The sequence below is a fragment of the Panthera pardus genome, unplaced genomic scaffold, assembly GCF_024362965.1.
Source record: "Panthera pardus isolate Hobbes unplaced genomic scaffold, ASM2436296v1 HiC_scaffold_17, whole genome shotgun sequence".
NCBI classification, from domain to species: Eukaryota; Metazoa; Chordata; class Mammalia; order Carnivora; family Felidae; genus Panthera; species Panthera pardus.
The window spans coordinates 46,392,693-46,536,871 of record NW_026526732.1 but is presented as its reverse complement, the minus strand read 5'-3'; the positions used below and the strand labels follow the sequence as shown (position 1 = coordinate 46,536,871).

The 144,179-nt window shown below is 35.8% G+C and overlaps 4 protein-coding genes, 2 long non-coding RNA genes and 1 pseudogene across 12 annotated transcripts in view; 6 read left to right on the top strand and 1 right to left on the bottom strand.

The window, feature by feature from the left end:
* Window positions 1-4,604: 4,604 nt before the first annotated feature.
* LOC109248453 (uncharacterized) lies at window positions 4,605-8,573 on the top strand. The gene is made up of 3 exons (XR_002072064.2): window positions 4,605-4,743; window positions 5,755-5,906; window positions 8,243-8,573. It is a non-coding gene; the product is annotated as an uncharacterized LOC109248453 (long non-coding RNA).
* A 22,443-nt stretch (window positions 8,574-31,016) lies between these two features.
* LOC109248536 (transmembrane protein 230-like) lies at window positions 31,017-32,017 on the top strand. Its single transcript, XM_053905392.1, has one exon. It carries the CDS (start codon window positions 31,020-31,022, stop codon window positions 31,449-31,451), a length of 432 nt encoding a protein of 143 aa, XP_053761367.1. The 5' UTR covers window positions 31,017-31,019; the 3' UTR covers window positions 31,452-32,017.
* Window positions 32,018-48,026: 16,009 nt separating this feature from the next.
* RSPH4A (radial spoke head component 4A) lies at window positions 48,027-83,095 on the top strand. 3 transcript variants are annotated; one of them, XM_053904544.1, is made up of 7 exons: window positions 48,027-48,877; window positions 52,203-52,437; window positions 57,348-58,088; window positions 59,466-59,616; window positions 60,478-60,595; window positions 62,660-62,911; window positions 81,415-83,095. In XM_053904544.1, exons 1-6 carry the CDS (start codon window positions 48,201-48,203, stop codon window positions 62,898-62,900), a joined length of 2,163 nt encoding a protein of 720 aa, XP_053760519.1. In that variant the 5' UTR covers window positions 48,027-48,200; the 3' UTR covers window positions 62,901-62,911; window positions 81,415-83,095. The 3 variants fall into 3 exon arrangements, with proteins under 3 accessions (XP_053760519.1, XP_019273712.2, XP_019273713.2); XM_019418167.2 differs by lacking the exon at window positions 81,415-83,095 and adding an exon at window positions 63,289-63,655; XM_019418168.2 differs by lacking the exons at window positions 59,466-59,616; window positions 81,415-83,095 and having other exon boundaries at window positions 62,660-62,800.
* On the bottom strand, window positions 65,751-92,392 carry ZUP1 (zinc finger containing ubiquitin peptidase 1). Of its 4 annotated transcripts, XM_019418169.2 has the most exons (11): window positions 92,127-92,392; window positions 89,751-90,326; window positions 84,474-84,551; window positions 81,158-81,268; window positions 79,428-79,549; window positions 77,310-77,478; window positions 75,611-75,799; window positions 74,808-74,973; window positions 70,803-70,954; window positions 69,474-69,694; window positions 65,751-65,994 (listed from the first exon to the last, which is right to left on the bottom strand). In XM_019418169.2, exons 2-11 carry the CDS (start codon window positions 90,310-90,312, stop codon window positions 65,947-65,949), a joined length of 1,818 nt encoding a protein of 605 aa, XP_019273714.1. In that variant the 5' UTR covers window positions 90,313-90,326; window positions 92,127-92,392; the 3' UTR covers window positions 65,751-65,946. The 4 variants fall into 4 exon arrangements, with proteins under 4 accessions (XP_019273714.1, XP_019273716.1, XP_019273715.1 ...); XM_019418171.2 differs by lacking the exon at window positions 69,474-69,694; XM_019418170.2 differs by lacking the exon at window positions 84,474-84,551.
* LOC109248525 (eukaryotic peptide chain release factor subunit 1-like) lies at window positions 81,818-83,798 on the top strand (annotated as a pseudogene).
* A 2,782-nt stretch (window positions 92,393-95,174) lies between the features above and the next one.
* KPNA5 (karyopherin subunit alpha 5) lies at window positions 95,175-138,228 on the top strand. Of its 2 annotated transcripts, none has more exons than XM_019418173.2 (14): window positions 95,175-95,388; window positions 101,112-101,245; window positions 102,667-102,768; window positions 102,888-102,987; window positions 104,508-104,602; window positions 105,568-105,699; window positions 107,851-107,939; window positions 117,758-117,857; window positions 124,005-124,168; window positions 126,304-126,382; window positions 128,003-128,128; window positions 128,714-128,841; window positions 131,840-132,018; window positions 135,120-138,228. In XM_019418173.2, exons 1-14 carry the CDS (start codon window positions 95,385-95,387, stop codon window positions 135,305-135,307), a joined length of 1,620 nt encoding a protein of 539 aa, XP_019273718.1. In that variant the 5' UTR covers window positions 95,175-95,384; the 3' UTR covers window positions 135,308-138,228. The 2 variants fall into 2 exon arrangements, with proteins under 2 accessions (XP_019273718.1, XP_053760518.1); XM_053904543.1 differs by lacking the exon at window positions 95,175-95,388 and adding an exon at window positions 95,988-96,093.
* Window positions 138,229-143,539: 5,311 nt separating this feature from the next.
* The window catches only part of LOC109248457 (uncharacterized), a 7,996-nt gene continuing 7,356 nt past the window's right edge, over window positions 143,540-144,179 (top strand). Inside the window, exon 1 of the long non-coding RNA XR_002072065.2 lies at window positions 143,540-144,128. This is a non-coding gene — a long non-coding RNA (uncharacterized LOC109248457). The remainder of the gene's footprint in view (window positions 144,129-144,179) is intronic.

Below are 144,179 nucleotides of genomic sequence, written 5' to 3'. Positions count from 1 at the left end.
AAAATAGTGATTATGAGTGTATGTAGAGAATAGGCAACTATCCTACTACATATTTAAAATACTATAAAACAAGTATAATTTAATGTAGCACTAATACATAAATAGGTGAAAGTGTAAAAATGAGTCTTAGTACATATATAAAAATAATATGTGATTTCAACTCATAGGAGGGTTATTCATAAAATAATTGAATACTTGATGTTGTGAAAGAAAATTAAACTGTATTATTATTATTATCAATTATGAAACTAATATTCCTGATAAACTAAAATCTAAAATTCAATCTACACTTGAAAAAACATAGCAGCAAAGGTAAGGAAATTAAATACGCTGTTTTTTGGTCTTAGAGTTAAGTTAGGCTTTTCTAAGCAAGACAGCAAATCCAGATGCCATAAATGAAAAGATTGATAGATATGATTATCTAAAATGTAAAATTTATGTACACAGAAAGATATCATAACTAACACAAAATTATATGCCATTAACCCACAGAGGTAATATACCACATTCCAGCATCCAGATCCCAGCTCTATACAACAAACCCCAGGAGCCAGTGAGAGAAAAAAATGAGAAAAATTTGAAGAAAAAAAAATTAAGATCACTTTAAAAGATACAAAGCATATATGTATTCTTAAGTCCCTCTTAAGCTTAAAATATGACCATCCAATTAATGAATGTTTTACATTCATTGGAAGAAAAATTGATCATCCCAGTTGAAACTGGAATTAATGGCCTAAAAGATATATATATGTATATATAGATATAGATATATAAACACACGTATATGTACATATATATATATATATACTCAAAATTCAGATAGAAATGGACATCAAGAGATGAAGATTTGAGCCTTTTAAAATTTGAGAATAGGTCGAGGAAAGCTGCTGTGTTATTAGTAATTCTAGAAGAAGCAGTATTAAAGAGTTTGGTTTCCATAGACACATCTAGTTGCTAAACAAGCTCACCACTTACCAGTTGTCTGACTGATTAGTTAATCTCTGTATGTCTCAGTTTTAATGGTGTTGCAAGATCTAACTCATCGGGTTGTTTTCAAATCAAAATATAATGAGTATTAGTTTCCTATTGCTGCATAACAAATGACCACATTTACAGTTTAGACCATCACTCACCTATTATCTTAGAGTTCTACAGATCAGAGGTCCAGGATAGCATGGCTTAGTTCTTTGCTGAGGGTCTCCAAGGCTGAAATCAAGATGTTGGCAGGAGTGTGTTCTTTTTTGAAGGCTCTGAGGAAGAATCCACTTCCAAACTCATTCAGGTTTTCAGAAAAATTTAGATCCTTGTGATTGTAAGACTGGGATTCCTGTTTCCTTGACACATGGTCCCTTCCACCTTCAAGCCAGCAATGGCCTGTTGATTTCTTCTTGTGCTTCAAATCTCTCTGACTTTTTCCCTCTGCCTTCATCTTTGGCCTTACAGGTTTATTGGATTACATTGTCCCCACCTGGAAAATCCAGGATTATCTAGTTTTCCAATTTTAAGGTCAACTGATTAGTTAATGTTAATTACATCTTCAAAGTCCTTTTTACCATGTTAAGGCCACACATACACAGTTGTGGTGAATAGGCCATGGAAATTTCTGGGGAGGGGGTTGTAACTTTGCTTACCACATTATGCATGTTTTAAGACAAATGCATAACACATGACAAATGCTCATCAACCATATCTCCAGATTCCTCTAAATAGAGAATGGTATTTAGAAGCCAAGATCTTGTTTTTAGGTGTGCTAATTGCTCTGACTTCTCATTGATTTTTGGTCCCCCAGCAGAAAGAGGTAGGAAATATGACATGAAATAATTTGATGTCATATGATGTGATGTGCTTCCAATTCCTTGAGCTCTTGAAAGATGTAAAAAGACAAGATGAATTGATTATTTGGAGTAAAGATAAGGAAAAGGCTATTGTATCACAATTACGCAGGGATTGCCAAATCTTTTCTTCCATTTTGCCTTTAGTTAATACGTCAAACAGACTATTATTAGAATAGAGTACCCCCTGAGAAGTCTCAGAAAACTATGAGTTCACTAAGCATTGGAAAGTTCCATGAAAACAAAAAGATTGGTAATATTCTTAGTTGTTAGATGTACCATATCATTGTTCAGTATGGAAATGAAACAAATAATTCCTTTGCTCACAGATGAGGTACTGTCCATTTTACTCTGGTGCCATTACAGAATGGTCTAGAGAGAAAGAACTCAAACATCTCAAACATCTCAAAAGGCCCCTACAACATTCAGTTCAATGAAAATTCATGTTATAAAATCAGAAATTCTTGGCTGAGCTATTCACTTTAATAAGCAGTTTACTCCCATTGATTCTACTTCTCAAGGCTATGTCATTCTCACAAAATGGACTGTCTTAATTTACAAAACATTGTGTGAAACATGAGATTAGCTGAACATTTACAAGCTTAAGCTATCCACAAGTTGAACCCTATTTCCTTACGGTGAAGATTTAGACACTGAAAGGATTAAAATTCTCCCCTGGGATCAAATTCTGTGATTAGTGGAAGCCTGAGAATGATTATCAAAAAGCAGCTTGTTGGGACGCCTGGGTGGTTCAGTCGGTTGAGCGTCCAACTTCGGCTCAGGTCATGATCTCACGGTCCGTGGGTTGGAGCCCCGCGCCGGGCTCTGTGCTGACAGCTCAGAGCCTGAGCCTGCTTCGGATTCTGTGTCTCCCTCTCTCTCTGCCCCTCCCCCACTCATGCTCTGTCTCTCTCTCTCTCTCTGTCAAAAACAAATAAACATTAAAAAAAAGCAGCTTGCATAGGCAGGATGACTGAACAATGAGTAAAAGGTCTGATACAAATGCCAGTTATCATGGAATACAGAAAATATGGGCTGAACATTCTGTAATGTCTGCTAAAAAAAAAATAACTGGAAGGATGTATTTAGGATGGACAACACTGGGCGTTTTGGAAAACGAAGTCAAGTAGTAAATTTATGAGGCCCTTGGAAACTTCCTTAGCCATAGCCAGATTTACATAGGATGGTGCAAATAAAGACCTGAAGAATACACATGAGATAGATCTGAGAGATTTCACTAATTTCTAAATTTCACCAATTTCACTAATTTCTAAAAGATTTCACCTCCATGCCCAAGAAAGTTGTTGCTTTAAAAAAAAATAGTATTTGTTAAGTAAATATGACGACTGTTTATCTGTAGTTCTTTTTAGTATTGCCAACAGTTTTGACTTCCTTGTTGTTTCTGGAATAAATAGATATGCTTTTCCTAATGTCAACAAAATCTTACCCAATTTATTTATCCAAGTTGAGCTACCCTCTGACTCCATAGAACATGGTTCATTGACCAAGACAAATTCTGTAGGGAGTATTTCTTTCTCAACAACACATTAATCCCTATCATCCTTAAAATTATATCAGTGGTAGATTTTGCTTCATCAGTTGATCTGTAACAGTGAGCAGTAAAAGGGTAGATTTTAAGCCTCTTGCTCACCCTCTTTTCAGCATACAAATGTATTTTTTTCTCCTCACTTTTCTGTTTTCCTCCTTTTCTTTTGAACTTCAAAGCAAGAATAAGAGGGAGACACAAGTGTCCCTTTTCTTTAAACAATCACTTTCTTCATATTAATCAAGAAGATGCAAACAATATATGACTGACAAACCTGAGATCCTACATGAACCCACCCCACTCTTTTTCTCTTGTTTCTGTGACACAGCAGCTCTTATAATGTTTTCTGTCTCCTGAGACTGTGCAAGACAGACAAAACACAGAAAATAAATAGCTAAAGAGAAGTCCCATTTAGAGTGTTTGTGCAGGCTGCCTGACACTTTTTCCTCTTTTTCAACCTCGAGTTTCTGCATTTTTTTTTTTGGTGGGGGGGAGTGTGTGTAGAGCATTATGGGGTGCCAAGAGGAGTGTGAATAGTGACTCACAATTTCATCTTTGCCTTTCACTTCAACTATATTTCCTACGTATGGACTTCCCCATTTGTCCATTTTATAGATACAAATTCTCCCTACCACACCACAAAAGCTGAGTTCTCCAAGGTTTTTCCTGGAAAATTTGTGAAGCCAACGTCAAAAGAGCTCTCTATCTACCTCTATTGAAATTATTATTTTTTTAATGTTTATTTATTTTGAGAGAGAGAGAGAGAGAGAAAGAGACAGAGAGAGAATGAGCAGGGGAAGGGCAGAGAGAGAAGGAGACACAGAATCTGAAGCAGGCTCCAGGCTCTGAGCAGTCAGCACAGAGCCCGAGGCGGGGCTCAAACTTGTAAGCTGCAGGATCATGACCTGAGCCGAAGTTAGACGCTTAACCGACTTAGCCACCCAGGCGCCCCAGAAATTATTCTTTGTGATTTATAGCTAGTCTATTCTATCCTTGATTCTCTTTAGTTGAGGTTACTTGAATTTCAACTAAAGTGAGGGACCTCTGGCAAGTCAGTAGGGACTTAATTGGATCATTTAAGTAGTCGAGTAACATCCCACAAAGGCTTCTACAGAGGTTGAGGTAAAACATCCATTAAAACCAAAACAGTGCTTTATCACTATTTTGATTCTCACTTTTTGGTGGTAACGAAGGGGTTGTTAGAATGAATATTTCTAGGTCACACTCCCAAATTCTGATTCTACCAGGGCTGGTGTAGGGCCTACAACTATAAACATTTACCCAGAACCCACATGATTCTAACACGAGTTATTTTCTACTCTTCCTCAGCAAAACTCTAACCTCTGACTTCCCCCTATTAATCAGGTAAGTTATATTGTTTATGAAGAAAGTAAATGTTGTTGCTTGACACGCAACTTAGAAAACCCATATTCAACAAGTTCATTTTCTTGGTGGCACAAAGATTTTTAAAAACTATCTAACTGAAATATATGCTGGTTCTAACCTAATATTATTAGAGCTTCTGAGATTCTCTCATCTATTTAAATTCAAGAACAGATTTCTCAGGCAGAGCTAATGAAGAAAAGCTTGGCTGGCTCAATTTTTGCATACATATCCTTTAGACTATTTGCTTCCTATTTTAATTTTTACTTTCTTACTTAGATTTAGTTCAGATTTTTGAAAAAACATCCATCGGAAAATATAATTGCCATGCAGTATCTTACAACTGTATGAAGGTAACATTTTCAAAGTAAAACCAATTCCAATTACTCATGCGGAGCATTTGCCACAACTCTTTTGAAACAGCATATCCGATCTCAAAGCCTTAGGAGCTTCCTTACGTTCCAGGGGGAGAAAAAAAAACAAAAATGAAAAGTACATTCATTAAAACATTCTCTATTGCTGTAACAATTTTAGAACTGTAAAGGATAAAAATAGAAAATACTAAGAAACTGCATGGTAAGGTGATTAAAGGTATGAACTCTGTGGCCAACTTTCCTGGCACCAAATCTTACCAGTTCTGATAGCTGGGCAACCTGGAGCTGTTTGATGACCAGCTTTGTGTCTTATTTTCCACATCTGTACGCTTGGAATTATGATAAGGTCTCCATCATTTTGTTTTAGGAAAAGATGTTTAACCTCTTAGTATTTGTTACTTCATCTTTAAGATAGTGATAATAACAATACCTCTAGCAAAGTTAGATTGCTGTGAAGGTTGAATAATTTAACACATTTAAGGTTTATAATACGGTCAATGAGTTGCTACACATGTGACATTTAAGTAGTACTTGGCACATATTGAACACTCAATAAGTGTTAGTCATTATTTTAAAACACTAAGGAGCTGAAAAGAGTTTTATCTGTTTTTACTTGTAGGTGACTAATTATGGACGACACAGAAAAATATTTATTAAAATTTAAAAACTGTTATTCTGCACGTTCTGCAACTAATATTAACATACTAGAAACTCTAGAAGATTTTGGAATTAGAGATGACAATGTTTTCATAGTTGCATATCCAAAATCTGGTAAGTTTGAGGAGGGGGCCACCTGTTAAATCTTCATTCTGGTTTGGTAATACACATGTACAACTGTCCCCTTTTCCAGACATTGACAGAAGCCCGACCTGCTTTTAGGATCAGAAAAGAAGATAAATCTAAAATCTCTATGATGCTGGGTTATTTGGGATACATATATTCTCATTTCTTTTCTTTTATTTATTTAAAGACTAAAAATTTTTTTTAGTCTTTATTTTTGAGAGAGAGAGACACAGAGCACAAGCAGGGGAGGGGCAGAGAGAGGAGACACAGAATCCGAAGGAAGCTCCAGGCTTTGAGCTGTCAGCACAGAGCCTGAGGCAGGGCTCAAACCCACAAACTGTAAGATCATGACCTGAGCTGAAGTCGGAAGCTTAACCAGTTGAGCCACCCAGGTGCCCCACATATTTTGTCACTTCTGGATGGCACATACGGAGAAAGCAAATATTGAGCCAACAGCAGATTGGTAAATGTTGACCTGTTGGCTTGGTCTGAGAATGGAAGAAAATGGATTTTAAAAATCTCGTAGGATTTTTGTTAGCAGCATATCTCATGCAGAACTAATCCCTAGTATGCTTTTCAATTACTCTAGTTGCTTTGTATTTCTCTACCATAATGAAATAATTTGAAGCTAAAATAGTTTTAAAATCTTTTATTCCAAAAAAAGCTTATTTTTTAAGTTGGGCTTTTTTGAATATAGGATGATTGTTGTCCTTGAAGTAATGTTGTATAGAGTGGTTAATGTTGCTCAAAGATATGCTGGAGTCTAAAGTCAATACAAAAAAAGTAATTATTCCTGATTTTCATGAAAATGCTTCAGTTTCTCCTTTTTGCTATCTACTTTGAAATTCATGACCTTGTTTACTTTCTCTAAATGAGTAAGCACATGCCTCATCCCTGGATCCTTCCACTCTGCAAAACACACAACTGATGGGTTTTTTTTCCCTCCTTTAGACATTGGTGCCATTTCAGTTTGCTTAGTTATAGGTCAAGCCCTGCCATCCATAAGAGTTTTTCCCTTATATTTAATGCAGCCCAAGTGTTTGGGACACCTCACACCAATCCTCAGTCCAGCCTGTTAGGTTCTTACTCATTTTCGAGGAGAGATTAGTGAGCCTTCCCAGGATCCACCATAAATTATATCAAATCTGTCATGCAGACAATTCAGTTGAGTAGTGACATTTGCAAGATTCTTGGTATCTCAGACCCTTTTTTAGAACATTGATGTTACATTCAGGAACATAGTTGCAAAATCCCTAAACCAAATACAAGCAAAACAAATTCAATGATGTTAAAAAAAATACACTGTGACCAAAACGGGTTTTTCTCAAGAGCCAAGATTGTTCTAAAAATGTATTAATGTAGTTCATTCACATTACTAGAGTACAGGAGAAAGCTTGAATTATCATCTCAATAAATGCAGAACATTCACTCAAAATATTTCAGCATCCATTCACAATGGAAACTATTAGCAAACAGGGGCAAAAAGGGAACTTATTTAACTTGATAAACAGAATGCACCAAAAGCTCCACAAATGCACCACAAACATCATATGCAATAGTGAAAATTAAAATATTGCATTTAAAATCAGGAACAAGACAAAAATGTCTGCTGTCACTACTTTTCTTCAACATTGTACAGGAAGACCTGTATTGCTCAATAGGAAAAAAAAAAGTGAAAGGGGACTTGGGCTCTTCATTTGTCTATATTTCTAGAAGATGAAGTTCTAAGAAAGGAGACTAAGGAAGCCACAGAGGGAGGGAGCCACAGAGGGAGCCACAGAAAACTGAAAAAAGGGAATTTACACGAAATACAGAAAACAGAGGAGTGCCTGGGTGTCTGAGTCAGTTCAGCCTCCAACTTCGGCTCAGGTCATGGTCTCATGGCTCCTGGGTTCCAGCTCTGGGCTGACAGCTCAGAGCCTGGAGCCTGCTTCCAATACTATGCCTCTGTCTCTCTCTGCCCCTCCCCTGCTCATACTCTGTCTCTCTCAAAAACAAACGAAGCTTAAATTTAAAAAAAAAAAAAAAACAGAAAGAAAACAGAGAAGAAGCTGAAGGATTAATCTGATCACCACTATCATGGAATCAGAACAACCACAGTTTTTCAGAGTATGGAAAAGGAACTAAGAGCCCTTGGTTTTATCTTTATTAATTTTAATATAAAATACAGAAAACCCATAAAACTTGAACAAATTCCTTGGTGTATTAAGAGTGGTTAATAGAAATAAAAAGCACCAAATAATTTTTAGATGGATAGCGTTACTATTAACATTTATTTAAAAAAATCAATTCAGAGTTGAAAACAGGATTATTTATTTTTACAGGTTCCATCTGGACTCAGCAAATATTAAGCTTAATTTATTTTGAAGGACATCGTAACAAAACTGAAATTGTGTCCACAATTGAGAGAGTCCCGTTCTTTGAATACAGAATGAAGCCAGACGACTTTGTCAAGAGACCATCCCTTTGCCTCTTCATTTCCTACATCCCATATTATTTAGCACCAAAAGGTCTCAAGAACAAAAAAACAACATGTCACAGAAATAGTTAAGGACCTTTTGCACAAATATTTTCTTCAAATATTGTTTAAATATTTCTCCAAATGTTGTTGTCCAGCCCCACTCATTCATATCCTTTCAAATGTGATTATTATAAACTTTATGACCTTGTTTTGCACATTAAAAATTATATGGAATTATAGGTATATACATAAACTGGATCACAACACACATTGTTTTCAGTGTAACTATATAATGTATAGCAAAATTTTTTTATGTCAGCACATAAAATTCTATTCTTTTTTAGTGGCCTAGTTGGATTTTATTTTATAGCTATATAATCCTGAATGTGTATTGATGGACAGGTAGGTTGCAGCAAATGTGTATTACATTGAAATAAACATTCTTATAGATCTTTTTTTCCACTTTTTTGATCTGGTAAAATGTTTCCCTAAAAACGGAGTTTTCAGATTAAAGTGTTTCAATATTTTAGGTGATTACCAAATATTTAGATATTATCTACTTGCGTTCTATAATCTGTCAATTTATACTTCATCAAATAGTATGTAAGAATGATTTTTTCCTCACATGCTCACCAGTGATTGAAATTACCAATCTTTGCTAATGTGCTAGATTAAAAAAAAAAGACAAAAACAAAACCCCCCAAAACAAACAAACCAAAAAAACCCCTCATTCTTTTCTAATTTGCAGTCCTTTTGATTTTAATAAACTGAAACATCTTTTTATATATTTCTAGGCTTTGAAATAGTCTTTATATTCTCTATCTGTGGGAACAGAACACCACAATGACCGCAGGTGCATATATTCGCTCAGGCTCCAAGATCTTTGAGAAAACTCAAGATACTGAAGTTAAAAATTAATTACCTGAAAGGACGTGAGTGAATTACCTTGGGAAAGGTGTTCCATTCTTTAGTGGGCAGATAGGGATGTTTTGCTTAAAGGAAGCCAGCTGTATATAGCACAGTGCATTCACTCTCTTCTTTGTCTTTCCTTCTATCATAAAGATTCTTATCAAAACATATGTATCTGCAAGACTGCTCTCGTACGCAAGATATGTATGATAGCTGAATCAGATGTACATTGTTGACATGTTTTGCTAAGTTTCTGTTGTTAACCATTGCTAATCTGTTTTTCCTGAAAACGTACATAAGAAGACGCTCAATAAACCTCAGTACCTTGGGTTGTTGGCTCGGGGGTCCCCAGTGCCTCGCTATACTGTCGTCTCTTTCTCTCAGTTCCTTCGCCGCCCCAGGTCTATGGCCCAATCAGGTCGACATCTATCCATTTGTCTTTAGCTTGTCTTTTATTTACTGCTTTGTAGAAGCATTTTGGGGGGACAAATATTTTAGCAATTAATAGTTTACCTTTAAAAATTGTTAAATGCTTTTAACTTTGTGTTAACAATCTATTCATAGTTCCTTCATAGCTCTGGCTCTTGTGTCTTGCTTAAAAGAACACTTCCCCACCACAAAGATTATATATATATACTCTCCAAGTTTTTCTGATTTTATGTTTTTATTTTTTACATTTAATTGTAAATTATATCTAATACTGAACATGATTTGAAATATAACTATTGCATGGTATTTGCCAAGGGGTCAGCCAATTGACCCAACATAATTTGTTTAAGCATTTACTCTTTCCCTGCTGTTTTGAAGTCTACACTTTTATATACTAAGATTCCATAGTCTCTCTCTCTGATTCTGTGTTGTTTATTTCAAAAATTGATACATCTGTTTAATGTCACAGTTCTTCATTGTTTTAAATCTTGTAACTGATAAAGCAAATCCTACCAAGTTTACCATCCACCAAATGTGCTATGTTGTTCTTTGTATGCTTTTTACGCATTTTTTTTCTCTGAATTAGCAGGGTTTTTTGTTTACTTTTTTATGGCTATCATGAACTGAAAGTTTTTCTTACTAGTGTCTTTTCTATTTGTTTATTGCTGTTATAAAGAAAGAGGCTTTGGTTTTGTCACTCTGTTGTATTTGGCTCCCTTAATCTCTCTAACTAGTTTTATGAATTTTCCCTTTATATACTCTGAATATAATTCATTTTAAAATAATAATCCATTTTATTTTTATTTTCCAATATTTACACTTTTTTTCTATTTCAATAGCTAATATCTGCAGTACAAGCCAGAATAATAGAGGTGATAAGAAATCTTCTCTTGTCCTTAATTGTTTAGCATTTTTATTATCTTGTCTTGTTTTGTTTTGCCATTGATTTGAGGGGGCATATAATGCCGAGAATTTTTTTTTAATTCTTAGTTTATTTGGGAGTTTTATCTTTGTTTTTGCTTTATGCAGAAAACTTCTTTTCACATAAAATGCCTTTTTTGGGAAATTCTGAAGATTTCATGCTCCTCCATTTTAGTTTATAGTAAATTGAAATCCACCAATACTTTTTTTAATGTTTACTTATTTATTTTGTGAGAGAGGGAAAGCACGTGTGCAAGGAGAGAGGCAGAGAGAGAAGGGGAGAGTGAGAGAATTCTACCGTGAGTGGGAGAGAATCTTGACCATTGTGAGAGCATGACCTGAGCAGAAATCAAAAGTCAGATACTTAACTGATTGAGCCACCCAGGCACCCCAAAATCCACTAGTAATTTAATGACATCTTATTTCTGGAATAAATCTTACTTGCTTATATTATAATACTTGTTTAAACACACTGCTAGAACAGTTTTGTTAATTTTTACTCAGGAATTTTTATTTGTAATTATTTTTTAAAAAGGCTTTAACTTTCCATGTTTGCTCTATCTTTATTTGATTTTAGTACCACTGAAATTATAGTCTTGCAAAATATATTTGAAAGTTTTTGTATTTTTGTAAGTTATCAAATAGTTTAAAAGATATAAATTAACTGAATGTTTAAAAGATTTGAGTAAAGCCCATTATAAATATATCAATCTTGTCAGCTTTATAGTTCTACATTTTCCTTTTTCTTATCAGTTTATTTAATTTTTTTAATGTTTATTTATTTTTGACAGAGAGAGAGAGAGTGCAAGTGGGCAAGGAGCAGAGGTGGGAAACACAGAATCTGAAGCAGATTCCAGGCTCTGAGCTGTCAGTACGGAGCCCAGTGCAGGGCTTGAACTCACAAACCCTGAGATCATGACCTGAGCTGAAGCTGGACACTTAACCAACTGAGCCACCCAGGTGCCCCATGTTATCATTTTATTTAAATTAGCTGCCTTCCCCCAAACCGGAATTATAATTTTATTTTCAAAGCAAATTATCCACCGTTTCATCTAGATTTCAAAACATGGAAAAAAATTACAGTATATTCTGCCATGATCTGATAAATTTTTTCCAATTCTGTGATTACATCTTTTTCATTCATTAGTAAGGATGGAAAAATTTATATATTGCTTTTTTCACATTTTTCAAGGTACCAGTGATCTTCTATTTTATTGTGGTTTTCCTCCAAAGAGCTAGCTCTTTGTTAAGACATAACTTAATGTTTCCTACTTTTTGATTTCTGCTTTCATTTTAATTATTTCCTCATATTTCATTCATATTTTTCTCTCTCCTTTACTTAAATGAATAGCATTATCTATATCCAATGTTTATTTTTTTCAAATATTGGCATTTAAAAATGATGAATATCTTTTTAATATAGCTAGAAATAAAATCTTGTTAATATATAGTCTATCATTTTAATTTTAATTTTCTAATTGGTACCAGTGGTTTTGAAGACTTTTTCCCCTAAGTGTTTATATAATTTTCTTTTTTAACTTCTTCATTGTTGATTGTTAATATTATGGCTTTATCAATAGGTGGTGGTACCATAAGATTTCTAATTTTTGAAATTTATGGCGAATTATATGATCAATTTTTCAATATGTCCCATGACTATATGAGAAAATGGTGTATATTCTCCATGTGGGGCGCTAACATACACACATACAAAATAAATTTTGTTAGATAATTTTGTAAATTGATTTTGTTAATCATTTTATCTTTTTGTCTAAAGATAAGCGTGTATAAATCTCCCACTATAATTGTTGCTAAATCTGTGCCATTTAAGTTGTTCTATTCCATAACATTATTCTATACAAACATTCCTGTTCTGTCGTTCATCGAAACAAATTATATGTTGTCCTGTTAAATCATTTCGCTTTAAATTTTACTTAACTTTATCTTGTCACTTGTGTTCTTTTTCCCTGGAGTTTTGCCCATGTGCCTTTGTTCTTAATTTTCAATATTATATTTCAAAGCTATATAATTTTACAAGTTGTGTAAGTAATTCTATTGGATCTATGTCTTCTCTTCATTTTATAATTAGGTTATTGAAATATTTTGTTATTCTAGCACATGCTGCTATGAACATTCTTAATCATGTTCCTTGGTGCAAACCTGCACAAGCTTTCCCAGAGTATACACCCAAGAATAGAATTGCAAACCCACAAAGTTCAAAAATGTTCAACTTCATAAGATGCTGCTATTTTTTTTTTTAATACAAAGCTGTTGTACCAGCTTATGACAAAGCTAGTAATTGTAACTGGTGAGTTCTTATTTTCCTCCTAGGAAACTTTTCTATCAGACTTTGATTTTTATCAATATGGTAATTATAAAATGGTTTCCCAAACTGATCTTAATTTGCATTTCCCTAATCAGTGATGTGATTAAGCACTTTTTGATAGGTTTGTTGACTATAATTTCTTATTCTGTGAAACAGTTGTGACATTTGCCCAGCTTGTAATTCATTGTTTACCTTTTTCTCGTCGATTGGTTTAAAACGTTTTTTTAATATTTATTTTTTTGAGAGAAAGACAAAGTGCGAGTGGGGGAGGGGCAGAGAGAGAGGGAGACACAGAACCCAGAATCTGAAGCTGGCTCCAGGCTCTGAGCTGTCAGCACAGAGCATGACTTGGGGCTTGAACTGATGAACCATGAGATCATGACCTGAGTTGAAATTGGACACTTAACCAATTGAGCCACCCAGGAGCCCCTTATTGATTTGTTTTATATATATTCCGGACACTAATCTATTATAGGTTATATGTGTTACTTCTCTCATATTTTGTTGCTTTTGCCACTTTATGGTGTATTTTAACAGCATTCTTAAGTTTAATGCAGTCCAATTCATCAATTTTTATTTTAAATATATTTTTTTCCCATTTAGGAAATCTTTCTCTTTTCTAAGACCAGAAATATATTCTTTATTTTTTTAGATGTTAAAGTTTTACTTTCATACTTAAATTCTAATAATCTGTTTAAAATTTTTAAAATATTTATTTATTTCTGAGAGAGAGAGAGAGACAGAGCATGAGCAGGGGAGGGGCAGAGAGAGAGGGAGACACAGAATCCGAAGCAGGCTCCAGCTCTGAGCTGTCTGCACAGAGCCCTATGTGGGGCTCGAACTCAGGAAATGCGAAGTCAGTCACCCAACCAACTGAGCCACCCAGGTGCCCCAAAGTCTATTACATTTGTAAATTATTTTTGTGTGTGGTGTGAGGTGGAAGTCCATTTTCTCTTCTTTTCTTCCCATGTGGATAATTATCTGTTCCAACATCATCTATTAAGCAATTTTTTCCTTTTTTTTTTCACTGATCTTGGCTACCTTGTCTCATTTCCTCATGTTCTTGAATACCTTGATTATAAGTTAGTCATAACTTACAAAATAAACCTAACTTACCAAACATAAACTTAATAAACATAATTTACAAAAATAAAAATTATTTTTAGAAAAAATGGGATAGGTAGGGTCCTGTTATTTTACTCACCCAGTCATACTCAACCTCTTCCACTGATTATTGTCACAGGAAAGGTAGATACTAAGATAGCTAGCAAACTTAGCAAGGCCCTCCATCTGTCTCTATCCTGCCTCCAGCTACATTACTCGTGAGTCTATTAAGTACACTGAAGTTCAATTTTCATCAAATGTACAAATTACATTTACATTTCAACTTTATGTAATTTGGAGCTTACTTTTATGCTCAAATGAATTCTCATGCCTTTGGGGGACATTTCTTATCCTTCTTTCTTTTTTTTTTTTTTAATTTTTTTTTAACGTTTATTTATTTTTGAGACACAGAGAGACAGAGCATGAACGGGGGAGGAGCAGAGAGGGAGACACAGAATCGGAAGCAGTCTCCAGGCTCTGGGCCATCAGCCCAGAGCCTGACGCGGAGCTCGAACTCACGGACAGTGAGATCGTGACCTGAGCTGAAGTCGGAAGCTTAACCGACTGAGCCACCCAGGCGCCCCAGCTTCTTTCTTGAATTTAAAGAAATGTTGTTTCTTCTTTAAAATTTTTCTAACCTCAAGGGCTCCTGGGTGGCTCAGTTGGTTAAGCATCCAACTCTTGATTTTGATTCAGGTCATGATCTCATGGTTTGTGTGATCGAGTCCGTGCTCTGAGCACAGAGCCTCCTTGGGATTCTCTGTCTCCTCTCTTTCTCCCTGTCCTCCCTCAGAATAAATAAATAAAATTTAAAATAAAAGAAACTACTTAAAATTTTTCTAACCTTCGAAGGTAAAATTATTCTCTCTTTCCCATGAGCTACTATTGTACATTGTGTTTCTGTTTTGGGTTTTATCGCCCCTCCATCTTTTTTTTTTATTCTGCCAAATATCTATAACATAAAATTTACTGTGTTAAGCATTTTTAAGTGTGCAGTTCTGTGGCATTAAGTACATTCATCTTGTTGTGCAGCCATTATCACCATCCATCCCCAAAGCTTTTTTTCATCTGGCAAAACTGAAACTCTCCACCACAAAACAATAACTCCCCATTCTTTTCTCCTCCCAGTCCCTGCCCACCACCATTCTCTTTTCTGTCTCTATGAATTTGACTTCTGGAAATATCTCATATGAGTGAAATCATACAGTCCTTGTCCTTTTTGACTGCCTTATTTCAGTTAGCATAATGTCATCAAGCTTCATTCATGTTGTAGCATATGTCAGAATTTCCTTCTTTTTTAAGGCCAAGTACTAATCTATTGTGTCTATACCACCACATTTTGTTTATTCATTCATGCACTGAGGGACACATGAATTGCTTTCACTTTTAAGCGACCTTGAATAATGCTGGTATAAACATGAGTGTATAAATACCTGTTCGAGTCTGTTTTCAATTATTTGGGACATATACTCGCAAGTAGAATTACTAGATCATATAGTAATTCTATTTTTTTTTTTTTGAGGAATCACCATACTATTCACACTTTACCATAGCAAATGCACCATTTTACATTTCCACTAGTAGTGCACAGGAATTCCAATTCTTCCACATCCTCATCACTCGTAATTTTCTGCCTTTTTCTTTTCAATAATAGCCATCCTAATAGGTATGAAGTGGAATCTCATTGTGGTTTTTTATTTGTATTTCCCTACTTTTTTCATGTGTCTATTGACCTTTTGCGTATCTTTTTTAGAGAAATATCTACTTAAGTCCTTTGCCAATTTTTAAATTGTGCTTTGGTTTTGGTTTTGGCTTTGGGTTTTTAGTTGTACGAGTTTTTTGTGTGCTCAGGATAATAGCCACTTATCAGGTATACGATTTGAAATATTTCTCCCATTCCACAAATTGTCTTTTAGCATTGTTGTATGTGTCCCTTACTCACAGAAGTTTTTAATTTTGACGTAGTCTATTCTACCTTTTATTTTTATTTTTCTTCCTTGTGCTTTTTGGTGTCATATTCAAGAAATCACTGCCAAATACCTTGTCTTTTATGTTTTCTTCCAAGAGTTTTATAATTTTAGTCCTTATGTTTAGATCATATCTGTTTTGAGTTAATTTTTATATAAGTTGTTATCAGGGTAGTGCTGACCTTATAAAGTGAGTTTGGAAGTACTTTTTGGAAAAGTTTGAAGAGGAATTGTATTAATTCTTCTTTAAATGTCTGGCGGAGGTCACCAGCAAAGCTATCTAGATTGAGTTTTTCTTTCTTGGACTCAATGTATTTAATTACTTGCTTTACTCTTTTCCTCATGAAATTGTGAACTTTTAACAAACACAAATAGCATATTATTGTTCTCCTGAACTCCTCCAGCACTTACCAGAACTCTGAAATGTAAAATAGCCTGAGTGTTTGTTGTATGAATGAGTGATGAGCTATCCTTGTAACATTAAACAGTAGAAAGCTATAACAAAGCTGACAACGAAAGCACTCTTTTTCATAGAAAGAACAAGTAAGTATCGTATCCTTGTCAAACTTTAGACTTAGAATCTCTTATGGTTTACTCCCCTCCCTTCTCTGTAACTATTTTTTCCTCTTCCTTTCCCCCATGGTCTTCTGTTAAGTTTCTCAAGATCCACATATGAGTGAAAACATATGGTATCTGGCTTTCTCTATCTGACTTATTTCACTTAGCATAATACCCTCCAGTTCCATTCATGTTGCTGCAAATGGCAGAATTTCATTCTTTCTCATTGCCAAATAGTATTCCATTGTATACGTAAACTACATCTTCTTTATCCACTCATCAGTTGATGGACATTTAGGCTTTTTCCAAACTGAGGGTTAATGGGGGCGGGGACGGGGGAGAGGGGAAATTGGGTGATGGGCATTGAGGAGGGCACTTGTTGGGATGAGCACTGGATGTTGTATGTAAACGATGAATCATGGGAATCTATGCCCAAAACTAAGAGCACACTGTATGTTATGTGCTCTGTATGTTAGCCAACTTGACAATAAATTATGTTAAAAAAATAATAATAAAGTAAAATGTTTTAAACTTTCATAGGAAAAAATTAGACTAATAAGCCCACACACCTTCAGTTTTCCAAAATGGGATAAAGATGTTAGGCGGTAACTCATGCATTTTTTATAAGCTGAATAGTTTCTCATGCAATCCTTTCAGGATCTCAGAAGTGCTGTGCTTAAAATCAGGTTTTTTTTGAGAAAGAATTGAGTGAAGAGGATGTGGGTGCTGTTGTGGAACAGGCTACATTTCAGAGCATGAAATCTGACCCACGAGTCAATTATGATTATATTTTAAAAGATGTAATCAAGACACAAGGAAATGAGGGAATTTTCCTGCACAAAGGTAATGTTCAGTGATTTATAGAAGAAAAAGTGTTGAGACTTCTCTCAAGCCTTTGCCCCTATGTTAAATAAGGAGTGCTTCCAACAAGCTTCTCCTAGTACTGTCATTGGGGCCCTAAGGAGAATCAAAGATCCCAACCAAAATGGCTGTAGAAGTGTCCCAGGAAATAAAGCAGTTCTTTACTACAGAGCCTGATACTTGAACCTAATAAATATAAGGTTCCTTCATTCTAGTCCATGTAACCCTACTCTTAAAATTTGTTAGCAAGTCTTACCTGAAGGCAATGGATATACGTGACCAGGAGAGCTCCATTCTTGTTTTTCTTTATTTCTCCTAGAACATCCTAAAGTAAACTTAATTTGAATTTTGTTGTGGGGTATGGGGTTTGGATTACTGTTATTTCCTCATATGTCAGATTTCTTCATTGTAAACAGTATATTGATCCACCATTAACCCAATCTGCTATGAATTCAATTATTCAACATGTAATACATTTTTATTATATTCCTGTAACATGTCAAGAGTTGTAAAGAATGAATATATTTTCCTCTTGCTACTCAATTCAAAAATATTTTAATGTGCATCATTATGAAACATAATTTGTATTTCCCTATTTTATTCATGCTTTATTCTCTAATTTATTCCTAAGCAGTATTATTATGATGGACATAGGTTAATTCTTTTTTTTTTAATTTTGTTTTTCTTAATGTTTTTATTTATTTTTGAGACAGAGAGAGACAGAGCATGAGCAGGGAAGGGGCAGAGAGAGAGGGAGACACAGAATTGGAAGCAGGCTCCAGGCTCTGAGCCATCAGCACAGAGCCTGATGTGGGGCTCGAACTCACAGACTGTGAGATCATGACCTGAGCCAAAGTCGGACACTCAACCAACTGAGCCACCCAGGAGCCCCAGTTAATTCTTAATTATGTAAAGATATTATTGAAATTTCTATAGAGTTTACTACTTTTAAAATATTGTTTCTTCATTTGTACCATTTATTATCCACTGCAATTTCTCATTGCTCAACTAGATCAGATATAAAGCAATTCTCATGTTCTTAGTTTGCTGTCTCTAATGCCAACAATAATGTTTACAAAAGAAAATATGAAAGCTGAAGATGTCAAATTATTAATCTTCATTTAAAAATTGGCTTCAGACCATTTCAGACTTTCATGAACCAAAACTGTATCAATGGCTTTTCTGAGAACCCTCTGTGGCTTTGACTTCATTATTTGAAAATCTTTGGATCTCATTTTTTTCAATTTTAAAAACGAAGAACCAGTAACCTTGCAAGGTTATATGAAGAATTATATCATGATGGATGTACTTCACCAAGATGGCATCTGGCATTTAGTAAAATATATTTAAAAATTCTAATCTTTTTATGTATTTTAGTTTTGGTTTTCTAAAACTTAAAGAACAGTTATAATTTGATGGTAATGGCTGGTGGGAGTTTAACAGTTAAGGAAGTAGACTATATAAAACTATAATTACATTCCCAAGTTTGTTTCTTAGCTCTTCCTTGTATAAGGAAAAGTGAAGTGTCAACCCTCCCCACCACCACCCCCCCCCCCCGCCTCCACCCCAGAGAACTAACAGATAGTTAAGTTGCCTTGGAGAAGGAATTAAAGTGGGTTGCAGAAAATTTTGATCCTGAGAGTGTTACTTCTTCACCTAAGTGCTGTTCATGTTCTTATCCCACTAGGAACCATTGGAGACTGGAAATACCACTTGACCGTGGAACAAAATGAAAAATCTTACAGAATATTCCAAAGCAAAATGAAGGATTTTCCCTTGAAGTGCATCTTGGAGATAACTGAGGAGTAGAATCGGTGCAAAATAATCATATAAAAATCTACTAACTAGAAGGATATTTTAAGACACATTAATCTGTGCTTCTCATGCGAATGTTAGTTATAAAACTTTGTTGCTAAAAAAATATGAGTAAATTGTGCTGAGATTGGTTACTGTGATTTTGATGAACACTTTGAAATTTCAGAAATTAAAATGATTTGGGAAAAAAGGAAAAAACAGAATGCATGCAACATGGATTGCAAGTGTCTTGAGAGAGTTTCCTGTAGTGTGTATTTTTTCTTTATCTACAGTTAACATTTAGGGTCAACAAACTCACATATAAACGCTTGCATCATTTTAATAATTTATTAGATCACAAAATTTGCACTAAGGATCCAAGAATCAAAAGTGGATTAATCATCAAATGGTTCAATCATTTAACTATTTGGATAAAACAATAATTGTATTCATAACATCTCACTCACTAAACTAAATATGCAAGATAAAATCATTTTACTAAAAAAATATAGGTGAACCTGTTTATAATTCTTAAATGGAGAAAAACTTTTGAAGCATAAAAGCAGTGGAAGAAATTTAAATAAAAATTCAGTAAATTTACATTCATAAACATTTCAAGGCACCACCACAACAATCAACAAAGGGAAACAACCCACTGTCTATGTACAATAAAATACATAAGTAAATTGTGGCACTTCATATAAAGAAATACTATACTTCAATAAGGATACGTGAATTAAACTACTTGAAAAATATATATGACTCTCAGAAATATAATAATATTCAGTGGAAAAACACTCATTGAATGATTGATTATGTAAGATTTTAAAACAGGTAAAATTAATCTATGGTTTTAAAGAGTGGTTTTCTATGTGGGATGATATATTAGCTGGACAGGTAAATACGAGAATACTTTGGATGTTGGGAATATCCTGTGTCCTGGTCTTAGTGCTGGTTCCCTAGATGTGGTCATTGGGTAAATATTCACTGGGCTGTGAATGTATAATTTATAAACATTTCCGTGTTTCTGTCATATTTTAGTGAAATTTGTGAACCAATTCACATATATTAGAAATTTCTGTTAGATACAATCAAAAAAAGCTTGCAATTGATTGAAAACAGAAAACATCAATTCATGATTAGCAAAAGTTTAAAAATCAGCAAATGCTCAATGTTACAGTAGAGTGGAATAGACATTCTCATATATTTTCATGGAAACACAAATGAGTTCAAATCTTCTCTATAGTAATTTTGAAACAGAATTGAAAGTATTAAAACTAGTCAAACCAGATGATCCTCTTATTTCATTTCTAGGAAACATCTGAACTCCTATTCAATTAACTCAATTTTCTATACTTTACATTTTACCTTCACTACATTTTTTTTCTTTTTTCAACCAACATATTTTCATGCAATTGACTTTTTTTCCTGGATAGAACGTCTATTTACATCTTTGTGGTGAACATATAACTGAGGTTTTCTCTCATTTTGAAACTCTTTCTCTTGGCATTTTGGTCAAGCACTTTGTTGCAAATAAGAATAATCTACGTCTAACAAGTTTATGGAAAATAGGGTAATTCATTACAACGATTCATAGAATACAGAAAAAGAGTTTTCTTGAATTTCATGAAGAAACTTCCAAGAAGTATGAAGCAGTCAAGGATTCATATATCTTTCCAACTTTTTAAAAAATTCTTTCTGCCTTAGAGTTTCATGGTCTCTCATCTCTGCATTCTTCATTTAAAGACACATTTTTCTCTTCTTCCATCTCTGCAGATTGGTTTTGCTTCAGCGTGATAGCAGTCATACACTGTGTTCAAATGACCTCAGTTCAAACAACAAAGATATGTTAGTGTTGTTGACTTCAAACTAAAAATTCAGGAAGAAAAACTGAATGGTGTATGTCACTTAACTTCCCTTAGGAGTCAACCTGTGGTCAAGGCAAAATACTGACAAAGTACAAACATAGCACCTAGAATTCTGTAGCATCCTTCAGCAGATAAGATAGAAAAAAAATACACACACACACACACACACACACACACACACACACACATTATGGCTTGAATTATGTCCCCCCCCCAAAAAAAAGATATGTTGAAGTCCTAATCTCCATTACCTCAAAATGTGACATTATTTGGAAATAGGGAAATTGTAGATGTAATTAGTTATATTCAGATACTGGAATAGGATGAGTCCTTAATCCAATAAAATTGGTGGCCTTATAAAAAGAGGAGAAACACAGGGTGAAGATGACCATGTGATAACAGAAGCAGGGTTTGGAATGGTGTATCAATAAGCTAAAGAATCCCGAAGATTGTTGGCAAACAATAGAACGCAGGAGAAGCAAGGAAGTATTCTCTTCTATGGGTTTCAGAGAAAAATCTTGATTTTGTACTTAAGGCCTCCAGAACTGTGAGGCAATAAATTTCAGTTGTTTTAAGCCACCTGCATGTTGGTATTTTGTGACAGCAGCTCTAGGAATCTAGTATAACACTCTATAACTCAAATAAATCATTGCTACTTTATACCACAGCCATCAGGCAGGTTCTGAAACCAAACCAAAGAAGTCAGTAGGTTGGCATCGTGCTGATTACCTCTGACACATGTGATAAACATCCAAATACACGTCACCAATCACTGTAATAATAACTGGAGATATAAGTCCATTCTCACCACTCCCACTCAAAATAGTGCTGAAAAGCCTACCAAGTACAATGAAGCAAGGAAAAGAAATAAAAGGCATAGGAAATTCAGAAACAAAATCATACTCATTCGCAAATGGCATGATGGTTTATGTAGAAAATCATAAGATATTAACCAATCATAAGATATTAACCAAAAAAAACCTACCAGAACTAATAAAGGAGTTTAGCCAAATTGCAAAACGAAAGTTACCAACACAGAAAAATCAATCGTATTTTTATAGGCTGATAATGAAAAATTGAAAACACATTAAAAACATAATACTATATATAATTACTCCCAAAGAAGAAAATATTTAGGTGCACATCTAACAAAATGTGTACAGGGTCTACATGCTGATGACTCAAAAATTATAATGACAGAAACAAAAGAAAACCAAATTAAATGGGTGACACACCATTTTTATTGATAGTAAGACTCATCAATGATGTCCGTTCTCGCCAAATTAAACTATAGGTTTCTCCCACCAAAAATCCAAATAGGATTCTTTGTAGCCATACAAAAGCAAAGTCTCCATTTCAAACTTACTATATAGCAACGGCTAATCAGGACAGCATGGTATTGGCAAAAGAATAGACACAAAGACAAGTGGAACAGAATAGAGATTCCATAGAGAGAGCTACGTAAGTACACAGCTGAATTTTGACAAAGGCACAAAAGCAATTCCATGGAAGAAGGATAGATTTTTCCAACAGATGGCATGGTAATAATTGGGCATTCATGAACAAAAACAATGACACCTAAATCTAACAACCCACCCCTCCCTCCCCAAAAAAACCCTAAAAATGCATAGTGGATCTAAATATAAAACATAAACCTATAATACTTTTAGAAGAAAGCATAGGAAAAAATATTCATTACCTAAATGTATGCAAAGAGTTTTTAGACATGACACCAAAGCCATGATCCATAAAAGAAAGATATGCTAAATTAAACTTAGCAAAATTAAAACACACACACACACACACACACACACACACACACACACACACATGCTTTTGCACTACAAAAGACCTTGTTAAGAGATGAAAAGAGGGGCACTTGTGTGGCTCAGTTAGTTGAGTGTCTGACTCTTGATTTCAGCTCAGGTCACAATCTAACAGTTCATGGCTTCAAGCCCAGCATTGGGCTCCATGCCGACAGCACAGAGCTTGCTTGGGATTCTCTCTCTCCCTTTCTCTGCCCCTGTCTCTCTCGCGTGGGCTCTCTCTCTCTCAAAATAAATAAATATACATTTAAAAAGAGAGAGAGATGAAAGAAAAGCCAAACTGGATGTATCCCAAATGTCCTTAAACAGGTGAATAGATTAAAAAAATAACATAATATATCCATACAATGGAATTCCACTCAGGAATAAAAAAGCATGAACAAAGCACAATAACTTGGATGGATTTCAAGGTCATTATACGAAGTGAAGAAAGCCACATTCAAAAGATTACACACATTAGGATTCTATTTTTATGACTTTCTTAAAATGATGAAATTATAGTGATAAAGAACAGATCAGTCTTATCCAGGTGTTAAAAGTTGGGAGGTGGGTGTGAATACTAAGAGGCAACACAAAAAAAGTTACTTTGTGGCAATGGGACAGTTTTATATCTTGATTGTGCTGATGGTTAAATTAATCTACATATGATAAAGTTTCATAGAATTATAGTCACCTCACTCTCCTCAAAATGAGTATGTGTAAAAACTGGTAAAATTCAAATAATGTCTGCATTTGAGTTAATAGTATTATACTAATATCAACTTCCTCTTTTGATTATGTACTATGGTTAGGTAAGATATCATCATCATTGGGGAAACTTGTTGAAGGGAGCACCAGAATTCTTTGTATTTTTTTTGCACCTTTTTGTGAGTATTAAACTATTTCCAAATAAAAATTATAAATATTATACAATAGCCAACAAGAAGAACAAAGCTGGAGAATTCATCCTAGCTAGTTATCAAGATCTATTTTTAAGCTTTTTATTTTTATTTATTTTTATTTTGTTATTTTTTATCGTGAATACTTTTTTATTTTAACATACAGTGTTAGATTCAGGCGTACAATACAGTAATGCAATAATTCCAAAAACAAGGGGTGCCTAGGTGGCTCAGTTGATTAAGTGTCTGACTCTTGATTTCAGCTCAGGTCATGATCTCCCAGTTTCATGAGTTCGAGCCCCAAGTCAAGCTCTGCACTGACAGCATGGACCCTGCTTGGGATTCTCCTTCTCTCTCTGTCCCTCCTCCCTTGTGTGCCTCAGGGTTCATGAGTTCGAGCCTGGCATAGAGCTCCATGCTGACAGTGCAGAGCCTGCTTGGGATTCTGTCTCTCTCCCTCTCTCTGCCCCTCCTGCACACACACACACACACACACACACACACACACACACTCTCTCTCTCTCTCTCTCTCTCTCTCTCTCTGTCTCAAAATAGATAAACTTTAAAAAATAACAATTTCAGAAGCAAAACAAAACAATTCTATACATTACTCAGTGCTTATCATAATCAGCACACTCTGTTTTTCTTTATGGGAATTTTTTAAATTAATTACCTTTTAAATTCCAGTATAATTAATGTATAGTGTTATATTAGTTGCAGGTGTACAATATAGTGTTTCAATAATTCTACACATTACTCAGTGCTCATATAAGTGTACTCTTTAATTCTCTTCACCTATTTTCCCCCTTTCCCCACCAACCTCCCCTCTGGTAACCATCAGTTTGTTTCTTACAGGTAAGAGTCTGTTTTATCATTTGTCTCTTTTTTCCTTTGTTCACTTGCTTTGTTTCTTAAATAAACTTTTTATTTTAATTTTTTTCAGTCTGAGTGAATTTTTATTTCTATGTGGTTATATAGTCAAGTAACATTTATTTTCTGTTTATCATGTTTTTTAAAGCATAAGGGGTTATATAATGTTTGAGAATCTTTGGTTGAAAGAAAATAGAAGAGTATAAATATAGTAAAAACTCAGTAATGGTAGCCAAGCCTGAGGTAATAATTTTTCTTTAAGTCAGCCATATTCCTGTAGCTTTTGTTAAATAAAGCAGAATCATGCTAATAAGTTCAGATACTTATGTGAATAAACTGTTATATAGTAACTGACAGATATTATGACAGAGTGGTAATAAGAATAGAGAGGAATTATAAAAATATTAGGGAGATTATAATACTAATTTACATTATAGCTTTAAAAACCCTGGTAATTGTGCAAATATATCCTATTCTTGTGTTTAGGAATATGTGATAGGCATTTGATTCTTCCTCAGTTCAAGCTCCCAATTACTTCATTGGGCTTTTTTGTTTGTTTCATCCTCATTCTTTAACATTTAATTAATGTTAAAGAAAATTGTTTCTATGCTTAAAGTAGGGGATGTCTCATAGGATTTCTGGCTTTGTTTGGTTTTGTTTTTCTCTTCAGAGGGCCTGCTTTCTGTTGTTGTTAGGTGTAGGAATACCCTTTCCCCTGGAAAATACACATTCTGAATGTCAGAGGAAATTTAGTCCAGTAGCACAACTTACAAGTTAAAGAACATGAGCTTTAGTTACCATCGTTCAGACCAAGTTCAGTTGTTGATGATTACAATGTTGTTATAGATAGCCTGTTATCCACAGATGTCAATAAACTTTTTATTTAAAAATTTTTTAATGTTTATTTCATTTCTGAGAGAAAGAGAGACAGAGAATGAACGAAGGAGGGGCAGAGAGAGAGGGAGACACAGAATCTGAAGCAGCCTCCAGGCTCCAGGCTGAACTGTCAGCACAGAGCCCAACGCGGGGCTCAAACTCAAGAATTGTGAGATCACGACCTGAGCCAAAGTCAGACACTTAACCGACTGAGCCATCCAGGTGCCCCAGTAAACTTTTTGTTTTTAAATAAGACACCTACAGAAAATTTTCAAAGATAGTACAAAGATTTCCAATGTTTCTTCTTTTTCTCAGAGTAAGAAACCCATACCTATAATTCACTTGCTTATTTGTTCAACTCTAGTATACACATAAAATAGTTTAAGAATTATTATATCATACATCTATGAGAAAAAATTTACCAACTGGAGTACAATTTTTTTTTGGCATTCTTTTTGTCTTTAGTCTTACAGTACTTAGACAAAATATTGGCTTCTAAAGTTATTTAGATCAGAGCCTTTTCCCCCATCCCACTCAGTGGTGTTATGTCTCACATCTATAATAGATTAATTTGTCAGGCTCAATCCCATCTCAGATTCCTTTGACATCATGGTCGATTTTTAAATTTGCATCCATTAAAAGTCACTCTTTGTTACGGAATGGATTCACAGTGCTACATCTCCTCCAATCAGGACCTGCTATGGCCTAAAATAAATGACCATTGGTCTGGCTTATGTGTGTGGCTGACCCAGGTCTGACTGCAGGCTCCTTCTACACCGCGGTCCTTTTCATTCTCTGTTCTACAGCCACCTCGTCTCCTGTCAATTTCTACGGTACCACACTCCTTCTGACCAATACGCCTTTCACCCAGGTCTGTATTCTCTGCAAGAAATTTTCTCTGATTTATTACAGTCACCCAGTTACAGTGTTATTGTTTCATTTACCTTTTTATATTACATTTAGTGCAGTCCATAGTTTTATATGTACTCGTGTTTTTTATTTAGCAACTCTCCTCCTTCCACATTCATGCCGAGACTAAACAGTCTATGAGAAAAGGAATTTTGACTATTGACTATTATACCACAGTGCCTGATACACAGTAGACATGAACCAAATATTTGATGAGTTAATGGTTGAAGGAGAAATAAAAGTAACTACGCAGACAAGGGAGAGACATTATTCCGGGGAGAAAAAGTAGGAATTATAAAAGCTTACAAGATGAGGAGAGCTTGTTACTTTTGTGAATCACCAAAGAGTTCATTGTGGCCAGAGATCAGTATGCACACAGTAAAGGATAGATAACCAAGCGAAAAGGTAGATTTGAGGACAGGTCCCAGGAAAATCACCTAAGGACTCTAGGGTAAAAGGAAACAAACACTAGTGAATAAACTTCTAATAAAACCAGGACTGAATAAACACATAAACCTGTCAGGTAGTACAACTAATTTTTTTAATGAGAAGAAAATACTAATATTGTCACTATTATTTTTTAAATTATAAATGGATTTCCAAATGAACAGCAAACTATGAAGACTATATGTGTATATGAGTGAAGAGTAGTGTTAAAATGTTTTAAATCCAAATAATTACAGATGTACAAAATCATTTATGGTCTTCATTACAATATTCCTAAATGGAAAGTATCTTAATAAACAATTTCTGAAAAATCTTGGACAAAGAAAAATCTGTTAACTCTTTCTGATCTCATTCTCTGCAGAACAATTTGTATTGTAGCCTGTAGTAGGTTCACTAATTGTGTGTGTGTGTGTGTGTGTGTGTGTGTGTGTGTGATGTATGCTGAGTGAGGCAAAGGAGGATAACTACTGCCAACAGCTTAATTCTACTAATCTAACAGAATTATACATGGAAGAATAACCAAAACAAATCCAATTCAGATGATTCGGTAACATGGTCATTTAATTTAAGTTTTTCCACAGGTAAGAAATAACCAAAGTAGCTATTGTATGGTAATGGTAAGCTATTAAGGAGCTATTACAATAAAAGGAAGCAAAAAAAAAAAAGGTTATAAGGAAACAAAGACAGATGCTGGTATTCAAGGCCTTTGGAATGATGGTAAACATAAATGGCTGACAGATATGTTACTTGGTTTTCAAAGGAAAAAAGAGAACCATTGTGTCACATTCTACAGGGACAGAGGGAACTATAACTTGAGGGACTATGTTCATGAAATGATGCTATGGAAACAGTCTTTCTATTAGTCCTATATTTGTCTGTTTTTACTATCTTGTTAAATAGAGACATAGGAGTTTAAAAATAGTTTGTAAGTTAAGAAATAGGAAATCTGTCACCTCCAAATAGCTAAGTCCCAAGTTTACACCATCAAGTCAAGGGGAAATACATGCCTAAGATTTAATTCAAAGTTTAAAGGAAGCAAACGTGGGGCGCCTGGGTGGCTCAGTCAGTGAAGCATCCAATCAGCTCAGGTCATGATCTCATGGTTCATGAGTTCGAGCACCACGTCAGGCTCTGTGCTGACAGCTCAGAGCCTGGAACCTGCTTCCAATTCTGTGTCTCCTTCTCTGTGCCCCTCCCCCTATCGCACTTGGTGTCTCTTTCTCTCTCTCTCTCTCTCTCTCTCATATAAATAAACATTTAAAGAAAGAAAAAAAGAAGCAGATGCAGGGCAAAAATCAAAGAACCAAAAAAGCACCTATATCGTTTTATATATTTGTGTAACTCTAATGCACAAATGTTGTAGGTGATTTTCTGCTGCCCTGAATGTAAAGTCCTTTATTAATATCCCAGATAAATTTAATAGGAAGATTTTTAATCTTTTCTTTTTAAAAAAATTTGTCAAATCTCTCATTCTGTGATAGTTATATGATTTTTCCAATCTCCAATTGTCCTTAGAAAGAGATAAGGCAAATGGACTTATCAGTGTATTATCATGTGAATTAGAGTAACACACACACGCACACACACATTATTGACACAGGGTAAAGCATAGTTCTTTTAAAATATTTTAGTTGCCTCTAATGTACCTTTTATATATGCTAAGGGGAGGGGGGACACTATAGTAAAACATGATTTTGTTGCTTTTAGCTGCCAATAATTGTACGTTTTAGTGATGGGTACAGATGGGAGAAAAAAAGAGAAAAGCAAGTGAGTTTTGCTCAGATAAAGTATACTCTGTTGAGAGCCTTCAAGTATCTGAATAATTTTCCTATATCTCTGCCACTTTGAAATTAGGGAAGTGTGAGGTAGTTCCTGGGTTAAGTCTACAAAGGTCAGTTCTTCCTTCAATTATCCTAACTAACAATTGGCTAAATGGTCAAATAATCTCAGGGAAAGCCTGGACTCTAAACTATTTTAAATGAGTACTGAGATTACTTCTGCTTATAGTTTTAAACTTAAAAATTGATTACTTACTTACATATAAATAAAATAAACTAACTGCATTATTTAAGCAAACAGTAACACGATGTGGACCGTTCCAGTTGATAAATATAATAAAGTAATATATTAATGTTGAGCCACTGAAATACATTTCTGCAATGAATTATCAGCTTCTCTGTACTCTGGAAGGCCAGTATTGTGCTACATTTTATGCCTTGTGTTAGTATCTTTTCCTCTTGTTTCCCAGGAGCAAGATCACAACCTCAGGTACAGGTCTCCGTTGCGCCAATAAAATCCCACTCAAGTCGGGTAGTATCCCTGAGATTGGCCATTTGGAAGAAGACTACATTCTTCTGCCTCAGCTTAAGGCTCTTTTCTCGAACAGATCTCTCACAACTGCTCTTCTCTTTTATAATGCATAGGCCTGGTCTCTACAACCCATAACTGACATGTTTGAGACATGTTTCTGTCATCTAGTTCATACGAAATTTGATCATAGATATATAACACAAGCTGGAATGAAGTCAAATCTCAACTCCATTATAAATGACTTGCCTCTAGTAAGGTGATTGTCTACATATAATCCATTCTTTGATATTAACTAGCTGTGTGACCTGGGGGTCAAAAATGCAAATCAAACTTTGTATTTCTGAGATACATTAGAGAGAAGAGATTGTACATTATAAAATGCCATGTAAATAATTAGGTAAGATTATAATTTAAATAGTTATAGGAAGAACTACCTTAACTACTGTATATTCTATTTGTAGTAAATTTAACCAACAAACACTGGGTGTACAAAAAGAAAAATGTTTAATGCTAAGCTCTCTATGGTTGAGAGGATTTTGAAGATATATCATTGTTTCCATAGGGAAGTTTTATATTCTAGTTTGGTTAATGAGGTAATCCCAAATATAAAAGAATCCACTTAAACAAATAAAACTCACTGGTAGAATTTAAAATGCACGTTCCAAGGAGTGGGGTTAAATTGAATTAAATAGGATAATGGATGTAGTAGGTGATAAATTTTAAGATGAATTATAAACTAGTAAGAAGGCATAGGTTAGTAAAAGGTAGGCATAGAACACAGAAGTGGGAGAAATACTACAATTGTTTGATTAAAAAAAAAAAAAAAGGTCTAAGCAGAGGCTGCAGCTCGGGTACAAATTCCAGAAGCTGAGAGAGAGTTTAGAGGTCTCCAATTCAACCCCTCACGAAGAAGGAACCCCGTCTGCAACAGCCTATCAGAAGACCACACCACTTCTAAATAAATCCTACCATTCCAGAGGTCATACCGCTCCCACAAGGCAGCCAATTCAATGATCAGGCAACATGAGATGCAGGAAAGCTGTCATCTACAAAATCAGCCAAAACTCAGGAGTGAGATGTCTTCAAGTCTTTGGACACACCTTGCCCTTGATCATGTCAGGACTTGAGTTCTGTGGAGATAGGACTTCCTCTGTGGAGGAAGGCAGTCTGCATCCTTCACTCAGTAAGTACTCACAATAATCTGCACTGCATGTCACAATTCCCCTTTTACAGAAGGAACTAGGTCCTTGGATATGCACTATGACTAAGCTTACACAGTTAATAAAAGGCAGAGCCAGGATTTCAGCCGGGTTTGATTCCAACTTTCACATCTCTCCTCTCCCCTAATTGGCCCTCGGAGGTTGATCAGATTAACCAAGTATGCTGCATGTTAGACCAACGCAAGAGAGGCAAACGCGGGATGTGCTTACGAACATTTAGAGAAAATGGAAATTCTATGAAAGTGACTGAATGAAATCTAATGAATGTAAGCTAATCTGCTCAATCTAAACAGTTGCAATGTCAAAGGAATCTGGGAGTTTACTAGCACTGCCCTAAGAAAATCACAGAGCCCATAAAACATCAGACTATCAACGTAATCGCAACTTTGCATGATGAAAGAGGAATTCTATCACAAACGCAGCGGTCTTGCAGAAACAGGAGTTAGGTGAATGAGAGATGCTGAGGCGAGCCTCCACGCGGGTCCAGGCAGCCGTTGGTGGGCGCGTGGGTCCTGACGCCCTGCTCACTGTGTGGCAGCAGGACAGCTCCGCACGCCCCCTGCGGTTATGCTTCCCACTCGCACCAACGTGGCTGCTGGGATCCCCAGCAGCAAAGTGAAATACTCAAAGCTCTCCAGCACTGACACTGGGCACATTAACCGTCAGAAGGAAACTTCGCCTACCGAAGCTAGCTTTAAATCGAAAAGATGTCCAGTGAGATCTCACTTAGTAAAGTTTAAGAAAAACTCTACGAGGATTCCTTATAAGGCCATTGCCTGTGCCACCGCGCAGTTTTTGATTGGCGCCTTTCTCGTTGTCACGGGTTGCCTCCTCCTGGCAGGCTACATCAGCAAAGTGGGCGCCAACCGGGCTGTTGCCGTTCTGATTGTTGGCATCCTGGTGTTCCTGCCTGGGTTTTACCACTTGCTCATCGCTTACAGAGCGCACCGAGGCTGCCAGGGCTGCTCCTACAGTGACCTTCCGGACTGTGATGACTAGCGCCCCCTGCAGCCAGGAGAAGAGTCACAGATGGGGCTCAGCGGAGCTTTAAGGCGTTTGGCAGAGGCTGTGGACCTCTATGCCTAAAGATTAAGGAATTCTGAAGCTTTGTAGATACATAGCAAAACTATGGCCAGATTTTATCAATTCGTCCCCAAAATGTTTACAATTAGCCAAATAGGAAGCTGGGAAATGCTCCATTTTTATGTTCCTGGCCCTGGCTAAAACTCCCGACAAATGTTTCCACATGTATAGTGGAAGAACAGCAATGGTAATTGTATGGGGAAGTGAAAAGTTATTTTGTAGGGCAAAATGTTGCCACCACCCTATTTAGAGCCGAACGTTTCTTTTAAGCAGTCCTCATTGGTAATTTTATCTTGTGGCAAATGGAAAAATGCAGTATGTCTGATTTCATATTACTAAGTAATTTACTTGGAAAATTTCTGAGTATTTTATCCCCCATGCTTATCTCCACCTCTGTAACCTATAGATACCTTGGTAAAACCAAGTATCAACTTAGGAAAAATAAAGAGCAATACAGTTGTGTTGTGTGCAACTTTAGAGTCAGAAGTGGTTTTAAACCCCAGATGCCAACGTTTTTAACTGTATGACCTTGGACAAATTATCTTAATACTCAGAGTTTGGGACCATAATTCCTACTGCTCTGGGTGTCCGTATGGGTCAAATATAGTATTTATATCAACATGGCACATAAGTGTTCCCCAAAGTGTTAATTGCTCACTGTCAAATAGGGTTTTATAGAAGACGGCACATGAAATTCACTAAAGCCATAGGTGAAGTGCTTCCATCCACTTCAGGCTAACCTAGGAAAGTTGGCCACCCAAGAGAATGAGACTGCTAATCTGTAATCTTGGTTTAAATCAGGGCACTGGGTTGCTTTCTATATGAGCCTTTTCCTCTTGAGTCCTATGTAGGAATAGGGCAGATCAAGGATTTGTGTCACCTAAGGCTTATGCAATCTGAAGGGCTCTCTTAAGAAAAGAGAATTCAAAAATATGAATTAGAAATTAAGTGCAGGGCATAACAAAGGGCCTATATTAAGTATCATCAACTTCATGGTAAACCTGGCACTCATAGAGAAGGTAAATAAAGGATCTATAGAAAAGGACTGAACGTGGGGATATGTCTGCAGCTAAGGCGACGGTCCCAGATTAAAGACAATTGAGTTAGCAGTAGTATTTTTTTAGAATAAAGGATATCATCCTATAAAAAGAAATACTTTCTGAAGTGTTGTAGATAAAGAACACAGGCATACATTGGCGATACCATGGGTTCATTCTGTCCCAGACCACCTCAATGAAGCAAATACTGCAATAAAGTGAGTCAAATGAATTTTTGGGGTTCCCAGTGCACATAACAGTTATGTTTAAACTATACAGTAGGCCGTTAAGTGTGCAAAGCATTACATCTAGAAAATGTAAACACTTAAAAAATACTTTGTTGCTAAAAAATGCTAATCATCACCTGAGCTTTCAGTGAGTCGTAATCACTGATATGATAATGAAAAAGTTTGAAATATGGTGAGAATAGGTGTGAAGTGAGCAAATGTTGGTGAAGAAATGGTGCCAATAGACTTGTTTGATGCAAGGTTGCCACAAACCTTCAGTGTGTAAAACAAGCAATATCTGCAAAGCACAATAAAGCGAGGTGTGTCTGTATAGACTGAGATTTATGGAAGATAAAAGAGTGTATTTTCTGGACAAAGAATATTGGCACTTCATAAAGGAGAAGAAAGATACTCTCAAGAGTGCTAACTTCAGGATACACAAAACATATCCAAGTTAAAAAAAAGGGTTTAGAAGTCTTTCATTGGTACTATATTATGTACCCAGGCACATAACAAATGGAAGAAATGATACATTTTCTAAATATTAGTTTGAGATTGTCCTAAATAAACAGGGAAATATGAGCTGTAATTCTGGGGGGCTTTGATAGCATCTCATAATCCTCCCTCTTATTAGAAGCCACAGAATACACAGAAAAGTCCATTGAAATGTAACTCTTAAAAAGTCCACCACAATTTCGATATGAATAATTAATATTAAAAGGGACTCAGTCATGTGAAGAAAGTACCTTTTGAATATAGAGAACAGTTAATCTATGAAATGTTAGTCAAGGAATGTCAATTTAGAAACGAAAGATCCACATAGGTCGATAGTGTAAACTTCAATCCAGAGATGACCTTATCACAAAGGAAACAGGCAAATAAGGACAAAAGGAGCATTGGAGTGTAATCATAGTGTAGAAGATGGTATTAGAAATCTGAGCATTGGGGCGCCTGGGTGGCTCAGTCGGTTGAGCGTCCGACTTCAGCTCAGGTCACGATCTCACGGTTCGTGAGTTCGAGCCCCCTGTCAGGCTCTGGGCTGATGGCTCAGAGCCTGGAGCCTGCTTCTGATTCTGTGTCTCCCTCTCTCTCTGCCCCTCCCCCATTCATGCTCTGTCTCTCTCTGTCTCAAAAATAAATAAACATTAAAAAAAAATTTTTTTAAAAAAGAAATCTGAGCATTGTTTTAATTCCAGACGTTGTATGCATAGTGTGTACTGTAACTTTAAAATTGTAGTTAATCAGGTCACATATCTAACAACTCTTGCTGAAGTATAAATTATACATGTTTGGCTCTTCTTTTTGTTATTCAAAGTTTAGACCAATTTCCTAGAACGACAGTCTTTTGAAATGATTGGATTTCCAGCAGTGATGGACAGCTGTCTAATCCCAGTTAACTGAGTCAGCAAGCCAAGTCATTAGGCACAAGAGGTGCTGGGAGAGAGAAGACTTCAGCAACACCCATCTATAGACAGAAAAGTATTGCAGAGAGCATCGCCAGAGCAGGACATTGTCCCTAATTTAGAAACAAAGCACATCGCTTTATTACTAGCTTTTCGAGAAAGGTCTTGTACTCTGCCCTTCCCAGAGTGGGCCTCAGTGTCATAATTTGTTCTGGGGTCTTCTTTTATGTTTTTGAAAGTAGCCTGTTTCACTATGGATTCTACATCCTCATGAGTCAACTGCTTTTCAAGAATCTTCTGACTTTTAGCACAGTGCTTCTGAGGTCCTGAAATGGGTTAAGTTGATCACACATGAGCCCCATGAGGAAGATGTGTGACTAAGGATTGTCAATGTAACTAGATGTGCGAATAAGATATAGGTAGCTCTAGGTCAAAGATATATGAGTGATCCTGATTATAGTTTAAACTGGGGAAAATGTTTGGGAATCAGCAGAAATACGAGAAAAAAACTCTCTTATACATCTCATTCATTTCTACCTCCCTACATGTTCATGAGCCTACCCTATCTTATTTAATAATGCACCCTGCCAATGCCCCCTCCCTGCACTTCGGATCACCAGTTTGCTACATTTACCGTTTTATTTTCCAGAGCATTTCTCTCCTTCCAATATCCTAAACAATTTCCTTACTTTTTATATTTATTATTTGGTGTCTGTCTTTTTCCCCTAGTAGGTTAGCTGTAGGAAAATAAGGATTTTTGTCTGTTTTGCTCAGTTCTAAGAATGGCACCTAGAATGTAGTAAGTACTGGATAAGTTTGTTGGATGAAAGAATAAATGGAGAAACTACTATTGCCTAACTTAAATATAAGGAAGTATGAAGGCCTAAGAATAAATTAAGCCCATGCATTTTTGAAACTTCAAGATTCACTCATTGATAACCTAAAATTTTTTAAATTAAGAAGGCCTTAGGCAGGGCACCTGGGTGGCTTAGTTGCTCAGCTGGTTGAGCTTCAGACTTAAGCTCAGGTCATGATCTCATGGTGTGTGAGTTCAAACCCTGTGTGAGGCTCTGTGCTGACAGCTCAGAGCCTGGAGCTTACTTCAGAGTCTGTGTCTCCCTCTCTCTATGCCCTCCCCTTCTCATGCTCTCTCTCTCTCTCTTAAAAATAAACATTAAAAAGTATTTTAGAAACTAAGGTCATGTAGAGTTATCTTTCATGCTAATGGTTGCCAAAAGAAATAAAAGTAGCCATACTTATATCATACAATCTAGATTTTAAAATAAAGACTGTAACAAGAGATGAAGAAGGGCATTATATCATAATTAAAGGGTCTTTCCACCAAGAACACCTAACAATTGTAAACATTTATGCCCACGATGTGGAAGTACCCAAATATATAAAGCAATTAATCACAAACATAAAGAAGTTCATTGACAATAATACCATAATAGTAGGGGACTACAACACCCCACTTACAACAATGGACAGATCATCTAAGCAGAAAATCAACCAGGAAACAATGTCTTTGAATGACAGACAGGACTGGATGGACTTAACAGATATATTCAGAACATTTCATCCTAAAGCAGCAGCATAAACATTTTTCAGGAGTGCACAGGGAACATTCTCCAGAACAGATAACATACTGGGACACAAATCAGCCCTCAACAAGTACAAAAAGACGGAGATCACACTATGCATATTTTCAGAGTACAGTGCTATGAAACTCGAAATCAACCACAAGAAAAAATTCAAAAAGAAAACAAATACTTGGAGATTGAAGAACATCTTATTAAAAAAATGAATGGGTTAACCAAGAAATTAAAGAGGAAATTAAAAAGTACATGGAAGGCAATGAAAATGATAACACCACACCCCAAAACCTCTGGGATGCAGCAAAGGCGGTCATAAGAGGGAAGTATAAAGCAATCCAGGCCTTTCTAAAGAAGGAAGAAAGGTCTCAGACACACAACCTAACCTTACACCTTTAAGGGCTGGAAAAAGAATAGCAAATAAAACCCAAAAAGGCAGGAAATAATAAAGATCAGCGCAGAAATCAATGCTATTGAAATAAAAAACAAACAAACAAACAGTAGAACAGATCAATGAAACCAGGAGCCGGTTCTTTGAAAAAATTAACAAAATTCATAAACCTCTAGCTAGTCTGATCAAGAAGAAAAAGGAAAGGATCCAAATAAATAAAATCAAGAATGAAAGAGGAGAGATCACAACTAACACTGCAGAAATACAAACAATATTAAGAGAATATTATAGGCAATTATATGGCAATAAATCCAGCAATCTGGAAGAAATGGACAAATTCCTAGAAACATATAAACTACCAGAACTAAAACAGGAAGAAATACAAAATTTGAACAGACCCACAGCCAGTAAATAAATTGAATTATTAATGAAAAATCTCCCAAAAAACAAGGGTCCAGGGCCAGAAGGCTTTACAGGGGAATTCTACCAAACATTTAAGGAAGAGTCAACACCTATTCTTTTGAATCTGTTCCAAAAAGTAGAAATGGAAGGAAACTTCCAAACTCATTCTATGAGGCCAGCATTACCTTGATTCCAAAACCAGACAAAGCCCCCACTAAAAAGGAGAATTATAGACCAATTTCCCTGATGAATATGAATGCAAAAATTTTCAACATACATTAGCCAACCAATCCAACAATACATTAAAAGAGTTACCACGATCAAGTGGGATTTACACCTGGGATGCAAGGCTGGTTCAATACATACAAATCAATGTGATACATCATATTAATAAAAGAAAGAACAAGAACCACATGATCCTCTAAATAGATGCAGAGAAAACATTTGACAAAAGATAGCATCCCTCCTTGATAAAAACCCTTAGGAAAGTAGGGATAGAAGGATCATACCTTAAGATTAGAAAAGCCGTATGTGAAAGACCCACCACTAATATCATCCTCAAAGGTGGAAAATTGAGAGCTTCCCCCTAAGGTCAGGAATACGACAGAGAGTTCATTCTTGCCACTGGTATTCAACATAGTATTGAAAGTCCTAGCCTCAGCAATCAGACAACACAAAGAAAGGCCTCCAAATCGGCAAGGACGAAGTCAAACTTTCACTCTTCGCAGATGACATGATACTCTATATGGAAAACCCAAAATATTCCACCCAAAAACTGCTAGAACTGATCCACTAATTCATCAAAGTCTCAGGATATAAATGTCAATGCACAGAAATCAGTCGCATTTCTATACCCAATAATGAAGCAGCAGAAAGAGAAATCAAGGAATTGATCCCATTTACCATTGCACCAAAAACCATAAAATACATAGGAATAAACCTAACCAAAGAGGTGAAAAATCTATACACTGAAAACTGTAGAAAGCTTATAAAAGACATAGAAGAAGACACAAAACCATGGAAAAACATTCCATGCTCATGGATTGGAAGAACAAATATTGTTAAAATGTCAACACTACCCAAAGAAATCTACATATTCAATGCAATCACTATCAAAATAACACCAACATTCTTCACAGAGCTAGAACAAACAATTCTAAAATTTGTATGGAACCAGAAAAGATCCCGAAGAGCCAAAGCAATCCTGAAAAAGAAAACCAAAGCTGGAGACATCACAATCCCAGACTTCAAGATATATTACAAAGGTGTAATCATCAAGACACTATGGTACTGGCACAAAAAACAGAAACTTAGATCAATGGAACAGAATAAGAACCCAGAAATGGACCCACAGACATATGGCCAACTAATCTTTGACAAAGCAGGAAAGAATACCCAATGGAATAAAGACAGTCTCTTCAGCAAATGGTGTTGGGAAAACTGGACAGCAACATGCAGAAGAATGAACCTGGACCACTTTCTTACACCAGACACAAAAATAAACTTAAAATGGACGAAAGGAAACCTAAGAAAACCTTAGGAAGCCATCAAAATCCTAGAGTTGAAAACAGGCAACAACCTCTTTGACCTCGACTGCAGTAATTTACTCAAAATGACTCTGGAGGCAAGGGAAACAAAAGCAAAAATGAACTTTTGGGGCCTCATCAAGATAAAAAGTTTCTGCACAGCTAAGGAAACAATCAGCAAAACTAAAAGGCAACTGACGGAATGGGAGAATATATTTGCAAATGACATATCTGATAAAGGGTTAGTGTCCAAAATCTATAAAGAACTTTTCAAACTCAATACCCAAAAACCAAACAAACTGTAGAAGAAATGGGCAGAAGGCATGAGTAGACACTTTTCCAAAGCAGACATCCAGATGGCGAACAGACACATGAAAAAATGTACAACATCACTCATCATCAGGGAAATACAAATCAAAACCACAATGAGTTATCACTTCACACGGGTCGGAATGGCAAATATTATCAATTCAGTCAGCAACAGATGTTGGTTGGTGAGGATGCAGAGAAAGGAGATCTCTTTTGCACTGCTGGTGGGAATCCAAACTGGTGCAGCCACTTTGGAAAACAGTATGGAGTTTCCTCAAAAAAATTAAAAATAGAACTACCCTAACCCAGCAATTGCACTGTGCTGCTCTCTGAAGTCCACTATGTTGGTGTGGGGGCAGAATATGGTGCTACTCCAATCTCTCATCGTTGGACTGGGAATCTTGCAGCCCTCACAGAATAGCAAGGGCATTCAGCTCACCCTGGGCCACACTCTTCTGTGTTATTTCTTTGATGCGGTTGGGATTCAAAACCCAAAGTCTGTGCATGGCACAGATCCCCTCCTTTCCTCCAGAGTAGACCCTCTCCACCCTGCTGATGAAAGGCCTTTAGCAGGCACCTACAAGATCTTTTGCCCTTGGGGAGGCAATAAACCCTTTTCCAAAAGTACTCCAGGAAGGGTACTATTCTCTCCCAGTGTACCCCAGAGATCATGACACCACACTATGCACTCCAGGACGAGCTCACTTCTCTCCAGGAGCATGCGCCACAGCTCAAACCTAAGAGTTTGAGCTCCAAAAGCAGTTTGCAAAAAAGAACTGACGCACCCCGCCCCCCGCCCCAGTCCATGGTCCAGAGAGGTTTTCCTCCTGTGCTAACTCAATGCCGCAGTATCTCGATACCTCTTTCTCTCCCTTTTGTCTCTCCAGGGAAAGGATTCCATCCCCTCCATAGTGCCGCCATTTTTCTCTCCCCCAATTCACGTCCACGCACCTCACTCTTTCCAAGCTGTCTTCCTCCAACTGTGGAGATCCTTCTGCCACTCTGCAGACCGATTTCATGGGTGTTCCAAGTGACCTAACCATGGGCAATAAAATCTATAAAGACTGCGGAACCTGTGGGTAGAGTATATTCTGTTTCTACAAAAAAATGTCCCCTCATTACCACACTGTTGCCATCCTGATGTCCTTCTAACATGGCAGCAACAGTATGCTCCTGAATCACAGAAATTAAGATGAGTAAACAATGGTTATAAATTAAATGAATAGAACTATGAGAAACCCAAGATGACCACTTGGTCTTTCCTAACTCTCTGGTAAATCCCACTTTTGGTTTTTGCATTCCTTTAGTGACCTTGGTGCGTTTGAAAAAATTAGTTTGGTTCTCAGAGGCCTCAGACCTCTCTCTGGACTTTTTAAACATCTACAGCTGGATTTCATTCAACTATCACTTACTGTGGGTTATCAAAATGTATTTCCTGGGGTGGACTTTCACAACATCCAAGTACCCACTTCACTGGGCAAACTATATAAGCCTCAGTGAAAACCATACAAATTTCTTAAAATTATCACTGTCAATAATCAGGCAAGGTCAACAAAACTAATGAAAAAATTATACTCAAGCAGAACAAGTACAGATTACATAGGGCTGATGTAATTAATGAACCGATGAATATGGATTATACTTTTCATAACTTGTTGTCTAAAGTGTTACTGGCTTTTAACCTTCTGGTTTTCCAGATTTAGGAAAATTTCTTCTCTTTAAAAAGTTTTTTTCAATGTTTATTTATTTTTGAAGGACAGAAAGACAGAGTGTGAGTGGGGGAGGGGCAGAGAGAGAGAGGGAGACACAGAATCAGAAACAGGCCCTAGGCTCTGAGCTGTCAGCACAGAGCCCAACGTGGGGCTCGAACTCACGAGCTGTGAGATCATGACCTGAGCTGAAGTCAGATGCTCAACTGACTGAGCCTCCCAAGCGCCCCAGGAAAATCTCTTCTCTTAAGCTGCCAACAATTTGGTAAGATATACCTTTGTAAACAAAGATGAAACATTTATCTTTTCTCCCTACCTAATCCCTCCAAAATTTAAACAATATTGTTAGTTATTTACATAAATTCACTGAGAAATTGTTCCCCTTATCACAAGACACAATTAAAAAAACAAATGCCTATCTTGCCAAGGCTTTGACTAAAATGTCATGTTTGAGAGATAGGTACATAGACTCAGTTATCACCATACAGGTTTAAAGAACTGCTTCCAAAAATTGGCCTAATACCTTGCTTACAAAGCTCCAACAAAGCAATCTTTTAAAAAGTTTACATACCCAGTCACTATTCTTCCTGCTTTTATAAAAATAACCAGGCCAAGCTTAAACAAATTAGGCTTGTCATGATTGTTGATTTAAAAAATGGGAGTTGGGGCGCCTGGGTGGCTCAGTCATTTGAGCATCCGACTTCGGCTCAGGTCATGATCTCACGGTCCGTGAGTTCGAGCCCCTCGTCGGGCTCTGTGCTGACAGCTCGGAGCCTGGCGCCTGCTTCAGATTCTGTGTCTCTCTCTCTCTCTCTCTCTCTCTCTGCCCCTCCCCCGTTCATGCTCTGTCTCTCCCTGTCTCAAAAATAAATAAAAATTAAAAAAAATAATAAAAATAGTAAAAACTGGGAGTAATTGTAGAGAGAAAATTTACGTTTGTACCTTTGTCTACATTAGATTCTAGTCCTATTAAGTGTCTTTGAGGTTTGGTTATACACCAAAGCTGGACTGGATCCTAAATTTGTGTAGTATCTTCAAACATCTGGCTATGACTCTCCAAACTAGCATTTCCAATTTTCTCCCACCCTTGTAATTTGGAATCAATAAGAATAATAACTGCTCTTGAATCTCCTTGGAAGAGACTATATATCAGGGCATCCTCACTGTCCAGATGGCAGTGACTTCGGGGACTCAGGCCTTAGATAGACACCTCACAGCTAAAGAAGGCTCCACATGGCGTCTAGCTCTATACAAATGCTGGAGACCTCTGAATCAAATTGACGAAGAAAACAAAGATGACAGCTAATGTGGACAGCTAAGTCAAGATTCCATACCAGGCCCGCATACTCATAAACATTACTTTGATTCTGCTCTTAATCTATTTCACATTAGACCTCCTTTACAACGCTGGCAAATCCCTTCGCTTTTGATAACTCAACATTTCTGACATAGCCAGATTATCGACATTTTCAAAACACTGCTACTCTGTATCTCCTTTCTTAAGTTAATTTCCCTCCTAAACCATGTTTACCCTATTGTTGGAACTACAGTGTATAATGACTCCATAATTTCTGCTTCTCCCGGGTCTATTTTTACTCGTGCTTGGCAAAAACACTACCAGGAACACACTGGGTAAGTCCCTATTGAAGTAAAGGTTGTTGTGCAATTGGATTATTGGTTACACCTATTTCCTCTGTGTAATCAGTCAGAAACTTAGCACTGGGCACCCCTTTAAGTTTACTTCACTGACTAACGTGTATACCGGCTGCACACATAGTCAAGGGTGTTCAACTACGGGTGGTGTCGACTCCAGCAAAGCTGCTAGGTTTGTAGGATTGCTTTTCCTTGGGTAGATGTTACCATGAATGAATGCCTGATCTCTCTAAAATCCTGAGAGATATTGCTAAAATGTTTTGCTAATGCAATAGCCACCCAAGAAAACTCTTTGGACTCCCTTGCACAAGTTGTGTTAATTAATGGAATTGTTCTTGGTTACCTCCTAGCTGAACAAAGTGAGGTTTGTTCTGTGATAAACGCCTGTGGCTGTCCTTAAGTAAACACCTCTGATGAAGCAGAAACCCCTTGCTTTCACCCGACAGGCAGGAAAACTATTTGGATTTCTAGTTGAATCTGTGACCCCAAATTGCAATTCTGGAATCTCAAATAAACTCTCATTTGACTCTCATTGTGACTTTTTGTTTTCAGGTTGACATTCCTGTGAAGACCATGCTTTCCTTATTTCTCTTTCAAGTGGTGGCTATTTTTTCTCTCATAAGTGGGGGTTTATCCTTCTTACTTCTTATTGCTGCTTTCAGATTATTATCCCACCTTCCTCCATAAAAATACCCAGCTTTGTCATGGATATTCTTATCACCTACCCATATCACTCATTATACATCTTTAATATGGTCATCTACCAACTTCTGGGTCAATTCCCTCATTCTTTGAAGATTTTGGTTCTTTGATCGCTAAAGGATATCGTAGGCATACTGTCCCCTATTACTTCCACTAATTACAACTAAAAACTCTGAATAAAATACATAAAGCAGGGGCACCTGGTGGTTCGGTTGGTTGAGTGTCTGACACTTGATTTCACCTCGGGTCATGATCCCAGTGTCATGGGATCGAACCCCATGTCGAGTTCCATGTCAGGCTCTGCACTGAGCGTGGAGCCTGCTTGAGATGCTCTCTCTCCCTTTTTCTCTCTGCCCTTCCCCCACCTCTGGTGTGCTCCATCTCTCTCTGAAAAAAGGTGTTTTTTTAAACGCATAAAGCAACTATTAGAAGATTCTGAAGCCGGGGTGGGGGTGGGGGGTGTGGTGGAACAGACTAGCCAGAGATCGCAGGACTCAGGGGATGACCCAGTGGTGATTTCTTTGTTGTTTTTTGCTTTTTTCCTCTCACATGTATCCATGCCTGGGTGCTAAACCAGCCCACACCTAGAAATTCCAATGGGCATACTTTTAAAAGACCCGAGAAAGGTCTGTTCTTCCTAGACTCAGAATAGAGAGACTCCACAGAACAGAATCTTTCTGACTCTACTCACTCTTTCCTAGGCAAACACAAAGGAAGAAGCCCCACAGTCTCCTCCACACCCGTACTGCACAGTGGGTGGTTTGCAGCTGTTGACAGTCCTCCCCTGCATGAACAGGAGCAGAGATGATCCCCACTCCCTCTCCCCTCCCCAGTGGGCACTGCATTTGCATCCCTCAGCAGACAAGGAAGAGACACTTCTCAAAGTGATAAAAGCAGTGTAAAAAGTGAAGTTGAATCTCTCATTCATTGTTGGTAGGAATGTAAAATGATAGTTTTTCTGAAAAACAATTCGGTAGTTTCTTATAAAGCTAAATACACACTTATCATATGACTCTGAAATTCTACTCCTACTATTTGCCCTACAGAAAGGAAAACTTTTATTCGCATAAAGCCTGTACGTGAATATTCATAGCAACTTTATATGCTATGGTTGGATGAATATTCCACTAATATTCCACTTTATATGCTATAGTTGGATTAATATTCCACTAATTTTTGGAACTGTTTTCTATTTAGCCTTTGTTTCTTCTTTTTGCCTTCCCCTCTTTTTTCTGCCTTCTCCTATTTTACATGACTCTATTTTTTTTCTTTTTTTAGCACAACAACGATACTTAAAATATTTTTAGTAGGTGCCTTAGAGACTGCAATAAACATTTACAACTATTTAAATCCGCTTTCAAATAGCGCTATACCACTTCACAGGTAGGTCAGGTATTTTAAAAGATTATTCCCAGGTTCTCTCATCGCTGATTGCATTACTGTCATTCATTTTACTTAAGCATAAGCTATATTCATCCAACACACTATTATATTATTATTTTGATCAAACTGTTAGGTTAAATAAGTTAAAAGAAATAAAATTAAATGTTTTCTTTTACCTTCATTTATTCCTTGTCTAACACTTTTCCTTTCCTTGTGTAGATTTGACTTTCTGATCTATATCATTTCCCCTACCTCTGAGGAACTTCTTTTAACATGTCTTATCTACTGGCTGCAAATCTTCATCTCAGAAAGCCTTATTTCCTTCACCTGTGAAAGATAATTTCATTGGACACAGAATTCTAGATGAGTGCGTTTCTTTTCTTTCAACACTTGCATATTTCACTCTACTCTCTTCTTGCCTTACTGGTTGCTCTTGTTTTCTGAGATTTATTTATTTATTTGAGAGAGAGAGAGAGAGAGAACATGAGCAGGGGAGGTGCAGAGAGAGGGGGACAGATCCACAATGAGCTCTGTGATGCAGGCAGAGGACCTGATGGGGGGCTCAAATTCATGAACCCTGAGATAATGACCTGAGTTGAAGTCAGCCACTTAACCGACTGAGCCACCCAGGCACCCCTTGCTTAAATAGTTTCTAAAGAGAAGTCTGATGTAATTTTTATCCTTGTTTCTGTAGAACAGGTAAAGTGTTTTTTTCCCCTGGCTTCTTTCAAGATTTTCTCTTTGTCTTGTTTTCTGAAGTTTGAATATTATATGCCTAGATACAGATTTTTCAGCATTTATCCTGCATGTTTCCTTAGTGTCCTGGATCTGTGGTTTGGTGTCTGTTAGTAATTTTGGAAAACTCTTAGCCATTATTACTACAAATATTGTTTCTGTTTCTTTCTTCTTTCTTTCTTATTTTAATTCTTTTATTTCTTTCTTATTTTAATTCTTTTTCCTTTTTGCTTTTCAGTTTGAAAATTTCTATTAACATATCTTTAGACTCACTGATTCTTTTCTCAGCCATGCCCATTAAGCAGATGAGCCCATCAGATATATTTTTCATTTCTTTTACACTGATTTTGATTTCCAGCATTTTCTTTTGATTTTTAGAGTTTCCATTTCTCTGCTTAGAGTATCCATCTGTTCTCCCACATTATCCATGTTTTCCTTTAAAGCCTTTGTTTATTTTATTTTATTTTATTTTATTTTATTTTATTTTATTTTAAAAGGCTATTTTAAAGTAGCCTTCACACCCAGGTTAGAGCCCAATGCAGGGCTCGACTTACGACCCTGAGATCAAGACCCTTACGACCCTGAGATCCAAGAGTCGGATGCTTAACCAACTAAGCCACCCACGTGACCATATCATAATTATTTTATTTTTTTATTTTTATTGACTAAGTTTATTTATTTATTTTGAGAAAGAGAGAGAGAGAGAGTCCCAAGCAGACTTTGTACTATCAGCAAGGAGACCAACGTGGGGCTCAAACTCGGGGACTATGAGATTTTGACCTGAGCTGAAATCTGGCACCTAGCCTACTGAGCCACCCAGGTGCCCCTATCATAGTTATTTTAAATTCAGGTCTGATAATTCCAAAATCTCTGCTATATCTGAACCCGGTTCTGATGCTAGTTTTGTCTCTTGAGACTATGTTTATTGTCTTTTAGCATGCATTGTAATTTTTTTTGTGAAAAGCTGGAATGTTGTATCAGGTACAAGGAACTGAGATAGACCTTTAGTGTGAGGTGCTGTATTTATGTGGCTAAGAGTTAGGCTGTACTCACTGTTTGCTGCAGCTGTGGTTTCAGAAGATAAAATCTCCTCTAATGTCCCCGTTTTTGTGTCCCTGTTTTGTCTCTGTTGTCTTTGGGTTTCTCCAGAGAGTCCTTATTAAATGGGTCTCAGGTTTGCAGTTCTTCCAGTGCAAGCTCCTATTATTACACAGAAGCCCTGTTGACAGGGTGGTGAGATGCAGGGAGAGAGGGGAAGAGAAAGGGGAAGCATTCCAAGATCCTATAATCAGGTCTCAGCCTTTTGTAAATCTGTGTCTCTGGGTTGTGAGTTTCACAAATGTTTCTCAGCTTCCTTCCCCCTGTCCAACCTCAGGGGATATAAGAGGGCTAGAGGGGGCTAGATTTGGGTATCTCCCCTCAGGGCAGCTAAGCTTTAGTAAAAACCCCAAACAAACCCTAGTAAAAATTAGTTTCCCTTGAGGGCAGTCCTTGTTAAGGAGAACAGGGAGCTCTGGGCATTTTTCAGAATGGTTACTTTCCTTTGTCTCCCTCCAAAAGCAGGAGGGCTTTTTCTCTGGTCTTTACAGAACCTAGGGAAACCTCTGGAGGGAAAACTCAACAGCAGTTCATTACAAGGGCAAATTGTATCAATGCTAAGAATGAAAAGTAGGGGGTACTATGATAGTACATAATAAGGGAAACTGAGAAAGTCTGTGGGAGCAACGAAGGTTTTCCTAAGGAAAAGAACTTTTCCTAAGGGAAAACTTTTTTGGCAAAAGAAATAGCATGTGCAATTGCTCAGAGTTAAAAAGGAATATGGAATATTTGAGTGAATGAAGGAAAAATCAGGGTGCCTAGGTTGCCGACAGAGTGGGGAGAGTGGCTCCAGATGAAACTGGAAAGGTAAGGAGGCCAAGAGCTTTGATAGTGATTCTAAGAACAATGAGAAGCAACTTTAGGATTACTGGAGTCAAAGACTGGCAATGAAGCAGGAAAAATAATGGACATTTTCTGAAGGTTGTTCCTTTCAGTTGCCCTTTTCCCCTAATTTATCACTTTAGTTTTTCTTTCACTTTGAGTCTATGCCACGGGTTCTAATCTAGGGAGTTAGACTTCAAGGAGTCCCTGAACCAGCAGAAATTATATGCAACATTTTGTATGCACAGACACGTGTATTTTGTGAAGGGTACAGGTTCACAGTTTTATTGAAGAATTCTGCAATTCTCCCACCAAAATTGAGAGTGAGTGATATTATGTTCTTCCATGAAGTTAAAATTAATAGCCAACATCTTGCTAAATGGAAGTTGTATCAATGTAAAGTGTCAAAACCAAGTATTAGTTCATTTAAAAAGAGAGGGATACAGGACAAATAAACGTTAAAGACTAATTAATATACAGTTTAGGGGCGTCTGGGTGGGTCAGTCGGTTAAGTGTCTGACTTCGGCTCAGGTCACCATCTCATGGTTCACAGGTTTGAGCCCTGCGACAGGCTCTGTGCTGACAGCTCTGAGCCTGGAGCCTGCTTTGGATTCTGTGTCTCCCTCTCTCTCTCTGCCCCTCCCCTGCTTGCTCGCTCTTTCTCAAAAATAAGCATTTAAAAATTTTTTAAAAATATATATACAGTTTATAGGCCAGATATTGTCCCATCCTTTATACCTTCTTCAAGTTGGAGGTAATATAAATTAATAGTACTAGTCATGACCTTAAATATTGCAAAATTATGAATTCATACTTACATTATCAAAAAAGGATTAATTATGCCAATATAGTCTTAAGGTTAATTTGAATTTCAATTATTATAGAACAAGTAACCCATGAACTGTATTATTTATATAGGATAACCTTCTGCGTTGCCTTCGCCTTCAAGGTGATATTTTCTCTACTCATCTGCCACACTCCATAAGAGGGGGAAGAGCAAAAACGTGGACTTCCTTGTTTATCCTCCAGTCTCCTGAGTTTGGTCGGCGCAGATGAGACACATTTGCCTTCTAAGCGCGAGTCTTGAACTCTCCTAGTCCGCCCATCTCATTCATAACTGCACCTCAGGATTCCCAAGGTCTGTCTGTGCCTGGGTCTGGGTCTCTCTGACAAAGACACACACACACACACACACACACACACACACACACGCATTCTGTAAATGCATTCTCTCTCCAGGAAGGCATGACTCGCCCCTTTCCGAGCAACATTCAGATCCTGAAAGTTCTCCAGCGCTGGATCAGGACTCGAGGCTCCTCCTTCTTTGTTCCCGCGGCGCCAGACCGGTTCTCAGGTTTCCAACCAAGACTGGTCAACTGCAGGTCGGATTGGCTGCGGTAGGAAGAGGAGCAGATGCTCCACCAAATCACAAATCTAGGATTTTAATTTTACTTGGTCTCCTCCCTAGAATCCTGGCAACTGGTGTGCATTGTTTCTCTTAGAGGAGGAACCCTTGCTTGCCTGGGTTGCTAAGGAGATGGGACGCTGTAACTTGCTGAGCAGTTGGGACCCTGAAATCCTTTAACTGACCTCAGCAAAGCGACTGCCCTTCGTTGCCTCTTTCCATATCTGCACTCCTCCTTCATCCAGAATTTTTTTTCTTGACTCTTTCCATGGAAGACTCGACGTCCCCGAAGCGAGAAAAAGCAAACCAAGATCCGAGGGAAGCAGGGCAGCCATGGGAAGAAGTAACAGCAGCTTCTTCCCAAGGTCTTGAGTCTGGGTTATCTGAGCCCTTGGAATTGGAGCAGGGGCTGGAAACTGGACCCCAACCCAGAAGCCCTCCTCAGAGCCCACAGTCCAGAGCCAGCATTCCTCTGGATGACCTCACAGGACCAGGTGCATCATATCCACCTTCCCCTCCACAGGAGGCCTCTTACACTCCTTCTCCCCCGGCTCTGGCCAGACAGGACCTTGCAGCGCCATGGCAGTCAGACAAAACCACTAGTGTGAATCCCGAAGCTGGGACACCTCACTTCCACCATTTGGAACAATCGTCTGATAAAGGAGAATCGACTGCTTCTCACACATTCCAATCAGAGGGAAGCACCTTCCGACAGTCTCAGCAAACCAAACATCACCTGTATGGACCAGAGGATGTGAACTATAACAACTCTAAACAAAAAGAGCTGAGATTTAACGTCTTTCAGGACGAAGACTCAAACAGTAACTATGATCTGGATTACGCTGAACCTGGGGTCTCTGAACTGGCCCCCAGCATGCTTGAGATCACCATTCAGAGTGCTAAGGCTTACCTACAGAAGACTAGTAGCAAGTCTGGCTTAAATTTGTAAGTCCTAAAGGGTTAAAGGGGTGTGTGTGTGTGTGTGTGTGTGTGTATGTGTGTGTATTTAGCAAAGAAAAGGGGGTGTATCTGTGTATGAGACTTTGTTTCTGTGGGTGAATGGAAATATATTTGAAAAGTTTGCATTGGTAAGAGAGAGTTGGTGGCTTAATAACTCTGAGCATCATGGTAGTTGTATGGCTTGGTTTTGAGTTCCCCTGCAGGCCGGTGGGGGGGGGGGGGGGCGCGGAGGCGGGGGAGGGGGGGGGCGGAGGCGGGGGGGGGGGGGGATCACCAATTATCTCAGTTATCTCAGAACTGTCTTGATTTGAGCACTGAATATTCTGTATCCCGAGAAAACCCTCAGTCCTGGATAAACTAGAAGAATTGATCACAATAATTTTAAGTCTGAAGAATTCTTTATTTAATGTGAGAAATCTTCCCCCAAACCTGAGATTGACACTTTAAAATATTTCTTCTAAAGTACAGTTTTTAAACTATAATTTACTAAGCTTCAAGGATGTGATTTATCCTTAGTGGTTATTCTACTTGAATTTCTCATATGAACTTATTGTCATAATTCTCTGGGTTAAATAACAAGCATAAATTTACAAACTTTGTTAAAATTCCAGAAAAAATCATACATACTTGAGAGTTAGTTAACTAAAATTTAAAACTGAACACAAACATAAAAATGGAAAATTTTCCTTTATGGAATTGTTTTATAACCGATATTAATTAAATATCAAATTTTATTTTATTTCCAAATGCTAAGTCTCTGAGGTAATAAATATCTTCTATAATATTCACTATTGTCTTCTAAGTACTTTAGAGCCTGCAGTTAAAAACCATTTGGTAAAAATGACTTTAACTCTATCTCTTATATGCAATTCTTATTTGACAGCCATGAAAAATATTGTTTTTGTTGCAATTGAAACAGTCTCTTACTAAAATACAAGATCTGACATTGGTTTTGCTCTGTTGAATAAAATTAGCCTACAAAAAAGAATTGCTTCCTCCTTCTCTGCCATTCTATTAAAACAAATTATTAAACCTCCCAAATTGAAAAAGCTATAACTATGAATTAAAATCCACATTTTATAATTTGACACAAAGGCATTTTCAGATGTGGACCTCTTAAAAAACCAATGCAATATCTTGCCTGAAGAACTATAAATAAAGCACAAGCAGACATTATATTAAAGCCTGAAAAATAAAATAAAATTTGGACTTAGAGTCCTCAATTCAATGGCATATATGGTCCCTACTGGAGCAAATCAAGAACTCCAGTTACAACCCAGCTGCCTAGTAAGCAATAATATTTTTATCCTGACTCATTCTCCAGGAGTTTCAATACTGAACAAATATTAAGGAAGCATGATGAAGTTTTAAACAAACTCCATTTCTGTTCACCTACAAGAATAGCAATATTTTGGGAAAGAAGGATTTATTCTTCACATGTATTTTTAAATGGCCCTTCACATTGGTTGCTCACATAATCTGCATATTTTTTCTTTGATATTCCTGAGACCCATTAGATAAATAAAGATATAAAGAAAAAATGAAAAATAATAGTTATGGGCAACTAGTAGAAAGTGGGCAGTTATTGAGTATCTATTTTGTTTCACTCTAATAAGGGAGAGGATGCATTAAAACAACAACATCAAGAACTTAGTTTTGGCCACGTAAGAACCTAATGCAGTTGCTGAGTGGGAAATATATCATCTACACAATTGCATAGCAGTGGATCGGTGATCTCAGAGAAGCCCATTGAATGGTTTTCAGGAATGACTAGAGTGATAAGTCCTCAAGGACAAAATATGTTTTAAATGATTTCTTGAGAGAAATTATATATATGGCACATAGCAAGCAAAAGCTCTCAGGTTAGGACTTAACAACTATGTGAAACTGATTTTGAGTAGATTTACCTCACTGGGGCAGACATTCTAATTGAGCTAATTATTAGAAATGAAATTGGAGAGATGTAATCCTTATCTGCCAGAGGAGAAATTCAGGCAAGTTTGCAAATTGGACAAAGGAATTTCTATCTAACTGAAGAGCACTTTGACAGACATTTTTTGCTCTTAAATAGTAAATTCACACAGAAAATCTGGTATTTGAAAAAACACACCTGAGCAGTATAAAATGTAATGAATTAACCACTTTTAGGCAGTTTCACTAATTCAGTTATGAAATAAGTACCTAGGACGGTGTTGTTGTTGTTGCTTTTAAATGTTTATTTATTTTTGAGAGAGAGAAACAGAGTGCAAGCTGGAGAGAGGCAGAGAGAGAGGGAGACACAGAATCTGAAGCAGGCTTCAGGCTCTGATCTGTCAGCACAGAACCCGACGTGGGGCTCGAACTCACCAACCGTGAGAGCATGACCTGAGCCAAAGTTGGATTAACCGACAGAGCCACCCAGGTGCCCCCTTAGGGCTGTGTTTTTAATAGAATAGGACAAAAGTGTTAGAGTACATCACATTTTAATAAAGATGAATAATATTTGATGACATTTTTCAATTGTGTGTGGGGAAGGGTTGCAATATGTAATGTATTTCTTATAGGTCTAAAAACCACTGAAGTAGATAATTGGTCCAGGAAATGGAAAGGAAGAGAACATATTTAAGAGTCAACAGGATTTAGAAATCAAATTGGATTTGATGAGTGTAGGGGAAAGGGGATGAAAAAGAAGTTAAGGGAAAAAATGTAAAATAAGGTTAATCTCTTAAATATATAACTAAGAGATTTCAAATCAAATAAAATGTGAAAATGTATCTGATTCAAAATATGTATCTTGCCATAATATGTGAAAATGTATCTGATTCAAAATATGTATCTTGCCATAATATGTGTTTTAATAAGTTAAATATTCATATCACATTGGAGGCATTTCTTTTTTTTTTTTTTTTAGTTTTTTTTTCCAACGTTTTTTATTTATTTTTGGGACAGAGAGAGACAGAGCATGAATGGGGGAGGGGCAGAGAGAGAGGGAGACACAGAATCGGAAACAGGCTCCAGGCTCCGAGCCATCAGCCCAGAGCCTGAGGCGGGGCTCGAACTCACGGACCGCGAGATCATGACCTGGCTGAAGTCGGACGCTTAACCGACTGCACCACCCAGGCGCCCCTCACATTGGAGGCATTTCTTAAGCAAAATTCTAGCATAGGTTCTTTCTGGCAGTGGTGAAATTAACGGTGTTTATCCATTTACGATATCTGAAGGCTTTGAGTTCTTGAAGTTTCCTAGAAACCAACTAACTGAGTCTGCATGTGATGCTTCTTCAAAGGCTTTTTGACAAGGATATTATCTGGAATTTTCTCTTTTCGGGTAGGTATGATCATCTTTCTGATATGCTCGCCAAGGTCTTAGATGAGCGTCCGGAAAATGCTGTGGATATCATTGAAAGTATCAGCCAAGATGTGAAGATGGGACATTTTAGGAAAAAATTAGATACACTCCAAAATGAGAATGAGATGCTTCCAACATATGAGATAGCAGAGAAGCAAAGGGCTCTTTTTCTCCAGGGAAATTTGGAAGGAGCTGATCAAGAACTAGAAGATGAAATAGTAAGTCACTGCTGTAAATTTGAATAGCTCAGTCTTAGAGTTTTATTTCAGATGAGTGGGTGTGGGTTTAAATTCATATCAACTGTCTTTTATAGTTTCCTAAATAGTATGTGTAACCTCATTTCACACCATACATTTCCCTGTTATACTTTCTGATTTTTTTACATTGTGTTTCACAGGGTTGGTTGTTTGTTATATGTTTGTGGGGTTGAGCTCCTTGATGTCAGAGAAAATGATCTCTTCATCTTTTATATCTTCCAAAGTACCTGGTACAGATCTGGGTCTATAGCTGTTTCTTATTAATTTATTAAATGAATTGATTAATGTCAGATAGTTTAAAATTGGACTTTAAAACAAGTTGCATATTTTCCCCTTTAATTTACTAGAATAATTAGAAGTACCTCTAATGTCATTTGCATTCTTTTCCAAGGCAACTTCTTCATATTATGTCTTGATATTATGCATGTTACATCAATGAGGCATGATACGAGGGGAGAGGGATAAGATAGTTATTTTAATCTCTATAGACAAAGCATTGAAAATATTTACAGAGAAAGCTGGCGACAGAGATAAAAAATTATCATTAGAGAATAAAATTAGTTGTACTACAGAAATTTTAGCTCCAAATATTTTTAAATAGTATCAAGCATGCTTTTTCTGTATGTCCATATGCTTGTCATTTATACTACTGAGTAATTTACACTATACATCTACTGAGCTTCCATGTTTTGTTAACCACTAGACTACTTAAATCTGCCTATATACTTGCAAATTTGATGTTTGGTGTAAGATAGTTTCAGAAAAGGATGGAAAGTTCAGTCAGGAAAAAGGAGGGAGGGATCTAGACAGTAGGTACACCATCTAGGGCTCTGCAACCTTTGTGTGGGGATCCAACCTGACACAGTGGGATACAGGGTACTCAGAAGGAACAGGCGATAGGTGCCAAGGAGTTGACATCGGCTGCACCTTTTCTGAAAATATCTTACGCCAAACATGTGGTTAAATAGCCACATACAGTGATGATAAGTCTGGGGGCAATCAGCATGTAGGGATTAAGCAGATAGGTAGACACTGTTATGGAGGAGCTTATCAAAGAGAAGTCAGACTCCAGTATTAGAATGGGGCATTGGGCCATCTATAGGCACAGTATTACAAAGTAGGGGTCTGCATCCTAAAACTAGGGAAACTAGGGGTGGGAACACAAACAAGGTGTTTTGGTCCTGGAACTTGAGCTCTTTAATCAGATTTGATAAATTCTTCCTAAGGAAGAGTAGGATTGGTTTTAGGGCCAGGAATAGCTGAGCCATGAGATGAAGATTAAAAGTTCTATCTGAAAGAGTAGAAAGATGCAGGAATAGAAAGACACATGGATCTTGGAAGCACTGAAATGTGAGCTTTGTGACCAACTCATTACCTCATTAAGTTGGAATGCCAACTTAATGTTTAGAGTGTTCATGTTTCTATTCCTGTCTTTGACCACATCAGAATTCCTGTTCCTAGTTTTAGCGTTCATTTATTCATTTACCCATTAATTCACAAACATTGTGACTACCTACTGCATGCCAGGTACACATGAAAAAGATACACACATGAAATGATATGCACAGAAATGTATTTATTTTTTTTAATTTTTTTAACGTTTATTTATTTTTGAGACAGAGAGAGACAGAGCATGAACAGGGGAGGGGCAGAGAGAGAGGGAGACACAGAATCGGAAACAGGCTCCAGGCTCCGAGCTGTCAGCACAGAGCCCGACGCGGGGCTCGAATTCACGGACCGTGAGATCATGACCTGAGCCGAAGTCAGACGCTTAACTGACCGAGCCACCCAGGCGCCCCTGCACAGAAATGTATTTAAATGTTTATTTATTTTTGAGAGGGAAAACACAAGCAGGAGAGGGGGCAGACAGAGAGAGGGAGGGAGGCACAGAATCTCAAGCAGGTTCCAGGCTCTGAGCTGTCAGCATAGAGTCCGATGCAGGGCTCCAGTTCACAAACCATGAGATCATAACCGGAGCCAAAGTCAGATGCCCAACCAACTGAGCCACCCAGGCAACCCATATACACAGAACTTCCTGACTTTAAGTTGCTCACGGTCTACTGAAACAAGCAAAAAGGACTGTAAAGGTGTTTAATTAGTGCAATAATAGAGATAGCCTCATATGGTGGGGCAAACAGAAGATTTCATCTGAATTAGGATCCTAGCTCGATTACTTACTTGCTGTGTGACTATGAGTAAATGATTAAACCTTTACAAGCCTCAGGAGTTATCAGATGGCAACAACTCAAGGGGAGAGTACTATTTATGAAGGGTTTGGCACATACTGGGAGCTCAATGGATAGCAGCAATTGTTATTATGTTGTTTTGACAATCTATGAAACGGAATGGAAGGACTAACTCCACTACTGGGAATTGTCCTGTAGGTGGTATTTCATTTGGGTCATGAAGGAGAAGTAGAAGTTCATGAGATAAAGACTGTAAGGAATAAATTCTGAGCAAAAAGAAGAACAGAAAGTCAGGACACATTATTTAATATTTGGGAAAGTGAAGCATGAAGGAACAATGAAAACCAAGCAAACAAGATGCATAAAGCCAGACTGCTCTTGTGCATTGTGCATTGATAAGAAAGTTTTTTCTTCTCCACAATGGGAAGTCAGTAGAAGCTTTTACTAGAAAATAGCATAGCCTGTCTTGTGGTTTAGAAAGGTAACCCTGGTGATAATGTGGAGGAGAATGGAAGGAGAAAGATTAGAACAGGGCATTCAGAGCCTTGTGTGACAGGACAAGTAGTCAGGATGGAGACTCATATGGTAGAAATAAACTAAAGAGGAGGTAATGCCAACAGCTTTTTAGGTGGTAGAATCAATATGACTATAACTAATTAAGTACAAAAGAAGAAACAAGGATAATGGAATTTTCTAATTTGGGAAACTGAGTGAATGGTGATGTTATTGGCAAAGATAGGACATATACAAAAAAAGGGAGATTTTGAGAGATACATGACTTCAATCTTAATTTGAGGTATATGTAGACTATTCAACTGAAATTTCTAGAAACTGGCTAGAAACATGGGTGTAGAACATGGGAGAAAAGTCAGAGTAAGAGAGTTGGGTTTTAAACAACCCACATAACACTTGAAGTAATGTGGGAGGAATATGCCAAGCACAAAGTACTGAACGATGGCTGAAATTTTGAAAACAGCAATATTTAGGACCCAAATAAGGAAAAGGAACCAATTAGAGACTAAGAATAAATAGTTACAGAAGGCACAGTAAGATCATGAGTGAGAGCCAGTGTAAAAACAGTATGGAGATTCCTCAAAAAATTAAAAATAGAAATACCATATGATCCAATAAGTCCACTACTGAGTACTTACCAAAAGAAAGCAAAAATACTAACTCAAAAAGCTATATGCACCCCTATGTTTATTACAGCACTATTTACAGTAGCCAAGATATGGAAGCAACCTAAATGTCCACTGAAAGACAAATGGATAAGGACACTGGAATATCACACAGCCATAAAAAATAATGAGACTGTCCCACTTATGACAGCATGGATGGACCTAGAGGTATTACACCAAGTGAAATAAGTCAGAATGAGAAATACAAATACCATATGAGTTCACTTATATGTGGAATCTAAAAAAACCCAACAGATTTATAAACAAACAAAAAGTAGAATCAGTCCTATAAATGCAGAGAACAAATTGATGGTTTCCAGAGGGAAGTGGGGGGTGGGGCATAGGCAAAATGGGTAAAGGGGAGAGGGAGATACAGGCTTCCAGTTATGGAATGAATAAGTCACAGAAATAAAAGGCACAGTATAAGGCATATCATCAATGATATTGTAATAGTGATGTATAGTGATGGATGGTACTACACCTGTAGTGAGCATAGCATAATGTAGAAACTTGTCTAATCACTTTGTGTATATGTGAAACTAATGTACCATTGTGTGTCAACTACACTCAAATTAAAAAAAAAGAAAAACAAGTGAGGGGTGCAGTAGATGTCAAACATGAAAGAGATGAGGATTGAAAAAAAGTCTTTATGCTTATTTTGACCTCAAAATTACAGTAGAAGTAAGAACGGATCATTTGTAAGAATAGCAAAGTGCCCTCAGTTTCTCCATCTTCAAGGTCTAAAATTTGTCTAAAATTTGCAAGTGATCCCTCTCTTAGTTAAGGTTATTTTCTACTTTCTCACAGATGTTTTCTTACAGTCTACTTGAGACTTTGCTTTTTCATGCCTCTGTATTTCTTTTATGAAAATGTTTTTTAAATTTTCTTCCTTATGTTAAATCCAAAAGTATTTATTGTAAGCAGGGGAAAACATCTGACTCAATTATGTTTTCAAAGGAAGTCATGTCTGAGCGCTTATTTTATTATATTTTCCTTTTATTTATCTTGTATATTACCCTATATAGAGGGCTATATTGATTTTTATTTACCCTATAGATTACCATATGTATATAATAAATATTTATCATTTATAAAAATATGGTAACATATACAAACATATAAACATTTTTTCCAAATATATATAGGAGGTAGACTATACTTTATTATTTCAAGATTGTAAAGAGCCCACTTAAATATTTTTTATAAAAAGAGGATGTTGAATTTTTATTATTCATAGTAGCTTAAATTACCTTTACTTAAGATACACACAGATAACAAGGCAACTGTTAAATTGACAAGTATAAGACATAATAGAAGTCACATTTATAAGTAATAAGGGAAAAATTGACATACAGGAATTATCAGAGTTTGATCTAAATGTTGCAAGAAATGTCAAAGACATGGTGGCCAGAGAAAGTAAAGCTAACACCAAGATCTTTAAAAAGGAAACAGGAAGCAAGCAGTTCTCATATAGATAAAACATTAACCACAGCATTTGTATCCCCAGGCAGAAAACGCTCTCCCAAATGTAATGGAGTCAGCTTTTTATTTTGAACAAGCTGGAGTTGGTTTGGGCACAGATGAGACTTATCGCATATTTCTTGCCCTCAAGCAGCTTACTGACACCCACCCCATCCAAAGATGTCGTTTCTGGGGCAAGATCTTGGGTCTGGAAATGAATTATATTATAGCTGAAGTAGAATTCCGTGAGGGAGAGGATGAAGAGGATGTGGAAGAGGAAGATGTAATTGAAGAGAGGGACGATGCAGATAGCGAAGCTGATGAAGATGACGAAGACCAATTACCAAGGACCTTTTACAAGACCCCACAGGCTATACCAAAAGAAGAAAACAGGACGGGAGCCAATAAATATGTGTATTTTGTTTGCAACGAACCAGGAAGACCATGGGTGAAGTTACCCTCGGTTACGCCTGCACAAATTGTTACTGCAAGAAAAATAAAGAAATTTTTCACTGGGCGTTTAGATGCTCCCATCATAAGCTACCCACCTTTCCCGGGAAATGAGAGCAATTACTTACGAGCACAAATTGCCAGAATTTCAGCAGGGACCCACGTCAGTCCTCTGGGATTCTATCAGTTTGGTGAAGAGGAAGGAGAAGAGGAGGAAGAGGTAGAAGGCAGACGAGACAGCTATGAAGAAAACCCCGATTTTGAAGGCATCCAAGTGATCGATCTCGTGGAATCCCTATCCAATTGGGTTCATCACGTGCAACACATTCTGTCCCAGGTAAGGGTTTTCCAATTCTCAATCTATCAGCCAATCGGCAAATATCTGTTAAATTCCCTCTACAGTGTACAAATGTATACAAAACAAAGTTCTTCAGACCCTAGACAAAGAAACCTTTGAAAAACCAAATGAAGACACAGGGTACTACGTAATTGCCAAGTAGTATAGACCTGGGATCTTCAAACAAATTTTTATTTCCAAACAGAAATAAAGTAAGTATTTCTATGGAGAATTTGACAAGTTATGTAAGGATTTCGATTTATGTATGTTGTGAAATTATGTGCTTTTTAAAAAAAATTTTTTAACGTTTTATTTATTTTTGAGAGAGACAGACAGAGACAGAGTGCGAGCGGGGGAGGGGCAGAGAGAGAGAAGGAGACACAGAATCGGAAGCAGGCTCCAGGCTCCAAGCTGTCAGCACAGAGCCTGATGCAGGGCTCGAACTCAGGAACCGTGAGATCATGACCTGAGCCAAAGTCGGACGCTTAACCGTCGGAGCCACCCAGGCGCCCCATGAAATTATGTTTTATATGTTAAACATAGATAGGTACTTTAGTTTTGGGAACAGTTGTTTTATTCTATTTCTCTAATACATGGAGCTTTTATACCAAGAAAAATAATATATTATAACAAAAATGAAAACAAGCAGTGCTATATAGCACCTCTTCTGCCAGGTGCTCTTAACAGCACTTTCTGTATATTATCTCATGTAATCCTCCCAACTGTATAGAAGACATATTATCCTTATTTCACAGATGGGGAAATTGAGACAGAGAGTTTAGAAAATGTGACAAAGAGAATATAGCCAATAAGCAACAGGGTCAGATGTGAATGGGCAGAATGGATCCAGAGTCCATCCTCTTAATCACTGTGCTGTGCTGCCTCATCTGCAGGCAGAAAATCCTTACACTTTGATCTACGTAAGAGATACTCTAATATGTCTATGGATAAGAGTTAATTAAATGAAAAATAGCCCCAAGCTTCCTTACCTGACTTTATTATCACATTTAAAAATTTGTTATTACTACTACTAATCGTACCTTACCACTTTCATATAAACTACATGAAAAATTAGTAAAATGCATTATTTTTTCACAAGCGTTTGGCTAATTTTAAAATATATGTTACATGTTCTGTAACTTTAAGAAGTTGGCAAATTTCTGAAATAAATTGTACAATTTTTTTTTTTTTTTTTTTTTGCTAGACATAAACGATCAAAAACCTAGCACTTGGCATGTATGTTGAATGAATAAATGATTGACTGGTTAAATTCCCACACAATAGGACATCTTGCAGATAATTGCTTCAATCCAAATAAATATTCCAATATTTCAAGATCCTCATGAGATTACTAAATCTTGTGATACTCATTCCCAGGGCCGCTGTAATTGGTTTAACCCCATACAAAAAAGTGAGGAGGAAGAAGAAGAGGAAGATGAAGAAAAAGAAGAAGAGAAAGGAGAAGAGCCTGACTATACAGAACAGGAAGTGGGGCCACCTCTTTTGACACCAATCTCTGAAGATTTAGGTAATTTTACACAGATTACATAATATACCGTGTATATTATATATACTATGTAGATTATATATATGCATATATGATATAGTATATGTAGCATCCATATATATACTAGGTACTATAGTATATTTTTATATATGTATATATTACATACTATTTATATTATATGGCAAATGGGAGTTGATTACCTATAAAAAGTGGATAATAACCAAAATTTCCTCCTCTTTCCCCTTCATGTGTTTTGGGATAATGGGGAACAGAGAATATAGCTGGCCTCACCGCCAACTTTCTTGGACAGAGGGTGGAGGAGTGATGCAGGGAGGAAACATAAATTGGCTGCAGCTCTCACTGGAAATGCTGACAGTTATCTTGTGTATCATTCTTGTCTTGCATTTTGCAGACCATAAAATATGGCCATAAACACATGACATAGTTACAGTAAAGTATCATATGAGGTACTGTGGCTTTTTAAAATCTACTACTATCTTCATATTCTTGTTTCTTCCTATTCGGTTTTGGGACATTTTTGCTTGTAATCCTTGTTCTCTTCCATAATAAGAAAATTTTAATCTTTTATTTGGTCATTAAGTAATATTCTCTCCACCACATAGGCCTCCTCTCCCTTAGTAAAACTTTTCCCTGTTGCACAGATGGACACACACACGCACACATACATGCATATAAATAATCAAATTTGTTGTTCCACAACATTCGTAAAATATCCTTCTGATTTTATGTTAAGCTGCTGATGTTTAATTTTTATGTCAAGTATGTGTGTTTTAAGATTTACAAAAAGAGCTTCTCTGTTACACTACAGTAGATCCTTGTCTATTTAAGAGGTAAGCTTTTGAATTTCTCTTTGGTTTACAGAAATCCAGAATATACCACCTTGGACAACACGGCTATCCTCAAATCTCATTCCTCAATATGCTGTTGCAGTCCTTAGATCCAACCTTTGGCCTGGGGCATATGCCTTTTCCAATGGCAAGTAAGTGTCTGACGAATTACAAAGCCATTATTGTGATTATTTAAGTGCTAAAAATTGTAACTTATCACTGGAATGTTATGTTCCAGTTTTGTTTTTTTCTTTCTTTCTTTCTTTCTTTCTTTCTTTCTTTCTTTTCTTTCTTTCTTTCTTTCCTTCTTTTCTTTCTCCCCTCCCTCACCTGCTTCTCCAGGTGAAGTACCAACCTGGGCTCAGGAGTTAGAGCAACCCCAGAGTAAGAGACAAGGCTGCCCTGAGTAGTTGTTCAGGGCAGTCATTCGCAATAACCAGGGGAGAGACCCAAGGCCAGGATGGGAGGGGGAAAGGGCATGGGGCAGTCCACCCAGAGTAGGGAGTAGGGAGAGGTGATACCCAGGAAGGTCCAGGCCATGAGCTAGATGTTATGTGCAGCACTGGCACCTACATCTTCCCCATGCGTTCTTATCACAACTGAGAAGAGAGGTCCGCATTTCACAGATTAAGAAACTGGGCTGGGATAAAGAAAGAACAAAAGGCTGGAGGCAGATGATGAAGTCCCCAGACTCCACAGTGGGTAAAATGTCGCTGTCCAGGATGAGCTTCCTCCTGTTGCCAAGATAATCATTTCCAGGGAGCCTACACCACTGCAGTCTGGTAAGCTATTTTCTCACCGGAGCTGTTTTCTCACTGGTGTTCGTTTCTAGAGCTGTCTGGTGCCAGGAATGCTTGGTAAGGAGGAAGCAGGTTACTATGGCTTTAATTCATGTTGGCATGTCAAGTGTGTGTGCCATAAGATTTATTCAGATAACATCTGTATTACACAGTGAAGCATCAAATTTAGAACATTAGAGTAACTCAGACTTCTGTCCTTTTAATTAACCAATTAGTGGAGCTAAAATATGGCTTTTATTCTATGATTAATAGATATACTCGTTTTCTAAGATTAATGGAGGTAATTCTATGCGGTGTTTAAATTAATCTCAACAGTTTTTGTTGGACATCTTGATAAAAAATAATTTAAAATATGTATTATTTAAACTATCACTTTCAAGAGAATCAGGATCAAAGAGGATACTCAATGTCCTTTTATTCCTCACCCAGAACATACACTTCCATTTGTCTTATGCTTCCATTTCTCACCTAAGAGCCCTCTGTCAGAAGCTCAGCTAAGCTGGAGAGAGAGCTGAGCTGTCACATGTCAGAGATGCCATTAAAGCAACAAGTCCAAAATGAAAGAGTTAAGCTTGTGAACATTTACTGTGATAAGCAAGAGAAAACTCTGACTGTCCCTGTCCCGTTTTCCCTTGTGGAATGGCACACTGAAGGAAGATCAGTGGATCAGTGTATGTATGGGGGTCATCTCACTGAGGAGTCCCCAGATACCAGGCTTCTGCAGTTTTTATGGCCTTGAAGGCCCAGGAAGCTGGTAGAGGGTGGAGGGAAGGGCTAGAAGTGAAGAAGTACTCGGTACTGAGTCTGGGTGGGGAGAAGTGTCCTTGAGGTATATCTCCTTCCCTAACCCCATAAGGAGGCCGTGGCAGAGGCACCTGAAGACCTCTGCTTAAGGCCTCAGATAAGACCTAGAACGAAGGCACCTGTGCTAGGAACTCAACCATGCAAAGAGCACGGCAGGCCAGATGACCCAGAGTCCTTGACCACAGCTTCCCTTAGAGACGTCGATGCACTGGCTGGGCATCAAGTCTGGTGTGGGAATGGCAGTCTTCCCCTGTGAGGCCTGTCGGGCAAAACTTGTAATTGCATGCGGTTGGGCCTGAAAAATCACACACAGGTTTGTAACCAATCACAAGAATCCTCCGCCATACCAGCAACGTACTCGTTGTGGTCTAGGTGTAAAGTAGAATTTGACAGGGTCTGGTGGCCTCTTAATCCGCTTAGGCAGTTCGGATCATAGTCATTTCCTGTGGTAGGAGAATCATTGAGGGGTATTTCATCTCTAGCACTTAAAATGTATTGTTTTAAAATTATGGGATTATGACCCTCGAAGAGTGATCGACTTTTAGAGAAGGAGCGATTTTCTTACCGAAAAATTATATAACAATCACCTACTTTCTTTTTTAAACTTTATAGAAAGTTTGAAAATTTCTACATAGGCTGGGGTCACAAATATAGTCCAGACAACTATACACCCCCAGCTCTACCGCCAGTTTACCAAGAATACCCCAGTGGAGCAGAAATTACAGAAATGGATGATCCTACTGTGGAAGAAGAGCAGGCTTTCAGAGCTGCACAAGAAGCAGCTGTTCTTTCAGCTGAGGAAAATGAAGAAACTGAGGAAGACGAAGAGGAGGATGATTATGACCAAGAATAAAATTAGCCCAGGTTTGGGTAAGACTGATCCACATATACCTTATGGGGAACCGATTTTATTTTATTTTATTTTATTTTATTTTATTTTATTTTATTTTATATTTTACTTTATTTTATTATTTTATTTATTTTATTTTATATTTTGTTTTATTTTTTATTTTATTTATTTTATTTTATATTTTATTGTATTTTATTTTTTTATATTTTATTTTATTTATTTTATTTATTTTATTTAATTTTATATCTTATTTTATTTTATATTTTATTTTATTTATTTTATTTTATATTTTATTTTATTTATTTTATTTTATATTTTATTTTATTTTAATTTACTTTTATTTATTTAATTTTATTTATTTTATTAATTTAATTTAATTTATTTATTTTAGAGAGAGAGCGAGCACAGAGAGGGGCAGAGAGAGACAATCTTAAACAGGTTCCACACTCAGCACAGAGCGCAGGGCTCAATCCCACAACCCTGGGATTATGACCTGAGCCGAAATCGAGTCAGACTTTCAACCCATCCAGGTGCCCCGGAACCTGTTTTACGTACATAACTGTAGCATATAATTACATAAATATTGGCAACTATTCCTGTGCAAAATGTCATTCCTTGAAAATGTCAAGTTTGGAATTTCATACGTGCAGCTATTAATATGTACTTGTAGAAGGAAGCTCAATGGATTTTCCAGAGGCTAGATGACATGTTCTTACATCACTGTTCTGATGACTACAGCTGATAGAAGCATGTGTATTCTTTAAAAAAAAAAAAAAAAAAAAAAAAAAAAAGTTTTAATTTCTAATATGGCAAACCTGGTAAAATGTAATCCACAATCTCTTCTTGGTGGTCTTTAATATATTTTGTGTCAATGGGAACTGTGACCAAAAATACTGATAATCACTGAATTAAAGCATGTACTTTTAACCAGTCTGTGATACTATATGCAAATATTGCATATGTATATATGTGTGTGGGGGGGGGGTTGGTTTTGTTTTGCTGGGGACAGGATTTATAATTCTATCACCTGCCCAAAGACTGGGAACGCTCAAAATGTTAATACTTTTTGTTACTTCTTAAAAAAATGCTCTCAGTCTGACTCCTTTATCCTAAAAAAAATTGGTTTTATATGATCTGCACAGAGATGGCTAGCTGGGATATCCAAAGACTTAAGATTACTGTTTTTATAGCACTGCATCTCTAAAACTAGTTATTATTTCCATTCCTAAAAATGTATTTTTAAATCCTCTTTGTGCTGGACACTCTGAGATTACTTTTAAAAACTAGACATTGCTCCTGAAATCTTAGAGCTTCCATTCATCAAGGAAGGAAGTATAAAAAGAGAAATAGAAAGTTAGAATAGATTGCAACTTAGCATGTCCTGTGAAATAAATATCACAGGATACCACAGAACAGTGCTTCTTAAATCCTGTGACGTACCAATTTAAAAATTAAAATTCGACTCCAATGTCATTATTTTGGAAAATAAAATATCACAATTCTAATTTCTATAATTATCTTGTCAGACTGCCAGTTCACAAAACACTGATCTATGCTTTAAAAAAAAACAGTGCTATCAAACACTTAGAGGGTGCATTTAACCTGGATTTCAGCCATGAAGAAAGCACTCCCAAGAGGTGGACAACTAAGGGGAGAAGGGTCGTAGGTAGCGTAAGCTATTTTTTTTGGCAAAGGACTCTAGGCTGGAAGGAGTGGAACTTTGAGAGTGGGGAGAGACGAGTCTGGAGGTAAGCAGGGTCCAGATTGTTGGAATCCAGGAGCAATGAAGAGGACTCAGGTAGGAAGTGATAAAATCGCATCTATACCTTAGAACATTTGGCTTATATGTGGAAGACTGACTAATAAAGGATCAAGACTGGGAGACGAGTTAGGGGATTATCACATTATCTAGATAAGAGGAAATGGTGGCATGAAACAGGATAAAGTAGAAGCCTGGTTACCAGTCTGAAGGACAGAATATTAGAACGGATGATTTCCAGAATTTTCCAATTGGCAATATTATTCATTCGTAGGAACGCAGCTTTTACTATTTGATGGAGTAGATGATATTTATAAAACTTCAAGTATGTTCTTTTTATTCATGGTGTTGCCTTTGGTTGTTGTTGTATAATATCCATTTTCTTATCTACCGTCCCATGGCATAGTCTCCTGCCAATCAGATGTGCCCTCTCTAGAATCTGAATTTTGTACAGAGACATTCTACCTCGGCTCCTAGACGGATTATTCTGCTGTAAATCTAGCCTCTAGAACTGCCTTTGTTCCAGCACAGTTTCTTAGTTACCTGTGTCTTCTCTGAGCTCTTGACATTCTTTCAGTGCATTCCCTTCTGCTCAAATTGGCTCTAGTAGGATGCCTGCTTGCAACCTTACTTGACACATCCAACATGAATCTGAAAGTTTCTTTCCTACAGGACATATTAAACACGAAATTCCAATTCAAAGTTGTATGGGTAAGGTATAAACATTTAACAAAAGCAAATCCCTCTGTTAAATATTAAGGTTATTTCTAAGTAATGAGCAGGGAATTTCATTATATATGTTTTACAAGAGAGCAGAATGCTATAACGGAAAGAGCTTCAGCTTGGAAATGAGAAAGCCTGGGTTCACACCCTGGATTACAATCATTTTCTTGGGCAAATTACTAACCTTACAGACATTCAGCTTCCTCACAGGACTAACGGAATTTGTCTCACAGAACTATTTTGAAGATTAAACTAATTAATACATGGAACATACTAAGAATACCTAACACCACTAAGGACCCAATAAATATTACATATGACTATCATACAAAACTAGTTTCTAAAATACGGATAAGAGAGGAAACACAGAATTCATAATGCAAATGAAATAGTTTATTGAAATAATTACTGAACAATGAGGTACTCAAGGTATGATTTAGACATTTTATAAATTAAATTACAAGTTGAATATTTAGAGAATTCAGACTCATAAGTTGTATTAGGGAGTTTAGTATCTCAATTTGGAAAATAAAGTAAAATTCCATAGTCACTGACATGCTTAATTCTTCAAGGAATCTTCTCAGCTGTAAAGACTTGAGATGCTTGTCTCCTGGCCTTGAAAAGGAATTTTAAAAAACTGTTAATTTTAAGCAAGAAGTCCATTATTTAGAATACATATTATTTATCTAACATAAGAAATAAAATCTGGAAATTTTTTCAAGATAATGAAAATTCCTTAAGAAAACTTACAACTTCAAACTTAGGTGATTAGGGATAAACATTTTTAAAGCCAGGCAAAAAAAGAAATTAAACAAAAATACCAGATGAAGACAAAACAGAAAGTAAAAAGGAAATGTCACTATTTTAAGGAATAAGGAGTCAAAAGTAAAAATGCAGGGCCCCTGGGTGGCTCAGTCGGTTAAATGTTCAACTTCAGCTCAGTTCATGATCTCATGGTCTGTGAGTTTGAGCCCCATGTTGGGCTCTGTGCTGACAGCTCAGAGCCTGGAGCCTGCTTCAGATTCTGTGCCTCCCTCTCTCTGCCCCTCCCCGACTCACGTTCTGCCTCTCTCTCTTTCTCTCTCTCTCAAAAATAAATAAACATAAAAAAAAAAAAAAACAACCATATTTTTTAAGTAAAAATGCTGGCTCACAGAAAGAGACATGTATAAACAGATAAAGAAATTATCTCTAAACGTGTTCTATCTTCAGAACGTGAGTTACAAATCAAGGCTAATTTACCAAGCTAATTTAAAACAAAGTTAAGTCTAGAGTGCAAGGATTACACAATGGAAAACAAAGAATGCAGTGATGTAATTTAACCACAATGTATCAAAATATGAAAAGAATTGAGGAACATGGCTATTAAATAGATTTGTATGCATTACTGAACTGAAATGCATTAGAAGTTATTTTCTAACATAAATGCTTTCACCTAAACAAGTACTTGAACATCTACAACAGTTTGGAATTATTAGATACTCAAAATATGGTAGGAATGTATTAAGGTAATTATAAGACAGCTGCCAGGATAAAACAAAGTTTTGTGAAACTTGATTCCTCTCCTTGAGTAAGAGCTGCATATTATTACAATATTATAATTAATTAAACTCCAAATATGAAGAACAAAACATAAAATTCAGTTACAAACATCTACATTTTGGAATATTTTAAAATACTAAATTTGTTCTGAAATTCCTACAATTAAAATCATAGTTCTCACTTAGGGAAAAGATGTTTTAAAATGAGCTATAAAAAAAATAAAAACAAACATGAAATAAAAGTAAAGTCATTAATGTGCCCTTATTTAAAGGTGCAGGTTTCTACCTGGTGATATCCAGATCAATCAGTATATCAGTATTTGCTGACTTCCTAGAGTGTATAAAAGCACTGTAAAAATGACAGAATAACTAACTGTAAGACACAGTGATTAAAAAAAAAAAAGGAAGAAACAAAAACATAGGTTTGAAAGCAACATGCAAAAACGTTTACTGATTTTTTTTTTTTTCAAAAATAGTATCCTATGTTTTCAACAATGAAAGTGAATTGTTCACACATAAGCTTAATTAGCAAACATGAAAATGATGAGACTTTGTATTCTCACAGAAGAAGCAATATAGGGCAGGACTCTGGATGTAAATGGACTGAATCGGAATCCTGCCTCCTGTTACTTAGCAGCTGCGTGACTTTAGAAGTATAACAACTTTTCTGAGCATAAACATCCTCATTTGTAAAATGGAAATAATAGTGCCTACTCTATAGAGCAGTCATACAGCTATTAGTTAATATATGTGTAAAGTGCTTATGATGGTGCCCAGCATAAAATAAGCATTAGAAAGTGTTGCTTTTATTAAAATTACAATTATATCATATTATCATTTCTTCTCTATCTGGCACTATTGCACATCGTCAGCCAAGTTCTAATTCTTTTCGGTTAAAGACACAGCTACTCTCCATGACTCACAAAAAAAAAAAAAAAAAAAAAAAAAAAAGAATAGAGGAGCAGTAGCAAATGTACATTTTTAGTATTCTAATATTACTACTGTCTCAGTTTTCAAAACAAGAAAGTTAACAGCTAACTAAAGTGTTCAGCCAGGCTCCATGATAATATTTAACATCACCTATGCTTTCAAAAAAGTTATCTGTGTATTGATTATCAAGCACTTTTGTATTTTATAATGATTAAAATTAATCAAAATAAACTCTTAACTATAGAGAACAAACAGATGGTTACCAGAGGGGAAGTGGGTGGGATACATGATGGGGATTAAGAGTACACTCATCTTGATGGGCACTGAATAATGTATAGAATTGTTTTATCACTATATTGTACACCTGAAACTAATATAACACTGTATGTTTACTGGAATTAAGACAAACCCGGTATGTTTACTGGATTTAAGAAGTCAAAAATAAATAAGTAAATAAATAAAATTTGTTAATCTCTAACTTTTTGCAGCCAAATTTATGACAGGGTGAAAAAAATGAATGCAATTTTGGCATTTAAGTCACTGCAAAGAAACCTTTAAGATATCATAATTAAATGGAAGAACCTCTTAAAACAATCTTAGCCTTTATATCCCAAGTTGTGAGCCTGAAAAGATTGCTCTAGTTCTCTCATTTCAAGCAATTTCAGTCCTTCCTCCCATAATCCTGTTACTCTTCATAAATGCTCTTCTCTAGTCATCTCTTATCTCCTCAGAGGGAAACAAATCTATGTGGAGTATTCTAATAGGAACATTTTTTTTTTCTTTTAAGATTCTGGGAACTGCATTTTCTAGACTTGATATGCCACAACATAGCTTCAGTTTATACCAAGTGGAGGAGGGTTTTCAATCTCTAGAAATTCTTCTATAATGTACCAGTCAACACTTAACTTGTAAGGGATAAAGAGGCAACTGTACTGAAGTTGAATTCTAGAACTGTGTATTATCCAGTAAGTCCAAGTGCATAAAACAGAGCCTTAAGAATCACAAGAATCACATTTAATGAACAATAATTATATTAAGACCAATATACATTAGGTCTTCTTGGAATAAGTTAGGTTTCTTTAGACCATATATGTTGCCACTTTCATTACTTGTCTGACATTAACAATTACATATTATACAGTTAAATATTTTTATGAAGCTCTGAGTAAAGTATTGGAAAGTCATTAGGTAGGGCGCCTGGGTGGCTCAGTTGGTTAAGCATCTGACTTCGGCTCAGGTCATGATCTCACAGTTCGTGAGTTTTGAGTCCCACATCAGGTGAGCACAAGCCCTGCTTCGGGTGAGGCCCATTTCTCTCTCTCCCTCTCTACCCCTCGTTGGATTCTTTCTGTCTCTCTATTTCTGTCTCTCTTTCTCTCTGTCCCTTGCTCACTTGTGCCCTCTCTCTCTCAAAAAAAAAAAAGTAAAAAAAGTCATTAGGTAGCATTTGAAATTTAAAGATGCCCACTCCAGAAATTAAATGATACAAAACCAATATATCTTTGCCAACTTAGTAATGCAGAATGAGATACAAAGGGATAACACTGATTTTAACTAAAAAATTTAAACTCCTGAAAGTTCAACTTGTTAAGCATCACATAATCAAATAATTGAGATACTTACAACTTTCTCCTCTGAAGAAAGAACACCCTCTACTGCCACTATCTGGTATTGCTTATGTTTTAAATTTCCTACAAATTTCCGAAGTTGCTTGAGATTGCTAGCCTCCATGTCTTGCTTTAATAGTTTCTGCATTTCTCGAGAAGGACATCCAGGATCAAATATTAGTAAACATAATGTTCGGTTTTTTCTCTCTTCAATTCCAACAACTGTTCGACTATGACCTATCAAAAAATAAAATAACAGCTATATATATGTGTGTGTGTGTGTGTGTGTCATAACTATTTCTATATGTATAGACATAAGTTATATATGTCTATACTCTATACACTCTATACACTCTATATATGTCTATACACTATATTATATACTCTCTGTATGTAGTGTGTGCACACGTGTGTTTTGAATATAAATACTGCCAGTCCCTCTGACTGTAGGTATATGAGCTCTCTCACTCTGAAGACACAATAGTTTTAGTTCTATTTCCTAACCTTCAGTTTTGTCTTGTTCAACTTTTCTTTTCTAAAGGCTTCATTACAAAAAATTCTGTCTACTGTGCCATATATTTTAGTTTTTCTTTCCTAATCCCTTGATCCTTCTTATTCAAATGATCTCAGATGAAAGCATTTGAAAATTACCTACCATGGAACAAAACGTCTCATGATTCCAAAAGGTCAACAAAAATAAATTTATATACTAGAATTTCAATGGAGAAGGTTTGATCTTTATAGCTTATATTCCTAAATGATGAAATCCTCAACATTTACTTCTCCTATTACTATTGATTCAAATCACCCATTCAACAAAATTTACCAACTATCCATGTGCTAGGCACTATTCCAGGAAGTTAGCTTTACAGAAGCAAACAGAACATTCCTGCCTTTGTGGAGTTTATATCCTAAAATGAGGAAATATCCTATAAACAAGTTAAATAAGTAAGCATATATTGTGTTAGATACAAAAAAATAAAGCAGGGAAGAAACACAAAAAATACTAATGGTGAGGGTTTGAGATAACAAGATAGAATTTTAAATACAAGGTGATCAGGGAAGGACTCACTGAAGCGACAGAGGTGAAGACCTAAAAGAAGTAAGGGATAAATAAGAAAGGAAGAGTGAAACAGGTGGCCCAGAATATGCCAGGGATAGCACCCTTCGTTACCCAGGAAGGTACTGTAATGATAATGTGGCTCTGAAAATCAGACTAAGGTCACAATACTCTCCCCCTCCCCATTATCATAATCTTAACCTGTCCTAAAGCAAAAGCCAACTAGTTGTCCTATATAAAGGCATTATCTTATAAGTTACACTTACTATCTAGTGTTATACCAACCTTGATGCTGAAGATAGATAGGTGGCTTAGATGTACACACTACTTTTGGACTCCCTTCTCTCTCTGAAGAATAATAGTTCAATATCCATTCAAATAAACGAGGATGTGTACCCAAAGGGCCAGTTGACTTATGAAAATCAACAATGTGGCACCTATAAAAAATTGACAAAATGGATTATTTGGAGAATACTTTTAATTTTTTATTTTTTTAATTTTTATTATTTTTTTCAATATATGAAGTTTATTGTCAAATTGGTTTCCATACAACACCCAGTGCTCATCCCAAAAGGTGCCCTCCTCAATACCCATCACCCACCCTCCCCTCCCTCGCACCCCCATCAACCCTCAGTTTGTTCTCAGTTTTTAAGAGTCTCTTATGCTTTGGCTCTCTTCCACTCTAACCTTTTTTTTTTTTTCTTTCCCCTCCCCCATGGGTTTCTGTTAAGTTTCTCAGGATCCACATAAGAGTGAAACCATATGGTATCTGTCTTTCTCTGTATGGCTTATTTCACTTAGCATAACACTGGAGAATATTTTTTAAAACATTTTCATCAATGGAGTTATCAAATACAAAAAAAAGTTTTAATTTAGAACTACTTTGATCTCATCAGTATTTTCCTAAGAAGAAAATGAATATAAATTTTATTGTCATTTTATGAATAATTATTTAAATAACTTCATAATAAGGTTGATGACTGATCTAAAAGTTACAAACCTTTTCTGACATAGAAATCTCCATGAATAGTAAATAAGGACCATATTTGGTTTTTAAAAGTCCTCTTCATATAACCTGAGACACAACTTTCATTCTAAAGTCTCTAAACCTGATGATCAATTAGAAGCTGACTTCTAATTTTAATTCTGCAATAGCCATTTACATGTGTCAAAAAGATCCTGAACATTTTTCCTGTTGGCTCTCACAAATTCCAATAATAGACAAGAAAATAATACCTGGAAAGATCTCAGAAAAACCCTGCATGTGCTCCCATCTGTACACCCACCCATCCCCTATTTGGCACTAGACCACAGTGGTATCCCTTCCACAAGAGAAAGTCAACCTTGAGTAAACAAAATTATTTTAACTAGAAGCACTGTTGACATTTCTCATCGATTATTTTCAAAAGGTCAGGTATAACCAAAAGCAATTACAAGCTTTACTGTCATTTTAAAGTATAGCATGGATACCCTGTCCTTGTCTTTCCTAACAATAAAATCTCCAAATACACCAAAACTATAATGGTTGCTATCTTTAGCCTTAGCAAGTTTTGTGTTGGTAACTTTCAACTGATTACTACTGAGTTTCAAATGCTGAAATGAATTTCTGGATAAACTGTTAAAAAGTAGGTACAGGGTTTTTGGGTTAGAAAATTGACCACATGTTTAGATTTAGAATTTGAATAGTGCCCTATAGAATATAACTCATAAACAGGAAAAGGAAGACATTTAAACAAGTAGTAAACAAATGCAGAGAAGGGCATCGAAAAGGCTTTACTCAAAGATTAAACTATTTCAGTCACCCAGAAAAAAGCTGGATATATCAGGTATTTTAGACAGAAATTTTCCTTTCCTTAAACCTGATTTAAAACTCAGTACATGACATATACATAACCTGAAAGTGTGAAAAGACTGGCAAGAAGAAAAAAAGAAAAATAAATAAATTTAGAGGGCATTAAAATCGTCCTTTTGATTTAAAAAATTCAAGAAAGTCATTATACGAAGTTTTCCTACTTAAAAGTTAAGAAATATTTTTTACTGCTGAATCTAATCAATTAATATGATAGAAATGATGTAAAGCAAACATAAAGGAAAACACAGAGCCATGAAGCTTAATGGCAAACGTTCCATTAAAGATGATCACAAGCATCTATCTCTGTTCCCTCTTGAAAGCCCAACAACATAATACTGAAAAAGTAAATGATCCAAACACCCAAAGACAAAGAAAATGGAGACAGACAAAACTGCCCTGCATTTTTGGAAAATGAAACGCAGAAAAGAAAACATAAAAGTGAATGCAAAGAAATAGACAACTGTCTTAAAATTCCAGAGAGGCTAGAAGCTTAGAGGCACTAAGTATTAGGGAGAGTAGTAATACAGCTATAAATGTGAAATGAATTGAAAGTTTGCATAAAGAAGGCAAATCTCTCCTTAAACACCCCCTCCATCAATGCAGGAGCTCAAGGCAGAAGAGTGAGAACTCTTCTCTGAATGGCCTCTGAGAAAACATCCCTTCCTATATTGAAATTTGAGAGTTCCCCAACCAAACAGCAAGCTTCTACCTAATAGTCTGCTCATCTGCTAGCTCCATGCAATCCTACAGGACCTTTTTAGTGCCTCATTCCTCACCCTAGGAATGGACAACTAAGGATTTATAAAAGTTAGAAGAAAGCCCTCAAAATGCAAAAGACTAAAATAGACATGAAAACAAATTAACACAGAAGAAAGTACAAAATGCAAGGAATAGAAAGAAACAAAATGTTGGAAAAAAATTTTTGCAACATAAAAGACTATGATGCTATGAAATTACCCTTAAAATTAAAAAACATGATTGCTAAGATACAAATTTGAATAAAATAGTTGGGAGATAAAGTTGAGTAAATCTAGATAGTAAAACAAAAACAAAGATGAAAAATGAAACTTAACCAATAAACTTAATATCGAGGTTCACTGGCCAACTAACAAAGTTCTAGAAAGAAGAATAAAAAAAATGGAGAGATCATAATTATCAAACAACAGTTAACCTGAGCTCTTAGTACATGCCAGTCACAGTTCTAAGGACTTTATGACCTCATTTAATATTACTACAACTCTATGAGGCAGTTATTTTTACATGTTTTTTTTTCAATGGTGGCAAAAGACTACAGACAAACTAAGTCATACAGCTAATAAGCAGGAAAACTAGAATCAATTGTAGGCAGTCAGACTCCACAAAGTCCAAGCTCTAAACCACTACACTGACACCTTACAACTCATAATTCCAGATTCAGAAGGAAAACCAAATGCCCAATACAAGGAATTGAAGCCTCACATTCACGGTGAAATTTCATAACAGCAGGGCTAAGAGATGATGCAAAAAACTTTCAGAGAAAATAAGTAGGTTACACATAAAAGGAATGAAAATCAGATGACATCTTACCTTCTCAATAGTAATACTGACTGCTAGAAGTCACCAGGGTAAAAACTTAATTTGATCTGAAAATGACTTTGAATTTAGAAGAATATAGCCACCCAAACTATCATTTAAGTAATTAGGACTAGGCATCTTTCCTTAGGAACCTAATGAAAGATGTGTTTAAGCAGAAGAGTAATCCAAAAAAGATAAAGACATGGAATCCAGAAAAAAATTCAGACTCCAAGAAAACAATGAAGAAATGCTAGATGATTATAGCTTTCAAGGGGATCTAGGAGGCAAATAATCCAGACTAGAGCAAAGACAATAGAGGGCTTCAAGGAGGAGGTGTTCAGGAATAGGAAAGCCACAGATTACGTTAAGTGGAGTGTTTAGAAAAGCTTGAGACCATGATGCAGTCAATAGTAAAAGGGGAAAGAAAAGGCAATCCTTAATTCAAGTAAATTTTTTAAAACCTTTTCAGGAAAGGAAATAAAATCAGCAATGAATAATATTAATACAGTCATGATGTAAACTCTGACTTTAACTTAATAAAAAAGTGAAATTTAACTAAATTACAAGCATTGAGGGTGAACACAGGTAGGACATGTCAGGGAAATGCAGCAGACATCTAAAACTGATAAACCAAAAAAAGAAAAAAAAAGGCCCTGAACGCATATTATTTGGAAACAATGGGAGTAACAGCTGCCTCTGAGAAACAGGACTTGAGAACAGAGAGGAACATGAGATAGGGACTGAACTGTTGGTTTTCAGTATAAGTGTTTCAGTGCCACTTAAATTTTATTTTTTAGCGGTCTCTTTGATAAACGAAAAAAACAACAACAAAGGAAACTTCCCAGAGATGGCAATAACCTTAACTTGGACTTTTAGGTACATACTTTACCCTTAGGGAGGTCAGAAGTGTATACACTTCACATGCTCCGATCCAGGCCTTTGTTCCCTGTAACCTGTTATTAAGTTGAGAGGCACCCTGAGGATCAAAACCTTCCTTCCATGCATCTTCAATCATAGACTGGATTTTTGGAATGCAAGGAATTGACATACCTAAAATTATACAAGCAAACATGTTACATGACAGTTACTGAAGTAATGAATCATACCATTTAGCTGTATGCCATATACTCCACAGGACCTACAACACACTTTTTAAAGACCATCATTCTTGACATTTTTATTACAACATTTTCTCTTTCTCCAACATGAATTCAGGTTTTTAATGTAAATATCCACTAAAATGCTTCCTCATTAAAGCTATGAATTGTGAATACGATTTATTAACTCATTCCATATTATATGTATAGTTGATCCTTGAACAATGCAGGGGCTGGGGCACTGACCCCCTGCACAGTCAAAAATCCGCATGAAAGTTTTTGCTGGTCAAAAACTTCACTACGAATAACTTATTGTTGACTGGAAGACTTATGAAGAAACATAAACCTAACAGTCAATTAACACATATTTTATATGTTATACATATTATATACAGTATTCTTACAATAAAGTAAACTAGAGAAAAGAAAATCATAAGGAAAAAAAGGAAAAGCATAAGGAAAATACATTTACAATACTGCACTGTAAACAATTCTGTATAAGTGCACCTATGCGGTTCAAACTCATGTTTTTCAAGGGTCAACTGTATGTTATATCAGCTGACAGGTTCAGAGTCTTGTATTTCACATACCTTTCAAGCAATCATCATAAGCATCATTTCGCAGTAATGATGAAAGTAGCATTTGGAAATTTCTGTAACCACAACCCCAACCTTTGTCACCAAAAGATGAATGAAAGTGATCCACCTCTGTAGAAAGCCACACACGCCTCACCTCTGTGGCAGCATTCTGATAGTATCTATAAAGTGCTTCAATAATTCCTAAAATAGAAAAGAGATTTAGAAGATTTAGAAGCGTAAGCTAACATTTTCTATGGCTGTCTCATATATTTCTAGTTATCAGTCTCTCCCTCAGGGGTCCCTTCTAAATCCTGTCAATTCCATTTTATGTTTTTACTGTTACAACCTTAGTTCATGTCTTTCTTATTACTATGATACAAGTTTCCTAACACTAGCACACTACTAATTACATTGAATTGAAATTGTTCGCACCTTTCATTTCTGCACCTACCAGGCCGAGCACATAAAAGTATACTATTGAATGAATGATATTATTATCTATTATTATACATACTGCTAGACATTACTCTCTCTGAAGCTCAGTCCTAATCAATTTGCTCCCAATTTAAAAACTTCAATAACTTGCTATTATCTATAGAATGGTTATAATCCATGGTATATGAAGCCCCACAGCAAGCTATCATTCTGACTTACCTTTTTTCAAACCATTCTTCTTGACATAATTCTGGCTGTGGCCTAACCGAACACATTAAACATTTTGCCCATGGAATTTCCATTCAATTATAATATCTGATAAGCACTTTTTATATACCTAGCACTATGCTAAGTGCTAAAATTACAAAAGATATATATAATAATGTTCCTTGAAATCTCGTGGACTCAGACTATTATAGTAAGTGCTACAATATAGATAAACAAGATGTTAGGACAGGGTATATCAGACTCTGTCCCTTCCCTCCATGCAATCCTGTAATACCAAAATACCCTATAGGGTATTTTGGAACCCTACAGACACTCCAAAGATCAAATGCTCATGTCTTTATAGACCCCTTTCCTGATTCCAAAACCCAAACACAAAGGTCCTCTTTCTCTGAACCCTCACCACATTTATTTGCTGTGCCTCCTACGCATTAGGTATATTCTGTCGTGGCAGAACACTACAGTTTTTTGTGTATACTATATTTACTCTACAGATTCTGTGAAGCTTATGGGCAGGAAGGTCTTAATTGGGTAGCTGATACTTTCTCCTACAGTATGTGGCACGAAAAAGGCAGTCACTGGATTCTTTTCATTTGAATTGAGGGTATCCTATGGGAAAATGGGTTTTGTCCTTAACAAGATGAGAGTCAATAAATCAAAACAATTAAATGAACCAAGTGTTGTAGTTGTGCCTAGCATACGAAAGATAGAAATATATGTAAACCATTTCCAAGGAACTTTAAAAGATAAGACTTAGAATCAAGAAAAAGAACAATTAAAATGCTATATAATTGATTATTAAATGTTACAGCATGTTACATTAAATGTTACAGCATTGATAAGGAGATATTTTTAAGTGATTAATTCATCATAAAAATAGAAGTACAGAAATTTAAAAAATGGTTTATTTTAAAATAATTATTTGAACAGTCTCACCTAAAAGTAGATAAACTATGGCTTACAAAAATTAAGCAAAATTCAAATAATTCTTATTATTACTTCGTTGACATATGAAATATTAAAATAATGGTTTGGATGTTTAAGAACTCACCAGAAGTTTTTGTTTTTCCATCATCAATACCAATAGCTAGTGATTCCATCATATCAGCTTTTCTTCTATGAAATTCAGATGGATGCATTCTTCCCCTATTGACTTCTATCTCCATATTACGTAGTTGCTGTTGTTTGTATCCTCCAGAATTATCTAAACCATATTGTCTCTATCAAACATAAAAATGAATCACTTAATTTTTATGCCTCTTTACCTCAGTGAGGATGGAAACGTACTACAATTTTATTTAGAAATGCATTTTGAAACATTCTGGTTTATAGACTTTTATACAAATCAACTTAAAGATTTTTATTAAAGATAAATAACACACACACACACACACACACACACACACACACACACACACACACACCCCTGAGTTAATGACAGCCTTTCTCTATAAACCACCACCATAGCGAGAGATTTGCTTTCCTTGTAGTAGGGAAAGTAGTGAATCCTGTCTTCCTACTAAACATACTGAAAAAGGCAGATGAGTTCTGAATATAGCACTGATTTATTGAAGAAAATTTGTCAGTATTTGTTATTTGATTCTGAGGCTAGCTTATGAAGGCTTACTTAATCCATACTTCATTCAGGCAATAATTCTACATAGTAAATTAATTGGTTTTTTTTGCATACTGGATAGAGAATCTCAAATGTATAACACAGCCTCTATGGAAAAAGTTTTGAAATCTAAACAACTTGCAAAGTTACATAGCAAACTCCCTTAAATACTGGAAACCTTGTGTATTGATAATGTTGAAAATTATGTAAGGTAAAAAAAACTTAGGAAACACCAACTTATTTTCCTCCTCTGAATCCTAGTGGGAAAATGTTTTGCAAATAAATGAATCACCAAGGAGAAAAATAGCCTAAATCAGATATTCGAAAGCGAGAATTGCACAGTCCTATGTGAGGTATCTGAGAAGACAAACTCAGAGGTCAAGTAAATCTGAGAAAATTATGATTATGTACAATGCACATTAGAATATGAAAGGTTCTGAGAAATCTTGAAGTATACAAACCTGTTTAACTGAATACTTTCAAACCTATTCAATCATAAATCCTTTTTATTTATACATAATCCTATCAGCACATGGAAAAAGAACATTTAGAAACTCTGAGCATTATTAGCACAGATAACACCATAGTCCACAGCAATTAGGATTGAAAAAAGTAGAAACATCTATTAAAAATGTAAACGCATTCGGGGCACCTGGCTGGCTCAGCAGAGCATACAACTCTTGATCTCAGGTTGAGTTCAAGCCCCGCTCTGAGCATGAAGACTACTTAAAATAAATAAATAAATAAAAAATACATATACATATATATATATAGCTGCTGCCAGTTTAGTTCAGCAGATACCACCATCAAAATAAGATAAAGCCTCAAATATCATCAAAAACGCATTTTCCATTAAAAATTGCTCTTTTTGAGTGCCTGAATTGCAATCGTTAAGAGTAACACTCAGATGGGAGAGTAAATTGATTAGCATTGAGCTTCAGAAAGAGTAATGTTTAAGAATCTGTATAAACAGTTAAATTCTGAGTCTCAGTTCCCTAATTTGCCCTATCAATTTACATGAGTTTGAATCCAGGCTTTAACCATTTAATACAGCCTGAACCTGAAGAAGTTAAGCTATGTAAGCACTCTTTGTCTCCATTTCTTCATCTGTTACTTATGGAGTTGTAAAGATTTTGAGATACTACATATGAAGTGCTTATCTCAATACATGACCAGAGTAAGTACTTACAAATGGTGGCTGTTATGAATTATAAATGTATATGTAAAAAAAAAATACTTTGGGGGGCGCCTGGGTGGCTTAGTCAGTTAAGCATCCGACTCTTGATTTCAGCTCAGGTCATGATCTCACTCTTTGTGGGATCAAGCCCTGTGTCTAGCTCTGTGCTGCCAGTGCAAAGCCTACTTGGGATTCTCTCTCCCCTTCTCTCTGCCCCTCCCCTGCTTGTGCTCTCTTGCTCTCTCAAAATAAATAAATATTTATAAAAAATATTTTGTATATAAACACGGACAAAAATAATAGGCTGCAGTCTTGACAGACTGTTTGAAAAGAACTCCACCAAAGCAAAATATTACATTGTTATTTAATCTTTGTACCTGCAGCTTCTGAAATTCTCCCATTTCTTGTTGTGATTCTTCAGATCTCCTCTTTCTGTCTTCTTCTTGTTGAAGCTGATGAGCCAATTCTAGATCTCTAGAACACTGGACTCTATCTATGCCTATTAGATATTTTTAATGTTTAGAATAAAATAACTTCTGAATATAAATCTTACTTATTATATGTTAATTCATATTTTTAAAAGGGAGTATATGCTATTATTTTGATATTTATTCATGACTGTGATGTCATGGAAACACTTTTTCTGGCAGAAGGTGAACAGCTTCCATAAGTGTAGAACCTCCATCTAAATCCCTACTACTCACTGAGTAGTTAGGCTGTGACAAGCATTTTTCATTAATGACCTCATTTGATCCTCGTAACAAACTTAGGAAGTTAGGTATTCTCTACTAAGGAAACCAGAACTTGGAGATATTAAGTAATACTCTTCATTAGTGTTCTTTACTAACACAAATAAGGCAGGTTGGCATTTAAAATAAACTGAGGGGAGAAAAGGAAATAATAAAGAGCATAAAAATATGTTTTCAAAGTGCCACTTAATTACAGTCTGATCTCAAACAAACAGTACAACTTTGTAATATCTTGCCCTGTTTCCTCTCTAGCCAATATCCCACAGATCCATTAGTCAGTGGCTTCTGGCCAGCATCTTGTTTCCCTGACCTCCAATTTGATAGTTTAATATGTATTTGAATATTCTTTCTTTCCTTCCAAATCTCTCAGCCTCTATCACATCTTCCTATTTAGTTATTTGGTCCCCACTTTCACTGCTAGAGATAAGCAGTTTCCAACTGATTTTTAGAGTACTTTTGATGCTATCTACAGTGATTCACTCAGGCCATACCTTTCATTATCCACTATAGGCTTACAGAATAATCTATGTACCCGTACAAAGTCTATCATAAACAAAATAAGAATTAGTGGACATTCAGCTTCAGAGAGTTATTTTCCCACTGTAGTTAGGAGAGAACTACCAGAATGGAGGACTGTTCCATCTTTGTTCCAATAATTTTCATTTGGGGATTAGGCTGAGTGAGCAAGGAAATGTTGCCCATGAAACTCACTGACTGGTATTAGGAACAATAATAATGGACACTAAAGACCCCTGAATTAACAGGAGATAACAATGTAACTTAAGAAACTAAAACCCAATAGAATACAATTGGTTGCTCTTAGGGTCTTACTTCAGTGGAACTCTGAAACTCATATAGAATCTTTCCACTTGTAATGTACCACAATGACTACTTAATCAATGCCACTATTTAAAAAGATAGGAGGCAGAGAAAAAATTGTAGAGTCACGAACAAAACTAATAAGCGATAATATAAGAAACTAGGCAAATCGGAAATGAACCTGAAAAACGTTTAAGTCATATAGTTCATATATACTTTTTAAATTTTATGTGCCATTTGACAGCTTCCTAGTTCATTAAGCCTTTCATGAAGCCTTAACTTCACCAAACAGATTTTTTAAATTATACCATATATCACTGTTTTCTCAATATTGGTGTTCTGGGGCAAAACTCTGGGGTACACACCACGAGTTTAGTTGTTGGTTACAATTCATCCCATACAACTTTTCTGTGAAACAACTTCTAAAAAGTTGAAGCTACATTACTTTGTTTCTCTATATCACTACTCCAAAAATTAGATGTATCGTAGGAAGTAGAAATTAAACCATGAGATTCTTATTTTGAAATATATCAACATACCTTGTCCAAAGCTGCTTTCTTCCAAATGTAAGTCAACATGTTCCTGGAGAATATGGTAATTTGTACAGATGAGCCCACACATAGGACAGTCATACAGTGGTTGATCATGGTCTGTTTCAGAGATATAGTTCAGTTGGTTTTATTTTTAAAACTTTTAGATTTTTCACCCTAAGTCAAAGAATGTCCACTGCCCACTAACCTTATTAAATAAATCAAAGATCTTTGTAGTTGGATTTAAAGCTATTTTCTACTTCTAGGGTCAAAATGGAAGACTGAACAAAAGCACAAATCTCTCTTACCACGATAATAAAAGAAAAAGTTAATAATAAGCATTCAGATCTATAGTCAAAGCAAGAAAAGAAAAGTATAAAGGAAAATCAAAATGGTAAGTAGGGGCCATTTTAGGAACTAAATTCTCAGTACCCTCTCCCCAAACTAAGTGGTGAGATGTGAAATTAAGCATAGAGCATTCAGCATAAAGCTTGGAATTGGGATCATAGCCTGTTTGGGAGCAGAAGATCAAAGAGCTGCATTTATCAAGCAGTACTGCAAGCAGAGAGGTGCAGCTTGCCCAGGACAGAGGCAGTACCTCCCCAAGGCCAAGACCTTATGTCAGTCACGGAAGAGGAACCCATAGTGAAAGGACTGAGCTAAGCAACCATGCATGTAAGGCCTGGTCTGGAAGTGGAATAATAGTATTTAGAAAGTTGCTGAGACTGCTATGAAGCTGTTTATTTCCACAAAGTAGATGTGACTCGTCTCATTTTAGCTGGATCAGCTGACTTTAAAACTGAACTAAGTCAATCTGATATGTCTGGTCAGAGGCTGCAATCAAAAGATTTAAAATTAGTTGATATATCCCATGGTGGTGAAAATGAAAAACAAGCTATTGAGTTATCTACTGATGTTCTTTCCAATGAAATTCATTCAAAAAGAGAAATTAATTCAATATTTGGGTGAAATCAGCCAAGAACAGACAAGTACTGTTTTGGAGCCGAAGATACACTAAAGGTTTTGGAAGTGGGAGCTGTAAAGATTCTAACAGTTTATGAAAATCTGGATATAATGAGAAATATTCCTCATTGTCAAGGCACAGAAGAGGAGAAAATTCTCTAACTGCAGAATAAGATGATAAATCTCATTTCACTGACAGGACAGGTACATGAGCTGATTAAGAACATGTCCCTGCTGGAATGGTTTGCTCACAACTATAAAAAATTTGGAGCTACACTGGAAATTGTGATAAGAAAGATCCCAGTCTGTGAACGGATTTGGTGGAATTGGAAGAATCTTGCAATACTGAGCTGAGTTCTACAGAACACAAAGGAGGACACGATGAATTTTTTTACCTTGGTAACTAATAGGTAGTTGACATGAGTCCCACAAAATGTGCCTCACCCTGCAGCATCCAACCCAAGAAGCATACCCCTGCTGGAATCCAAGCAGATCCCTGTCTTAAAATTGGACCATTTTCAGAACTTAATCCAGGAGCATCAGATACTGAAAAGAAAACCAAAACAAAACCAGATCCAACCCTACACTTGGCTTTGCCATGGTGCCAACATTGCAACCTACAACTAAGTTCCTAAATGCTACTTTGGACTAATTTAGAAAGAAACCCAGTTTTTACTTTACTTGATGATGAATTGGTTGCTCTTTAATTTTCTGGAAAAAAAATTTTTTTAACCTTCATACACATAAGCAAACATGATTTAAGTGCTATAAATCTTCAAAAGTTAATAAAAGTGACATGAAAAAAAAGAAATGCTAGAGATCAAACACTTGGGCTCATTAGTAGGCTGAACACGGCTGAGGAAAGAATCTCTGTGTGTGAGGATATGACAAGAAGTATTTCCCAAAATGAAATGAGAAACATAAAATTTCCCAAAATGTAAAGAGAAAAAGATAAAAAAAAAACCCTAAAAAACAAAAAAACCCCTCAATATCCCGCATATCCAAAAACTGTGGGAGAACTGCAAAAGGTGTAACATACACAAAATAGGAACACCAGGAGAGAAAGAAAGGAACAAAAGTATTATTTAAAGCAATGATGACTGAGAACATCCCCAAATTAATGTCAGACATCAAACTATAGATCTTGGAAGCTCAAAAAACACCAAGCATAGTAAATGCCAAAACAACTACATCTAGGCATATCATATTCAAACTTCAGAAAGTCAAAGATAAAAAGTCTCGAAAGAAGCCAGAGGAAAAAAAACACCCTACTTATAGAGAAACAAATATGAAAATTACATACGACTTCTCAGAAGCCATTCAACTAATAAAAGACAGGAGTGAAATATTTAAATTTTCCAGAAAAAAAAAAAAAACAACTCTACCAACCTAAAATTCTATATCCTTCAAAATAATCTGTCAAAAGTGAAGGAAAAATAAAGAATTTCTCAGACAAATAAAAATTGAGAGAAATTATTGCCAGTAGACCTGCCTTGCAAAAAATGTTAAAAGAAGTTATTCAGAGAGAAGGAAAATGATATTAGTCAGAAACATGGATTTCCATAAAGGAAGAGCATCAGAAAAGACATAAGTGAAGGTATAATAAAAACTTTGATTTTTCTCATTAATTGATGTAAGATGTAAGACTTAAGTTTATTCAAAATAAAAATAGCAACAATGCATTCAATTATTTGTGTGTGTGTATATATATATATGTATGTATACATATGTGTGCTTACATTTATGTGAAATAAATGACAACGATGACACAAAGGACAAGGGAAGGAATTAGGAATATTTTATTAATATAAGGTCCTTGTACTCATACAGTGATACAGTGTTACCTAAAATTAGACTTAGATTAGTTCTTAATAAAACTGCAAACTCTAGGCCAAGCACTAAAAAAAGTAAAAACAAGGATAACTGATATGCTAAGAAAGGAGAGCATTAATTGAGCAAGTGACATCTCTTGCCTGTTACCAGGAGTAGAAGTCCAAACACTGCATCTTGACACCAAAATCACCAAGGAAAACACGCAGTCAAGCACTGGAGAGAATATTTAACTCATAGTAAACATAGAGAAACACACAGAGAAGAGAAAGAATAAGATCACCTTCAGTATTAGACATTAGTCTGCAATGGCCCATGGGTCTCTTCCAGCAGCCATCACAGGGCAACTGGTCTGTACACACTGCTCTTGTGTCACAGAATGAAGGACAGAGGACAGATCTAGTAGAATGAAGGAGACAGGATAGATCTAGCAGGTGCCATATGACACACATGCTTAAGCAAAACAAAGGAGTATACTTGTTGCCTGAAACAGGGAAAGATATTTCCAAACACAGGCTGTGAGGACTCTTACCTCTTGATAAGGAAGTATTCTGGGCCCAAGGTTCATTCTTATGTGGCCAAGTAGGGGTAGAAAGACTGCATGCATGAACTGTCTTTCCCAACAGAGATAAAATCAAATCATATGAAATGCTCAATTAAACCACAAAAGACAGAAAAAAAGTAGAAAACAAAAGAAGCAAAGAACAAGGGCAAAAAATAGAATACAGTAAAAAATATGGTAGATATATTAATTCCACTGTAGGAATAATCACTTTAAACATCACTGGTCTAAACATACCCATTAAAAGACAGACTGTCAGGGTGGAATAAAGTACAAAATCTACCTGTATTTTGCCTATATGAAATTCACTTTAAATATAAATACACTTACAGATTAAAACTGAAAGAAAGGAGAAAGATGCAGCATGCTAACACTAATCAAAAACAAATACAAAGTACCAGGAGTAGCTCTATTGATTTCAGAGAGGGCAGATTTCAGAACAAGGAATATTATCCAGGATAAGGGGGGCACTACATAATGACAGAGGGTTCAATACTCCAAGCAGACATAATAATCCTTAATGTGTATGTGCCTAACAACAGAGTGTCAAAATACATGAGGCAAGGGGCACCTAGGTGTCTCAGGTGGTTAAGCGTCAGACTTCAGCTCAGGCCATGATCTCACGGTTTGTGAGTTTAAGCCCCGCATCAGGCTCTGTGCTGACAGCTCAGACCTGGAGCCTGCGTTGGATTCTGTGTCTCCTTCTCTCTCTGCCCCTCCTCCACTGGCACTCCGTCTCTCTTTCTCAAAGATAAACATTAAAAAAACCACATGAGGCAAAAATTAACAGAACTGCAAGAAGAAACAGATGGATTCGCTATTATACAGTTAGAAAATTTTTAACACTCCTCTTTTAGAAGTAGACAAATCCAGCGGGAGGAAATAAGTAAGGATATACAGTAATTGAACTCAACTGTACCATCAATCAACTGGATATAATAGACACCTCTACACAAGTTCATCCAACAACAGCAGAATATACTTTCTGCTCAAGCTTGTATAAAACATTCACTAAGAAGGCGCCTGGGTGGCTCAGTCAGTTGGGCATCCAACTTCAGCTCAGGTCATGATCTCACAGTTTGAGTTTGAGCCCCGCGTCGGGCTCTGTGCTGACTGCTCAGAGCCTGGAGCCTGCTTCAGATTCTGTGTCTCCCTCTCTCTCTGCCCCTCCCCTGCTCATGCTCTATCTCTCTCTGTCTCAAAAATAAATAAAAACATTAAAAAAAATTTTTTAAATAAATAAAACATTCACTAAGACCACATTCTAGGCCACAAAACATAATCTAGGCCATTACATCTTAAGAAATTTAAAGAATTAAAATGATACAATATCTTCTCTCAAACTACAATGGAAATAAACAAAAAGTAACTAACATAAAGAGCTGAAAAATCCCCAAATACTTGGAAATTAAACACACACCTAAATAATGTATCAAAGAAATCCCAAGGGAAATTTTAAAATTTTGAACTAAATGAAATTTAAAGGGTGCATGGGTGGTTCAGTTGGTTAAGTGTCCAACTTCAGCTCAGATCATGATTTCGCAGTTTGTGGGTTCAATCCCTGCATTGGGCTCTGCTGACCATGCAAAGCCTGCTTGGGATTCTCTCTCTCCCTGTCTCTCTGCCCCTCCCCACTTGTTTGTTCTTTCTCTCTCTGGGCTCTGCTGACCATGCAAAGCCTGCTTGGGATTCTCTCTCTCCCTGTCTCTCTGCCCCTCCCCACTTGTTTGTTCTTTCTCTCTCTCTCCCTCCCTCCCTCCCTCCCTCCCTCCCTCTCTCAAAGTACATAAATAAACCTAAAAAAAAAAATGTAGTCTTTAAAAAAAAATAAATGAAAGTGAAAGTACAACTTAAAATGTGTGCAATGCAGCAAAAGCAATGCGTAGAAGGAAACTTAGAACAATGAACACATGTATCAGAAAAGAAGATAAAGCATCTAAGTTTCCACTTCAGAAAACTATAAAAAGAACAAATCAAACCCAAGATAAGCAGAAGAAATAATGAAGAAAAAAATTTGGAGCAGAAATCAATGAAAGAGAAAACAGAGAAAATCAATGAAACCAAAAGGCCTCTAGTCAAGCTAAGAAAAAAGAGAACACAAATTGTTAACTCTGAAATAAAAAGGGGGCATCACTACATGTCCCATGTACATTTAAAAGAGAATAAAGTTATAATATGAACTATGACATAAATTTGTAAACTAGACGAAATGGACCAAGACACGATCAGGAAAATTAAAAAAAAAAAAAAAAAAAAGAAACCCTTAGGTAAAAACCTAACGAAATACACAGGGTATACATGAGAAAAAATACAAAATTCTGATGAAAGAAATCAAAGAACAACTAAGGTGAGAGATATTTCTTCTTCAAAATAGGAAGACTCAATATTGCCATAATGTCTATTTTTCCCAACTTTATCTATAGATTCTATGCAATTCCAATAAAAATCCCAGCAAGTTATTTTATGGATATCAAAAAACTGATTCTAAAATGTATATGAAGAGGCAAAAGATTCAGAATAACCAATACAAACAATATTGAAAAAGAACAAAGTCAAACGACTGGCACTACCTGACTTTAAGACTTACTATAAAGTTATAATATCAAGATACTGTGGTACTGAAAAAAGAACAAATAGATCAATGGAACAGAGCAGAGAGCCCAGAAATAGACTAATAGCCCAGTCAACTAATCTTTGACAAAGAAGCAAAGGCAAAACTATGAAGCAAAGAAAATCTTTTCAGCAAATGGTGCTGCAACATGGGGACATCAAAATGCAAAGAAAATGAATCTAGAGTCAGACCTTACATCCTTTGAAAAAATTAACTTGAAAATGGATCATAGACCTAAACATAAAATGCAAAACCATGACATCCCTAGAAGATAACAGGAGAAAACTTAAATGACTTAGGGTATGGCAATAACAACACCAAAGGCAAAATGAAGGTATAACATAATTGATAAGGTAGACTTCATTAAAAAAAATTTCTACTCTGCAAAAAACAATGTCAAAGAGAATAGGAAGTGAAGCCACAGAATGGGAGAAAATATTTGCAAAAGATACATGTAATGAAGATCTGTTATCCAAAATATACAAAGAACCCTTAAAAATCAGCAATAAGAAAACAAAATACAAGATTAAAATGTGGGCCAAAGACCTTCACAGATACTTCACCAAAGAAGATATACAGATGGTAATTAAGCATTTGAAAAGATACCCATGTTATATTAATGAGCAGCACTTAAAATTAAATTGAGATACCACAACACAAATATCAGAATGGCCATAATCTGGAATACTGACAATACCAAATGCTGATGAGGATGTGGAGCAACAGGAACTCTCATTCACAGCTGGTGGCAATGCAAAATGGTGTTGCCACTCTTTCAGAGTTTGGCAGTTTCTTGTTAAAATTAAACACACTATTATTATACAATCTAGTAATCACATTCCTTAGTATTTACCCAAAGGAATCGAAAATTTCTGTCCATACAAAAACCTGCACCTGGATGTTTATAGCAGCTTTATTTCTAACTGCCAAAACTTGGAAACAACCAAGATGTTCCTTGGTAGGTGAATGGATAAATATACTGTGGTACATTCAGACAATGCAATATTATTCATCCCTAAAAAAAAAAAAAAAAAAAGAGCTGTCAAGCCATGAAAAGATGTAGAGAAAACTGAAATGCACATTACTAAGTAAAAGAAACCAACCTAAAAAAGCTATATACTGTATGATTCCAATGACATTCTGAAAAAGGCAAAAATACGGAGATAGTAAAAAGATCAGTGATTGCCAGGAGTAGCTTGGGAGTAGGGGAGGAATGAGTAGGTGAAGCACATAAGATTTTTAGGGAAGTGAAACTACTCTGCATGATAACTAAAATGGTATTTGTTATTACACATTTGTCAAAACTTGTAGAATATATAACACCAAGAGTGAATTATATAGACCTTCCATTAAGGTCTGGAATGGAAACTGTCGACTTAATGGACACTGTCGACTTTGGGTGATAATGATGGGTCATTGTAAGTTCACCGATTATAACACATGTATCACCTGATACAGATATTGATAGTGAAACAGGATGTAAGTATACGGGGACAGTGAGTATATGGATATTCTCTGTACTTTGTACTTAATTTTGTTGTAAACCTGAAATGGTTTTAAAAAATAACACTTATTAATTAAAAAAAAATGAATCTAAATACTCTCCTTACTCCTTTTAAAATATTAACTCAAATGAAACACAGACTTGAGTGTAAAATTCAAAACTATAAAACTTCTAGAAGATAGGAAAGGTGACTTTAGGTTTGGTGATGAGTTTTTAGAAACAACATCCAAAGCACAATCCATGAAAGAAGAAATCAAGGAAGTTGCACTTCATTAAAAGTGAAAATTTCTGCTCTGGGAAAGACATTGTTAAGAGAATGAGAAGACAAATTCCAGGCTGGGAAAAAATATTTGTGAAACACATATCTGATCAAGCACTTGTATCCAAAATAAATTATTCTTAAAACTCAACAGTAAGGAAAAAGAGAAGATTCTCAATGTACTGTATGCATCAGCAACAAAGCCTCCAAATACATGAAATAAAACCTGATAGAGCTGAAAGAAAAAATAGACAACTACACAATTATAATTGTGAACCACAACAGCCCACTTTCAAAAACTGGTAGAACTAGTACTAGATAGGAAATCAGCAAGGATACAGAAGATCTGAATACAAACAAAATGATCTAAGTGACAAATTTAGAACATTCAACCCAACAAAAGCAGAATATACTTTTCTTTCCCAAGTGTCCATGGAACATGTACCAAGATAGATCATATACAGTATCTTGGGAGATAAAAGAAGCTTCAACACATTTAAAAGAGCTAAAATCACAGAGTGCATTCTCTGATCTAAAAGAGTCAAACTCAGAACCACAGTAAATCAGAGCCCAAGCCAGTTCAGATGCCACTGAGCTAGAAGTAAGTAAAAGAATGCCCCTTGGAAAATGACTGAGTGTATTTCTCCTCAGAAAGGTTTTAAAACTACTCTCAATGTAGTTGAAACACTTATTATCTGAATCAAAATTCTTTTCCATAATAGTATTTTTTATATTGCAATAATAGCAAATGAATAATACTATAAACTGAATTTCAAAACACATTGGCAATAATTTGATTTACAAGCCAACTTTTAGGATACCACATATTAAACCAGGACTACTGTTACTTATTACATAATATTAACATCTTACCTTCTGATGGAGTGTCTAAAAGATTAGCATGTTTTGTTTTCACATGATTTTCCATATCTTGACTACAATCTTCTATTCTTCCACAGAAGGGACATTCTGGAGGACTATACGTTGTTTCATAAATTGATCCTTTTATTTTGGATAGGTCACACTCTTTTTCCTTACTTTTGAGGAACTTTCTAGCTTCAGTTAAGTTCTCTGAATAAAAGGCTTTCTGTTTTAAAGTACCATCATTAGGCAGGCTTTGAGCCAAAATTTTTGGATGATTAGATGCACAAGCTGAATGGACACTAGAATTAACTTCCATTCTACATTGTAAAGTGTTGTCCTTCCTGTTATCTGAAGTTCTATACTGTATTGTATTGATCCTGGCAAAGCTTCTTTCGAGTTCATTCTGCTCAAAATGAGCAGTTTCAATATGAAAACACATTTCATCATAATTCATGCCTGACAACTTGCAAAATGGACATATAACTTCATTTTCCATGTGAACAATTAGAAGGTGAGCCTTCATGTCTGGTTCTGAGGTTACTGTTTCACCACAAATATCACAAGAAAGCATAGTACATCAGGGAGCTAGAAAAAAAAATATAATACTATGTTAAGTTTGAAAATAAGACTGAAGAAAAAGAAATGCACTTTATAAAATGATTTGGAACACATTTTTAACAAGTATTTACTTAATTTTTTTTTTTTCAACATTTTTTTATTTATTTTTGGGACAGAGAGAGACAGAGCATGAACGGGGGAGGGGCAGAGAGAGAGGGAGACACAGAATCGGAAACAGGCTCCAGGCTCCGAGCCATCAGCCCAGAGCCTGACGCGGGGCTCGAACTCACGGACCGCGAGATCGTGACCTGGCTGAAGTCGGACGCTTAACCGACTGCGCCACCCAGGCGCCCCAACAAGTATTTACTTAAAACTGGATTGTTTAGATGAAGATATCTTCAATGAACTTAATTGTCCCTCAAATATACAAACTTATTTACAAATCTGAACCAAAATTTCACTACTATATTTCAAGTTTATGGTTTCAATAAAACAAATTTATTTTTGAATAAAAATCCAAAAATTTGAATTTTAATAATTCAAATTAAAATACATAATATTTAAAGTATTTAATAATTTTTTTAACGTTTATTTATTATTGAGAGACAGAGAGACACAGAGCGTGAGTAGGGGAGGGGCAGAGAGAGGGGGAGACACAGAATTCCAAGCAGGCTCCAGGCTCTGAGCTGTCAGCACAGAGCCTGATGTGGGGCTCGAACTCACAAACTGTGAGATCATGACCTGAGCCAAAGTCAGACACTTAACCGACTGAGCCACCCAGGCACCCCAATATTTAAAGTATTTCAAAAAACATGTCTGGTCTGAGATAAAGGAAAAAAAAAATGTTTATAAAACTGTCCAAGTAAGATAACTCAGTTAAGGGAAAACTAAAAACAAAAAACAAAAAACCTTATCAACTGAAGTATCTAAACACAGAAACTTAAAGTTGTTAACAATGGGGAGGGTAAATAAACACATCTTAACTCAGTAGTTAACAGTTAAAAAGCTTTAGGTATATCAAAGTAATTTAAGTACATTATCATCATTCTATCTGGAGGAAACCCTGGCTCAGATAGGTCACCACAGCCAGAAAATGGTTAGGCAAACCTTTTGAGAGGCTGTCCTCTCAACTCAAAGTTGACCATGGTAGAAAAGAGCACCAATTCCAGAGCCAAGAGACCTGGATTACAATTTCAGGTTTCAAAATTTTAGGTAAAACATCTCATCTCTTTGAGGTTCAATCTATAAAATGAACTGTACTACACTGGCAGTCTTTTTAAGGTTTTATGGACTAATAAAATACTGGATGCCGAAAAAATGTGATTTTGTTAGAATTTTTAAAAAGCCATCACTGCCACAACCTTTGTCCAGCTAAGGATTATTGAAAAACAAGCAGGAAAAGAATAAGGAAATTCCCATCATTTAAATAAATTTAGTTTCATAAGAACTCCCTACATGGTCCTTAATTTTCTTATTCCCCTTAAGACAAGTGAAAATAGTCTTCGATTTTAGAACGAAATTCCAAACCACCAGCTGAACCAACGTCATGCCTAGACTTTCTTCTTTTCCCGGGGCTGGGGCACGGCTAGACTCAGAGGGATACGCCTGAACTCCCAGTGTGATCAGAACAAGTGGGTGAGAGATGTAAGGAGGCTGGTGACAGATGCCAGGGTAGGTAGGTGGTAAGAGAAGCCGTAAGGGCCGAATGCCGCAAGGCCAAGTGTGCCCAAAAGTCGGCGCCAACGTCCAGGAACCAGAAGCAGAGCAGGCACTGAGTAGGTTAAAGTTTAGGCCGGGGGAATAAGGGATGGGACCTTTAGTTCCTACCGGCCCGAAGATCCGGCCGCGGCCACACTGTCCTATGCTTGGCTTCCTCTTCGGGTCCGCAGCTGACTCCTTCTGGCTCTCGGGCAGAAAAGGGCACGCGCAGCGTCGATTACCTTAACGGGCCTGAAAGCCTGAGGCAGGCTCTCCCTATATCCAGAAGTTCACAGTTAACCAAGGAAAAAAAAACTGACGACTCCAAAATACTTTCGCTTCCACACATTCAAAAAAGCTCTTCCTCTGTCCCCGGGAAGGAAAAGGCTCCCAGCATGCACCGCTCCATGCCAGTCTGGGTTGTAGTGTTTTCTGGGAGTTGTAGTCTTTTTGCATCCTCTTTCCCGGGTTCGGACTCTTAATTTACTAAGAGGCACGCGAGGCTCTGAGAATTTTCAGAATGAATTCGTACGACGGGTCCTAGGACATTACACGAATCCATAAGAACCTAGGGCCTGACTACCGCTGTGTATCGATAAAGGGCTTATAATACTACTACGTTCCAAAATCCAAACTGCTCCACAGATGGAGGATAACTAAGATGAGTTCGTGCCTCAAGGTTACAAGATCACACACACCTTATTTTTAGGGTTCAGTTTTCATTTCATTCAATAAATATATAGCGAGTGTCTATTCGAAAGGCATTTTGCTTGGAACTGGGGCTGCAGAAGTCTTCAAAATATACAAAATGAACACCCTTTGAAGCTTACATGCTAGTGAGGCAGAAAATAAACAAGGAAACGAACTGATCGTGATAGGTGCTATGAAGAAATAAAACTGGGTTATTTATAGGGAGGACTAATGTAGTTAGAAAAGGTCTCTCCGAGAAGGTGAGTGTTGTGATAAACTTTGCACCAACAGGAGGAAGAGCATTCCAGGCAAAGAAAATAATTAGAGCAAAGGCTCTAAGATTGGAGCAAAAAGAACATTTTGTGACTTGAGCAGAATGTTCTCGAAGGAAGAGTGGTTACTATATAAGGTCAGAGTTGTAGACAGGGGCCAAATCATGTAGGCTCTTGGAGAAAACTATTTTAATATTTACATAGAAAAGTGGCAAAACCTGATTATGTACAGTATATTTACGGTTTTGTAGTTAAATATGGCAGATTGGACATGTACATTTATATTCCCTGCCTCTCGAAATCTACTAAAATGACAGAAGACTAAAAACAATAATAAAAATAAATGCTGATGAAATTTTAACAAAATGTGAAAGCTAGGAAAAGGATAGATGAGTAGAAACTAACTTGGATAAGAAGAGAAGTCAACAAAAACAAGTCACTTCATACACCAGAACTCAGGAAATGTTCAGAAATTAAAGACCTGACACATCTGAAAACCATATTAAAACTGGCCTGAAAAGAGGAACATTTTGCTGAAAAGTCTGAAAAAAGAGCAGTTAGAACCATCTCCAGATTTCCTCCAACACTAGGTTGCCAAGTGACTGATCTTTCCGTCCAAGACAGAAGGCTACAGGTTTGGTTTTATGAAGAAAATGAACCAGCAAGGTTATAATGTCAGAAATGCACAGCTAAGTGGAGGGGGGCAGGGAGGAGTCAAGGTGTTGGACTGTAAGTGGGGAAGAGTGAAAGCTAAATACTGAATTACGAGGCTCCTAGCCATTTCCCCCAACACATTCTGATGTCTGATATGTGTCTTCCAGTCAGGAGATTAAAAAATTCTTCTCCAGGGAATATCATTGGTCCAAAAGATAAGACCTACAGATAAGGAAAGTCCTTCAATGAAACAGCCAATATCCCAGGTTATTACTCTGTAGGGAGGACAATTGGCAAGCAGACAATGGGCTGTTAAACAAATTTACAATAGTTTTCTTTAGTGTCTCATTCTTTTTTTTTTTTTTTTTTTTTTTTATTTTTGGGACAGAGAGAGACAGAGCATGAACGGGGGAGGGGCAGAGAGAGAGGGAGACACAGAATCGGAAACAGGCTCCAGGCTCCGAGCCATCAGCCCAGAGCCTGACGCGGGGCTCGAACTCACGGGCCGCGAGATCGTGACCTGGCTGAAGTCGGACGCTTAACCGACTGCGCCACCCAGGCGCCCCTTTAGTGTCTCATTCTTAAATATGAATGGATACTCAAGGATCAATAGGCATTAGAGTACAGCCTGTAGCAGTAAAGTTGAAAACCAAATGATGAAAAAGGAAAAAACAAAACTCTGAAGAAACAGAGACAACAAATGAAGGAGGAAAAAAAATACTTAAAGGAAACTACAATGAATATCTTCAGAGAGACAAAAAAAAAAAGATATTTAATCCTTGAATCAAAAAGGAAATAGCTCTTGGGATTAAAAACACAATAGCAGAATCTATGTATGTATGTATGTATGTATGTATGTATCTATCTATCTATCTATCTCGATAGAGAGCCAAAAGGTAACCACGAAATTCTCAGAAAAGAAAACAAAAAGAACAAGAGATAGAAAACAGGATCTTCTTCAGGGCAGCTATCATGTGTTATCTACTATACTCTGTGCCCAGCATCACTTCTGGAAACAGATCTTTTCAATACTGTTGAACTCCAGGGTGGATTACAAAGCTTATGTGTGTTATAGTAATTTAGAGTTCTTTATTTGGAATTATTCATGTATCAATGACTATTTTTTGGTAAAAAATCCACAGATATTATAGAATCCAAATTCTAAATAAATGGCAAATTGAAAAGCTTGAAACAAACCAGCAGGACATAGGAAGAGGTTTAATGAAGCTGAAGAAGGAAAGAGCCTCAGTAAAACTCCACGAGGTTAGAATTTTTCCAGAGTGCACACTATTTCAGCTCCAATATCTAAAACAGTGCCTAGCACAGATTAGGCTCTCCATCAATACGATCTTGTAGGATGAGTGACTGAACAAACCAAAAGAACGAATGAGTGAATGAATGAGAGCTCCCATAGAAGACTTAGGGCAGTAGAACTCATTGCTGCCACAGCTACCGCGCCAGATTGAAATCCCGGAGTCAGCGCAGGTACCGGCTCCTCCTTCGGTGGGTGGAGCTCTGCGCTCGCTTCTCTCCGCCCCTCTTGCCGGTCGGTGCAGCCGCCGCCACCACCGCCGCCGCGGTCGCCGCTTGCAAGGGCTTCTGGGAGCCGAGTCTCGGGGTCTCGGGGAAGGGGCGCAGGTAGCCGCCATTTTGAGTTGCGAACCTTGTCGCTACGCTCAACGCTAGGGGCGGAGTGGCGACCCCACTGTTACCTGCAGCGGACGCCGCAACCGGGGACTGGGAAGTTAGGACAGCAGATCGTGCCACATTAATGGGTAAGTGGGAGTGATACAGGCCAGTTTGGGTGAAGCTTGGGTTTGGTCCCTTTGGGGGTTGCTGGTTCCAGGGGTCACTGTATTTAGCCCTTTCCTTGCGAAGGCTTGAGGACCAGGCCATTCTGCCAGGGTTTTTTGCAGGGTTCCCTAAGGGACACATTGGTGGCGGGGGCGTGGCAGCCGGACCTTTTCCTTGCTGACGCGACGGTGCGGGGGATTACAGATCCTCGCAGCCAGCCGGGCTGGCCCTCGGAAGGAGCCTTAAACGGCCGAGCTCATCCTGCCCGGTGCGGCTTCACCGTGCCTTGGTAGCTCCGTTCTCGGAGGTACACGGTCTGGTCAAATGTTGCCATTCAGTCCTGGGACCTAGCGTCTGTGTGGGTCCGGCAGCTTATTAGAAGTTCCACAGTGTCCAGAATACCGCACGGCTGGCCCCGGGGGCCTACTTGTCGCACGCTCGCGGTCCGCCAGCTTCCCTCCTCCACCTGGATGTCGACGCGGGACTGGGTGGGATAGATGCTTCTAATAGCTCCGTTCCAAGATGAAAATTTAACAAGTGTTTCCTCGGTAATGCATGAGAGGCGAAGGATTCGAAAGGTGTGCAACGAGATAGTGATACTTCAAAAGAATATGACATCGGCATTTACTCTTAGGCTTTTAAAAGCATTTTACGTCTGACTTGATGTCTCTTAATAACAGCACTCAGTAAGCGATTTTCTTTTTTGGTAAACAAGAAACAGCCTTATCCTTTAGCTCTTTAAGTACTGCTTGTTTGGTTATAGGGGATGTAGTCAGAACACTTACCCCTTTGTACCAGCCTTATATTTTTACTAATACGCATCCAGACCCGTAGAAATGGAGGCTTTAGGGGCACAAGAAATTCCGTTAATATATATTAGAAGAAGTTCAAGATGCAATTACTTGCCCAACCTCAAAACAGTTTTTCAAAAAGCTGAGTGAAAAATAAGCTTATAACTGGGAGAAGAGAGAGAGAGAGAGAAAGAATCTCTGTCCTGCAGTCTCAAAGTATCTGAATGGCATTTCTTATATTTAAAATAACTTGTATGAGATGGTAACCTTTGAAGTAGTCTTTAAAGTTATTTTACAGAAAAGGGAACAATCCTCTCTGGTGAGGTACCTTTAGAGATTGTTCTTGGACTATATGTCTCCTTTAAAGCAATTGCAGTGAGGATGCAGGTATTAAATAGTACCAGAAAAAGGAACAAATGATACATGAGTTGTTGGGGGTAGATTTTATTTGGTTACCATTTATATTAAAGATTTTAATGTGGGCACCTAGATTAATGATTAATTAGAAGTAGTGTCCGGTGTGTAGGCTGGAGAGGCACAAGGTAACTGAAGTAGATGTGGGGAGAAAATACTAGAACTTGTTTCCTTACCTTTTAAAACTATTCTATAAAAAAATTTTCTATTTGTGAATTTTGTAATGGGAGAGATTATTAGGCTAGTAATACTTGTATATAAATAAACATTGAGGATGAATACACAAATTTACTTATTTATTTATTTATTTATTTATTTATTTATTTATTTAGAGAGAAGAGCACAAGTGGGAAAGGGGCAGAGGGAGAGGGAGAGAGAATCCCAAGCACGCTCTGCACTCTTAGCCTGATGTGTTGTGGGGCTTGATCTCATGAAGTGTGAGATCATGACCTGAGCCCAAATCAAGAGTTTGATGTGTAACTGACTGAGCCACTCATGCGCCCCTGCACAAATATATTTTGCATACGTAAGGATATGTGATCAAAAAAAGATTAGAGGCCGATGGCCTCGAAAAGCCTAATGTGTAGGTGATAAACATTAAGAGACTTATTACTATGAACATTTCATTTTCCTAAAATATTTTGTATTTATTGAGCATAAGTCAACAACTAATGTTGAAGTCCAGTTTGTTCTGTAGTGAACTCATCTTTTTCTCATCTCAGAGCCAAAGCTGTTATTAATGAGCCAGAATGTTTATATATGAAATACTTAGGGAATACTGCTGCACACTGTTTTTATTAATAAAGTTAGATTGAGCTGTTTCTAATGATAAGTATTTGTAGGTCCACACAGTATTATTGAAATCAATTCATTAATTATTTTAAAGAAGGATTTTGGTCAAGTGTAAATATACCTTAATTGCTATAATGTACATGTGTTAAGTTCAGAGGCACAAAGTATCTTTCACATCATTCTGAAGTGCTCAGCCTTTTCCATTCTACTTTTAGCTCCACCACTAATGAAATTTCTCTCACTGTCTTTACCAGTGACCTAATTATCAAATCTGATGCCTTGTGTGGCACCTGGCTTATTGTAGGCACTTAGATTTGCTGGATGAATCAAAGAATGAATAAATCAAGTGGTCTGTTTTCAGTGCTACTATAAATTAAATACAACCTTGTCTTTTGAATTCTCCTCTCTTTCCTCTTTCTTCTGGTTCTCTTATTTCTCTGACCTATTTCTTTTTGGTCCTTTGCTCCTTTTCCCACTAAGAGATAAACATCCTCAAGATTTCAATCCTTGGTCACCTTTCTTTTATAGCTGTACATGATCGTGGATTATCAATTAGGATTCTTCCTGGGGTTTGACCCATATTTTTAACCATCTATAGGTCTAAATTTCCTGTATGTGTCCTAAGTATTATAAATTGAACACATTTAAAATGAAAGTTACTATACATGTATTAGAATGGCTACAATTAACAACAACAAAATTCTGGCAGTACCAACTGTAGCAGAACAAAGAGCAACAGGAACTCTTACACATTGCTGATGGGAGTACAAAATGGTACAATACTTTGCTGTTTGGCAGTTTCTTATAAAATGGGAGGCATAAACTTACCATGTTATCCATCAGTCCTACTTCTAAATATTTACCCGAGAGAAATGAAAACATATTTACACAAAAACCTGTACATGAATATTTATAACATTTATTCATAATTGTACTAAATTAGAAACAACCTAAATGTCCTTCAACTAATGAATCGAGCAACTGTGATATACGCATGCAATTGAATACTACTCAACAATAAGGAATGAATTATTGATATATGCCAACAATATGGATCTCATAGATACACTATGCTAAATGAAAGAAGCCAATTCAAGACTATACACTGTTTTTATTCCACTTACTGTGAAATTCAGGAAAAGTCAGAACTGTGGAGATAGAGAACAAGTCAGTGATTGCCAGGTATTAAGGGTGGAAGAGGGGCTAATTGGAGCAGCATGAGGAAGTTTTTTATTTTTTATTAAAAAAAATGTTTTTTAATGTCTATTTACTTCTTGGGGGGGGGAGGGGCAGAGAGAGAAGGAGACACAGAATCTGAAGCAGGCTCCAGGCTCTGAGCTGTCAGCACAGAGCCTGACCTGGGGCTCAAACCCACGAACCGAACTGTGAGATCATGACCAGAGCCAAAGTTGGATGCTCAACTGACTGAGCCACCCAGACACCCCAGCATGACAAAGTTTTTTAGGGGTCATGGAGCTGTTTGTATCTTGATTGTGATGGTTTTATGCTGTGCATTTGTCAAATTCATAGAACTTTATACCAAAGGAGTGCTTGTTTTACTGTATGTAACTTTAAAAAGAAAAGTTTATTGTTTTCATCTCAAAAACAAGCTAGCAATCAAACAAAACCATCCCTCTGATACTCCATCTGTATTCCCTGTCTTGGCTTATTTTGTCATTGTACTGAAATAGCTCAAGCTAAAAACCATAGGGTTTCCTAAACTCCTTTTTCTTATTCACCTCATATTTCTTATATTTATTTGGTCTCTTATTCTTTTTGAATCAATTTCTGCAATGTTTCTAGAATCAACAGTCTTCTACATTTCCAGTGTAACTATTAATTTAGTTCTGGTCTTCATCATCAAAGTTCAAAACAATCTTCTCTTTAATTTCTTTAATTCTGTTCCTTAGGATCAAATCCAAATTTCTCAACCTCGTTGCAGGAACCATAGGTGTTCTTAGTTACATTTCTAGCTTTATCTCCTGCCTTTTCTCCCATGAATTTAATTTAGGCACACTTAATTTCTTACTGTTTTGTGATTATGCCAGTTTTCTGCAAGAACTGTGCCTTTGCATGTATTCCCTCTGCTTGAAATGCTTGTTCCTTCCCTTTCCCTTTTCATCCTCTTTCCTGGCAAATTCTTGCTCTTCCTTTAAGATAACTGTGAAGATTTTCAGAGCTCCCTGAGGCACAGTTAGCTGCTAGGTCTTCTGGGCTTTCACGGGATTCAATGCATATGTTTCAGCTACTCTACTAATTACAGTATAATTTGCTACTTCATTAGTCTGTCTTTGACATCAGAGATAGCAGATAAATGCCAACCTTCTTTTTCTTCTGTTTACTTCATAGTGTTAATTGATCACAATATTCTCTTTGGTTTCTGAAAGTAAAATTATTATTTTAAATGTAACATGTTACATAAAATACTGTAAGTGCATTTGTAAGAAAATGTTTATATAAATGTTAATGTTTTTAAATACATTTATAATAAAACTACTTAAAAATATATAAGTATTTCAGCATTTAAAGAGAACTAATTATACCATAGTACTGCAAACTAGTATTGCAGTCATGACTGAAGTCATGACCCATGCAGCCTTAGTTTTTGTTTTTTTTTTTTTAATTTTTTTTAACATTTTATTTTATTTTCGGGGGGAGACAGAGCATGAACAGGGGAGAGGCAGAGCCACCGACTGAGCCACCAGGCACCCCCAGTCTTAGTTCTGAAGGCAGCACTTTAAGTAAATAAAAGAAGCCAGACCCCCAAAAATATTTGACCTGTGCTTATTGAAGCCTAATACCATGTTCCCTTGAAAATAAGGTATTTCATTCTGGCCATTTCTTGATCTTGTTGGGAGCATAACTTAGGAGGTTTTTTTTTTTTCCAATTCTTTTTTTTTTTAAATGTTATTTTGGAGCCGCCTGGGTGGTTCAGTTGGTTAAGGATCCAACTGTGGCTCAAGTTACGATCTTACGGTTCATGGGTTCGAGCCCCACGTCTGGCTCTCCGCTGACAGCTGAGAGCCTAGAACCTGCTTTGGATTCTGTGTTTCCCTCTCTCTCTGCTCCTCCCCTGCTTGTGCATGCACACACTCTCACTCTCAAAAATAAATAAACATTAAAAAATAAAAAGTTTTTTTAAAAAAATTATTATTATTTACTTATTTTGAGAGAGAGAGGGAGAGAGAGAAAGAGAGAGAGAGAATTCCAACCAGGCTTTGCCCTTCAGCGCAGAGCTTGATGTGGGGCTCCATCTCACAAACCATGACATCATGAGCTGAGCCAAAATCAAGAGTCAACTGCTTAACCGACTGAGCCACTCAGGCACCCCTAGAAGTTTTTTACCCAACTATTTCATGATTGATAATTTCCTGGCTGACAGTGAATATAAGACGTTTCCTACTTCAGAAAGGTTAAAACAGCAGGCTTTGGGGAGTGCGTCTTAAAACCAGTGAAGTTAGGGTAATGACTTTATCTGTGTTTAGACCAAAATCTATTATTTGTTTGATAGTTTAGTCCTTAAAATATTTGGTCCTTTTGCCCCAATTTTGTTATGGGAATGAGGGAATGTATTCTTTGTACATGATCTTTAGAATGGATTTTGTAATTCTATTTAAGCAGTAAGCATGAACTTAGTTTTCCTAGAGTAAACATTTCATGTTGTTTTGAGAGTTACAAGTATCTGTTTCTTCTCTCCTAACCTTAAGATGCCATGGCTAGTCCAGGGAAAGATAACTATAGAATGAAAAGTTATAAGAACAAAGCCCTAAACCCCCAAGAGATGCGCAGACGAAGAGAAGAAGAAGGAATACAGCTTCGAAAACAAAAAAGGGAAGAACAGGTAGGTGTTTCAAAATATTTAATTCTGTTTATCACAAAACTGTATAGATTTTAGAAGTTGCGTTATTATTGCTTATTTTTAGATAATTTTAAATGAAAAAGTGTTTTAGGAAATTGAATATAAGTCTATCCTTTAATTTGTTAGACTCCAGGAGTAATTCATGAATCAGAAACCTGTACTATTTTTAATCATTGAGAGGAACAGCTTTTCTGTTCTATTGATAAAACTTTTCTGTTAATTATATTTTATCCCAGTGCTAAGGATTTTTTACCCTTAAGCCTGTTTAGATCACTTCTGTTTGTCATTGTAAAATTCTTCCCCAAAAAATATTGTATTCATTTGTTGCTTTGTGGTTTTCACAGTTCTTGCTTTTAAGTTAATTGTAGTCATCTTCCTATGCTGATCATACTGTTCCTTCTGCAGTCTCATCAGCCAGCTAGATCTCTAAGACTTCTCTGTTCTGAACTTTGTATATGTGACATAAGGAATAGAAACATCATTAGAAAGAGTGCCTCTCAATGCTTTTCATTCCAAGTTATACTTAAGTTTAGAAATATTTATAAGTAATTAAGAGGGTATAGTCTTCACATGCGTAAATTAAAACTAATGTGCAGAAAGGGCTAGCAATGAAGAAAGTAGAGAAAGACCCTGTTTTATAAATATGATTTGTCATCTCCCTATCTGTATTATCTAGCACAGTCCTAACTATATTATAGTAGGAACTCAAAAAAAAAATTAAAAAAATCTGTTGAGTGAATGATTAGAAAGAACTATACTGGCTGAAGAAGAGTGGTAATTATTTAGCTATCAAAAAGAATATGATACCAGAAATTTTCCTCTCTATTTTGATGTAGGAAATGTATCTATGCATCCTACTCAGTGACTTCTCTATGCTTTATTTCTCTTATCTTTTTTTTCTTTATTATTTTTTTCACTTCTGAAATAATAAGGATAGGGCCATCTTTCCTGAGAGTTGTTCTCTATTCCTTATTAATCTGATATACTAAGTGTGTTAATATGCCACATTATTTTTCTTAGGTAACTAATTTGCTTTTTTATTAAGATTTCTTGGAAAAAATTTTGAAAAATTTTTAGACATCTCATACACTAGTGTGAGCATATGTGCTTTTACAAGTACTATAAAACATAAATGTGTACTGCACTGAAGGGACCCGCCATTGGTAAAAGATCTGAAATTAAGAATGACTGACAGCAATCTGCAGAATAGAGGCTAACCTAGCTTGGAAAGTTTAACTTCTCAAAGATTATTAAGGTCTTCATGGCATAGTGATTGAGAAACACCTAAAATATTTGGAATTTTAAGTGATAAGATTATTAGTTTGTTTTGTACACTTAAATGAAAAATATAATTCTATGGGAATTCAGTGTTTTATGTATAAAGTGTTTGTTCTTTATTACAGCTGTTCAAACGCAGAAATGTCTCTTTGCCCAGAAATGATGAATCTATGCTAGAAAGTCCAATCCAGGATCCAGATATCAGTTCCACTGTACCTATTCCAGAGGTAGATATTACAAAAATATATTTCAGATTCTACTTCAATAATATTTTGGAGGTAGTGGATACAGCAAATATTATTCATATAAAATATTTAAATGATAAATTATATTTTCTGTGTTTTAGGAAGAAGTTATCACCACAGATATGGTTCAGATGATTTTTTCTAATAACGCTGATCAACAGCTTACAGCAACACAGAAATTTAGAAAGCTGCTTTCTAAAGGCAAGAATTATTATTTTACGAATTGATTTTTAATAAGCAATTTAATTTAGTACATTTATCTTATAAAACCAGAAAATTTAATCATTTAATAAAAGAAGGCTATGGGTCGTTACTTTTTCTAGATCAACATGATAAAATAAGCTTTAAAATTTGCTAATGCTAATGGATAATGAACTGAACTAGTAATGACACGATTTAAAATTGATGTCACTTTTTTTTTCCCTCCAAATTTGTATTTAAATTCTAGTTAGTTAACATATAGTGTATATTGGTTGCAGAAGTAGAATTTAGTAATTCATTGCTTACATATAACCTCCAGTGCTCATCATACCAAGTGCGCTCCTTAACCCATCACCCATTTCAGTATGCTTATTTGATATTACAAGATTCTGCACTAGAGTTTTATTTATTGGATTTTTTTTTTAAGGCACTCTTCTTTGTCTGTACGTCTTAATTTTTCTTTAAAATGTACTTTTAAATAAGATATATTTTTGGAGGGGGTCCCTGGATGGCTCAGTCGAGTAAGCGTCCAACTCTTGATTTTGGCTCATGTCATGATCTCACAGTTAGTGAGTTTAAGCCCTATGTCAGGCTACACAGTGATAGCACAGAGCCTGCTTGGGATTCTCTCTCTCTCCTTCTCTGCCTTCCCCTCCCCTGCTTGCGCACACGCACGCTGTCTCTTTCTCTCTCAAAATAAAAAACTTTTTAAAAAATATCTATTTTTTTTAATAAAGTTAATTAATTAATTTTTTTTTTTTTAAGTAGGCACCACACCCAGCATGGCGCTTGAACTCACTCAAAACCTGGAGCTCAAGAGTCTTATGCTATACTGACTGATAAATAAGGAACACTAACCGAGAAGTTGCTTGGGAACCATAAGAATATACTTTTTGTTGAAACCAAGGGAGAAGAAAGACTTTTTGGTACTTAGATTGCCAATTGCTAAAATATCTTGGTTTTATTTTTGCGTATCTTTGTTTGAAAATTTCCTAGAGATTTTGTGGTTCTCAAAAGTCCTCTGCATTTCATGAAAATTTATGAAGAATACTAATAGTTCAGTAGCATTTCTGTAAATAATGGATTATACTCTGACAAAATGGAACATAACTTGACTGGAAAGCATTAGCAATGGTTGACAGGGAAGGGGACATCCCTGGAAAGTGGAGTATGCTTATGAAGAATTAGAGGGAACATTATCTTTCAGTTGGTGTTTCGAATGTTAGACTGAAATACTCCATGTTGCGAAGGTGACCTTTGAAATAGCCTTCAACTTACAAAATTAAATATTTGTATAGGAAATATTTTAGGATTTGTCTTACTGTGGTCAATGTAAAAGAATTTGCAGTAAACATTGCAATTAGGAGAACATTTGTTTACTTCAATTACATATACCTGAGGCTTTTAAACTTGGTCAGTGAAACCTAGGAAAGTTATTTTGTGTGTCCTGTTAATTGACACCGGGACCAGATTATTGTCTTTTTGTGTCATGTAATAACTTAATTCTTTTTAATTTTTAGAACCTAATCCACCAATTGATCAGGTTATACAGAAACCAGGAGTTGTACAGAGATTTGTGAAATTTCTTGAAAGAAATGAAAATTGTACTTTACAAGTGAGTTCTAAAGTTTTCTTTCTTAATTCTTTCCAGAAATAACATGTGATTAAAGTTTCTAGTGAAAGTAAGTTCTACAGTACTGAATATATTTAAGCATTCAGGAATAAAGGGAGAGGTGGTGCCACCTGTCTGGCCCTGGTCATGTTTGCAATGCTGGTTTCTCCTAGGAACGTTTGTTCTGTTAAACAATTTTGGGAAAAGTATATAAAGTCATTCTTAATTTAATAAAAATTTTGTAGCTGTCAACCTTTAATAAATTTTTTGTTTTAGAAAACCTCAAAATATTAATGGGTAAATTTTTTTGACCCTTAGCTAATTAGGGTTGTAACATTTTAGTATAAGCTCTTTTACCTCTTAAAATATTTTTATGTGATTAAGTTTTTTTTTTGAAAAAAAAAACCCAAAAAACTAATCAATATAATTTACTGATTATAAAAAGTTAGGTTTGTCCAAAAGAGCATTGCTTCTGTCAGAATACCTGACTCTTTAATACTAAACATTAGTTTTGTGAATTATAATTTCAGATGTGTTCATTTATTGTTCATGATTTTATACATTTTCATTATATTTTTTTCAGTTCTTATTTTTCCAGATTGAGTCTTTTTTTTTAATGTTTTTATTATTTATTTTTGAGAGAGAGAGCAGGGGAGGGGCAGAAAGGACGACAGAGGATCTGAAATGGGCTCTGAGCTGTCAGCACAGAGCCTGCTGTGGGGCACAAACTCACAAACCTTGAGATTATGACCTGAGCCTAAGTTGGACGCTCAACCGACTGAGCTACCCAGGCGCCCCAGATTGAGTCCTTTTTCAAAATTAAGAGTTTTTATTTATGAAATCTGATTAATTTTACTAGTTGTAAATCAGTCTTCCAGGTTGTTCAGCTAAGTCTTTACTCTCCCTCTTTCCTTTCTTTTTGACATTTCTTTGGTGCTCTCACTTATTCTACTTCTATTTTTCCTTAGTTTGAAGCTGCATGGGCATTAACTAATATAGCATCTGGAACTTTTCTGCATACCAAGGTAGTGATTGAAACTGGAGCTGTTCCAATTTTTATCAAACTTCTTAATTCAGAACATGAAGATGTGCAAGAACAGGTATATGTTTCTAATATGAATGGTTATGTTTACTAGATTTTCATGTTTTCTTGAGAGTTGCATGTGCATTTCATTTCTTAAAACACAGTAATTTCTATTTGGTGTCAAATTAGAATGAAAGTAGAATGCACTGTCTCAGGCATAATCCTGGGTTCTCTGTATGATCTCAACTATCAAAAATTACTATTCCCATGTATAACAGAGCATACTGAGACCCAGAAAGTTAGTAATTTACCCAAAGTCACAGTGAATGGCTGAACCAAGTTTTAAACCTGGGCTGGTCTGACTCCTCATTCTTTGCTTGTCCATAGATTATTTTTTTGTTGTTGTTGTTGTTTTTAAATATCACATTATTTTTAATAGAACTGTTTTAAAATAAACATAAATAAATTCTCATAGTTGTTGTAAGAGGTAAATTTTAATCACATATGATTTGTACCAACAAAAGAAAATAAAATGTGGTATTTTTGTTTTGAACTGTTTTTATGGCAGATTTATCTGTTGTCCATTCATCTGTTTAGTTTTATGTATACAGTATATGGGGTTTTTCCCCCCACATAGCATTGATATTAGGAGCCTTTTCTAATGACATTAATTATTCTTCCAAGAAGATTTATTGATTACTCATTATCTAGTCAGATATATTACCATAATTTGTTATCTATCCCTCAGTTATATTATACATCGTGTTATTTCTAGCTTATTAATGTTACTGATATGTGAGGAACATTATATATCAATCTTTATCTGTCTCTTGATTATTTCATTAGGAAAAATGACTTAATTATGGTAAAAGAAAAAATTTTAAGTTCTTATTACATATTTCAAAGTTGACCTCCAAAAAAGTTATATGTATTGATTTCCCCACCAATAGGATATCAATTCCACAGGGTGAAAAATATCATTAATTTAAAAGAGTTTTCTTAAGGTAGCTATATATGGCTTACTTGGTTAAAGCACCTATCTCATAAAAGATCTTTCTTTTTTTTTTTTTGAGTTTATTTTATTTATTTTCAGAGTGAGACAGATGGGGAGGGTTAGAGGGAGAGGGAGAGAGAGAGAATCCCAAGCAGGCTCTGCAATGCCAACACAGAGCCCCAATGCAGGGGTTGAACTCATGAGCCATGAGATCATGACCTGAGCCAAGATCAAGAGTTGGACACTTAACCGATTGAGCCACCCAGTGCCCCTTATAGAAGGTTTTTCTTAAAAAAAATAGAAAATAGGGGCGCCTGGGTGGCTCAGTCGGTTAAGCATCCGACTTCGGCTCAGGTCATGATCTCGCGGTCCATGAGTTCGAGCCCCGTGTCGGGCTCTGTGCTGACCGCTCAGAGCCTGGAGCCTGTTTCAGATTCTGTGTCTCCCTCCCTCTCTGACCCTCCCCCGTTCATGCAGTCTCTGTCTCAAAAATAAATAAACGTTAAAAAAAAAATTAAAAAAAAATAGAAAATAAACTTAGGTCTAGAGTTGATGTTAAAAATATTAACTCATGTTTTAAATGTTAAAACTTTGTCAATTGAAAAACGTGACTTGTCTACTTGTGTACTTACTTGAAAAATTTGATTAAGAATATAATGAAATGATGATTTGTATTTGTAGAATTTATCATTTAATTGAAGTTTAATAAGTGAATCTTTATTTCCAATTATTTAAAAAAATTATGATGAATCTGGACTAATTCTAAACTTATTTTCAAAGATCAATCCCAAGCCAATTCTGATATTAGCTTTACCTCACTTTTCTGTGTTTTGTGTCTCCTTCCCTTTTTTTACAAATCAGTCCCTTCCCAGTGAGTGGATTCCTTGGCATAAGAGCAAACCTCTAGTATAAGTAATTAAATAATTCACTAAATTAATATATCTTATCTGAATCCATGTAGATTCGGAGTAGACAGTCTCTTTGTTGAACAGAATAAACATTTCACTAGTATGTAATGAAAAAATTGTTTAATGCCCAATCCTTGAGTTTGACTAAAAATATTAGTAAATGGCACTTTTAAACTTTTCTTACTGTCCATCTAGAATGTTTTGTTTTTTTAAACATCTTGGAAGCTATTACTTTGTTCATTCTGTACTAAAATCTTATTTGTAAGAGAAAGCATCTTATTTAAGATATTGTTGTAACAGGATATCTCTTTCTCATTTTTCTAAGGCTGTTTGGGCACTTGGCAATATTGCTGGTGACAATGCCGAATGCAGAGATTTTGTTTTGAATTGTGAAATACTTCCACCTCTTTTAGAGTAAGTACTTTATCACAAATGAATACTAGTTTTGGGAAAAAAATTATATTCTGCAGTATATTTCTGTATACACAATTGCATTCTTCAGTGATGCTTTTAAATTTGGCTTCTGTTTAGCTGTACCAAGAGTAATAGCTTGAAAGTAGATTAAAAATGTTTCTACTTTTATCGTATCCATCTTTATTTTTTCTTAAGCAATACTTAACAGTGTTCATTGTGTGCTTGATGCTTACTGTGCTGAAATAATTCTATAAAATGAGGATATAAGTAGTTGCACTACAGTAAAAATTTAAGTTTTGCTAAAGCATGGAATCTTTAGTGCATGAACAGATGATGTATTTAGGATATCAGGTTTTTATATTTGATTTTGAAATGTTCAGAGAACAAAGATCATAAGAGGTTTTTCTTTCAGAGTTAGAATTTTACTTAAACGATTTATCTAGTGGTTTCTTTTTCAAATACATTACACGTTTTTTTTAAAAAGGAATTATTCTAAATCCTTTACAGAAATTTCATGAAATTATTTGAAAGTTAAATTCCTTTATTCATCTTGGCTACCTTTCACTAAAAAGATCTTTTTTTAGGCTAATTGCCACTGGCAAGTAGTGAAAAAGAAAAAAACTAGTTGAGATGGTTGAAAGGAAAAATTTTGTCATTTCTGTGCTATTAGTCATTCTCTCCAAGCTGAAAAATTGAATAGGAAGAATAAACTTTAGATACTAGTTTGCAAAAGATATTTTATTCTTTTAGAGAGGGTAACTTTCCATGAATAGAGTGATTTCTCAGCATTTCACTCAATAACATCGAATATTTAGTATGTGCAGGCCACTGAACCACTTGCTATGTCATTAACTTTGGGCTTGTTCAAAGTTAATGTTCCAAAGTGTTGGAGAATTTAGCTGTGCTATAAAATAAAATACTGATTTAGAGTTCAATATCAGAGTTATTTTGAATTTCATACTGTTAAAAGTATCTCTTAAATTTTCAATTTGAGATTTTTCTGGCCTGATTATAGGGTTTGTAGATTGAGCACTTTGTTTCTTTTTACTTTTGCTGTCTCATTTTCTTATTTGTTAGTATTTCAAGTTGGTAATGGTTTATGAAATAATATGTAAGCATTTCTTAATTCTGATTCCTTTAAATGTTTAAGGAAATTTTAATCATGACCAAAGAAACAAAACAAAACAAAAAAATAAAGCTCTAAAGGAGAACAAAAGCACCCAGCTAAATAGTTATAAACATAATAAATTTCAGAAAAAGAATAGGCTTAAAAAGTAAGTTTCAGTTTCATTAAAAAATTGAGAAAGATAGTGAAAAAGAAATTATGTCAACTTAGCTACCAGATGCATACACTTTAGTTGGGCAAAAGGATGAAAGTTATTAGCTTAAAAAAGATCATGGATTATCTGTTGTTCACATTGAAGTTCACATTTTAGTTGATAAGTAAATGTAAAACTTCTGTTAATGGTTTTATCAATTGTGTTTGAGTTTTAATTTGTTTTACTTTACTTCATTTGATATCAGTAAATATAACTTTTCAGTAAACATAAACCTCTCGGTAAATGTAAACTTCTTACTACTATAGACTTCATATACTGACACATTTGTTGTTTTAATTTAGTTCAACTTTAATTTATATAATAACCCCATTAATATAGTTAAAGAAGAGTAGTATACAACAGAGCTTGGACAACTGCAGTCCTCAGGCCAAATCCGGCCTGCTTCCTGTTTTGTAAATTAAATTTTATTGTAACATAGTCATTCCCATTTGCTTACTTAATATCTATGGTTGCTTTCATGCTACGTCAGCACAGTTGAATAGTTACTACACAGAAAGGTGTGCAAAGCCTAAAGTATTTATTTAAAAAGTTTCTCAATCCCTGATATAAAATGTCAATATAATTATTTTATTTCTAAATGTGTTACGATTTTAGGAGGTTTCAAAGACTGTAGGAAGACATGTAGAACAGATTTTGTTTTTATGTATGATAAAAGATAATATAACAAAATTTACCATTTTGACTGTTTTAAAATATACAGCTCACTGGCATTAAGCAGTGTTTTGTACCTATCACAATTATTTAGTTCCAGAACTTTTAACACCCCAAGCAGAAACTGCATGACCCATTAAGCTGTCATATCCTATTTCCTCACAGCCTCAGCTCTGGGAAATCACTAATCCACTGTTTCTGTGGATTTGGCTATTCTGGATATTTCATAAAAATGGAATCATATGTTGTGTGACCTTTTGTATCTGGCTTCTTTCACTTAGCATATGTTTTCAAGGTTCATCCATATTATAGCATGTATCAGTACTTCATTATTTTTGTGGCTGAATAATCTTCTATTGTATTTTGTTCCCTTATTCATCAGTTGATGGTCATTTGGGGTTTTTCCCCCCCCATCTTTTGATTATATAGTATTCCTATGAACATTCATTCTTTTTAGGTATATACCTATGAATAGAATTGCTGGGTTGTATGGTAATTCTATCTTTAACTGTTTAAGAATCACCAAACTGTTTTCCATAGCAGCAGTACCATTTTACATTCCCACCAGCAATGTATGAGAGTTTCAGGTTTTCCATATTCTCATCAGCGCTTGTTATCTGTTATTCTGATTCTGATTTAAGGCTGTAAGACGGTATCTCATTTTGCTTTGATTTGCATTGAACATCTTTTCATAGGTTTGTTGGCCATATGTATATTTTCTTTGGAGAATGTTTATTAAGTCTTTTGAGTATTTTTTTAAATTTAGTTATTTGTCTTGTTGTTGTGTTACAAGAATTCTTCATAGGGGTGCCTGGGTGGTTCAGTCAGTTGTGTCCAACTTAGGCTTAGGTCATGATATCACGGTTCATGAGTTCAAGTCCCGCATTAGGCTCTGTGATGACAGCTCAGAGCCTGGAGCCTGCTTCAGATTCTGTGTCTCCCTCTCTCCCTGCCCCTCCCCTGCTCGCGCTCTGTCTCTCTCTCTCAAAAATAAATAAACATTAAAAAAAAAGATTTCTTCGTATATTCTGAATAGATTCTTATCAGGTAAATGATTTACAGTTTGTTTTGTTTTGTTTTGTTTTGCGTTCTCTGGGTTGTCTTTACTCTCTTGATAGTGTCCATCGATTCACAAAAGTTTTTTAAATTGATGAAATCCAATGTATCTGTTTTTTCCTTTTGTTGCTTATGCATTTGGTGTCGTATGTAAGAAACCATTGCCAAATTTAAGGTTGTGAATATTTGCCATTATGTTCTCTTCTAAGAATCTTACGGTCTTAGCTCTTATATTTACATCTTTGATCCATTTTGAGTTATTTTTTTTTTTTATATGATGTGAGTTGCATTTGGGCACTCACTTATCCCAGCATGATTTGTTGAACAAAATATTCTTTCCCCATTGAACAGTCTTGACACCTTTGTTGTAAATGAGTTGACTATACATGTGTGGGTTCATTTCTAGAGTCTTAATTCTGTTCCATTGATATATACATCTATCCTTATGCCAGTGCCATATTGTTTTGATTTCAGTACCTTTGTGGTAGATTTTGAAACGAGAACACGTGAGTCCTTCAATTTTCTTTTTTTGGTTAAGGTTGTTTTAGCTATAGAGGGTTCCTTGCAATTCCATATGAATCTGTTTTCAGGGTACAGAACTGATTAAATTTATTCCTTAGTATTTTATTATTTTTTTGATGGTGTTTAGGTGAAATTTGTTCCTGGATTTCTTTTTTGACTTGTTCATTGGTAGTGCTTTGTGATCTAACATAAAGTATATCCTGAGGAATGTTTAATGTGCACTTGAGAAGAATATATATTCTGTTGTTACTGAGTTGAATGTTGTATAGGTGTCTTTTATATTTAGTTGGTTTATAGTCTTGTTGAAGTTCCCTGTTTTTTTGCTGATCATCTATCTAGGTGTTCTATCCATTACTGAAAACAGTGTATTGAAGTTTCTAACTATGATTGTTCAACTGTGTATTTCTTCCTTCAGGTGTAACCATTTTTGCTTTGTATACTTTGCTGTGTTGTTAGGTTTTATAAGTTTTAAGTGTTATATCTTCATTATGGATTGATTTTTTTTTATCAATATATAGTATTCGTGTTTGTCTCTTAAAATAACTTTTTTTTAAGTTTATTTATTTTAAGAGAGAGAGTGAGCGAGCAGGGGGAGGGGCAGAGAGAAAGAGAGAATCCCAAGCAGGCCCCACATTGTCAGTGCAGAGCCAGACTTGGGGCTCGAACCCATGAACCATAGGATCATGACCTGAGCTGAAATCAAGAGTCAGTGGCTTAACCAACTGAGCCACCCAGGCACCCCACCTTAAAATAACTTTTAACTTGAAGTCTGTTTATCTGATACTAGTATAATTAGTATTTATCTGATTCCATCCTTCACTTTCAGCCTCTTTGTGCCTTTAAATCTAAAGTGAGTATCTTGTAAAGTTTATTATAGATGGCTTATAGATTGTTGCTTGTTTATTTTTGGGTTTTTTAAAAATGTATTCTGCCAGTCACTGCCTTCTAATTGAAGGCTTTAATCCATTTGTAATCAGCATAAATACTGACAAGGAAGGACTTCTGCCATTTTATTGTGTTCTGTATGTTTTATATCTTTTTTGCTTCTCAGTTCCTTATTGCCTTCTTTTGTGTTTGATTTTTTGTGGTAAGATATGGTATTGATTCCTTTCTCATCTCCTTTTCTGTATATTTTCTAGTTATTTTCTTAATGATTAATCCAGGGAGTACAGTTAACATCTTAAACTTACAATAACCTTGTTTAAATTAATACCAATTTAATCTCAATCTTATGAAAAAACTTTGCTCCTGTATATTACTGTCCTACCTCCTTTAAGTTGCTATTGTCAAAAATAACATTGTACATTGTATGCCAGTTAACATCGACTTATAATTATTACTTTATTTATTTTTTAAATCCTATAGAAAAAAAAGAAAAATTACAAATCAAAACTACTAGCTTTTATATTAACCTATATACTTATTTTTAGCAGTGTTCTTTTTTTTTCTTCTGGTTTTGAGTTACTGTTTACTGTGCTTTCAGTTTTAGTTACTTTTGTAAAGCAAATCTACTAGTGATGAATTTTCTCAGCTTTTGTTGTGCAGGGAATCTTTTACTCTCTCTTTGATTATTTTGAAGGATAGTTTTACATGATATAGAATTCCTGCAGGATACAGAATTCTTGGTTGACAGCTTTTTTTTTTTTTTTTTTCAGCAGATTAAATATAAATCTCATTGCCTTCTGTCTTCCATGGATTTTGATGAGAATTTAGCTGCTGGTCTTAATGAGGAGTTCCTAGTTAGACAAAACAAAGTCAAGCCCCCTGCATCAGTCCTGCAGGCAGCACCCACACAGATCAAAACAGACAGACACAATTTCTCGGAAACACGTCTCTTTAGCTCTATTTTTAGAACCAGGAACTCACAGTGGGAGCTCTAGCTTTCTTCTTCAAGACTGTTGCCAGGGAGTGCCTGGGTGGCTCAGTTGGCTCAGCTGAAGCCTCTGACTTCAGCTCAGGTCATGATCTGTCGGTTTGTGGGTTTGAGCCCCACCTCAGGCTCTGTGCTGACAGCTTGCTCAGAGCCTGGAGGCTGCTCCGGATTCTGTCTCCCTTTCTCTCTGCCCCTCCCCTGCTCAACTCTGTCTCTGTCTCTCTCAAAAATAAATAAACATTAAAAAAAAATGTAAAAAAGACTGCTGCCAGAGTGGGGAGGGAGTTGGGCAAGGGTAAATTATGCTGTTTAAAGCCCACCACATTTTAGCCCTTTCCTATTTAAAAGTTTTCTTTGTAAACTTTTGACTGTTTTCAAGAGTTCTTTTTTTTTAAATATGAAATTAATTGACAAATTGGTTTCCATACAACACCCAGTGCTCATCCCAACAGGTGCCCTCCTCAATGCCCATCACCCACTTTCCCCTCCCTCCCACCCCCCATCAACCCTCAGTTTATTCTCAGCTTTTAAGAGTCTCTTATGGTTTGCCTCCCTCCCTCTCTTTTTTTTTCCCTTCCCCTCCCCCATGGTCTTCTGTTAAGTTTCTCAGGATCCACATAAGAGTGAAAACATACGGTATCTGTCTTTCTCTGTATGACTTATTTCACCTAGCATCACACTCTCCAGTTCCATCCACGTTGCTACAAAAGGCCAGATTTCATTCTTTCTCATTGCCAAGTAGTATTCCATTATATATGTAAACCACAGTTTCTTTATCCATTCATCAGTTGATGGACATTTAGGCTCTTTCCATAATTTGGCTATTGTGGAGAGTGCTGCTATAAACATTGGGGTACAAGTGCCCCTATGCATCAGCACTCCTGTAAATTCCTAGCAGTATCCCTTGGGTAAATTCCTAGCAGTCATAAGATAGATCTATTTTTAATTTTTGATGAACATCCACACTTTCCAGAGTGGCTGCACCAATTTGCATTCCCACCAACAGTGCAAGAGGGTTCCTGTTTCTCCACATCCTCTCTAGCATCTATAGTCTCCTGATTTGTTCATTTTGGCCACTCTGACTGGCGTGAGGTGATATCTCAGTATGGTTTTGATTTGTATTTCCCTGATGAGGAGTGACGTTGAGCATTTTTTCATGTGCCTGTTGGCCATCTGGATGTTTTCTTTAGAGAAGTGTCTATTCATGTCTTCTGCCCATTTCTTCACTGGATTATTTGTTTTTCGGGTATGGAGTTTGGTGAGCTCTTTATAGATTTTTGGATACTAGCCCTTTGTCTGATATGTCATTTGCAAATATCTTTTCCCATTCTGTCGGTTGCCTTTTAGTTTTGTTGATTTTTTCCTTTGCAGTGCAGAAGCTTTTTATCTTCACGAGGTCCCAATAGTTCATTTTTGCTTTTAATTCCCTTGCCTTTGGAGATGTGTCAAGTAAGAAATTGCTGCGGCTGAGGTCAAAGAGGTTTTTTCCTGCTTTCTCCTCTAGGGTTTTGATGGTTTCCTGTCTCACATTCAGGTCCTTCATCCATTTTGAGTTTATTTTTGTGAATGGTGTAAGAAAGTGGTCTAGTTTCATTCGTGTGCATGTTGCTGTCCAGTTTTCCCAGCACCATTTGTTAAAGAGACTGTCTTTTTTCCATTGGATATTCTTTCCTGCTTTGTTAAACATTAGTTTGCCATACATTTGTGGGTCCAATTCTGGAGCCTCTACTCTATTCCATTGGTCTATGTGTCTGTTTTTGTGCCAGTACCATGCTATCTTGATGATTACAGCTTTGTAGTAGAGGCTAAAGTCTGGGATTGTGATGCTTTGGTTTTCTTCAAAATTACTTTGGCTATTTGGGGCCTTTTGTGGTTCCATACAAATTTTAGGATTGCTTGTTCTAGCTTCGAGAAGAATGCTGGTGCAATTTTGATTAGGATTGCATTGAATGTGTAGATAGCTTTGGGTAGTATTGACATTTTGACAACATTTATTCTTCCAATCCATGAACATGGAATGTTTTTCCCATTTCTTTATATCTTCTTCAATTTCTTTCATAAGCTTTCTATAGTTTTCAGCATACAGATCTTGTACATCTTTGGTTAGGTTTATTCCTAGGTATTTTATGCTTCTTGGTGCAATTGTGAATGGGATCAGTTTCTTTATTTGTCTTTCTGTTGCTTCATTATTAGTGTATAAGAATGCAACTGATTTCTGTACATTAATTTTGTATCCTGCGACTTTGCTGAATTCATGTATCAGTTCTAGCAGACTTTTGGTGGAATCTGTCAGGTTTTCCACATATAGTATCATGTCACCTGCAAAAAGTGAAAGCTTGACTTCATCTTTGCCAATTTTGATGCCTTTGATTTCCTTTTGTTGTCTGATTGCTGATGCTAGAACTTCCAACACTATGTTAAACAACAGCAGTGAGAGTGGACATCCCTGTCGTGTTCCTGATCTCAGCGGGAAAGCTCTCAGTTTTTCCCCATTGAGGATGGTATTAGCTGTGGGCTTTTCATAAATGGCTTTTATGATGTTTAAATGTGTTCCTTCTATCCTGAGTTTCTCGAGGGTTTTTATTAAGAAAGGATGCTGAATGTTGTCAAAAGCTTTTCTGCCTCGATTGACAGGATCATATGGTTCTTATCTTATTAATGTGATGTATCACGTTGATTGATTTACGAATGTGGAACCAGCCCTGCAGCCCAGGAATGATCCCACTTGATCATGGTGAATAATTTTATGTGCTGTTGAATTCAATTTGCTAGTATCTTGTTGAGAATTTTTGCATCCATATTCATCAGGGATATTGGCTTATAGTTCTCTTTTTTTTTCTGGGTCTCTGTCTGGTTTGGGAATCAAAGTAATGCTGGCTTCATAGAATGAGTCTGGAAGTTTTCCTTCCCTTTCTATTTTTTGGAACAGTTTGAGAAGGATAGGTGTTATCTCTGCTTTAAATGTCTGGTAGAATTCCCCAGGGAAGCCATCTGGTCCTGGACTCTTATTTGTTGGGAGATTTTTAATAACTGATTCAATTTCCTCACTGGTTATGGGTCTATTCAAATTTTCTATTTCTTCCCGTTTGAGTTTTGGAAGTTTGTGAGTGCTTAGGAATTTGTCAATTTCTTCCAGTTTGTCCAGTTTGTTGGCATATAATTTTTCATAGTATTCCCTGATAATTGCTTGTATTTCTGAGGGATTGGTTGTAATAATTCCATTTTCATTCATGATTTTATCTATTTGGGTCATCTCCCTTTTCTTTTTGAGAAGCCTGGCTAGAGGTTTATCAATTTTGTTTTTTTTTTTTAAAAAAAACAACTCTTGGTTTCATTGATCTGCTCTACAGTTTTTTTAGATTCTATATTGTTTATTTCTGCTCTGATCTTTATTATTTCTCTTCTGTGCTGGGTTTGGAGTGTCTTTGCTGTTTTGCTTCTATTTCCTAACAGCACACGCTGTTAGATTTTGTATTTGGGATTTCTTTTTTTTTTTTTTTTTTAATGTTTATTTTGAGAGAGAGTGCTGCAAATGGGGGAGGGGCAGAGAGGGAGAGAGAATCCCAAGCAGGCTCAGCACTGCAATGCCCACTAGGGGTTAGGCTCCATCTCACTGATTGTGAGATCATGACCTGAGCTGAAACTCCAAGAATTGGATGCTTAAGTGACTTAGCTGCCCAGGTGCCCCTGTCTTCAAGAGTTCTGATAAAGTTGATTCTGACAAAGTTTGCAGATTTTTTTGTTGTTGTTTATATATTTTTTTCTAGTGGGGGACAAGCTGCAAAAGTTACCTTCTCTACCATTTTTGCTGATGTCACTACAGAATAGAGGTTTTTTTTTTTTTAAACCTAGTTTCTGTATAGCTGTGGCAGGTTGCAGATCAAATATACTGAGAGACAATCTATTCAGAACAAAACATCTCTTCTCAGTAGCTGATCTGCATTTGATTTGACCCTGTGTACATACCTTGCTTCCTAAAAGTATAATGTATTATTTTCATGGTAAAAAAAAAAGTAATCCAATACTCTTTTTAAAGTATATAGAAATGAGTCAGTTTTCCATGACACCCTTTATTTTGACATGTTTTATGTCTTGTAAAAATCTATTCAGATCATAGATTCCAATTTTTAAAAATAAAGTGGTGATATATATTTTTATTTCTGGGGATATAATTATTTTTAAAATTCCCCTTTCCTAGTTTACCACTTGGGTTTGACTACCTTATGAAATATATTGCGAATTTTTATACTTTATGATACAAAATAGCTAAAGAGAAAAAATGAATGTAAAGTGACAATTTTCTTTTTTCTTTTCTTTTTTTTCTTTCTTTCTTTCTTTGTTTCTTTCTTTTTTTTTTTTTTTTTTTTTTTTGGCAGGTTATTAACAAATTCAAACAGACTAACAACAACCAGAAATGCTGTATGGGCCCTCTCAAATTTATGTAGAGGGAAAAACCCTCCTCCAAACTTTAGTAAGGTATGAATAAAATATACAAATTAAGGAATCTATCTATGTAAATGTTTAAATCTCCTTATAATAGATTTTTAGAGATTGAAGGAAACATTATGCCTTTTTTTGGTAATTATTTTCTTTATTGACCAGACAATATTGAGATATACAGTGGAAAAGAAGTTTCCCTTCTGCTCTTACTTTACCTCATTGATTGCCCCTCAGCAACCATTGTCACTTTGTTGTTTATGTACGTTAATGTTGACTTTAGAAATCCACTAGTCTAGTCCTTTTCATTTATAGGAAATTGAAGCCCCTAAAAAGGTAAAGGTAATTCATCCAGGTCTACTCTTAGTTGTAAAATCTGAAAAGTAATTAGTCCATGGTGGCTTCTGCTTTCCCAGTGTACTTTTTATCTGTTTAGAATATCTTTTTCCCCATCTCCTCATATTCTGCTAAAAGAGTAGATTATTATTAATAAATTCCCAGTCTAGTTCTATTGTCTTACCAATAAGATGCTGTTAAAAAAATAGAATGTAGGTAAATTTCTGGGCTATCATTATACTTCTTCTGAATTCAGTATTAATTAAAGAGGAACAAGAGCTCAAAATCTGGTGTGGATTTAGTGATAACGTTTCTGGGGGCAAAAAATAATAAATTCCTTATTCAAAAATATGCATGAATTAGTATGCCTTCTCATTTATGCTTTAACCATTCCAGTTTTGAAAATGGATGATTTGGCCACATTTCATGTGAACTGCCAACACGACTTTAAAATCTCATTGGTACCATGATTCTGTTGATCTTTCTCCACACCCCATAGCATGTTATGGGTTCAATCATAGTTCATAAAATTCTTATACTACCATCTATGCTTATTCTATTCCATGTTTGTTGACAAGTGCATAATATGACTAAAGAGCTAGTTTAAAGCATTGTAAAGTATGCTAAAAGGAGGAACAAAATTATTATTTTAATCAGAAATTTGGTTTAATAGATCTATATCTTAGAAAAGTTTTGCATAAGTTGTACCACAGCTCCTCGAGGAAGCATATTATAAAACAATGTTGCAACAATGGCCTTATTCAGTATAAAAGGATTTTTTATAATTTTCACTTTAATAGTGAAAGAAGAAATGAGTATTTGGACTGTGTATAATACAAGGAAAAGAATATTATGTGGTACACAAGTACCCCTCAAACAGCCTTAGAAAAAAACCTATATAAAAAAGCTGATTATTTGGCATGATCATTATAGAATTGGAAGGAAAGAAAATGTTCATATTTTATCTAAGGAGATGATAAGGGTCCATTCAACTGATGGTGGTGAATCTTTCACCAGCTATTTATATGTTTAGACTTGAATGTAGAATTTGCTTGCTAATTATATTTATGGTTTTAGCAATCATTGTAATCTATTTTACCTCTTAAAAATGCTACTTTAATTGAGATTTTACTCCGTGAACTTTGGTTTATGCATTGCTTTTCATTTTAAATTTCTTTCTTTAAAATACATTCCTTTTAAGTGTTTGGGGTTTTGTTGCCTTCCTCTGCTTTTAAAATAGTGTGGATCTGTATGTGTATATTTTTAAATAATAATTATGTGATAGTTGTAAATATATAATTAGTTTAAAATGCCATGTTTGATTTTTCCTTTTTCCCTATTAGTAACAGTATTGGATTATTTTTTTAAATATATATTTATTTATTTTTGAGAGAGAGAAGGAAAGACAGTGCACAAATGGGATAGGGGCAGAGAGGGAGAGACAGAATCCCAAGTGGCTCAAACTCATGAACCATGAGATCATGACCTGAGCTTAAATCAAGAGTCAGCTGCTTAACCTACTGAGCCATCCAGGTGCCCCTTAAAATATATTTTATATGTATATATATGTGTATGTGCATATTTCCCATTTCATCTTATAATGTATTCAAAAAAACCTGTATTCAGGAGTTGAGATTTAATAAAATTAGTAGTTTTAACTGTTTTAACAAGTTAATTCTTAAATGAAACTGGGTTTCTCTCCCCTTCTAAGTATGTGGAGGTAAAAAATTCAAAGATCAGTGGTACACTTTGGTACTACTGCCTTGATTTTTTTTTTTTTTAACGTTTTTATTTATTTTTGAGACAGAGAGAGAGAGACAGAGCATGAACGGGGGAGGAGCAGAGAGAGATGGAGACACAGAATCAGAAGCAGGCTCCAGGCTCTGAGCCATCAGCCCAGATCCTGATGCGGGGCTCGAACTCACGGACCGCGAGATTGCGAGATCGTGACCTGAGCTGAAGTCGGACGCTCAACCGACTGAGCCACCCCGGCGCCCCACTACTGCCTTGATTTATACTGAAGTACTGATAGTTTTACCCACCATTGCTTTTGTAGCTTTAGTACAAATGTCAACAAAGTGAAAAAGACCCATTATGTGTTAGAATAATTATGAAAATGGTTTTGGCATTAAAGAGCCCCCTGAAAGTTTCAGGAATCCTCCAGGGGTCCATGGACCACACTTTGAGAACCATTGGCCTACAACTTAATGCTCAGTATCTGCTTAATATGTACCTAATTCCCTTTTCTTCCTTAACTGCTTGCTTATAAATCACCTTTTCCATGAGCTCTACTCTGATTACTGTGTATAATAATGTAATCTGTCACTGCCTCCAGCCACTGACTTCCACATTTTAATCTAATTTTTTTCCTCAGCATCCTTTAACATAGTATGTGTTTTTAAAATTTTTTACATATATTAATTTAAAAAAATCTTCCATTAAAATATAAACTCCTTAGAGTTAGGAATCTTTGTCTCTTCTTGTTTACTTATATATCCCAAGCTTATAGTGTAATTCACGTTAAAAGGGCTTAAGACTTTTGTTGCGTACATTTTCTGTGATTTTTCTATGAGAGATTTTTCCTGTATTGTTGACTTTTTTTGAAATTTTTATTTTTACAATCATATTTTATATTTTCAAGATTTTTTTTTTTGTTTTCTGCTCATTTTTATATAGACTTCTTCTATAAGCTTCTTTTATGGACCTAGCAAATTGTGTATCTGTGAGGATTTACAGTTTTTTTGAGCTTTTATTTTTTCTGGTGTCTCTTTTTTTGTATGTTTTTGTTTTGTTTATGGTTTGTTTGTCTTAGTCTCATTTTTACTGGGGGATCTCCTCATTTAACTGGTGGTCTTGGGTACTCTGGACATACTTAGGAAGCAGGCAGTAAAAGCTAAATGGAAAATGGGTAGATAGGTGGGTGTTTAGACTCATCATTTCATGGACTTCATTACAGAGTAATTGGACAGCAAAACCATGTTTTCTCTGAGGAACTCCAAATTTCAGTATGCTTTCTGAGATCATACTGTCTCCAGAGACGATTTTCCAGTCTCCTGCTGGAAAGTAAATAGATTGGGTTGAGGTGTGGTGTATAGATAATACTACTGGAGATGTGAGAATTGGGTATTGGAAGACGGCTAGAGGATTTCTTCAGTTAGTATGTAAACTTTTACTCTGGAATTTCTGATCCTGTGCTTTATTTCAACCTTGTCTATGCCTGATACCCCAAAGTTCAGTTTCTGTAGTTCACTTTTTGTTGTTCAGCTTCTCCTTAAAATAAACCTCTAGGGGCGCCTGGGTGGCGCAGTCGGTTAAGCGTCCGACTTCAGCCAGGTCACGATCTCGCGGTCCATGAGTTCGAGCCCCACGTCGGGCTCTGGGCTGATGGCTCGGAGCCTGGAGCCTGTTTCCGATTCTGTGTCTCCCTCTCTCTCTGCCCCTCCCCCGTTCATGCTCTGTCTCTCTCTGTCCCAAAAAAATAAATAAAAAACGTTGAAAAAAAAAATTAAAAATAAACCTCTAGTCTTTGGTAGCATTGAGAATATTAGACACCTACCTATATGGTAGGGACCCAGAGTCTAACCTGTTTCCCATTTAGATTTTTAAGCTCTTTCTGTTTTAACACTGTTCCTCTTCTGTGTTTTCTGTGATACCTGGTACCTCTGATTCTAGAGATCTTTGGGATGATAGTTGGATGATAAATTAGCTTTCTTCTTCTTTTTTTTTTAAGCTTCCTTCTTATTGGTAGCTACCTCTCCAGGCATTGAGGTGCCACCTTTCCCTCCTCATTTATAATCGTGTCCCCTATATATTACGGGCAGGATTACCGATGTCCACTGCACTCCTCAGAGATAGAATTTGTATTTCTCTTTCTTCTTTTCCTTGTTCTGAGAAGACAGTGAATCAGAAATAATTTTATTTTGTGTCCTTTAAAAATATGTAGTACTTCACTGTTTTTTAAGTCAGTACAAAGATATGGATTAGCTATGCTGAATTTTTTAACTCAAAAATTTATATTTGCTTTAAAAATAATTTACACATTTCTCTGTTCAAGGAAGAGAAGGTGGTTGGCAAGGGTGAAGGCATGATTGTTCAGGAAGGATCCAGTTGTGCAGATTTGTTTTACTAACTTACAAACACATCTATTTTGTAAAGAAACTATTTCTTGTTCCAGGGCCCTAGGGTCATCCTTACAGGAGACGGCCCAGCAGAGAACATTGATAAGTATTTTTAGAAGGTTATAGTTTATGTCCTGGCAGTCTTTAAAATCAAGGTAAAGAGAAAATTCATCTAAAATACTAGAGCATGAGGGGCATCTGGGTGGCTCAGTTGGTTAAGCGTTTGACTTCGGCTTAGGTCATGATCTCACGGTCCATGAGTTTGAGCTCCGTGTCTTGGGCTCTGTGCTGACAACTGGAGCCTGGAGCCTGCTTCGGACTTTGTGTCTCCATCTCTCTCTGTCTTTCCCCTGCTCGCTCTCTCTCTCTCTCTCTCTCTCTCTCAAAAAATAAGTAAACATTTAAAAAAAATTTTTTTTGAATAAAAATAAAATACTAAGCATGAAAATGCTATCATTACTCTTTTTTTTTGTAGCATATCTAAATTTAGCATACAGCCCTTTTCTGAGATAGAAGGGATACTTTATGTTGCTGATAAAACAAAACAAAACAAAACAAAACAAACTTCAAGGACGCCTGGGTGGCTCAGTTGGTTAAGTGTCTGACTCTTGATTTCAGCTCGGGTCATGATCTCACGGTTCATGAGTTTGAGCCCTGCGTCGGGGCTCCGCCGTGACAGCCTGGAGCCTGCTTAGGATTCTGTCTCCCTCTCTCTGCCCACCCCTGTGTGTGGTTTATGTGTGTGTGTACATGCATGCTCTCTCTTTCTCCCTCAAAAATAAACAAACATTAAAAAAAAAAACTTTAAGGAATATAGAATCAATACTGATCATGGCAATAAAAAGAGCCAACCAACATCTCAGTCTCGGTGCTTACTATATGCCAGCACTATTCTAAGATGCTATGTGCATTCTTATAATTTAACAGGACTGTGTTATTCCTGTTTTATAAATGAAGAAAATGGGTTTCAGAGATGTTAAGTAATTTGCCCATGGTCACACAGCTAATGAATCTAGGTCTGTCTGACCTAAGAAAGGAAAGATCATAAATTTATCTAATTCAGCCTTTGTTTCACAGAATTGGAAACTGAGTCTCAGAGATGAAGTGATGTGCTCATTGCACAGCTAATTAGTTGTAATATTAATGCTAGAGGGCTTAAGTCTCTGGTGTGTGTGTGTGTGTGTGTGTGTGTGTGTGTGTGTGTGTGTGTGTTTAATTGAAGATTCAGGGTTTCATTACATTAAGAAGTAGAGTTTAGTAGTGACTTCCATTTAAAAACCTTTCAGATTTCTTTTTGTATTTTCTACACCTTTAATCCTCAACTGTTATTAGGTTTATTTCCAATAATGTACATATGATGAGTAGGTTGAGATTCATTTATGTTGTATCATATTCCATGATTATTATATTAGACACTTTTAACATTTTTACTTCCCTCTGTTTTGATATGCCTTTTTTGGGTGTGTATGTGTATGATTTAAACATAGAGCATCTCAAATATGTATTTCATTACCCTAAAAAGCTTTAAATTACCACATATCTTATTTAAGATTAATTGGAAATAATTATATGTTCATATATCTGATCATAATTTTAAAATAATAGAATGTGTTAATTTCGCTGGTACTTTTGTATTATTAAATTTTTGTTTTAAAATGAGTTTCTGCATTTGCCTAAGGAAACTTGGTCTTAGAGAAAATTGTTAAATATTGGCTCTTTTCTTTTCTTCCAGGTTTCACCTTGCTTAAATGTCTTGTCACGATTATTGTTTAGCAGTGACCCAGATGTATTAGCAGATGTGTGCTGGGCCCTTTCTTATCTCTCTGATGGACCCAATGATAAAATTCAAGCAGTCATTGATTCTGGAGTCTGTCGAAGATTGGTGGAACTTTTGATGTAACTATAATTTATGATAAATAATTGTATGATTGTGTATTAAGTCTAGCAGTTAGAGTAATGGCCTTGTAAATATCTCAAGAGTCACCATCTTCAGGAAGGATTAAAAAGCCATCAACCCCACTTTTCAGAACAGCTATAATGCTGAAAAGCTATAATGCTTAAATTTGCATCTCATATCCTCTAGTTGGAACTAATCATTTCATTAATATATTTCATTAATTTTAATCTCTTAATGAGTGGGAGGGATTTAATTCAGCAGGTATATATGGAATTCCTATTGCCTCTAGTGTTGTACAAGATATTGTTAATGAAGTATAGAACACAGTACTTGTTCTTACAGAACCTGTAATCTAGTTAATTGTTCATTACAATAGCTAACTTATGTAAAAGTCCATGTAATGAAAACATTTAGTATTTCACTTGTGTTAGTATTTCTCTTGCTGGGCTGTTATTGCTACCTTCTTTAAAAAGAATATATTTTCTATAAAAGAAGTTAAAAACTTGTAAGACAACTTGTTTTAAAAAGATAGTTTCTTGGAGTGGCTGGGTGGCTCAATTGGTTGAGCATCTGACTCTTGATTTCAGCTCCGATCATTATCCCAGGGTCGTGGGATCAAGCCCTTTGTTGGGCACTGTGCTGAGTTTGGAGCCTGCTTAGGATTCTTTCTCTCTCTTCCTCTGCCCCTCCCCTGCTTCCTCTCTTGCTCTAAAAAAAATATATATATATACATATATATGCATATATATATATATGTATATATATATATACACATATATGTATATATATGTATATATATACACACACACACACATATATATATGTTTTATATATATATATAATTTTCAAGATGGTTTCTGTATCCTTTTTTTAAAAAAAGATTTACTATATTCCTTCCTTTTGTCAAAAAAACAAACAAGGCAGACAGTACAAAGAAGAGAGGTCTGATAAGGGGTTGTGGCTCCAGTCTGAGGACAACATCTAATGGGGGTATCAGGGCTCAAGCTTGAGGGTGGCACCCATTAGACCAGAAGAGCAGGCAGGCTGGAACAAGGTTTGGAGCCAACAAATGATGGATAACAGCCTAGCCAGATCAGAAGATTGGTTATGTGTGGGGAGATTATGATAAAAGAAGCCAGTTTCTTATTCTAAGAGAATGGAAATACAAATATGGAAGGGAGGAAAGCCAGAATAATCTTGTGGTATTAGATTAGAACTGGAGATTTGAATGTGAACTCATGGCTTTTAACATAAAGAGATGTAGAAATAAATGTGTGTGTGTGTGTGTGTGTGTGTGTGTGTGTGTGTGTGTGTGTGTGTGTGTTTATCCTCTTAAAGAGCCTGGGAGTAGAGATACATCTATATTAAAAAGCTGAACACACAAAATCTTGGTTTTTACTAGTCTTCATTAACAAGAACCAAACTAACGTATTGAATAAAATAGGAGTCCATGAGTCCATACTAAAATAAGTAGGTAGATCAATAGATAAAGTAGAAAAGACATACAGTTGAAATAATGGTATTAGAAAATCATCATTGGCAACAATATGAATAATAATTCAAACAATACACATCAAGAAATGGTGAAAGTAGTGGTAAAAGTGGGATAAGGAATGGGATTTTACATAGTATAAAAGTATATCCTTTCCAAAATATTAATTATAAAGGGAAAAACAGTAATGTTAAAGAGGAGAAATCTGACAAACATCATGCTAATTGACTGGAGTTCTGCACCACTATTGTAGAAAAAACAGGTGTCAGATGCTATACTATGTAATGAAAAGACTATAGCATTTGTGATGTCCCAGCTAAAAGTAGGTGATCTGTGTCTTAATCATGAGGATACATTGGAGGAAAAACAGATAACTGGCTTATGATCATCAAAAATGTCAAGATCATAAAGAAAAAAATAGGAACTTTTTTGTATTGAAAGAGACTAGAGACATGACAGCTGGGTGTAATACATAATCCTGGATTAGATTCTTTATTACAAAGGTGTTACTGGGGTAACTAGTGGAACTTGAATGGGATTTCTGGGTAAAGAGTATACAGGTATTTTTGTACTATTTTTGCATTTTTTGGGTAAATTTTAACTCTCATATATCATGTAAGTTGGTATTTTTATTATTTTTAGGCACAATGATTATAAAGTTGTTTCACCTGCATTAAGAGCAGTTGGTAATATTGTGACTGGTGATGATATTCAAACACAGGTGAGTTCAGACTTTAATATAAATTGTTAACATAATGGATTTTAAGAAATTTACCTAGTTTCATACTACTTGGTTACATATTAATCAAGACTTTAGCATTGCCACAACTATATAGACATCTACAATGTAATGGTAATAAGCATATTCTTGGTAATAAGTGATTAACCTCAAATACCTCTGTGTGAAAGCACTATCCTAGATATATATATATTGATGTAAAGAAGTATAAGATAGAAGGTAGGCTCTTGAGGGATTTATGATAAAATTGAGGAGAAAATACATATTAAAACAAAGTAAATTGCCCAAGTTTAGTATATGTTTGACGAGAGCTGATTGGTCAGTAAATGCGATAAAAAATTTTAAGAAGAGATCACTGTGCTGAGAAATCTTTGTAGATTCCATAACGGAGTTGTAATTAAACTGTATTTTAAAGATGGAGAAGAATTTGAGTAAACCAGAAGAGATTTATATGACCATAGGTACAGAAGTAGATGTATGAGTTGTGTTTAAGAGACAATAAGGTTGACTGGAAGAGGAACTATCAGGGAGAGAGTGATTGATTATAAACAGGTTAGAAGGGGATTGGTTAGAAATGGGAGGGCCTTTTTTAGTAGATTGAAGATCTAGATTATGAGAATGGAAGGAAACATTTCCCGGATTAGTAACTACATGTGTCTGTGTCTGTCTGTCTTTTGGAGAATGGTGACATACCAAAAAAAAGGTGTGATGTCAAGATTACATCTGGGGCAGTCTTTTTTGAAGATAGGAACTTAAACTCTGTAACACATTCAGTTCTCCTTTGCCACCATTAAATAAATTTTATTCTAATTTACATATTGTCTTTCAGTTTTAATTTATTCAAGTCCTATTTAGGTACTTACACATTAGTTATTAAATAGGTAATTCTTAGTAATTGATAGTTTCTAATTTGAAATAGCTCTTTAAATGAGAATACCCTTTTAAACATACACTCTTCAGCAGAATTTTCATATACTGCTTCATGCATTTTTCACCAAGTAAATTTAATGCAAATGATTGTGGGTATTTTGAAAATAGGAACATAATTATGGCATGGAATTAATGTAAAGAGACAAAGCAGAACATACTATTTTATAAAAGAAAAGTGGAATAAACATTTTAATGAAAAAAAATTACCTTATTGTAGACATTGAGGTTTTTTACATTTATAGAATCAGGTACTTTCGACCTGTTTGATTTTTTTTTTTCCATCATCTCATTTGGTAAAACTAGGGGTCGGATACTGGCCAGTCATTAAATCTCTCTTCAAATTGTTGTATCAGTTGAACTCTTGAGTGTATTCCTAAACTTGAAGGGCACACCTCTGAATGTACTGCTAATTCGCATTTTGGTGGTTTGACAAGGGCACTTTCTGCACCTGCATTAGACCAGATTTGGCAAAGAGGGAGGGTAGAAGATAGCAAAAACCTAAGTTTTACTTTGAAAGGAATCCCTTTTTTCCCAATTTAGTTTTCCAGAGTGGTTTTTATATTTCTAAATTAAATCATTAGTATATTTTTGTGTGGATTTTTTTCATTTGTTTTGTTTTTTGTTATTGTTTTTGTCATAAAACTTTGTTTCCATTTCTGATTTTTGTTTTAGGTAATTTTGAATTGCTCTGCATTACCGTGTCTCTTACACTTGTTGAGTAGCCCAAAGGAATCAATCAGAAAAGAAGCCTGCTGGACTGTTTCTAATATCACTGCTGGAAATAGAGCTCAGATTCAGGTAAATACCTTTCAGATCTAAGAAAACAGCAAGATTTCATAAGTCAGTGTGAACAAAAGTCAGCATTTTACCAGTGATTTTTTTTTTTTTAGTGAGTTACTTAAAAAGATCTTGAAAAGTATTTTAAAGAACATAGCCTTTTCTCCTCTAAAATAATAACATTAATTTGTAGGAGTCTAGTGAGGAATTGTGTGTGTGTGTGTGTGTGTGTGTGCGTGCGTGTATAAAATTGCCCACAGTGCTGGCACATATGGCTACTCTTTAAAAAGGATGGATTTATATTAGTTTTAAATAGGTAGTGATCTTCCTTTCTAAGCTTTTAAGTAGTGATTTATTAGGATCTTACCAAGCTTCTTGAGTCAAAAATTATCCATTTTGATAAATTATCCACCTTGTACTTCTCATATTTAAAATTAATATTCTGTTAATATATTCTCCAATCATGAAAGTTTGTTGAAAGATTAGAAAGATTATCAGAGGTATTTCCAAAAAGCCTGACATTTTAAAACCAACGAGTCTCTCCACTTACTAATATGTTTAAAACAGTATTTGCATTGATTATGCTGTATCATTTTTCCTCCTCAGGCTGTTATAGATGCAAATATTTTTCCTGTTTTGATTGAGATTCTTCAGAAAGCAGAGTTTCGCACCAGAAAAGAAGCAGCTTGGGCTATAACTAATGCAACATCAGGAGGCACTCCAGAACAAGTAAGGTATGATAAAAATTTTTTTGATATTTTTTAAAATGTCAATAGAACTAAATGAAGTACTAAATACATTTTATTTGTTGATGAAACTAAAACATTATTTCTAAATCAGTTAGTAAGCATTTTAATGTGAAATGAAAGCATTTGTTACATTAGGTATATTCATTCACAGGTTTTTTTTTTCATTAAAGGATAATTAACACCATTCTCTTTGACAGACTGTATTTAAAAAATCAGAGATTAAAAATCTGAAAAAGAACAGTCTATATTAATTTGCAAATTTTTTTAGACCATTAAAGTCACATACATGTAACTTTATTATATAGAAATGGCTAATGAATTTGAGCATCCCTTATCTAAAATACATTGAAATAGACATTTGTTTGTATAGTAATGTTCTCCTGACTGGTTATTAGCCTTATCTATGGATGGTATCTTTTATTTTTCATTACTAGTATTCTTTCTTTCTTTTTTATGATAACTTTTTGAATCTAAGCCATTTATTGTTTATTTACTTGTTTATTTTACTAACAACATAAATAGGTACTCTGGGCTTTGAAGTCAGGATGCTTTCAAATCCTGTTCCCTCAGTAAAAGTTGCATGACCTTGACAAAGTCATTTTACCTGTTTAATCCACAGTTTCTTAATTTTTTTTAATTTAATTATTCATTTTGAGAGAGACAGCAAGCAGGGGACAGGCAAAGAGAGAGAGAGAGAGAGAGGATCCCAAGTAGGCTCTGCACTGTCAGCTTGGAGCCCAACATGGATGGGGCTGAATCCCACGAACTGTGAGATCATGACCTAAGCCAAAACCAAGAGTCAGACACTTAACTGACTGAGCCACCTAAGCACCCCAGTTTCTTCATTTTTTAAATGAATTTGATTAACAGATAGTACTTATGGTAGTATCTTGATAATTAAATGTAATTCATACATTTAAATGCTTAACATGGTGCTTAAACATTAAATTCTCTACTAAGATTAGCTGCTGTTAATCATTATTATGTGTAATCATCACAGCTTTTACGATCAGAATTCTTGAGTTTCTTTTTATCTTGTGCATTTACCCTCTTTTCCCCCATAGCAAGGTTCTACTTTGCACTTGTCTAAAAGCCTAACTTCCTACAGAATCTTCTTGTTCTATGGATTTGTCTGGAAACTCAGGACTTTTTAGGTTTCTTGAAGTGCCTATTTAGGAAGTATTTTCTAATTAGTATTTGATTTATTTCTTAATTTATAAAAGAAGTCAGGCTACTAGCTACTTTACAAATCACTGAGAAGGTTTTGTCTATCATTGCCTACACTTGTACTATATCTTGCTGTCTTAGATTTATATTTCTACATGTTGATAACATCTCTCCTTTTTATTTTCCATTCTACTTGTTTCATTACATTTCCATTTCATTATGTTATGAATATAAGCAGTAATAAAACAAGATCTTTCCTTTGTTCTAGCTTGCATTTTTTATATACTAATATTATTTTTATGTGCTTTGGGTACTAAAGTTTCTTTGTTCACCTATAAATAGTTGTGTTTTTTCAGTTTATATTCATTATTATGTCGTCCATATGTAATTAGATTTATTAGTGTGAATCAAGTGTCCAAACCAAGGTGATTATTTTTCTAACCATTTTCACCATTTCATTAATTCTACATATATCGGAAGAGATCTTAGATTAATTTCAGCATGCATACCACTAATATTTATTGAATATCTGATATTGCCAGTTGTTGTGCTACATCATTTCAGTTACTGAGTGTCAGGAGTATATCAGATACTTTCATGTATTTTATGTCCTTTAACTTCATACCTCTATGAGATATTCATTCAACAAATATATTGATCAATTTTAGTATAGTATATGGCAAGTGAGTGCTCTAGTGAAGGTATATACATTTTTTGAAAAAAGAGAGTGAGGGTGCCTGGGTGGCTCACTCGGTTAAGTGGCCGACTTCGGCTCAGGTCATGATCTCACGGTCCGTGAGTTCGAGCCCAGCGTTGGGCTCTGTGCTGACAGCTCAGAGCCTGGAGCCTGTTTCAGATTCTGTGTCTCCCTCTCTCTGACCCTCCCCTGTTCATGCTCTGTCTCTCTCTGTCTCAAAAATAAATAAAACGTTAAAAAAAAATAAAAAAATAAAAAAAAAAAGAGTGGAAACTAACTTTATTGAATTCTTAACTGTATTTTTACAGCAACACTCTGAGCTTGGTACTGTTATTATCCCCATTTAAAGATGGGGAAACTGAGGCACAGAGCAGTCACTCAAAGTCACATAACTAATAAGGAGTGGATTTGGCCCTTGAAGTCATGCATTCTGGCTTCTGCACATGCTTTTTTCCTTTATGCTTAGTGGACGTTTTGCCAAGTGAATAAATCAGTTACTTTATTTTATAGAGAATGGAAAAGAGCTAATAAAAACTAGAAAAGGACAAAGTATTAAAAAATGAGTGGAATAACTTTTGTGAATATTACGTTAAAATTATTCACAACAGAGCCTGTTTTGCTCCTAGAAGCCTTCTGTGCTTCTGAAACACAGGAGATACCTTAGAACATCAGCTACAATTGTTTTTGTGGGAAATTTGATTTAAATGTCCCTTTTCCCTCTCCATTTCTGCATACTCCCATGCGACCCTGATATGTGTACATAGGCTCACCTTTAAAAAAAGAAAAAAAAGCACCTTGAAGCCACTATTCTTAGTATTCATATTGCCATGCAAAAACAGACCCAAGTACCAACTTGCTTATGTGTATCTTTTTGTAATATTTGTAATATCATTTATGGCTAATTATGTTAAATGAGAGTAGGAGAGTAAAAAGAAGTTTCGGGTTCCTATGTAGATGAATATTTAAATGTTTTCATGTTTGAGTTTATATATGAGTACTTTTCTTAATTGTTTATGTAACATTTCACTAAAGAATATTTTCCTATCGTTGTTGTAAATATTTAAGTCTTTTTAAAATTTTTTTCCTCTACTTTTTTTTTTTTTTTTAATTACTCTGAAGGTATTTGGTAGCCTTAGGTTGCATTAAACCCCTTTGTGACCTATTGACTGTTATGGATTCTAAAATAGTCCAAGTGGCTTTAAATGGACTTGAAAATATTCTACGTCTTGGAGAACAAGAATCTAAGCAAAATGGAATAGGCATTAATCCATACTGTGCTCTCATTGAAGAAGCATATGGTAAGCAGTCAGTTCAAAATTTATCATTATAGTCAATTCTTTTTGTTTTTAATTGCTGTTTAACATTATGTTGGTTTTAGGTATACAAGATAATGATTCAATATTTGTGTATGCTACAAAATGATTACCATAGTAAGTCTAGTTACCAACCATTATTGTACATAGGTATAAAGATTTTTTCTTGTGATGAGCACTTTTAAGATTTACTCTCTTAGCAACTTAATAAATATGTAATAAAATATTCTTAACTGTATAGTTCCCATACTGTACACTATATTCCCATGACTTATTTATAACTGGAAGTTTGTACCTTTTGACCTCCTTCATACCTATTTTGCCAACTTCTTCACGGGCAACCACCAGTTTGTTCTCTGCCTCTAGGAGCTTGGCATTTGTTTTTGTATTTTTGGATTTGACATATAAGTGAGATCACATGGTATTCGTCTTTCTTTGTGTGACTTATTTTATTTAGCATAATGCCCTTAAGGTCCATCCGTGTCGCACATGGCAAGATTTCATTCTTTTTATGGCTGAATAATATTTTATTATATGCATGTATACCACAATTTTTTAATTCCTCTTCCATCAGTAAATACTTAGGTTGTTTATATATCTGGGCCACTGTAAATAGTGCTGCAGTGAACATGGGGGTGTGGGTATCTTTTCTAGTTAGTGTTTTTGTTTTCTTTGGATAAATACCCAGAAAAGGAATTGCTAAATTATATGGTGGGTTTTTTTTGGTTTTTTTTTTTTTTGAGTAGCTTAATTTTTTGAAAACCCTCTACACAGTTTACCATAGTGGCTGCATCAGCTTACATTCCTACCAGCAATGCACCAGGGTCCTGTTCTCCACATCAGTGCTTGTTATTTCTAGTCTTTGAGAACTGATTCTAACAGATGTGAGCTGATATTTCATTGCAGTTTTTATTTATGTTTCCTTGATGATTAGTGAGGTTGAGTACCTTTTCAACCTGTTGGATATCTGTGTTCTTTGGAAAAACATCTATTCAGATCCTCTGCCTATTTTTTAACCAGATGGTTTGTTTTTGGTGTTGAGTTTTATGAGTTATTTATATATTTTGGGTATTAACTCCTTAAAGTATATGATTTTTAAATATTTTCTCCTATTCTGTAGGTTGTCTTTTCATTTTGTTGATGGCTTCTTTTGCTGTACGCAAGGAACAGTAACCTTGCGTTTTAGTTTGATGTAACTTCACGTGTTTATTTTGACTTTTGTTGCCATTGCTTTTGGTGTTAAATCCAAAAATTGCCAAGACCGATATCAAAGAGTTTATCAGCTGTGTTTTCTTTTGGGAGTTTTAGAATTTCAGATCTTACATTCAAGTAATCCATTCAGGGTTTGTTTTAGTGTGTGGTATAAGATAGTGGCCCAGTTTCATTCTTTTGTATGTAGCTTTCCAGTTTTCCCAGCACCATTTTATTTATGTTTATTTATTTTTGAGAGAGAGAGAGGGAGAGAAAGAGTACAGGGGAGGGCAGAGGAAGGAGACACAGAATCTGAAACAGGCTCCAAGCTGTCAGCACAAAGCCTGATATGGGGCTTGAACCCACAAACTGTGAGATCATGACCTAGCCGAAGTTGGTCACTTAACCCACTGAGCCACCCAGGCGACCCCCCAACACTGTTTTTTTGAAGAGATTATTATTTCCCATTGTATGTTACATTCTTTGCTCCTTTGTTGTAATCTGATTGATGTTATATGTGGGTTTCTTACTGGGCTCTCTATTATGTTCCATTGATGTGTTTTTATGCAACTAAGTTTTGATTATTATAGCTTTGTCATATAGTTTGAAATCCAGGAGTATAATGCCTCCAGCTTTGTTGTTTTTAAGATTGCATCTGGCTATTTGGGGTTTTATGTGGTTCAGTACAAATTTTAGGATTGTTTGTTCTGTTTCTGTGAAAAGTACCATTGGAATTTTGATATGGATGATATTGAATCTGTAGATTGCTTTGGATAGTGTGGACATTTTAACAGTACTAATTCTTCCAACCCATGAGCACAGAATATCTTTCCATTGATTTGTGTCGTCTTCAGTTTCTTTCATTATAGTTTTCAGTGCACAGGTCTTTTACCTCCTTGGTTAAATGTATTCCTAGGAATTTTATTCATTTTGATGCACTTGTAAATGGGATTATTTTTTAAATTTCACTTTCTAATAGTTTGTTATTAGTTTATAGACATGTAGTAGATTTTTGCACTGTTTTTGTATCCTCCTACTTTACTGAATTCATTGATTAGTTTTAACTATTTTTTTGGTGGAGTCTTTAGGATTTTCTATTATAAAACCATGTCATCTGCAAATGATGATAGTTTTACTTCTTCCTTTTTGAATTAGATGCCTTTAATTTCTTTTCATTGCATAATTGCTCTGGCTAGTACTTCCAATACTATCCTGTAATAATACAATTGAAGAGGTTCATCTGTAATCAAATGAAAAAGATTTTCAGTATCACTGAGACTTGTGTGTAGATTGTTTTTCTTGGAAGCAATGAAATGAAGTGCTGTAGATTCTGCTTATCTTGTAAAAATAGACATTTTCAGTTTCACTTATAGGTTGTACTTTTGGTAAATTATATAATAGATGCACTGGATTTGCAAATAGTATTCATTCCATATTGGTATCTTCTGGTTCATTCTCTGAGATAATGTGTGTGTGTTAGTTTGCTCACCTTTTGGTGTGTTTTTGTTTTGATGCTTTCCATTTTTGTGCCTTTTATTTAGCATAATTACTTTGGAAAGGACCTGTGGATTTACATAATCTAAAACTGTCATTTTAAAATTGAGACACTAAATTACAAAGGAACCAAACTATTTGGGCAAAATCACACAGCTAGCAGAGTGAAGACTGTGATGTTTTTACCCCCAGGCCTGTGCTGCTTCCTCATACCGCACTGCCTCATGCTCTCATTCTTAAAGTTTAAAGCATAAATGGTGTTAGCTATCAGTATATGCAAAAATTAGATAAAAATAACAGCCCCATTGCTAGTGAACTGACAGATGCTGTGGATTCATTATTTCGGTTCAAATTTATGTTGAAACCTGTGTAACAATTTTCTGTATATATGTATATAATAGGTCTGGATAAAATTGAATTTCTGCAAAGCCATGAAAATCAGGAAATTTACCAAAAGGCTTTTGATCTGATTGAACATTACTTTGGTGTAGAAGAAGATGATCCCAGCATTGTACCTCAGGTGGATGAAAATCAACAACAGTTCGTGTTTCAGCAGCAGGAAGCACCAATGGAAGGGTTTCAACTTTAACTTGGTGGGGGAAAAATTAATGGCTAAAAAGGGTAGTTTCAGATATCTCTTCTTTGTTACAGTGTCAGTAGGAATGTTTGGTGTGTTTTTACTTAGAACAGAAAAGAAAAAGTTGATGCACTTTTAAAAAGCAAAACAAAAGTTTCCATTCGGATGCAGTCTTTTGTTATAGTTTTGTTTTTATTTTGGTGTACCTGTATTTGTGTTTCTGTTGTTTTATCTATTTTTTGTATCTACTTGTGAACAATTAAATACATATAAAATTATTTAATAACTTAAGCTTGAAAAGGAGAACTTTGGTAAAGTATTACATAATGGTTCTGAATTTTTTCTAGCATCTTGGAAACTGCGCATTAGCAGTTTTGCATTAGCAGAATTGCATTCTGGCAGTAAGTCTGACATGCCCAATCTATTAAATCTACCTCTATCTTGAAGCAAAAACAAAAAAGCTTCAGAAGCATGAAATAGTGTAAAAGCTAAATTAGAATGTGAAAATATCTGTTACCTTAAATTATAAATCACTGTGCTGTAGGTTATACTTTGCAAAAAAAAAAAAAAAAGTTACAACAGAAAACCTGTAAAATTTATTTATAAAACATAGAAGTATTGTACTGATAATCAATTAAAATGTGGCAATTGTGAAGAGAAAAGCTGTTCTTCATGTTGAACACATTAAAATGATTACACAACATTTAAATATTTGTTTTTAACATACAAATGCTATTAATATTATTATATTTTGTATTTTGACCAAATATGCTACCATTTTTGAAATAGTGTTTTATTATTTTTACACTCTTCATTTTAAAAAGCATCATGATAGAGATGCCATCATGAATCTAAAGTAGTGCTGCATAGCAAAAATAATACTGTAATTCTTTCTCTGATATTTCAGAGCAGTAATTGAAGAGTTTCACTTTTTGTGTAATAATAAACTTGGGTACTTGAATGGCAAAATTATCCTGAAGAAATCACCTTGTTATGTGTTAAATTTTATTATATGCACTTAATGTTTGGACACTAAAGGGTGACACTAGTGAAAATTGCTAAGGATTCTTTAATATAGTTGAAATCTGTATTGGGGATTTTTTTTTCATAATACAGAGAGGGTCATACCGCTGCTTGTTGTAAATCAGTGTATTAGATTACATTTGTAGCAGATCGGTCAGTATAATGTATCTGTTTTACCTATTAACAGCAAAAACCTCTTCAAACTGTGAAGCTTTTAAAAAAAAAAGCTTCAATAGGAAAATTCTATTTATTTATAGATACATATGTATATGGTGTCTGTGTGTTGTTCTCACAGTGCTGTACTTGTTAGAGCTTTCTAAGCAGATATGGTACTGTTGAACTGCAGTCTTTTCATTTATGGTTATATGCAGGCTATTTACATTTCCAATTATATACCTAAAATACTTATTTAAAAATTAGTATACAACTGTCTTAAGATGGGAACTAAAGCATTTTTGATATGATCCATAGTCTATTCTGTAAAGAAAGATTTCATTTATGATAGCGTTTATAATGTTTCTGCTGGAAATCAGAGGCATGTTACAAGAAGAAAATGTATATAGGAGTACTTTTAAAACTTAGTATGACACTTTGTAAATTATGTATCATGAAACCGTGCTTTTGGCAAGACACTTAAAACCTACAGATATAAAATACAGGTTTAAATGGTGTCCATAATGCTGACTGTATCTGCCAAACCTCTTTTATATATTGTTAAGTAGAGGATTGTATCTGTGCCCTTTTTATTGTGGTGGAAGTTATAAAGTTGAGTAAAAAAAGGTTTTTGTTGTTGTTGTTGTGTTATGTGTATTCAAAAGAACAGGGTAGTATATCAAAGATTACCAAATTGATGGTGAATTTATGAGGTAAACTCTTCTCTGTGGTACAGATGGTTCTAAGTATCAGGTGACAGGGTATTCCACTCTTTGTAGTCAACCGAACTTAATAATGCAGTATAATTCATAAACTAACCAGCTGTGCCTGCTTTTATTTTGAGGACCCTGTAGTCATATTAATAAGTATCAGAGTCAAGTCTTTCAAACAAAGTAGTTCTTATGAAAGGAAAAATAATATATGTGTGTGTACACACCCTCACACATAAAATGATCTTTGAGGGGGCAATTTTTAAATTTTGCCAGTAAAACCTTATATCTCTAAATACAGAATATGACCATATTATAAGCATCTAAATATAAGCTAATATTTAGATCTGTTACTTGGATAATTAATTTGATTAGATTTGAATGCAAGGAGTAGTATCTAATAGCTGGGACCAGCTATTGACATGGTGATGACTTTATTGAACCAAGACTAGCAAATACTTTGTTATTAGAATTTTTTAATATATGTCAACTCCTTTCAAATATAATTTTTAAAATGCTTCAAAATATATTTTCATTATTCTTCACTGACCTTTATGGAAAAAAAAATTGACTTTCTTTCCTAATAAGACTTCTTATATTTCAATCCAAGAGAAACTGTGCCAAAAAAAAAAAAAAAAAATTAAAACATGTTATAAAGGGGAATGCATACAACATTAATGCAAAAAAAAAAAAAACAAGAAAATACTTGAAAGAGCCTTTTACATTGATTTAATTAAATTCATTGTTTCATTTTGTCTGAATTTGAATTTTTACTAGTTAATCTATGCAATTATGCTTACTTGTTTTATATTTGTAAGTATTTGACTCACTAGCCTGGTGTTTTTAAACAAGTTTTATTTTGAAACGTGTTCCTAGAACTTAATTTTTAATGTCATTTTGTTCACTTACTGGTAGCACCAGAACAAAAAGCTGAAAAAACAAAAACAAAAAAATCTGCTGGCACAGAAATAATATCATTTGGTAACTGTAAAACTTACTTGCAAGATAAAGGTTGATTTGTCGAATAAAAGACTAGAAGAAACATTACCTTTGCCTTCATATTTTTTCCTAAGGTAACTACTACAAAGTCTAGTGAATTTTTGTTGCTGTTCTGAATTCAGCAATCTCCTGGCTGCTTGTGAAACTGAAATCAAAGTAATTGTTAACCTTTACTCTTTTAGTTCATAGCATTACTGTTTTATGAAATGTGACATATTAGGAGACAATGTGCTAGGGCTCTAAAAGGATAATGTGTCTTTAAATTCTGACTGGGGTGTGGGATGAAGGGAGGATATTCTTGTCTAACTAAATAAACCAACATTTGAGCAGTATGCAATATTATGAAATGTTACCGCACTATATTAAAAATAATAAAATACTATTTTACAATTGCAGTTATATAAATGTGTCTATTTTATTTGTTCTTACTGATGCTATTGTATTCTTATTGGAGCAAAAACAGATGCTCCAATGATTATAATTGATTATAATTCCATGATTATAATTCCATCTACTTTATAAAAACCATTAAGAATGTTGTTTGTAACCTATCTGATAAAGCAGTGTGTTGCCTTTATTTTAGAACTTACGTATTCTGCTATACATCAGATCTGTCTTTGTATTTCAAGCTTTGGCAGTTTCACGTGTTTTGAGATTATTTTTTTCCTTTTCTGTTATTTTAACGCAATACTGTGCATTTATTTAAGGGGAAGAGTTTTAAACCAGATAAATAGAAATTGGAGGGAATGCCCAGTTTAACTTTCTTAATGTACTCTGGGGCACACGGTCCACACCGTAGCCAAGCCTAAGCCTCCCTAGCTTAGAGCTTTTGTTTGCTGCTGCTGCTGCTTGTCGCTTTGCCTGGCTTCATTTCTTTCAGTATTTGAAACTATGTTAATCACAGAGTAGCGAAAGGAATTGGATCCGTTATATTTAGGGTACCTTACTCTCAGTAAGGCAGTCTGCAATTTTAGTGGCAAATGAATTTCTGAAAATGCAATGTACAGGTCAAACAATAGACTGTGCCATTCCCTTCCCGGAAATTCCTAAGTATATCCTTTAATGATGTGTTTGGTCAATTTAATGTACGTTCTTTGATTTTCTTTTCATTTACATTTGAAGAGTTGACTAAGTTCAGTGAGCACATGATTCCCTGCTTTTAGCACATCAAATAAATTTTATATTTCAGGAGTTTAAGTTTTAGGAGACCTTTACATCATATCATTATTATTAGCACTTTAACATTTCAATTTTCCATTTTGTTATGAAATAAAACTTTGAAATAATCGTACCAGCTGGAAAGCACCACCAGAACTAAAATGTTGATTGGGGGCAACCCCACCAAATAAACAACTTGGAATGCTCAGTAGTTAATGCACAACCATTTTAATTTGGAGACAGTAGGCAGTTTGATGTGTAATGCCCAAAAGTGCCTACTATTTAAACATTGAGTGTTTTACTGCTGTTACTCAACACAGTGTTGGAAGTCCTAGCCTCAGCGATCAGAGAACAAAAAGAAAAGGCCTCCAAATGAGCAAGGAGGAAGTCAGACTCACTCTTCACAGATGACATGATATGCTATGTGGAAAACCCAAAAGACTCCATCAAAAAACTGCTGGAACTGATAGATGAATTCAGCAACATTGCAGGATATAAAATCAATGTACAGAAATCAGTTGCATTTCTATACAACAATAATGAAGCAGCAGAAAGAGAAATCAAGGAATCAATGCCATTTACACCTAAGAGGTGAAAAACCATTAAATACCAAAGAGGTGAAAAATCTATACACTGAAAACTGTAGAAAGCTTGTGAAAGAAATTGAAGACACACAAAAAGGAAAACATTCCATGCTCATGGATTGGAAGAACAAATATTGTTAAAATGTTGATACTACCCAAAGCAATCTACATATTCAGTACAATCCCTATCAAAATATCACCAGCATTCTTCACAGAGCCAGAACAAACAATTCTAAAATTTGTATGGAACCAGAAAAGACCCTGAATAGCCAAAGTAATGTTGAAAACAAAAAACAAAAACAAAGCTAGAGACATGACAATTCCAGACTTCAAGCTGTATTACAAAGCTATAATCATAATGACAAGTATGGTACTGGCACAAGAACAGATACATAGATCAGTGGAACAGAATAGAGAGCCTAGAAATGGGTCCACAAACATATGGCCAACTAACGTTTGACAAAGCAGGAAAGAATAGTGGAAAAAAAGACAGTCTCTTCAGCAAATGGTGCTGGGAAAACTGGACAGCGACATGCAGAAGAATGAACCTGGACCACTTTCTTACACCATACACAAAAATAAACTCAAAACAGACGAAAGACCTAAACCTTAGGAAGCCATCAAAATCCCAGAGTTGAAAATAGGCAACAACCTCTTTGACCTCGACCACAGCAAATTCTTACTCTGCATGTCTCCGGAGGCAAGGGAAACAAGCAAAAATGAACTTTTGGGGCCTCATGAAGATAAAAAGCTTCTGAACAGCAAAGGAAACAATCATAAAAACTAAAAGGCAACCAATGGAATGGGAGAAGGTATTTGCAAATGACATATCAGATAAAGGGGTAGTATCCAAAATCTATAAAGAACTTGTCAAACTCCACACCCAAAGACCAAATAATCCAGTGAAGAAATGGACAAAAGACATGAATAGACACTTTTCCAAAGAAGACATCTAGATGGCTAACAGGCGCATGATAAGATGCTCAACATCGCTCATCATCAGGGAAATACAAATCAAAACCACAATGAGATGCCACCTCACACCTGTCACAATGGCTAAAATTAACTCAGGTAACAACAGATGTTGGCGAGGATGCAGAGAAAGAGGCACCCTTTTGCGCACTCCTGGTAGGAATGCAAACTGGTGCAGCCACTCTGGAAAACAGTATGGAGCTTCCTCAAAAAAATTAAAAATAGAACTGCCCTACGACCCAGCAATTGCACTACGATGTATTTAACCAAAGGATACAAAAAGGCTTATTTGAAGGGGCACATGCACCCCAGTGTTTATAGAAGTGCTATCAACAATATCCAAATTATGGAAAGAGCCCAAATGTCCATTGACTGATGAATGGATAAAGAACACGAGGTATATATATACAATGGAATATTACTCGACAATCAAAATGAATAAAATCTTACCATTTGCAACAGCATGGATGGACTAGAGTACGTTATGCTAAGCGAAATTAGCCAGATAAAGATAAATATCATATGATTTCACTCGTATGTGGAATTGAGAAACAAAACAGATGAACATAGGGGAAGAGAAGCAAAAATAAGAAAAAAAACAGAGGGAGACAATCCATAAATGTTCTCTTAAATATAGAGAACAAACTGAGGGCTGCTGGTGGAATATTGAGTGGGGGGATGATGGGCTAAATGGGTGATAGGCATTAAGGAGGACACTTGTTGGGATGAGCACTGGGTGTTATGTGTGCCTTTCTTCATTTTTTTTATGTCATGTTTATGTATACCTAAAATATATAGTTTCACTTCCCTGTTTTTGAAATGTATAAAATGGAATATTTTATATATTCTATGATTTTTTAGCTCAATGTTAACAATTTTTGAGATGCATCCATATTGATACATATACCTATGGTTCTTTTTCTTTGCTGTATACTATTGCATTTTGTGACTACATCATGATTATCTGGTAAGGCAAGTTTTCTGTTTTTCAGGATTGTCATAGCTCTTTGCATTTCCACATAAAGAATTCACCTCTCGGGGCGCCTGGGTGGCGCAGTCGGTTGAGCGTCCGACTTCAGCCAGGTCACGATCTCACGGTCCGTGAGTTCGAGCCCCGCGTCAGGCTCTGGGCTGATGGCTCGGAGCCTGAAGCCTGTTTCCGATTCTGTGTCTCCCTCTCTCTCTGCCCCTCCCCCGTTCATGCTCTGTCTCTCTCTGTCCCAAAAATAAATAAAAAACGTTGAAAAAAAAAAATTAAAAAAAAAAAAGAATTCACCTCTCAAATTCTGTGAAAAGCCCCATAGGGATTTTGGCTGAAATTGCATTTAATCTAGAGGACAATTTTGGAGGAGTTAACATCTTAATTATACTTTTACTACTCATTAGCAAGTTATAGCTTACCATTTACTTAGAGCTTCCTTGCTGTATTTCAAAAATCTTTTTTTCAGTTTTCTCCACAAAAATCATTCAAATCTTTTAAGTTTACTCCTGGGTAGGACCCTCATGTTTTTCATTGTTGTAAAGCATTATCTTGTTAACTAAAAATTTCCAAATTGTTCCTGGGGTATAGAACTCCAATTGAACTTTGCATATTAATCATATCTAACAACCTTGCTAAATTAGTTCCAATTTGTAGATGATTTTGGGGTTTTGTAGATAATATTAACTGTAGTGACATTCATTTCAAATCCTTGTTTCTGTTTCTTGTTGCATTAAGTTATGGTCTCTAGTATGATATTGATTAGAAGTAATAGTAGCAGGCATTTTAAACTTATTATTTTCTTAAATGCATTTAATGTTTCACCACTGATGATGTAGTAGGTGAAGTTTGTATTTGGAGATTCTGTGTTACCAAATTTGCCCACTCCCTAAAATCAATACTCCCGGCATTTTCATGGTCATTTGTGGACATTGTGCATAGTGGTGAAAAAATCGAGTCACCCAGGACACATGTTCCCAGCTGAGGTTGAACAAAGCAATGCTCTGCTCTCTTATTTCAGCCTTCATACTACAAACAGCTATCCTTTCATGATTTAGTGCCATGTGTCTTGTGTTTTTTTTGTTGTTGTTGTTGTTGATTTTGCTGTTTAAAATGGCCTCCAAGTGTATTGCTGAAGTGCTGTCTAGTGCTCCTAAGTGCAAGAAAACAATGTGACTGCTTTCTATTTATTTATTTATTTACTTACTTATTTATTTATTTATTTATGTGACTGATGTGTCTTTTTTTTTTTTTTTTTTTGAGAGAGAGAGGGCACAAGTGAGGGAGGGGCAGAGACAGGGAGAGAAAGAATCCCATGAGGGGCAGAGAGAGAGAGAGAGGAAGAGACAAAGAAGTGGGACTCACCCCAAAGCAGGGCTGGAGCTCACGAACTCACCTGATGCAGGTCTCGAGCTCCCCCAAGTGGGACTCACAAGTGAGATCATGACCTGAGCAGAAGTCAGATGCTTAACCAACTGAGCCACCCAGTAGCCCCTTGTGAGTGATGTGTCTTAACAGAAAACACATTTGTTAGTTACGCTTTGTTGAGGCATGAGTTACAATTCTGTAGGCTGTGAGTTCAATGTTAATGAATCATATATATAGTCTTTAAAGAGAAACACCTATAGAACAGGGTATGTATTGTTTGGTTGACAAACATATTACCAGAGGTTCACAGGAACCTAACCCTGTATTTCCCCTAGGAGTAATGATTCAATACTTGCTAATTCAGTGTTTGCAGCAACTTTATACAATAACTACCATGAATAATGATAACTGACTGTATGTTTTTTGTAGATAACTTCTATCAGATTTAAAATGTACTCTTTTTTCCCTAATGTAAGGTTTTTATTTTATTCTGTTTTTAACCTGAATGGAGTTGAAATTCATCCAATTTTTCTCTGCATCGTGAATAAACCTATGGCTTTCCACTGTTAATATGTTGAAAAATAGACTTTCCAGTATTGAACCTATTTTAAGATGTATCCAATGTGTCAGTTATCATTTTATTGCTTTTAAGCTCCAAAAGCACCCTTCCCCAACCTACTTTTTGATATTGGTCCAGGACCTCATAAACATTTCTCCTTTGTCGGTAGAAGGCCATGGAGGGACACTGAAGGAGGAAAAAGTTTCATGACCTATTCCTAGTTTGCTTTTCCTAGCTTTTGTTCCTATGATGCTCAGCCACTGTGCAGAAGACTCCAGCGGCTCACCTCCAGCCTAGTGTCAGTGCTACTTCTGCAGGCAGCTTCGTGGTGAGTTTCATTGGCACCTCTAGTCCGCTTCCCAACCAGTTCAGTGGCACT

Bases quoted from the DNA above. Each gene is read 5' to 3' on its own strand.
- LOC109248536 (XM_053905392.1), top strand. From the start codon at position 31,020: ATGCTTCCCACTCGCACCAACGTGGCTGCTGGGATCCCCAGCAGCAAA.
- RSPH4A (XM_053904544.1), top strand. From the start codon at position 48,201: ATGGAAGACTCGACGTCCCCGAAGCGAGAAAAAGCAAACCAAGATCCG. The intron at 52,438-57,347 runs GTAAGTCACTGC...TTGTATCCCCAG, and splicing joins AAGAACTAGAAGATGAAATA to GCAGAAAACGCTCTCCCAAA. The intron at 60,596-62,659 runs GTAAGTGTCTGA...TAAACTTTATAG, and splicing joins TATGCCTTTTCCAATGGCAA to AAAGTTTGAAAATTTCTACA.
- ZUP1 (XM_019418169.2), bottom strand. From the start codon at position 90,312: ATGCTTTCTTGTGATATTTGTGGTGAAACAGTAACCTCAGAACCAGAC. The intron at 79,550-81,157 runs GTATGTTGATAT...AATATCTAATAG, and splicing joins AGAAAGCAGCTTTGGACAAG to GCATAGATAGAGTCCAGTGT. The intron at 74,974-75,610 runs GTATGTGAAATA...GTATAATTTTAG, and splicing joins TTATGATGATTGCTTGAAAG to GTATGTCAATTCCTTGCATT.
- KPNA5 (XM_019418173.2), top strand. The intron at 117,858-124,004 runs GTATGAATAAAA...CTTTTCTTCCAG, and splicing joins CTCCTCCAAACTTTAGTAAG to GTTTCACCTTGCTTAAATGT. The intron at 126,383-128,002 runs GTGAGTTCAGAC...TTTTTGTTTTAG, and splicing joins GTGATGATATTCAAACACAG to GTAATTTTGAATTGCTCTGC.